The 144,179-nt window shown below is 50.9% G+C and overlaps 1 protein-coding gene across 6 annotated transcripts; it reads right to left on the bottom strand.

Moving 5' to 3' along the window:
• Positions 1-18,656: 18,656 nt before the first annotated feature.
• Wscd2 (WSC domain sialate O sulfotransferase 2) lies at positions 18,657-113,041 on the bottom strand. 6 transcript variants are annotated; one of them, XM_087578993.1, is made up of 10 exons: positions 74,149-74,250; positions 64,392-64,467; positions 60,151-61,072; positions 52,624-52,738; positions 49,275-49,459; positions 40,334-40,455; positions 38,751-38,925; positions 34,571-34,735; positions 31,372-31,572; positions 18,657-20,529 (listed from the first exon to the last, which is right to left on the bottom strand). In XM_087578993.1, exons 3-10 carry the CDS (start codon positions 60,551-60,553, stop codon positions 20,177-20,179), a joined length of 1,719 nt encoding a protein of 572 aa, XP_087435119.1. In that variant the 5' UTR covers positions 60,554-61,072; positions 64,392-64,467; positions 74,149-74,250; the 3' UTR covers positions 18,657-20,176.
• Between the last annotated feature and the right edge of the window lie 31,138 nt (positions 113,042-144,179).

Consider the following 144,179-nt stretch of genomic DNA (forward strand, 5'->3'; position numbering starts at 1 on the left):
CCACTGAATAATCCTACGATGGCATCCTTTCCCCTTGGTCACCTATTGTTGAAACCTCACAACACCCCACTTCCAAAGACTTCCACTTTGCTTGACTCGTGGAGAGGATGGGGTCCTGCTTCTACAGGTATGGAAACCAAGGTCCAGATCATGTATGAAAAGTAGGAGCTATGTTTTTTCCTGAAGCCGTTAGGAGCCCTCAAGGGGTGTAGAAGAGGTTTCCATTAACACCTTCTGCCTCCCTGGGCCCTCTTTCCTGATTGTCTGCAGCTTGGGAATAAAAGAACCAGATGCCTCCACCCCAGCCCGCCCACAGCCCCGCCCACAGTCCTATTGTTTCTCCTCTCTTCCAGACCAGGATTCTGTCAAAGGCTTGGCAGGCATGGCTGCCTTGACCACAGACTTCCTGTGCTTATCTTTCTGCTTGGAAGTCGTGAAAGCCCCAGCTGAGCATCGGGTCTGTGTTGGTGTGGATGGTCCTCACACAGGCAGGAGGGTCCCTGATGCCCTGAACCTCTGCAGCCCAGATCCGCTGGGAGAGACGGACCCAAGGCTTCTCTGTGTCCTGGTTTCCATCGCACAGATGTTTGGCTTCTTACAGCAAGCATCTGGATAGCGGAGCGAGTTTCTGGTTTGATTCCAGATGTTGGTCCGTGGACCCGGGAGTCAGGAAAGGGAGACCTGAGGCCTAAGTGGTTGGCCAATAGCATCAGATGGCTCTGGGTCAGTAGCAGTGTTTACAACACAAGGCTCTGGTCAGGCACCCATGCCTCACTGGGGAGGATTTACAAGGGATGGGTTCTCAGGTACGGGGAGAAGTGACCACACACAATGACCATCAGCCAACCTAAGTCACCCTGCTTAGACGCCTCCTCTTTATGGGTGAGGAAGAGGACACCAGGATCCATAGAGACGCCATTGGTTTGCATTGCATGCATTGAGTTAGGCTTGGGGGACTCGGAAAGAAGGCACTAATCCTGTTTTGATGAGTTAGTCATACCAAACCATGTGCTGGCTGCAGTGGTGTGGGAACCCTAGCCATACTGTGTGCTGGCTGCAGTGGTGTGGAAACCCTAGCCATACTGTGTGCTGGTTGCAGGAGGGTGGGAATCCTAGCCATACTGTGTGCTGGCTGCAGTGGTGTGAGAACCCTAGCCATACTGTGTGCTGGCTGCAGTGGTGTGGGAACCCTAGCCATACTGTGTGCTGGTTGCAGGAGGGTGGGAATCGTAGCCATACTGTGTGCTGGCTGCAGCAGTGTGGGAATCCAAGCTTTGGGGATCCGAGCCATGGCCTTCCTCTCAGTAGACATTCTGCTTCCTGTTAAATAAGCCAGATCCCAAGGCTGAGTGGGGAGAAAGTCTGGTTGGTGAAGAGAGAAGACCCCATCCTGAGATGGGAGTAGAGACTGATTCTGGAATGTAATGCATGAGCTCCAGCAACACCCCTCTCACCCCAAATTCTCAGACTAGGAAGAGGTTGGACCCAACAGCTCCTCCCTCAACCCGTGAATGACAGCTAGAGGCTGGAACTGAGGTGGTGCTGGAGAACAGGGGTCTGAGCTCTCTGGTCCCTTTCCACTCTCACCATAGGGACACCAGCTTCCCGGCCAGTTGGAATTAAAGACACCGTTTTCTGTGGGCTGGAGGGATGGCTCAGTACTTAAGAGCACTTGTCACGGCCGGAGCCCTGACAGGACATCAAGAGCGATGATCAGACATTCACAGTGAAATCATCACTCGCTGATTTCAGGCAGAAAACTTTAGAAAACTCTAAACTCTAAAGAGGCACTGAAGCGTGCTAGGGCAGCAGCAGTATTTCCCCGACAGAACTTCAGGGACCTGCATATTCTCCAGCCCCGCCCCACCCCACCCCCTCTCAGCTAGCTCCCGTCCACCCCTCCTCCTCCCCCCACATACAGGGAATTGGCCTTGTGTGTGTGTGGGGGGGGGCGGCGGGGAGATGCAACTCTCTCTCTTTTTTTTTTTCTTTTCTTTTCTTTCTTTCTTTCTTTCTTTTTTTTTTGGTTCTTTTTTTTCGGAGCTGGGGACCGAACCCAGGGCCTTGCGCTTCCTAGGCAAGCGCTCTACCACTAAGCTAAATCCCCAGCCCCGTTCTTTTCTTTCTTTTTTTTCTTTCTTTTCTTTTCTTTTCTTTTTTTTTTCCGTAGCTGGGGACCGAACCCAGGGCCTTGTGCTTGCTAGGCAAGCGCTCTACCACTGAGCCAAATCCCCAACCCCCGCAACTCTCTCTTGAGAGATAGTTCGGGTCTCCCAAACAAATACATAACTAGAAACTTCATTTATTTACTTTATTTCATCAATCATACTGTGGAAGAGGGAAAAGAAACAGGGAAGCTAGGCCAACTGGTCGAGTTCCTCCTTTCGTTTTGTTTCAAAAAGGAAAGGAAAAGCCAAAGAAACAACACCCCCTCTTTTTGGTGAAAGGAACAGAATGGTGAATGTTGAAACATCGGCTCGCCACTTAATACTTTGGCTTTTAATAAAAGGGACAACAGATCTACCTCCTATTTGTTAAAAAAAAAAAAAAAAAAAAAAAGCACTTGTCATTCTTGCAAAGGACCCAGGTCCAATTCCAGACACCCACATGGTGGGTCACAACTGTCCTTAACTGCAGTTTTTATAAATCCTGGTGAGGGTTAGGCAAATGCAAGGCTCTCCCCGAGGACCTGGTGTACAGAGAAGGAACCAGGAATATACTTGGCAGGGTTGGTAATGGCCTGGGGCCAGAGCCTGAAGGGCGTTGTGGCTTCTCATCCTGAGAAATCAGTTCATTGGACTATGCGGGTCTATAATGTTCTTGACATACTGCGTTCCCCCTTGTGCAATACTGTCAGATTAGCTTCCCGGTTACTTCATCCTAGTGTTTCTGATGACTCTGTCCCACTTCTCCCCTGGAAATGTCACACGAGGCACCACACTTCTTAATAAACCTGCTTGCATGAGGCGTCAGCTTGCGTGAGACTTCTTGATCTCAAACTTTCCCAACTTTATCTGATCATCTCCTGGCTGCCTCCCGTTTAGGGCCCACCCCATCACTAAAGGGTAACCTGCTGTTCTCTTTTGACCTTCGAGGGCACTGGGTACACATGTGGTTCACAGACGTAGGTGATCAAAATGCTTATACACATAAGGTCTGTCTTCAAAGTCACCGATCTCTTTTCAAATAGTGGTCCTGTCATAAATCTCACGTCATTTCCCAAGACTCTTCTGGGTGTACGCAGAGCTCTTTAAACAGTTTCAGCCACACGGAGGCTTCCATGGTCAGTGTGGAGGTCAAGCCCTCCCTCCATCCTCTATACTTGAGTGGTCCCACAACCCACCAGTCCTGAGACAAGCCATCGTTCTATCAGTGGCTCAGCCTTTCCTTGCATTTTGTCCGCCACAGATGTGTCTGTATTAGCTGCAAGCAAGTCCCTGACAAGGAACATTGGGAAGGAAGGGATTATTTTGACTCAGTTCCAGAGTGTCGTCCACCAGGGCATGGAATGGCACTGCTTTCTAGTCAGGAAGCACAGAGGAGCAGATACGAGTTGTCTCAGTTAGGGTTTTACTGCTGTGAACAGATACCATGACCAAGGCAACTCTTATAAGGGACATTTAATTGGGGCTGGCTTACAGGTTCAGAGGTTCAGTCCAGTATCAGCAAGGTGGGAACATGGCAGCATCCAGGCAGGCATGGTGCAGGAGGAGCTGAGAATTCTACATCTTCATCTGAAGGCTGCTAGAATACTGGATTCCAGACAGCTAGGAGGAGGGTCTTAAAGCCCACACAGACAGTGATACACCCACTCCAACAAGGCCACACCTTCTCCACTCCAACAAGACCACATCTACTCCAACAAGGTCACACCCACTCCAACAAGGCCACGTCTCCAACAACAGGGCCACACCTATTCCAAAAAGGCCACACCTCCTAATAGTGCCATTCCCTGGGCCGAGCATATTCAGTTTACCAGACTAGCACTCCTTCTTTGTATGACATCCAAGGAGTACGTCTGGGCTGGGTCTTCCTTTTTCAATTAATATCCTCTGGACAGCACCTCAGAGATGGGCCACTTTGTCTCCAAACTGATTCTAGATTCTGTCCACTTGACAACCAAAGATTAACACACCCTCGTGTGTGTTTGAGAGAATATTAGCAATTTCCCCCCATTTTTTTTCTCAAGACATAGCTCTCTGTGTGTCCCTGGCTATCCTAGAACTCCCTCTGTAGACCAGGCTGGCCTCGAACTCAAGAGATTCGTTTGCCACTGCCTCATGAGCGCTGGAGCTCAAGGTGTGCGCCACCACCACCTGGCTGATCTTAAAAAGGAAGGGAGATGACAATGAGTTAAGTGTCCTGCTAACCTCTCTCTAGTTAGCATCTGTCTTTAGGGAAACTGAGGTGAGTTCCAGCCTTACTTCTCTTTACTTGATGACTGCAGATGCAATGTGACAGGCTGCCCATGCTCTTGGTAGTTCCCCACCACGATGGACGGTGCCCTCAAACTGTGAGTCAGAATGAACCCCGTTCTTAAGGAGCTTTTGTTGAGCATTTCGTCATAGCAACGAGAATGACACCCCTCTAATACTACTAGGGGACCAGGTGGCCCTGATCTGGAAGAATCCAGGGACAGGCATTCCCAGGCAGCTGAGTGGTGGAAAGAACACTTGCCTAGCAGCCGTGAGGTCCTGGTTTTCATCCCCAGCGCCGTAAAATGGATGAATTAAAACACAAGTTGGGAAATCTTCCTTCAGGACAGCAGCATGTGTTGGACTTCAAACGAGGTTTGCTGCTTGTGAGTGTGAGCACCTGGCTTCCAGATGTTTGGTGGTGTGGGGGAGGGTGTCAGGAGAGAGGGTTATCTAGGATGGACTGGCTTTTGAGGGTTACTGCTTCTGGTGCCTGTCACACACCCATTATGCTGGCCCATTAAGATTAGAATAACTCCATCACACATTCCTCTGTAAGATCTCTCCTTCCCACTTTGATGGACTGCTTCCTCAGACTGGGAACCAGAGTCATTCTTTTTCAGTCTTAGTTTGCTTCTAAAAGGTACTGTGATCGCAGAGATGCTACAGTAACAAATACACCAGGTGCAGGTCCCACCCAACACTCACAGAGATGCTACTGTAACAAATATACCAGGTGCAGGTCCCACCTAACACAGTGGGGATGAATGAGACTGACCGTGAACTACACAAGGGACACAAACAGGTCAACCACAGCCCTAGGGGTCCTGAAAGTCGGAATAAATATCACTGATGGTCACCAAGACAACTCTTCTCTCAGCATTTCACAGAGGATAGAACCAGCCAGACTGGATGAGATTCAGTTTCACGAACTGCCAACAGTGGAGGCAGAAATAGAGAGAGCTTCTCTCTGGAGGGTCCCCATGCTGCTGCCCAGGGCTTCTGTGTTCAGTCACACGCGATCGATTTTCTGCTATCTACGGGGAACTCCACAGATTTCTAGGAACCCGAGGATAGGCTGGAGGCTGGCAGAGATCAATAGGAAGGGTGGAGTCGTGTGATCGCCTGGGTCTCTTTCTTTCTTTCTTTCTTTCTTTCTTTCTTTCTTTCTTTCTTTCTTTCTTTCTTTCTTCCTTCCTTCCTTCCTTCCTTCCTTCCTTCCTTCCTTCCTTCCTTTCTTTCTTTTTTTTTAATGCTCATGTAATGGGATTAGTGCTGCCTGGAATCTGGACTCCAGCGTCTGCTCCTGAGCTCCTTGTCTTCTGGCTGAGGCTTGCCAGAAATAAGGAATCCAGTCCCTGGGCCCTGGGCCTTTGAGAAAAATAAGCTGGATGGAGTCTGCTACAGGTCTTCTGCGCTCCGGGGTGGGGCTAGCAGTGGGCGTGGCCACTGGCCAGAGTCTCTCGCTGCGGTTTCTTGGATCACTCCGAGTCTCTCCTGACCACTCTCATCCCACTTCAGACTTCGTTGATGAACCGAGGCAATGGGTCCAGCCTTGAAGAAAGGGTTAGCCTTAGGCCAAGCAACATAGACAAGGGTCACTGCAGCCTCATCGAGATCACTAGCCTCACTCTGGCCTCGGCCTTTTGGGGTGGAAAACAGCAGAGAAGGGAAGACGGCAGCTTTGACAGCGGTGGGGTTATCTGGATGTAGCCATTATACAGATTTACTATGGGTAGAATACTCTTGTTGCGACTCAAGCCGCAGCTCCTCAGACCCTGGGAGGTAGGATTTGACCAGCATGGGGACCAGGGCTGATTAATTTCTCTCCTTTCCATTCGGACACTCCGAGGTTTCAGGGAGAGGATCAAATCCCCTCCAGACCCAGCCTGACCAGGCTGATGCTCCTCACTGAGCCTTGGTGTTCCTGACTATAGAACAGGCCCTCACCATGACTGCCTGGTGGAGCCACGGATGTGGGGCTGTGGATGTGACTGAGTAGGTAGAGCGCTTGCTACCTGGTATGCACAAAGCCTTGGGTTCCCCACCTAGCACAGATAGGGTGTGGCCATTCAGGCATGCCTGCAATCCCAGAGCTTGGGAAATGGCTGCAGGAGGATCAGGAGTTTAGGGTCATCCTTGGTTACATAGGGAGCCAGCCTGAGCTACGTAAGACCATGTCACAAAAAAAAAAAAAAAAGAATAAAACCCTACTCCATCAGAGGCCCCTTGGCTGTCCCTTTGGGGTCTTTTTCATCTTCCCTTGTCCTTGGAGCCCTGCCTTCCCTACCCTGGATCTGTTCCACTTCACCAGAGACAGCTTCCAGCAGTTGCCTTTAATCAGATTTAACAGAACAGGATTACTGTTGCCTCTTGGTTCAGGAGCTGTAGAGACCTCTGGGTAATTTGCCTGTTTTTTAACAGACAAAAATAAAGAGCTGATAAGCACAAACAAGCCCATCTTAATTGAATTATGGGCAGGCTCGGGTTGTGCAGGCTCGGGTTGTGGACTTTAAACCACAGAGGAGCAGAAGAGGAAAGGGCGCTTGGAAATTTCAGTCTTTCTGAGAGTACCCCACAGCCTCCTGCACCAAGCACCAGCTTCCGGAGGAAGACATCACACGCTGTGTGCCCTCAGAGTCCCTCAGAGTCTTGGAAGGCTCTGAGCTGACACTTTCCCCAGAGCATCTCCTTCCCCAGTTGCTCCGTTCTGTGCCACTTGATAAACGGGTCAACCTATTGGCTTTGGGCTCAGATTAAAGGTCTGTGTTTTGGCCTCACCTCCTTCCAGCTCCCAAGAATCTTGATTCAGCCCCTGGACTACAGTGTCCTCTAGGGTGGTCAGAGGTGACCTCGACTTCCTCCTTGTATGTTTAGTGCGGGAACACCTGCTGGTAAACCGCCCTCCATTTGATAGTTGGTCATGGCCTTAGGACAGAGGAGGGAGGGCGTATGGCGAATGCTAGCTGGGGCTGAGCCCAACGGGTGTGACTTACACTCTCATACATTGGGATCAACAACCCACCCTCCAGCGTGAAGGACCAGGATGGATCCTCAGAGTTGATGGGAGGAGAAAGACCCCATGGACTCGAATCATCATGGCCAAATGAATTACAGCAAACTTTGTTGTTTGTGTACAATGGCTGCCTCCCCTTACTGCAAGGTTTGGGAGGCCCACATTGGATGTGAGGAAGACAAGGCTCACCGTGGGCTGTGGAAGTGAGCACGTGGGACAGGAAGCACACTTGGATTCTATTCTAAGGCAAGTGAACGCGGTGTGTGCCTTTACCCATTGGCAGAGGCCCAACCTTGGTCAGGGAAGAGGTCAGCTGCTGTAGTCTGAGAGTATAGCCCGTTTGTAAACAACGATTTTGCTATCAGGAATTGGAATATTTGCATAAAAGTCTTACAAGGTGGAGGAAGACAAAAAGGGTTGAATATTCCTTCTCACAAACACAGGTTTTATGGTATTTGATAGAAAAGACCTGTATTTAATGTCTCCCGCAATGCTTACTGGTGTGGTGGATTACGGTTGGGCAGATGGAAACAACCAACCTGGTTCTGTGGCCAAACAAAGAGCAGGCTACATCCCCAGCCCTGAGCACAATACCTTCCCATTTTAAATTCCCACAAGCATGTGGTTGTGCGTATTGCAATTTAAGCGTTATAGTTGGGGGAAATCTAAGTGCTTTGCCCATGGTTTTCATGAAACAATAGATAGCCACACCCACTCCAACAAGGCCACACCCACTCCAACAAGGCCACACCTCCAACAAGCCACACCCACTCCAAGGCCACACCTGCTCCAAACAAGGCCATACCACCTAATAGTGCCGCTCCCTATAGCCAATGATTCACACCCAGGAGTCTATGGAGGTCAAACCTATTCAAACCACCACAGCCCCCCACAGGCTCAGGCGTTTGAACATTTAGCTACCAGAGGCGCTGTTCGGCGATGTTATGGACCCTTCAGATAGAGCCTAGCTGGAGGAAATGGGTCACTGGGGGCAGGCTGAAGGGATATACCTTGAAGTTTATAGCCTGGCCCAGCTTCCTGTCCTGTCTGAGGAAGTAAGGACCAGTTGCACATTCATAATACGCAGAGCCATCTGTCACCGCACCTTACCCACCACGATGTATGGCATCCCCTCAGATCATGAGCCTCAGGTGACCTCTGTTCACTGCCTCTGGTCTGAGAGATGTTGAAGTGGTCCAGAGGTTTGCAAACTTTTGCTATGGAACTGTTGACTGTTTTTGCAAGCACGGGTTTGATGGGCGTGCAGATAATCCCATCAATTCAGATGACTGCTACACTGTTGCAAAGATTAGCTGGGCAACTGGGACAGATTTATCTGCAAAGCACAAATAATTTCTTTGCCTGCTTTTCCCTGAGCAAGGCTGTGAATCATGCACTTTAAATGTGCATGAGTGTGTTGTCTATATCATCTACCGTGCCTGTGTAGTGTCTGCAGAGGCCAGAAGAGGGCATTGGATCCACTGAAATTGGAGTTAGGGATAGTTGTGAGCTACCACGTGGATGGTGAGAACCAAAACCAGATCCTCAGCAATAAGGAAGAGTGCTCTCAACCATTGTGCTATATCCTGCAAGCCCTGGCTCAGTTTTAATGGTTGAGATGGAGGATCCTTTGCTCGGTGGTGCTTTGAATATGCTTGGCCCACGGAGTGGCACTATTAGGAGGTGTGGCCTTGTAGTGGGTGTGGCCTTTGTTGGAGGAGGTGTGGCCCTGTGGGTGTGGGCTTTAAGTCCCTCCTCCTAGCTGCCTGGAAGCCAGTATTCTGCTAGCAGCCTTCAGATGAAGATGTAGAACTCTCAGCTCCTCCTACACCATGCCTGCCTGAACGCTGCCATGTTCCCACCTTGACCATAATGGACTGAACCTCTGAACCTGTAAGCCAGCCCCAATTAAATGTTGTCCTTATAAGGGTTGTCTTGGTCATGGTGTCTGTTCACAGCAGTAAAACCCTAAGACACTTGCCTTCTGTTGTAGGTTGGATGCCAGAGAGTTTAGGAGTTAATCTTATATCAACATCCACAGGAGGAGGAAGAGGCCTCCGTGTGCCTGGGTTCACAAGAACAGAGATGTCTGACAGATAAAACCAAGACACAACCTAACACAGTAGCCCAACACAGTGAACATCACTGTAATGAGCGATTTCTATTCTTCCAAAGGTGGTGGACAGGGAAGCTCTTGAGGCCAAGATGTGTTACCACCAACAGTGCACTTGCCCTGGGGATAGACAAAGAACACCCAGCTCACCCCTAAGAGAGCCACGGACCCACCCCTCAAAGCACCAGCTGCTCTTGCAGAGGATCTGAGTTCAGTTCCCAGCACTCATGGCTGGTGTTTCACAACTGCCTGTGAACAACACACTCCACACACATACCACATCATACCACACACACATCACACAGTTCACACACACCATACACCAAAGCACACATACACACCCCACAGCACACACACACACACACACACACACCATAGTACACATACACCAAAGCATACACACTCCACAGCATACACATACCACACATTGAACACACACCACATCATAGCACAGACACACACACATACCATGCACACCACACACACACACCACAGCACACACTCCATAACGTACATACACATCACACACACACACACCATAGCACAGATACATACCACACACACTCACTCACATATACACACACCATACTCACACCACACATATACATACATAACTCATACCATATACACACACACATACATTCTTCACACACAAATTACATCATACCACACACAGACACACACACACACACCACACATATTCCACATACAATACACATACACAACATACCTTCCATATATCACATACTAAATACCACTCCACACATATACACACAAACAACACCACAACACGCACATATACACATACTATATCATAACACACACACACACACACACACACACACACACACACTCACACAGTGGGGAAACAAAGTGAAAGAAACCCAACAGAACAATTTCTTTTTGTAAAGAAAGGAAGAGTCATGACCTAAACCAGGCTGCAAGTGCACAGGTAGGAGGTCCATTTCATTTATGTGCACCCTATGTGCATGTGCCATGATGTAAGAAGAGGATGTTGCATCCCCTAAGACTGAATTACAGACGACTGTGAGCCACCAGGTGGGTTCTGGCAACTGAATTTGGGCCTCTGCAAGAGCAGCAAGTGCTCTTAACTAGTGAGCCATCCTTCTAGCCCCTGTGATTGATTTTTTTTTTTAAAGGCATAAAGTGACAACAGAGCCCATTTTCTTTCCACAGGACCCCAGTTCACCCGCCTTTCAAGACCAGACTTTTAGACTTGCCTAGGATGTTAGAATCGGGTCAATGGCTAAGGAGAGAAAGTTGTAACACCTGAGGGCCTGGCTTCCCTTTGGGAATTAGCTAATAATTACAGAATCCATGCATTTAATTAGGCAGAAAACAGCCCCTGATAACAATAATTAGCATTTAAACGTCGCTCTTCAACATCAACTTGCATTAGGTGCTTGTTTGTTAATTAAACACTTTCTACAGCCTAGGGAGGCAAGGGATGGGCGGGTCATCGCTCCCGGGCAACCTAGGGAGGCCAGGAAGTGGGCGTGGCTTTCCCTGGGTCAGGTTTCTCCCGCTTCAGTTCTTTTAGTCCTTGGATGTGAGGAGAAAGTGGGTGGTTTAGGGGAAGTAGGTGTGGCAGGCTTTGCCAGTCTCTGGGCCTTTGTCCTTTCCTGTGTTGCTATTATGACCCCAGGCCTGGGATTGACCCCTTCTTTGTCTGTAATTACACCGAATCCTTAGGGGCCCACATAGTTTAACATCCTGGATTTACAGAGAGACATCCTGAGCTCTAGAGACAGCAGGGCCCAGTTTAGCTGTGGTATTTCTGAAACACAGCGCTCCTGAGAGAACAGGCCAAGCAACTTAAAGATGATGGGTGAACAGCCAGAGAGATGCAGGCTCGCTTGGCACTCACAGGGCAGCTGGATCTCAGCAGAGGCCTTCTGGTGGAATGAGAAAAGGTCCCCATAATCTCAGGCGTTTGGGGCCTAGGTCCCCGGTTTGTGGTGCTCTTCGCGGAGTTTTAGGTGGTGCAATCTTACTGGAGGAAGTGGTCACGGGGGAGGGTGTGCTGTTTTTTTTTTTTTTTTTTTTTTTGTCAACTTGATACAAACCTAGACAAGATGGGAAGACAGAATCTTAATTCTTAATGGAGAAAATGTTTCCACAAGATACAGCCGTAAGGCCTTTTCCCAATTAGTGAGTGATGGGGAGAGCCCCGCCCATTTGGGTGACACCGCCCACTGTGGGTGGAGCTATCCCTGGGCAGGTGGTCCTGGGTTCTATAAGAAAGCAGGCTGAGCAAGCCACGGGGAGCAAGCCAGTAAGCAGCACCCCTCCATAGCCTCTGCACCAGCTCCTGCCTCCAGGTTCCTGCCTTGCTTGAGTTCCTGTTGGGATGAACAGTGATACAGAAGTGTAAGCTGAATTAACCCTTTCTTTGCCTAGTTGTTTTTTGGTCTCGGGGTTTCTTAACAGCAGTAGAAAGTCCGGCTAAGACGGTGTGCTCTGAAATGAAAGACCTTGTGTTGTTTCCAGCTTGTTTTCCCTGTTGCGTGGTTTGCCGTTGAGGATGTGAGGTCTCAGCTCCCTGCTCCGGCTGCGACGTTTTCCTGCAGCAGTAGACTATTGCCCCCTCTGGAACCTTCCGCCCAAAAAAGCTCACCTGTGGTCTCTTGGGCTTGGGGCTCTACTGGAGCAACAGAAAAAGTAACCCATACAGGGCTGGGGAGCGAACATTTGGAGGGTGCACCGGACGGAGGGAGCCTGCTTGGCTTCCTCGCGGCTTCCATCCCTCCAGGTAGACGTTGGCAAACGCGGGGGCGTTAGCCACGACTGCCCAGGTAGCAGCTGCTCCTCCAGCCCACCCTGGTCCTATGCAGTACTCGCTGGTGCAACAATCCCGAGACTTAAATTCCATGTTGACAGCGAGATTCAGAGGTGCTCAGCCGCTAGCCCAGGTCAATTAGAGTGATTGAAATTCCCGCCAGCTGTGCTCTGAGCCGGTCCTCACCTCCCTTCCTCAGGTCACACCCGGCACTGTGGCACTGTCGGTGTCTTGACACCACTCCCTTGTGGGTGAGACCATCCTCTGTCGTGGGGCACCCCTAGGTACATTGCCTTGGCCTCCACCCACTAGAAGTCAGACGCTCCTCCCCTACCTCTGCTTCCTTAAACATTTCCTGGGTGCACCCAGGGTGGGGAGCTCTGTAGTAAAGGTCACCATCAACACTGAAAACAGAATACCACCGTTTTTTTTTTTTTTTTCTTTTCTTTTTCGTTTTTTGTTTTTTTAAACTGAAACCCCAAGAGATGGATTATTTCTTCTTCTTCTTCTTCTTCTTCTTCTTCTTCTTCTTCTTCTTCTTCTTCTTCTTCTTCTTCTTCTTCTTCTTCTTCTTCTTCTTCTTCTTCTTCCTCTTCCTCTTCCTCTTCCTCTTCCTCTTCCTCTTCCTCTTCCTCTTCTCCTCCTCCTCCTCCTCCTCCACCTCCTCCTCCTTCTCCTCCTTCTCCTCCTCCTCCTCCCCCCTCCTCCTTCCCCTCCTCCTCCTCTTCCTTCTTCTTCATCTTTGGGTTTCTTGAGACAGGGTCTCATGTAGCTCAGGCTAGCCTTGAAGTCACAACAGCCCAGGATGGCCTTAACTGCTGATCCTCCTGCCCCCACCTTTTGAAGGCTGGAATTACAGGTATACACACTGGTTTATGTGTCACTGAGGAGGGAACGGGGTTCATGAGGTTGGGGAGGAGACCCTAACTACTGAGCCACAACCTCAGTCCCTCGGTGGATTGGAAAACTACGCACAGCCGTTTCCAAACTGTCTTTGGCTCAGCACCTCCCTTTCCAGTCTCTCCCACACATGCTAGTTTGGTGTTTGCGGTTTTACAGTCTTTTCCCCTCTTTTTGTTTTTAATGCCCCACCCCGAGTTAGGGCAGTGCCCTCATTATCTCAGGAAAAGGTCTGGGACCACACCTTTCTCTTTAGCACATTCTTCTGTAGGACTGTGGGGGAGGGGTGCCTTTGGTTCCAGGACAGAATTGCAGAAAGCAGGAGGTGAGCCACCCAGAATCCAAGGTCCTTCTTTGCTTGGCAGTTGTCATGGGAACCTGTAAGGTATCCTTGCAGCTAAGAACAGGAGAACAGGAAGGCATCAGTGTGGCCACCTCTGAGCCCACTACACTCAGAGCGCCTTGTCTCCTGGTCACTTTAGTTGTATGTGTTGTGTGCGTTGTCCTTGTCTCTACCCATCAAAAAGCCAGCAACACCCCTCCAGCTGTGGAAAAACCCAACAACGCCTCCAGACGTTACCAAACACCCCTGTTTAGGAAGTTGGGGTTCCATTGTGTGAATCTGGAAAGCACGGCTTGGAGTGGCTGTTTCACAATCTAAACCTAGAGGTCTAGACAAACCCAGGAAACCCAGCGGTGAGTCTCCTTCCTCATTTCTCGTCCTCCTCCTCAGTAGAAAATCGCCCTCAGCATCCTCCCATGTGTCTTGTCAGATCCACACCTCCCTTATTCATCCAGACGTCATATCTGCCCCATGCTGACTATCCTGTACAGATTACATAAGTAGGTTCTCAAACCAGATGTCTTAGTCACTGCTCTATTGCTGTGAGCAGACACCATGACCGAGGCAAGTCTTATAAGGACAGCATTTAGTTAGGGCTGGCTTACAGGTTCAGAGGTTCAGTCCATTATGGTCAAGGTGGGAACATGGCAGCGTTCAGGCAGGCATGGTGCAGGAGGAGCTAAGAGTTCTACATCTTCATCTGAAGGCTGCTAGCAGAATACTGACTTCCAGATAACTAGGATGAGGGTCTTAAAGCCCACACCCACAGTGACACACCCACTCCAATGAGGCCACACACACTCCCACAGGGCCACACCCACTCCAACGAGGCCACACCCACTCCAACGAGGCCACACCCACTCCAACGAGGCCACACCCACTCCAATGAGGCCACACACTCCCACAGGTCCACACCCACTCCAACAAGGCCACACCCACTCCAACGAGGCCACATCTAATAGTGCCACTCCTTGGGCCAAGAATATTCACCGGGGCTCAAGTGGGTGTGAGAGAAAGACATTTCTGTTCCTGGGGTGCAGATCCCAGTCTGCCAAGGGCTAACTAAGGTCTGCCCTGGCTGCTGACTGTGGTTCCTCTTAGGAGGTTTATTGGGACATGACTGCTTCAGGGACTCCCAGCACCTACTATGTGCTGGATGCCAAGTGTGTTCGAGAGATGTAGTTAAGGGATTGGGTGGTGGCCATAGCTGTCAGTGCCGCACCTTTGGGATGATGCCTCAGTGGTCTTAGCTTCTATGTGCTCTTTCCTACATGACATTGGCAAGCTCTCTGGATCACCTGTCTACACATGCACACACACACACACACACACACTGCTGTGTGTTTAGGAGGCCTGACAGCCATTGAAACTGCTGAGTGCCTACCCCAGGCCTCACCAAAGTCTCCTCCCTGAGCCCTTTCCTTTGGTACTCATGAAGGTCACCAGTGAGCCAGCCAGCAAGCAAGCGAGTGAGCGAGCGCTCCGCTCTGCCCTGCCGTTCTTCTGACTGTTCACTCCCTGTAGTCTAGTAGCCATCAGGGAACACCACAAAGTCATTTGCATCAAGGAGCCGCCTCCCTCAAGGCCCGCACATTTCAATCAGCAACAGGGCTGGGGGTGGTAGGCAGCTGCTGGAATATAACCTCTATTGTGCTGAGAGGCGAGGCAGGGGTGGGGCAGAAACACCCCATCCTTCCCTCCTCCGTGTTCTGAGGTGTGTGCTCCTTTACAGACGTCTCTCCTGAATGCTGGCAGATTGCAGGCTGTAAATCTGACCGAGATATAAAACCACTGTAGACAAATGAATAGACGTATGGCTGAGGGCACCTCACCGCCCTGCATCGGTGCTTTCTGGAGAGAGGTGGGACGTGTTTCCGTGTCAACCATGAGCATCTCTCTGCCGCTCACCATCATACTTGCCGTGCCCCTCTGAATCTCGGGTATCAGCCTAGAAGCGGGGCCCCCTCTAGGAGGGAAGGAATGCACCCAGATTTATTTTCTTGGAGATAGTCATTTACAGTCTCGTGCAGTCAGGGTATAAAATAATGCCAGGGCAATGATTTAAGTCAGTCAGTCAGTCAGTCTGTTGTCTGTCTGTCTGTCTCCCTTCTCCCTCTTCTCTCCCAGCATACCCTCTGCCTCTTCTACCTTCCAAACAGGCTCTGATGGTTTCTGGTTCCCACCCAAGCATTGTCACCAGTGTCTGTGTCCCAAAGGGAATTAGTTAACATCTTTGGGCCTTTCATGCCTCTGCCACGCCCTGGGTGACCCCCACCTCCAGGTCTCTCCTCTATAGTTCAGAAGGGAGGATATGATTGGAGACATCTGCCTCCTTCTCTATACCCTTCCACCTCCATCCCTGCCAGGCAGAACTCCGAGGGATAGGAGACTACAGGGCTCTCTTGATCCTCACCGATGCCCGCATGGTGTTCTCGGGAGGAATCTGAGTAGGATGCCCCTGGGGTGAGCACTACTGAGGCCCGGAGCTACAGGTCCTGCTGGCCATTTTTGTCTTCTTTTCTACACACCCAACGTGTGGTCTGGTCCTCTGTGTGCTTACCCCAGCACCCTCCACTTTGCCTCTCTCTGCCCTCACCCCCTCTGTGCCTTGATTAAAAAAATATTTATTTTATGCATAAGAGTAAAGTGTTGCTATCTTCAGACACACCAGAAGAGGGCGTCAGATCCCATGACAGATGGTGGTGAGCCACCATGTGGTTGCTGGGAATTGAACTCAGGACCTCTGGAAGAGCAGCCAGTGCTCTTAGCCATTGAGTCCTCTCTCTAACCCCTTTGCCTTGAATTTTGAGTATTCCTAAAATATCAGACAGTGAGCTGATGCTGGGGTGTCATTTCGTTCCCCCATGAGCAGGGACCCCAGCAGCATCATAGTGAGGGTTGTCGTCCCCCATGGTCAGGGACCCCAGCAGCGTCATACTGAGTGAGGGGTGTCGTCCCCCATGATCAAGGACCCCAGCAGCATCATACTGAGTGAGGGGTGTCGTTCCCCATGATCAGGGACCCCAGCAGCATCATAGTGAGAGTGTCATCCCCCATGGTCAGGGACCCCAGCAACGTCATACTGAGTGAGGGGTATCATTTCCCATGATCAAGGACCCCAGCAGCGTCGTACTGTGTGAGGGGTGTTGTCTCCTCTAGCAGCATCACACTGAGGCAGGTACTGTCTGATATTCATTCTCTTTCTCCGCCCCCCACCCCAGTCTCTCTCTCACTTCCTCCCTCTCTCTCTTCCTATTACAATAATAGCAGAGCTAAGCATGGGACAGAGCAGAGCCCTGGTTGTGCAGATTCTGTTGCTAAGGAAACCACTTCCTTGGTTACCAGGCTGGGTGCATTTGTCTCACCAGGCCTGGATCCCACAGAGCCACCCCCACTCTGCAGGATGAGAAGATGAGGGTGGGAGAAGGGGAGGAAGAGAAGGAGAGAGGAGTGAGTGGAGAGTACAAAGATCAAGGGTAGAGGTGGGGAGACACTTGCAGCATCAATGTGGAGGACGGAGAGGAGGACAGAGAGGAGGATGGAGAGGACAGAGTGGATGGTGAAGAGGACGGTGAGGACGGAGAAAGGCAAAGGGACAGTTGGGTACAGGCAGAAAGGAAAGGGTCACCAGGGCAGCTGGAGGAAATCAGACTTCAAAGAGGGAAACCAGGGCTCTTAGACAAACAGGAGGTGGGATGAGGAGAAAGAAAACAAGGAGATGCAAGCAAGGGAAGAGGGGCTGGGCCTCTGCCAGGAGGATAGTCCTGGGAGGAGCTGCCTGCATCCCCTTGCTGTTCTCTCCCCTCCCACACTGGATGCAGCCACCTCCAGGATGCCTGGGGAAACCTGGAATTGATTCCAACCATCAGCCTCCTTCTACTTGAGTCTGGGAGTCACTGTGGGGAGACAGCAGGATCCAGCCTGGATGCTCCAACCCCCAGCTATTGTTCACACTGTTTTCCACAGAGAGTCTTAGCTCTGAAATCAATCTCCTTGTTGGGGCTCAGCCGCCTCTGCAGTTCCTAGGGGCCACCAGGGGCCTCACTAGCCTCTTCCCCAAACGCTTTCTGTGAACTCTGCAGGGATGAGTTCTTAAAGTCCTTTTATTTTTTAGTCTCTGAAACAGGGTGCAGGGCCTGTGGCAGACTGGTGATCTGTGCTCAGGAAGTATGTGTGAGTGGAAAACAAACAAACAAACAAACAAACCAACTTTAGTCCCTCCCAAGTCTGAAATATAAAGCCTTGATCCCAGATGGCGGCAGGAAGGGCAGACATCGGTGGTTGTGACAACCCCGCTTCACCCCTGGCTATGGGACATCAGGAAGGAGTGGGAGGCAGATCCCTTATGATCCTGAGACAAGAATCCAGGCCAGCTTGAGGTCACGTCTTCCTTCACTGGGGATGGGTGGGTTCAGGGACACAGATGGGACTTCAGTTCAAAGCAAGAGTCTAGGACTGGTCAGCCCAGGTTCAAGGGTCTAGGATGGAGGGGTGCCTCTGACAGGTCAGACTTGGTTTAATACTGACACCTGAGTTGGCCTGGGGCCAGAGGAGCTCATTCACCATGGAATCATGGCTTCCATGAGCAGCATTCCCTTCCCCAGGGACTCTGACACTGAAGTCCTTGTTCCTCCTGCACTGGTGGCCCAGGACTCTGAGTGGGGAGAAGCCCCTCACTGCCTTCTCCCTACCATCTCAGCTGCCCTCAGCACCCACAAGACAACATTAAAAGCCCCTCCTCCTTTGGAATGGGTAAGTCTTTGGTCACAGCCATCCCCACAGAAGGTCCAGTCTGGCTGGCAACAGAAGCCAGGTGGAGGTTTGTTGATGGAGATGGGGAACCACAGGGTCCCTGGTCCTCTCTGTATTATCATTGGCTCCCCTACTGCAGGGACAACATACAGCAGCCACACAGGGTTTCTGTCACTCACGAACACAGAAGAGACATCTCTCATCCACATCTGTGCATAAACAACCCAGAGAATTCCACGTCCCAGGCCCTCCCACCCCCAACCCCATCGTACACACATGTCCATGTGTGAACACACCATATATAACAGCGCAATAAATTAGCAACAAAACTTTCTTTTAATGATAGTGTTAACCTGAGGAATCTTCAAACAGAAAGTTTGTGACCAGACGGGGCCACTAGCAAGGAACTGGCCCAGGTTCTGGACCCAGAGTCTCTCAGAGAGAGCTGACCTCCAAGTAGGAGGGGAGGCCAGGCCCTCTGCTACCCAGTGAAAGAAAACTAGAAATTAGTCTGGGGTGGGGAAACACCATACAAAATACATTCAGAGCCCCCTTGGCCGAGCCCTGGGGTAGTCCAAACCCTCGGATGAGAGCGTTGGAGAAGGGAAGCAGGTCCAGTCTCCGGCCCTTCCTTTTGTGTGGCCAGTGTCCAAGGGGCAGAATGTCTTGGTCACATTCCTCTTAAAAAAATATATCTTTTTTTTTTTTTTCACGAACCTTCTCCACGGTTCCTCGGCTAGGTGGGAACGAGCGTTTTGTTTGCCCCCAAGGCTGCAGGGGCTGCTCTGGACAGAAGAGCGAGGGGCTGTGACTATGGCTTTTGCGTTTATGTAATGGGGATTGTGAAGGGAGGGGAAGCCAGAGGGATTCAAGGTGGGGAGACGGGATCCTGGATGCGTGCTTCCCAAAACATGATCAGTAACTCGAATCGGAAATCCTTTGGTGTCTCAGCATCATAGAGCAGCGGTACGATGGGGGTGGAGAGCCGTTCTTCACCCCATTTCTGAGGAGTCCCCAGTGGGGGCTGGCCCTGTTGGTCTACAAGCAAGGGCAGGGAAGCTGATGGCTTGGAGGGTGGGGGACAGTTTTGGGTATGGATCCCTCTGAGTTGGAGCATTTTTATTCCCTGCCTTGGGTAGTAAAGGACTTCCTGGTTAAGGGATCCATCAGGCAGTGTGAGACAGCTATTTCAGGCCCCACCCTGCAAAGGTGGGTCCTCAGGGCTTTGTATGTGGCACATGGTCAACCTGTTAGGTTGGTTTTTGGTACCTAAGGGACTTTGGAAGAAGGATCAAGAACCCCAACATCACCCTCACCCCAAAGACATAGCATGAGCAGACAGGACAGGGTTGCAGTCCTGGAGGTGGAACAACACCCAGCTTGGGTCTCATGTGTTTTAGCCTGGGGGCAGCTCCCCACTGTAATACCAAAGCACCAGTCTCGAGTACCTCAGGAGTCAGATACCCAAGGCCACAAAGACAGGTCCCGGCTGTCTGTCACACAGAGGTGGCCTGAGAGAGATCAGAAAGCCGGTGCTTGCTCGGGACCCACACAGTCTGAGCAGGGTCACTGCTTACAACTGTCCAGCTGCCACATCCAGAGCCTCCCAACCTCTGCCAGATTATCACCTCCCTTCTCCCACCAATGGCCGGGGGACAGGGATACCCCAAAACAGGCAGCCTACTCTCCAGGGACGGTGTCTAGACATCTCCCCCCAAGGCCCTCCGAGGGGCCTTTCTGAAGGCAGGCAGAAGCCTGGGGCTGTCTTTGTGCCAGAGGGAAACCAGCTCTTTGAAGCCAAGGGGCACGGCGTGCTGGGTCCCTCCCTGTCTGCCCATCATCTTGGGCCATAGGCCTCAGGCACCCCAGTGAGGTTGCGGCTGCGCAGCGCTGTGTCCACCATCCTGATGTAGGCGGCGATGGTCCTGCGCATCTCGGCTGTGTAAGGGTCATACTCCAGCTTGCGCAGCCCCGAGCGCTTGAAGTTGCCATCCTTCTGGCTCTCCACACACAGCAGCCGATCCTCCCTGACCGCCACGCCCAGCAGGCTGACCATGCGACCCAGCTGCGTAAACAAGTCCTGCTTCAGATCCTCGAAGTGCACCACCAGTACGGTCTTGCCAAACTTGAGCCAGTCCAGCGTGTGCGTGGCCCACCACGGGGCATAGTTCCTCACAAACTCGGGCCATTCTGCGGGAGAGAGCAGAGGGTCAGCACGCCACCAGATGGGCAGATGACAAACCTCCCAGATGCCTGAAACCTACTTGTACTTTCTTGGGTAACACACCCCTGGCTGGTGCCTGCAGGCATAGCCTTATGCACAGATAGAGCACAGCACTGTGGAGATGCAGAGATGCAGAATCCTATAGGAATGGCTGGGGAGCAGAGGGCGCTTGCTTGTCTAGTGTGCTGGAGGCTAGAAGTGGGAGGAAGCTGTGTCCTCAGCAGAGACTGATGATCAGAACTGCCGTTCTGTGTGGGGAGGTTGAAATGTTGCAGATCCAGGGGGCCTAAATGACCTTACCTTGGGTTAGTTCTAGACCTCTGGAACAGCTTGGTAGTGATAATTCTGGTTTCTTTTAAAAACACAGAAATATAAGAATATGCTTCTATTATGACCCCGGGTACAGGAAGGGAGTTGCTTCAGGCTGTCCACTAGGATTTGCCTCGTGCCCTAGCGGGCAAACCATTTTGCCAGCTGCAGATAGTTTCTGTGATTGTGTGACACTGGGACTTCTGGGGACTTTTCAGAGGGTAGATAAATGCTAGGCTAGGGCCTTGGCCAGAGGAGGGTTGTTGGTTGTGGTTTGTTAAGTCATTGTGCATAAAAACGGAGAAAGAAGAAGAAATTAGATATCCTGATGGCAAAGATCAAACTCGCCCCAAGAAACTTGGTGCCCTAATCAGCGCTAACTAGTCTAAGCATAGTTGTTAGCATTCTAAGCCCCGCCTCCAGTTACCTGGCAACAGCCAAGTAGGCTCCGCCCCAGTTACCTGGCAACAGCCAGGTTTGACTGGTACTGTAAAGGGGGCTGCTTGCTCCCTTCTCATTCTATTGCCTCTTGCTCTGGCCCTCTTTCCCTTTGTCCCTTCCCTCTCCATTCTCCTCCCTTCTTCCCTCCACGTGCTCATGGACAGCCTTTACTCCTCTCCTCTTCTCTCATTAAACCTTTCCGTGTGGAACCATGTTGGCCTGTTGTGGTTTGTTCGACCCAGGCTGAGATTTCTACCCCAACAGTAATACCATCCCTTTTTCTTTCCTCTCGGTCCTTTTCTCTCTCCTATCTGGTATTAGGGGTTAAAAGGGTAGAAGAAAAAAACAAAGAACCTACAAAGTAGCAAAGACGGCACAGTTTGCTCTTGCAGCTGTGCTGGAGCTAACAAAGGGTAGAAGGGAAACAAAGAACCCACAAAGTAGCAAAGACCAGCAGCCACACAGCTCCATCTTGCGTACCTCTGTGTTGGAACTAACACCCCCTGACTAATAGAAACCTTTTGGAATCTTAACAGACAGCTAGCTTCTACCAACCCCAAGGTTAAGAAACGCATCAGGCAGCATCTCGGACTATAGAAAAGAAAGGCTTCTCCTGTCTGTGGTACCCGCCTCTCTACTGTGCCCACTGATGTATTTTAAACGGCCTTGGCTTACGACTTTCTTTGCTTTGTAAAACTACAAAAACTTCATAAAAGAAACAGCTTCCACATTGGAACACAGGATCTGGAGTAACCTACATCGGTGTTTCTGGGTCACGGTCACTCACTGGCTCCAGAACAAACTCTCTCATGTTCCCTTTACGATGAGAACTATGGTTTTGTGCTATCCGATAGGGTGACGTGTGAGGTTCCAAAAAAAAGGTCCACTTTTCACCAGAGGAATTGCTTGAACGGGAGCCAGGCACCTGGTGTCCTTTCTTTGGTTGGGTGGTTGGTGAGTTCTGTCTGGGGCTCCCTCGGTTTTGTGGACAGCCTATCTGTTCTGAGCTGGTTAACAGACCGAGTTTTGAGACATCTCTTTTTGCCTGCTTCCACAGTATTTGTTTTAAGGTCTCTGCTTTGAGTGCCTGTTTGAAAGCCTTTCTGTCTAACCTTTGGTTTGGGTTGCTTGCGCTCGGAACGCTAAAGACATTTTAGATTCAGCCGTTTAGCTTGCTTTCGGTATATTTTGCTTGCTTTTGGAACTCTGAGGGGATTTTGGTTTCTGGTTTTGTCTCAGTTTTTCTTGTCTTTGAAATGTTTCCATTTGTTAACTTCTGGCCTCAAATGGTTAATTCTGCCCCTCCCCCCTTCTCCTGTGACCTTAGGAGTTTTATGATCATCTCCTGGAGACAAGAGGCACGTGTTCCCTCTCACCCCACCCCACCCCAAAGTGTGCTGGCATCAGGGGGAACAACACCTCAGTACCTGCAGTGGGAGGAACTCAACAAACATGCTCCATTCTGTTAGGGTTTGTTTAGGTTTTGGTTTATTTTGAGACGGGGTTTCTCTGTGTAGCCATGGCTGTCCTGAAACTTGCTCTGTAGACGGGGTTGGCTTCAAACTAAGAGAGCAGCCTGCCTCTGCCTCCCGAGTACTGGGATAACACACAGGAAGTTCAGCCCTGTCTTGGGGTCCTTCGTGTTTGTGTAAACATGTAGGATATCCACAGACCAGTGGGAGAAGATGCTAAAAAAACGGACCCAAAACATACACTCCCTAGTTAGCATAGGCAGGAGACTTTTCAGGAGAAAATGGGAGGGAGTGAGGAGGAGGGGGCAGAGGGGAGGGGGAGAGAGCGAGGGGACAGAGAGCTATGGGAAACAAGGCCTCCAGAAAGGAGGAAGCGCCTGCGCCTGCGGACAGCCATCTGGTCCTCTAGCCGGCTCTGTGGCTCTGTGAGTGATAATTGCTGACTAACGTGCGAGCGTTTGGGGAAAAAAAACAAAGCAGACTAAAGACAACCAAGACACTTCCCTCCTTCAGGTTTAGGTTCTGCGTTTAACAAAGTCCTAGGAAAGTCTTTAAAAGAATCACAGACCGGCAGCGGCTTTAACTAAAACATAAAACGCTCTCCAAAACTTGATCAAATCCGTAATTCAACATAGTAAAGAGACCTTAGAGCTAAAGGGAGTTAAAGTAAATGCAAAAATAAATAAATAAATAAATAAATAAATAAATAAATAAATAAATAAAACAAAAAAAATCCCCCAAACCAAACCACGCCAAAATCAAACCAACCAACCAACCAAAAATCTCCCAAGAAACCAAAACCCAAAACAACTACAACAATAAAAACCTTTTTAGAGGGTTTTATAACAAAACAAAGGCAAACTCTGACCTTCCTTTCCCTGGTTTGGGTCTTTGTTGCCTCTTTTAAGGCTTCTTTGAGCAACTTGATTTCCCTTTAACTCTCATGCTTAACAGGTTAACCCAGCATCCTTTCTGTTGGTATTCTAAGCTCCACCCCCACAGCTACTTGGCAACAGCCAGGTATGCTCCGCCCCATAGTTGCCTGGCAACAGCCCGCTGTGCCTGACTATAAAGGGGGCTGCTTGCCCCCTCCTCATTTTCTCTTGCTGTCTCTCGCCCTTACTCTTCTCTGCTCTCCTGCCCTCCACGTGCCCATGGCCGGCCTTTCCTCTCTTCTACTCTTCTTCTCTCATTAAACCCCTCCATGGTGGCTTGGTGTGCTCTGTCCCGGAAGTGAGCCGAGATTTAAACCCCAACACTTTCAGCCTTAAAGCCCCAAATCTCAGCTTGGCCTGAGCTTGGGGGACTCTTCAGGCTATTAAAGATAACCAAATGCCTGCGCCCCCTCTCCAGCACTCCTGGGGACTTACACTGAGGCCCAGCTTCAAGGGGAGTTTCCTGTCTGCTTTCCTGACTGGGAGGTCCTGCGTTCCTCTGCTTCCGCGGGTCTAACAAACTCTCCCGATGTCTGAGTGGCCCTGACATCAACACAGACATTTCTCAGACCCGCTTAGCTCTGGTCCTGGGTCATCTGTGGTAAAACATGGCTTTTCTGGGCATTGTCATAGAACTTGATCCCCTGAGGGACCAGTCTGGCACAAATGAAGATATTCTCAAGAGATACCTGTGTGTCTCGGTCCGACTAACAGACTGTGAAGCAATGCACCCTAATGGCAAATAGACTCTCCCGGGACTCGCAGCTGGGAGAAGGAAGGGTGGCCAGCTGGAGGGGACCTTGTCTCCCTGAGAGGGATTTCAGAGGGTCATGGCAATGTTCTGACACCTTATAGACAAGCCTGAAGCCCAGACAAGGACCAGTGACCAGACTGCTTGCCTCTCTCAGACTTTACTTCAGGTTCCTAAAGGCAGACTTGAGGGGTCTGACAGATCTCATTGTCCCCCTTCCCAGTGTGACCCCATCTACTAAATCTCCTTCTTCTCCTTATAATGGCTCTTTCAATGGTCCTAAATCTTTCTTTGGGACAGTTACCATGTTTTCAAATTTAAACATTTTAAAAACATGGATAAAACTTTAATAACAAAAGACGGTTCTGATGAATTTGTCACCTCCTTGGTCCTTATTCAGCGGAGGGTATGAAGTAATTATGACACGATAGCATACATTTTTCCTAGTGACAGTTGCTGCCCTCCCCTCAGCCCCTGCCCTCCGCCCCGCCCTGCCTTACCCCGAGCCAGACACTGAGCTCTTTATCTCAGAGATTAAAAAGGTGGCTCATATCTGTGCCTTAGATATATCTTGTTTATATGTGAGCATTTATATGCATACCAACATTTGAAGAATGGTTTTGAGCACCACGGTCTCTTTAAAAGTAAAGGAACAAAAAAGGGGTGTGTGTGTTCAAGATCTATATCTTGGCAAGGCCAATGTGCAAGAAAACCCTAAATGTGTGCATTTGAATTGTCATTTTAAAAACCTACTTTGGGGTTTGCATAGACATCTTAGAGTTTACAGATCTTTTTTTTTTTTTTTTTTTTTCCGGAGCTGGGGACCGAACCCAGGACCTTGCGCTTGCTAGGCAAGCACTCTACCAATGAGCTAAATCCTCAACCCCAGGTCTTCTTTTTTTTTTTTTTTTCTTTTTTCGGAGCTGGGGACCGAACCCAGGGCCTTGTGCTCGCTAGGCAAGCGCTCTACCTCTGAGCTAAATCCCCAACCCCAACCCCAGGTCTTCTTAATGTGTTACACCGTAATTAGATATTTAAAGGAATGATTTGACTGCTTTTAATTAAAAGACTAAAGTCACAAATTGCTAAGCTCTTTCTATTCTGGACGCCTTATACTTTTTTTAAAAAAAAAGTTTCAGGTTTTTTTTAAAATCAGTAATGTTTTTTAAGATTTATTATGTATACAGCGTTCTGCTTGCATGTATCCCTGAAGGCCAGAAGAGGGCGCCAGATCCCATTGCAGATGGTTGTGAGCCACCGTGTGGTTGCTGGGAATTGAACTCAGGAGCTCTGGAAGAGCAGTCAGTGCTCCTAACCGCTCCAGCCGACCTATTCTTTTGATGTCTGGTAAAGAGCAATGAAAGGAAGTGCTTTTATCTATCAGTGACAACCAAAACCAGAACAAAAGCAAAACACTTCAAGGTACCTGTCAGAGTGGCTTAAATCTCTAACAGATATTTAATTTAAATTTGGTCCGTGTTCTTTACCTGGGTTTGTAACTACTGGATATTGAAGATACTATATTTCCTGTGGTTTACCTTACAGCCTCCTGAACTTCCTTTTAAAATTACCTCATTAACACTGTTTTCTAACACCACCATGATAAGATCCAAGTATGCCCCAAAAGGATTGTTTAACAAACGGATATGGTTATAGCAAGGTTAAAATGACACTGAAGTTACAACGTTTAAGGTCAATTCAATGCTCTGAGATAATACTGATGCTTAATTCTCTATATTTTAAGTACTGATTTGATCACTTAAGACAGTCAACCACAGGGGCTGGAGAGATGGCTCAGCGGTTAAGAGCACCCGACTGCTCTTCCAGAGGTTATGAGTTCAATTCCCAGCAACCACATGGTGGCTCACAACCATCTGTAAAGAGTTCCAATGCCCTCTTCTGGTGTATCTGAAGACAGCTACAGTGTACTTATATATAATAAATAAATAAATCTTTAAAAAAAAAAAAGACAGCAACCACAAACCTTTGTTTATCCTTTGACTAAATGGACATTTAAACCTGTGTTTAAATGTTCCCCAGTTGAACAGCACCTCTGTGGTTTGAAGAGTCAGTCATCGCTTTAATCCCTTAAAAATCGTGAGAGAGTTATTATGTCTATCTGAAATGCCCCCATAAATTCCATAATGGTCATAAGGCTTTTCGATGATCGAATATTTACCTCTGTTTATCCAGTTTGGACTATTAGTTAATGAATAACACATAGTATTGTAAAAGACTTTCAAATAGGATAACTAAATTCAGAGTTAGTTACAGTGCCCTCCTCTGAGGATAAACTAGGTGATTTCATCAACTGAAAGAAAAAAAAAAAAAAACCCAAAACCCCATCACATCAAAGACTCTATTCTGATTAAAAGATCAGGCCGGTATCTAAGTACTTCCAATGTACTCCCAGACTATGCTATGAAAATTTTATAAAATTTATAGAAAATAATTTTCTTGTTTGTTTTTCAGGACAGGCTAGCCTGGAACTCACTCTGTAGACCAGGCTGGCCTCAGACTCAGATCTGCCTACCTCTGCCGTCTGAGTGCTGGCCTTATAAAATAGATTTCTAGTATGTATAATTTATGTAACTTATTCATACTATAGGTCTGTGATTTCCATTAATTATGAAGGTGGATTGCTGGATCGTGGTTGTATTCTCACTACATAGATGCGGGCAGGAGATAACTTACTCGGTATCCATCTCTAATGGTCATCATTTAACAGAAGGGGAAACCGAAGCAGAGATGGGGCTGTTTAAGGTCACTTAGAATGAGAGTTGAAGCAGGATCTGGCTGAGCTGCACGCGGCACTGCTTGGGCTTTTTCCTACCAAGGAGTTGTAAAGAATCACAGCCTGCTCACTGGTGGGCGGTATACAGGGTGTGGCCAGAGCTCACGCGGGCCTGAGCCCTGCAGTTGTTCAATAAGCATGGTTGCTGTCCTCACTGATTGATCTTTCACAGGTATGACGTCATGGTCCCTGGGACCCCAGGGCTCACACAGGCCTCCTTTGGGCTCTACAAGTCTCATTCTTCCTCCTGACCACACAGCGAGCCATTACAGTGTGGTCATCCTGCTTACGCCTCTTGTCTCCGAAGCAGCCTGAGCCCCTGGGGTTCGGGTTAGGATTGTTAAGCTTCTTCTTGTGGTCTCTCCTCTATTCAAACCATTACAGACTGTGTCCTCTTGGGGGCTGGTGAGCCATCTTGCCATGTGATGGAAAGTCACGTGACCGGGAGGGTGCCTTTAGGGTTGCCTGACCGGAGAGAGAAGTTACATGGAGCGATCTTAGGGGTAGTTATAGAGCAGATCTCAGGGAGAGCTGCTGAGGCTCAGGCGGGAGAGAAGCTGGGGCACGGCCAAGGTGGGCACTGGGATACTGCAAACAGCCTCCAACACACGAGAGCTGGAGAATCCCAAGGGGCACACTGAGGGCTCAACTGCGGAGGGTGTGGCCCTCCTCAGGCCCCTCCCTCTAGAGACCGGCGGGTCTCTCAAGCTTGGTTAGGGACCTTGCAATCCTCCTCAATCCTAACCCCTCGCTGGGTGACAGATCCTTACCGACTAGCTCATTGAAACTGCCCTGTGCTCATCACCAGGAGGGAGACTGAGGCCCAGACCGGTAAAGTGACCTAGTCACATAGCAGGGAAACATCATCCTGGCCACCCTGTCTTACCCTGTGGCCCAGATCCTCTCCTGCCTCCACCAGCCTTATCCCCACTTGCTCCCACACACAGCCTGATACCCAGCAGGAGCTGGGGGGAGTCGCTGCTGAACTAAATTGAAATTTCCAACGGCTAAATTGCACCGTGATGGAGGGCCGCTGTTCTTGACAACACATCGGAGCTGTCCTTAGATGCTCCTCCCAGTCCCCTCCTGGAACCCCACGGCTACTTGAGAAATATTTATGCTGACGACAGGTTATTTTTTATTCTTCAAATAGACTATTCACATGGCAGCTGACTAATTGGGCCCGTACTGTTATAATGGGTTAGGACCAGATGTATTCGGGAGATTAGGAAACTTTAAGCATACACAGGGGCTCCTTCCCTCTGTCAGCCTGTCCCTACTTCTGAGTCACCTCCCGGTCTCGGTGATTTCAGGACAGCGACCACCATCCCAGGAGAAGCCCAGGTGAGGCTGGCTCTTGTCACCTAACACCCACAGGTGTAGACTTCAGGTGTGGCCAAGTGCGACCCTCTTGCCTGGTCTGTCCAGATGAGCTTGCGTTCTGTTCCCATCGCCTGCTGCGCTTGTTCTGGGGAAGCTGCTTCTCTGCCTACCCGCGGTGGTGTTCTTTACCTCTGGGTGCTGGCAGAGTCACAGGGGCTGTCTAGATGACTCTGCAGCCCGGAGCCTAGGGCTGGAAACCCCGCTCTTCTCCACCGGCACTGGGTGATCTCTTTGCTCCCCTTGGGTGTTTCAGTGTTAGGATAATATTAATCTCTGAGAAGATCTTGATGGGAGTACCAGGTGCAGAAGAGCAACGGCCGCTTGTGGCAATTCCTGCGATGGCGGCCCCCACCTTTTCCTGAGACTCCCCAAAGCTCCCCACGTGTCCCTTCCTACTGGTCTGAGTCCATCCACCCCCTCCCAAACACCTAGCAGCTCCCTGAGCTGTTCTGAGCTCTCCCTTCCAAGACGTGCAGCCACACTATCCCAAACCCCCACCCCTCAAAGCTGCTAAATGACTTCCTTGCAAAGGAGCACAGAAACGGGAACAAAAGTCCTCCGCCAGCTGGCTCAGGGCTCTTGGTAATCGATCAGCACCCACAAACCTGGAAGCAAAGGCACCTCAAGGAGCCGCAGGGTGCGGCTGTCTCTGCGCACAGCCTGGCGGTCTTCACGCCAGCTTCTTGTCGTCAGGAGGAACCAGGCCCTGATTAATGTTTTCTCCGTGCCAGTTCCCCACGGAATCATTAAACGCAGGATCTGTTTCATTAAACAGATCCAGGACAATTCACCTTGTGTAATCATATCACATAAAATTTCGCCTCCGTCCTGCTCCAGAGGGGCCGTAAAATTAACGTTATAGAACGAAAGTTGGGGGTGGGGAGGCTTATCTCGGCTCTAATCGGAGAGGAACAGGACTACAAGGACTGGATGGCTACGTGGCTTCTGCTTCTCCCAGGTCCCCTTCCACTGTCTATCAAGGGTGTTTTGAAGCAGGTGAGAGCATCGCAACCCCTGTGGTGAAATCTGCTTGGACACAGACCCTCAAATTTCCCAGGTGACACTGCTGCAGTCAGTCCCCAGTCACACATGAGCAGTAAGGGTTTTAAGGCAGTGAAACTTAAGAGGGGTGTGTGTGTGTGTGTAAGGTCCCCAAAGGCTTGTGAAAATGGAGCCTTTCTGATCAGGCAGGTCTGGAGTAGAGCCTAGTGATTTGCATTGTCAATGAGCTCCCTGTTGTCCTGGTGTTGTCTAGGGTGTTCAAGGAGAGGAATGGGTGGCTGGCTGGGGTGGAGAATGGGGGCTCTGTTCTCTGGAGAGAGTGCTCTTGACCTGAGAGTGGTTTCTGGGGCTAATGTAGCCCCAGTATGAGATGAGCGTAGACCCATCCTCCACACGCCCTCTGTTGGTTTTGAATTGGCTCAATGCTCTGACTTGGTGTTGGTCCAGGGGTTCAGGTGTCTTTAAATAAGCAAAAAGGTCGGCAAGGTGGCTGCTGGAGGAGTGTATGTCTCTGGACATGGAGGTTGGTGTGGGAGTGTCTCTGGATGTGGAAGCTGGTAGGGGGGGTTGGGATCACAGCTCAGGAGACCCGGGTGCATACCAAGCCCCATATACCCCTCCACAGGAACCGTGTCTGCCTAGTTCCTGGAGGGTTTGAGAGAGGGGCTGTTTAGTGAGTTGATAACCACACTTCCCCTTCTCTCAGACCCCAGGAAGCCTGGGAAGAGGAGAGCCGCCTAGCTTGGCCATGGTGTTTCCCAGTGACCTTCCTGGTCTTTGCCCCTCTAGGCCTGCTTGCTCATTTGTAAAGAGAGAACCAGGGTTCTCAGCTCAGACCCAGCTGGGTTTGAATTCCGTGTTCCAGCCACTGTCTGCTCATTGGCTCAAACCTCTTCATCTAGAAAGGGAAGAGCATGGGGCCCTGCTTGCTGGGACACCAGGGGATCACTGGTCTCTCTGAACAGTTAGGCAGGTTTACTACAATAATCCTGGTCACACCGCTGTAGGCTCACACCACCACATAGGCTGGTGTGTGGTGTGTGTGGGAGGTATGCAGTGCATGTGAGGTAGGTGGTGCATGTGTGGTATGTGTCTCTGTGTGTATGGTATGATGTGGTTTGTGTGTGTATGGTATAAGTTATATATATGTATATATATGTGTGTATATATGTATATATATGTGTATATACACACACACATGTGCATGGTGTGTGTGCTGTGCTATGTGTGTTTGGTGTGCAAGGTGTGTGTTATGATGTGGTGTGTGTTCAATGTGTGGTATATGTATTCTGGGGGGAGTGTGCTTTGGTGTATGTATGCTGTGGGGTGTGTATGTGTGTATATGTGATACCTAAGAGAGGACCCACAAATGTGGCAATCGACACCATCTGGGTTTGACTAGCAGTGCCTCCGTCCCTGTATTGAGAACCGCAGCTGCTGAGGAGAGAGCGCACCTCCCAGCCTTTTGAACCCCAGTTTTATCACAACTCCCAAGTCTTGAAAGTTAAGAGTTGTTCAAGGAAGGGGAAGGGATGCGAGTGCGGTTATCAAGATTCACTGTAAAGTTGGAATCCTTAGCTCCTGGTGCTTTTGGGTGTGGCCCTTGGTGCCAGGGCTCCACGGCTAAGAGCTGCAGCTTTGCACAAGCTCTGTGTGGCTCTTAAGAGCTCCTTGCTGGCCGCCCGGCACACCCACGCGGCCCCAGGCGCTCCCTCCTGTACCTTTGCCTTTCCAGTGGGCGTGGGCGGCAAAGCCTATGTGGCCTCCATATTTGCGGTTGAACTCTGCCATGAGGGCCTTGTAGGGGTTGCGGATGAGCAAGATAGCCGAGTCGAAGGCCTCGATCTCCTTCTGGCCGCTCTCGTGGGTCTTGATGCAGATGGTCCGCCCGCTTCGCCAGTGGTCGCGTTCACCTTTGAATCCTGGGCCCAAACCCCAGCCGAGAAGTTAGAAACTGGGGAGGTGGGGGTGGGGTAAAAAGCATCTTCCCCATCCCCTTTCTCCCCCAACGCCCCCCCCCCCCAACCTCAGGCTTCCCCACCTTCTTCACTTAGCCACTCCTTCCTGTCTGTAGTCTGAGCACCAGAGGGCGGGGCTTTATCAACTGCCCTGAGGCTCACAGAGACCCATTGCCCTGAGGGTGCTGAGGATGGGGTGTGGAGCCCCGTTGCTACACTTCCCTCAGACAAGGACTTTCCACCTGAGGCCTTCATTTGGTCTATGCTGAAACCCATTCTCTCACAGGCCCAGTAATGGAGAGATAAGAGGTGGCGTGTAAGAACCCAACACTCTGAGGAGAAAACAGGTCCCCAGAATCGCAGCCTCGGGTCTAGCTGTGTCGGCCCACACCTGACCTCCCCATGCTGCAGGTGGCCCTCAGTTCGAAGCCATCCCGGTTATAGCGTGGGACTCCCAATCTCCAGAAACCAAAACCAACAAAAAAGGTAACGAAAACTTCCCCTACGCCGGAAGGAAAGCATCCATGACGTCATCAACTGTGACGGTCTGGAAAGTCACTTCCCAGTCTCAGGAGACCTGACATGCTGTGTCTTGGAGGCCACCATAGTGTCAACCTAGTGTAATACTGTGTAGATTGAAAATAAACCACGCTGATCTAGAAATACCTACTCCAGAGTCTAAACGTTCAGTAGACAGGCGTGGTGCTACTCAGCAGAACATGTCACCAGAAGAATTTTATTATGTCCCTGAGGAGGGACCATGGGCTGAGCTTCCCTGAGGAATGTTGCTGAATTCCACCACCAGAGCCCTGCGCCCCCCTCCCCCCCCACCCCTGTTTTCTAATTGACCCAGCAGCTCCGCTACACAAACGTGGCAAATTTAAATATCATTCTTCAGAGTCACCACTACACAAGTTATCTACTTATCTGGGGAGCATGTGACCCTCAGGCACTGAGGAGCCCCCCCCCAATAATTGTTCCAAGCCCTGGCCTCAGAGCTGCAGAAGAATGTTTTCCCTTGTCTCTCATCTCACAGCGCCATTATTCTAGGTTAGGTGTGCCTTGGATCAGTGTCCCCAGGTCCCCTCCTGCCATTCTCTGGTTGTTTCCCCTCTGTTTGCTGCTCTGACTCCTCCTGTTCTAGATAAAGAGGCCAAGGCTTGGGAGGGGGAGAAACCGAGCCCAGGCCCCATCTGCAAGGTACCATGAACATTCGGACTGACAGTTCCATCCATCGCTTTCTGAAGCCAGGGGGGAGCTGGTGGGAGGGCCAGAACCAGGTGTCTAGGTGGCTGCTTTGCCTCCTCTCTTCCAAGCCACTGAGGGAGAGCAGGACCTCAGAACTCTCTCAACAGGTCTTTGCAAAGCAGGGTTCACCGAACTTGACACAGGAGGTGAAAATCCTTTAGATCCTGGGCCTCTGAGGGTGGAGCCTGTGTAGGCAGGGCAGTGAAAATGGGCCGACCCACAATGTCTGATCTGTTCCTGTCACCAACTCAAAAGGACAGCACAGCCCGAGTTCTGCTGAGGGTCTGGGCTCAAAATCCTGATAGGAGCCTTACACATAGTAGGTGCTACCTCACACATAGTAGGTCTTATAGTGCCCAGGGATGGCTCCACCCACAATGAACAGGGTCCTCCTATGTTAATTATAAATCAATACCCAACAGACCAATCTGACAGAGGGGATCTGAGTTGAGCTTCCTTCTCCATGGGTGTCTCTAGTTTGTTTTGGGGTCTATAAGAAAGCAGGCTGAGCAAGCCTTAGGGAGCAAGCCAGTAAGCAGCACCCCTGCATGGGTTCTGTATCAGCTCCTGCCCCTTTCCTGTCTGAGTTGAGTTTGGTCAGTGTTTGCAAGTGAAAGCAAACTAGGAAGTCTGCTTCTACCCCCATGCCCTGCTCCTCCCCACTCCTGCTCCTACACCCCTGCCCTGCTCCCACACCCCTGTAAGCTTCAACCTTTCATCCCACCCTCTTCCCCTCCCACCCTGTCTTTCAATCTCTGCCTCCCACCTGCTTTCCATCCTGAGATCGGTTGCTGACCAGCTTCTCCTTAGCTGAGCCATAACGGCCGCGGGGTTCATTTCCCACCTGCTGAACTCGTCCTGTGAGCCAACCCATCCATCTGCTGTTATATCAGCCTCATGAGACCCACCCCGTTAGGTTTAGTAGGTGTGTGATTGCAGGACCAGAGAAGTACAGGAGTGTGCCCAAGGTCACACAGCCAGGAAGCGTTCCTCCACTAAAAGGCAGCCATAGCCACAAACAAGGGTTGTCCACACATAGATGTAAAACCCATACCAAGGAGAGCGCTTCCTGTCTGAGGCAGCCTGATTTCTAGCTCCCTAGTAAGAAGCCCAAGAGGAGTAAGGGTGTGAGGGTGAGCTAGGAAACAGTTGAGCCACGCTCTCTAACCAGACGCATGAAAACTGTGACTCTGGGGCCAGTTAGTTCCCCTCATTCAGCCCCACTTTTCAAGACTGGAGGCAGCACCATAGCTCAACATGGTATCTGGGGCTGGCTGAACGTCCCTGAGATACGGGGCAAACAGTCGGTGCTCCATAAATGCATCTTGAAAACCACACGTGGGAAGCATATTTCCGACATAACTGTGCCTGGTGAATGTGTGAGAACAGCGTCAAAATAAAGCAGGGTGCACCTCAAATACTGTAGGTGAGATGCCTGGTAAACAGTCGATACTCAATAAATGCCTCAAAAGAATCGGCTATTATACCTCTATTGATAGCATAGCACTGTTGGTCTGTCAGTATCCGGGGTGAGGTGCCCAGCACACACTAGGTGCTTGATAGATGTCTGTCAGTCTGCAAGCTCAGGGGAGGTACCAAGATAGGAGACACATGGTGTGTTTGTCCAACATAAGAGGGAGGAGGACATGAGGCACATGACCCATAAGGCCAGGCATGCTGAGTGACGTGTGTTTCCCTCCCCCTCCCCCCTCACCTTTGTTGTACAGAGAGCCATCGAAGTAGTAGCTGCCAGTGTAAAAGCCGGTAGCCAGCTCGATGAGGTGGCGAGCCCACGTGTTGCCGGCGCCCGGGAAGCTGGCTAGAGCGATGAGCTTCTTCGACTTGGCTGGGAGGAACCTTCTGTCCATACAGCGGTTGTCTGCGGGGGGGGGGGGGGTGGGGGGAGGGCGGCAGAAGGGTCAGCACGGTGTGCCCTGGAGACAAGGTCATAGTAGGAGGAGGAGAGGCACTGTGCTGTGTGGAGCGCACAGTAGGGACCAGCATTAGTCCAGTAGGAGGACAAGCCTCCTGTCCAGTCTCAGTTGTCTCCAGCACAGCAAGTCTCTCACAATCGGTGGTTGCAATGGTTCAACTGGACTGGTAAGTCGATGGGACCGAGAGCCCGCCTACTGGAGACTGAAGCCCCACCCACTGCAGCCCCCACCTGAGCCAGAAAGCTCTCTGGTGCCTTTTGGTGTCAGAAAACAAGGGTTAGGGGCCGTTAAGTGGTCATGGACCACACCACACTTAAAAAGTTGCCTCTCCCTCTACAGGAAGGAGACTTAAAAAAAAAAAAAAGAAAGTCCGGAGAGAATGTTACAATGTAATTAATGACTCTCGCTGAGGACCACACATCTTTCAGGAAGGCAGGAAATAAGGGGGCCCTGAGGACAAGGGGTGGTGAGATCTGTGCCTCAGTAAAATAGCAGAAGAGGCAAACAGAAGCCTCTGAGCAGACTTTGCATAACATTTCTCTTCTCTGAGGTTTGACAGGTTTATTTGGGGGGTGGGGCACAGAACCCACTCCTTCATCTCCCCCTCCCTGGCAAAGAATTCTCCACTCAAACCTTTCTGGGAAGCCACAGGTCAGCTCTACGATAAAAGCTGTTGTCCTCTGAACTAAATTTTATTTCGTCTATGTTAAGGGCCAGCCGACTCCATTTTTCCTTTTCCTTTTTTTTTTTTTTAAGTTAAACAATGCTAGACTTTGATTTATTTCTATGTTGTTCTTTATGGTGTTTTTCTCCTCCCCAGTCATGTCCTCAGCTAAGGGTCAACTTGGTTTTTTTATTTTTTTATTTGTTCATTCTTAATAATCTTAAGACTTGCACATCATGAATAGTTCCCATTGTTTCATGGTATGTTCTGAGAACTGATTGACCATGAAATGTTTCACAGTGTGTTCCAGTAACTGTGATGGTTTGTTTATGCTTGGCCCCGGGGAGTGGTACTATTAGGAGGTGCGGCCCTGTTGGAGGGGGTGTGGTCTCATTAGAGCGGGTGTGGTCTTGTTTGAGGAGGCGTGGTCTTGTTGGAGGAGGTGTGTCACTGTGGGTGTGGGCTTTAAGACCCTATTCCTAGCTGCCCGGAAGCCAGTCTTCTGCTAGCAGCCTTCAGATGAAGATGTAGAACTCTCAGCTCCTCCTGCACCATGCCTGCCTGGATGCTGCCAGGCTCCTGCCTTGATGATAATGGACTCCTGCACCATGCCTGCCTGGATGCTGCCAGGCTCCTGCCTTGATGATAATGGACTGAACCTCTGAACCTGTAAGCCAGCCCCAACTAAATGTCCTTATAAGAGTTGCCTTGGTCATGGTGTCTGCTCACAGCGGTAAAACCCTAAGTGAGACACCGGCTGACCATAAACCTGTAATATGCACCTTTCCTGTGATTATAGAAATAACTGCAAAGTTCCACTCTTGCAATCGTTTGCTTGCAATGAAGAGATTCCTTTGCTTTTGGTCTGAGCTGCTTCCTTCTCCTACCCTCAAGGAGACTGTAAGTTTGGCCTAGCCATAAAAATGATTTTTTTTTTTTTTTACCTTGTAACATCTCAGGCTAGGTCCTGGTTCTCAGCACCGTAACAGTCTATTTAGTTCCGAAGCCTCATAAACCAAGGCAGGAGCTAGAGGTCGCATTTTCTAGGCTGTAGAACTAACAGTCTCGACTGCCTTACCTACACCCTGACTGCTTAACACTGGGTGTCTTTACCTCCTTGGACTGCAGTCTCCTCCCTGTAGGGAACAGAAGTGAACAGGCCACTCAGAGTTGAGTGTCTGGAATCCTGCTGAGAAGCTGCAGTGAGAAGTCAGGTCCTGGATCCCAACTCTGTCTTATTTTGCTGTGTGGCTCTGGCCATACTGATCAGCCTCTCTGTGTTTAGTCACCCCTTTGTAAACTGGTCACACTGCAGCATGCGTGCCATCGTGCCACGGGAGGGTTAGATGGCTTAAGTCTGATAAAGTGCCTCAAGCACACAGCTTGTTAACGGTTCAGTCCCCACCAGGAGTGTCACAAGGCTTAATAAAGGACAGCCTCTGTGGAGCAAGGTCTGGGCAGTTTGCTGAATCCATGGCATACAATTCTTCTCAGGGTGTAGGATCTGCTAGCATGGCTTGGGCAGGTTGGGGACAGGGTGCTGAGAATGAGCACAGAGAAGCTATCTGCTGTCGAGAGGACATCAGCTTCCAGCGGGGTCTCAGCAAAGCCCCTCGTGACCACAGTGCAATTAATCTGTGCATGACTCTCCTCCAGGCCGGGGCCAGGCAGCTCTGCCCAGGCACTGGATGATCCCAGAAAACCAGCTGTACTGGCTGGTTTTGTGTGTCAATGTGATACAAGCTGGAGTTATCACAGAGAAAGGAGTCTCCCTTGAGGAAATGCCTCCATGAGACCCAGCTGTAAGGCATTTTCTCAACTAGTGATCAATGGGGGAGGACCCCCAGCCCACTGTGGATGGTGCTGTCCCTAGGCTGGTAGTCCTGGATTCTATAAGAAAGTAGGGTGAGCAAGCCATGGGGAGCAAGCCAGTAAGCAGCACCCCTCCATGGCCTCTGCATTAGCTCCTGCCTGCAAGTTCCTGCCCTACTTGAGTTCCTGTCCTGACTTCCTTTGGTGAATGAACAGCAATGTGCAAGTGTGAGCTGAATAAACTCTTTCCTCCCAGCTTGCTTCTTGGTCATGATGTTTTGTGCAGGAATAGAAACTCTGAGTAAGACACCAGTGCACCCTCCTCCCTCCTCCCTGGACTATAAATGAGTGGTGTTTGCTCACCAGGACCCTGTATGTAACATCAGATCGGTGGGACTGCCTGCTAGGGATAGGATGCATATGCAAATTGTAAACAGGTGTCTGCTGCTTACCCCCTCGGTTGTGTCAAACAAGAGTGGGGGCTGCCTTGTGTGCACTTTTGCTGTTGACACATCTATGCAGTGTGCACCTGCCCATCTACATCACCATTATCACCACAACCACCACCATCACCATCACCACCATTGTCCCAGTTTTCTTCTCTGGTGCTGTGATAAAACACTGGCCAGTGAAATGTCTCTTTGGCTAACACATCCCAATTACTGTCAACAACCGAGGGAGGTGAAGGTGGGCACTCCAGCAGGAGCAGAAGCCGGAACCACAGAGGAAACTGTTTTCTGGTTTGCTCAGCCTGTTTCCTACACAACCCAAGATCATCTGCTTAGGGATGGCACCACCCACAGTGGGCTAGAACTTCTCACCTCAATCATTAGTAAAGACAGCACCTATGTGCAATCTGATGGGGACGCCCCTCAACTGAGATCCCCTCCTCCCAGACACATCTAAGCTTGTGACCGAACTAACAACACAGCTGTGGCCATCACCTCATGGTCCCCTCTATTCCCATATTCACTGTCTTCATCCTCACCACCCCAGCCATTGCCATCCCTGGCGTCCATGTGGGCAGTAGAGATAAAAGGTCAGTGAGGGCTCCACTGGCAAAGGGAAGAGGCGAAAAGGGAGATGGAGTTTGGGGGGAAAGGGGAGAAGGGGGAAGGAGGAACGAGGAGGAGGAGGAAGAAGAGGAGGAGGAGAAGCAGCAGCAGCTTTAGGCACACTGACAGAACTCTTGAGACCAAAAAGGACCTTGGAGGTCAACCATCTATAGCTTCATTTCTCACAAGAAGAAACCGAGGCCTGTGTGGGATCACACACTGGGTCTGTGCTGGAGAAGAGACCCTGGGCTGCCTCTCTACCCAACATCACAGCTTCTGCTATCAGCAAAGAGCTGCCTTGGAGGGACAGACTCTGGCTTGTTAGAACCTCCCTCCAGGCACTTCCTGTCTCATTCCAGCAGCCCTCAGCCTCACTGCCCGCTCAGGGACCCCCTGGCCAGGACACATCAGTGGAGCTGCTCTCCTTACCTTGGACCTGTGTCTGGTACACAATGAAGTAGCTGGGGGTCCCACAGCTCTCGAACTCCTCCGCGCTGCACTTCTGGGCGCACAGTTGCTCATCCTCCCGGTCATGAAGAGGGAACCGTGTGGTGGGAAAGCCGCAGTGGCAGGCGGTGCCCGCGAGGGCTGCCAGGGGGAACTCCTGGGCAGGAGAGCACAGCGAGAGTCACCCAGTCAGTCCTGGTGCAGCCCAAGCATCCTCTTCCCCAGACCTGGCGGCTAGACTCCCTCCTGGTTCTTGTGCTGCTTGTTTATCTGATCCCTTACCAGAAATAAGACTTCAGGAGAGACTTGGTATTCATAACCAGGAAGGGCAGGGAAGAAGCAGGTGCCTGCACAGCACATTCCCAGGTGACAAAGGGAGACCCACAGAAAGTGCCAGCTCTTCCCATCTGCCCGGGCTCCACGGTGAGGTCAAAAACATTGCAGGAAAGTACTATGTGGGGATTGAACATCTGGACCCTTTGCTTTCCCTCAGCGGTCATCATAGCAACCCCTCACACAGCATCAGTACCAAATTGGGGGTTAGAAGCCACCCAGAGCTGCTGTAAAGGAGTCAGGACGTGCAGAGCCTTGCTGGCCCAGGAAGACCCCTGAGTGTCCTGAGATCCAGGTATCCACAGGTTGTGCTGGAGCCCAACCCCAGTGGTACTAGGTGGCTAGTGCGGTAAATTCGGTCAGTGCCACCTTCTCCAGCAAAAGGGATTCATCGAGGGCCCTGGTAGAGAGTGTCAGACTGTGCTGATGCTTTTCCCCTGGAGCATGTGCCCCTGTCCATCTTGGCTCTGTCTTTCCTGTGACAATGCCACATAGTGCACGTCCTGGGAAGCTCTGTCAAAATCTGCCCTGTAAATTATCAGCTGACTGGGCACCTGTATGCATGCCACAGTGCACAACTTGCAGAAACCGGTTTTCTCCTCCTACCATGTTTGGGAATCAAACTCAGGTCTTCAGGCTTGGTGGCAAGCCGCCTTACCCACTGAGCCATCTTGCTGGCCCAAACCTGTGCCTTTAAATCCAAAAGGACAGAGATGTATGCTTGGGCATATAAGAGCTGCCTTGGGATATGCCTCTGTCCCGTTGGCTTCTAAACAAGACACAGCCAGGACATCTCCCTGGGTCCAGGAAGATTCAAGAGAGAAAATCATACATCCCACCCAGTGAGTTCTACCCACAGGTCTCTCTTCCTTCTAAGACACTCTACAGGGGCTTCAGAGAGAAAGGTAGCACATAGTGGAGTCCCACTGGGCCACCCTGGGCTACTGCTAATGATGTTGCTTAACCAGGAGAGCTTATATTCCTCCCTCAGCTATCCTCAGCCTCCTACTCCCTCACCGTGAGACACACTCCTTCCGCTCTGCAGCTCTACTGCCTTGAACTCACGAACCAACAGATTACTATGTCATAGGTCTAGGTCCCATGACATACTATGACCTCATCATCGGTCACGACCTGTGACCCTGTCTGTTCTGAGGGAGGCACTAATGCTCCTTAGTGGCCCCGGCCACCCTGCCCTTGCACCCCAAGAGCAGTGAGCAGCCCCAGCTTACCTTTTCTGTGCAGAGGTCCACGCACTTGTCCACAGACATGTTCGGCATGGCGACTGTCACGGGCAAGGCCAGGGAAAGGTTGTTGGGTCGCCGGAAGCAGCCTCTGAACACGGCACTACCATCTGAGGAGCCAGGGGAAACCGAACTGTCAGACCCAGCTACGGCTCTCTCGAGCATCAACCTGACTGCATCTGGAACCAATTAAATTCCAGTAGCTGGGCGAGCATACAAGGGGTTTTCCTGATTGGATCACTTGAGGTGGGAAGATCCACCCAAAATCTGAGTGCGCTGGCTGGTATTGTGTGTCAACTTGACACAGGCTGGAGTTATCAGAAAGGAGCCTCCCTTGAGGAAATATCTCCATGAGATCCAGCTGTAAGGCATTTTCTCAACTAGTGATCAAGGGTGGGCCAGTCCCACTGTGGGTGGAGCCATCCCTAGGCTTGTCCTGGGTTCTATGAGAAAGCAGGTTGAGCAAGTCATGGGGAGCAAGCCAGTAAGCAGCACCCCTCCACAGCCTGTGCATCAGCTCCTGCCTCCAAGTTCCTGCCCTGTGTGAGTTCCAGTCCTGACTTCCTTTGGTGATGAACAGCAATGTGGAAGTGTAAGCCAAATTGCCCTCCAGCTTGCTCCTTGGTCATGATGTTTTGTGCAGGAATACAAACCCTGACTAAGACCCTGGGCCACACCTCTGGTATCAGCCCTCATAAAAGAAATGTGGAAGAGGAAAGCTTTTCCCTGCTTGTCCCCCCACACCCCTGCTCTCCCTGGCAAGCTCATCCACCCTGCTGCTGAGGCATTCTCTCACCGTTACTAGAATCTACTTCTTCGGAATCTCAATGTAGACCGAAGCTCTCCAGAATTCTCTAGGACTACAGAGCTGGACTGGGACTGTTGACACCCAGCCTCATGGATCGAACAACTACCCTATCCTTAGCTCTTCTGTCAGGAGGTGGCCATTGTTGAACTACTCAGACCACAGCCAGGAGATCACTAAGGCACTCTAATAAATCCCCTTCTGGAAGGAAGACCTAGAAGCCCAAAGAAGGCAGAATTTGCCCGAGGTCACATAGCACGCCAAAGCAGAGAGGAAAAGAATGGGCCGGTTCCCAGTGAGTGAGCTCAGTATTTCAAGGGAGTCTCCTCTGTCCCAGCGTCTATGTCAACAGGTGACTGAGATGGGTTCTCTGTGGGCCACCATAACCCCCTTTTCTCTTAGCCTCCCTGTGCCTCATTCATGAAACATGGCGTACAGGGGTTTCTACACTCGTATCAGAAGGACACGGCTATAGGATCTTGGAAGCAAAGCTCCCAGCAGTTCTAGTATACTGTCCTTCCATTCCCAGAGTTCCCTTACATCCCCATGCGGGGCTTTAGGGGACAGTTCCTAGACCTCAGAAATCTCTGCCAATCCAAGTAGACACCTACGGGCTGCAAGAGCTGATATTTTGGCAGGGGATGGGGAGGGGACTCTCTTTAAGATCCTTAACCTGGAAGTGCAATTGTTTAGTAGAAAGCCTAGGTCCCACTGCTGGGTCCCCAAGAGAAATCACCCCCAAAAGAGAACACCTGGAACTGTGGTCCGAGGCAAACGTATAAGCCTACTTACAATGTTTTCTTTAATCCTCCCCACAATGAATATGCATTTTATGTAGCTAGGAAAAGTGGTACGCGGCCCCTGGGATCTGTCCCAAGGTTCCTGAAGCATGTTTTAAAACTCAGATCTCTGCTTCCTTGCACTGTTGGGAACTAAACTCAGCCGAGGCTTGCTTAGAGCAGGCAAGCACTCTACCCCTGAGCTATACCCCTAGCCCTTCATTGCTCAGATCTTGAATACAATGTATCTTCCCAGAGACACAGTCACAACAAAGAACCTAAATCTTGAGCACAGAAACAGGGGCAGGTGGTGCTTGCACAGGCCCTACTATGTGTCCCTAACACAGTCCCTACTATGTGCCTGCACCCTGATGAGTACTACACAGAGATGCCAACATGTCCCACTTAATAAAAACTCTCTGCAAGGGGGTCTAGCGATGTGGCTTGGCTGGATGCACGAAACCCAGTTCCATCTCCAGCGCCGAATAAACCAGACATGGGGACCGAAGATTGCAATCCAGTACTTGGGAGGCAGAGGCAGCAAGATCAGAAGTTCAAGGCCATCCTTGGCTGTACAGTAAATCTGAGAGCAGCTATAGAACAAAGCAACCCCAGCCCTCTCACAACCCCACGACCCCACCCCTCTTACACACACACACACACACCAAAGCCCACAAGAGGCGAACTCCTTACGGTAAACTAAACCTGGTCTGTGGACAGGGATGCCGGCATTCTCTCCCAGCTGTTTTCAGAAACAGTCTGGCCTCAGGAAAGCAAAAGGGAGGTATGAAGGCTGCAGGCCTCCAGCTCTGCGGATCTGGGAGTGTTACAGTGCAGACCCATGTTCCTGGGCGTGCACAGGACACACCTGCTCAGGTTTACGGGGTGGAAAAGGATGAAGAGTTACTTCCACACAGCGAGTGGGATGTTCAAGAATAACACGTGTGAGTTTTAGGTCTCTGAGCTGTTTACACTGGCATTGGCCCACAGCAAAGACACGTGTTTGGCTTGCAGGATGGTTCTTACATCATGCCGGGGCATATGCTGTCTCATATCTCCCTGTCTTTGGTCCTTTTTGGTAGGGGAGGGGTTGGAGGCCCCAATGTTCTTATGTCTGTACCGGGAGCGTCGTTGTGAAGAAGCTGTGAGCTGTGGCAGCTCTGCCTCCTTGCCTGCTGTACTGAGACTGAGAACAAGGGGAAAGAGTCCCAGCCTGGACATGAGGAGTCCAGACGGCCAAGGGTAGGGAGAGAGCGTGAGGGCTTTGTAGCCCAGTGCTCAGAGGGGAAATCTTCTTTGATGTTTACCAGCTGCCCATGAATGGAGCCCAGGGAGGAGGGCTGAACAGGGAGCCCTGATTCTGAAATCGAGGTCTGCAGAGTCTGAAGGAGCCAGAGACAGCATCTGGGGAGCAGGTGCAGGGGGCCGCAGGCTGGGAGTTGGCTCTCAGAGCAGCCAGTCACCAGGATATAGGATCTTCCTGCTCTGAGCCCCTGGGTAAGAGTGGAGCCACAGCGGAGCTCCTCATGACCAGTGAAGATAGGCGAGCCTTCTAAGTCAGCAAGGAGAGGGGCTAGCTGACTCTCAGGAGCCTGGCAGAGGCCATTTCTCTCTTTAAGTGGCTGTCCTTTTTAGCTTAGTCAGCTGGACACTAAACATGCCAATGGTGGCTGAGATCTTGGGTCTTTCCACTGCCCTCCTTCCCTGATCTTTGATATGGGGTCACATGACTGTCTGCCTAGTGCCTCTTACATTTGAAAATAGAAGTGAGTTGACCCCCGGCTCCCTTGGCCTTCCTGTGGTGTAAAAATATCTGGATTTCCACAGCACTAGGATGATGTTTTCTTGTTGGGAAAAAAAAAAAAAAAGACCTCTGGAGCCCAGCGCAAAAGGGATCAACCTTGAGCCAGATGGACTGGGTGCAGATGCTTGATGTATCCGATTTAGCAGATCGAGATGGCCATCTTCAGTTTTCATAGAGCCTCAGTTTTCCTCATCTGTGAATGGGGTCTCCCTCTCCTTCACATGAGTACTTAAGAGACTCAGTACAGCAACTGTCAGTGCCCCTTTAATATACAGCCCATCCCAGGACAGGATGAGGGTGACCGGACACTATTGCAGATTGTGACACTTCCTAGTCACGTTGCAATGGTGGCCGCGACAGGGGCTTGCTGTGTGCATCATGTTGGGCATATTCCATTCTCCTTCACTGTGAGGGCATCAGTACTGTTACCCTATTTTACATGCGGAGAGCCCAAGACGTCGAAGGACCCCATCTCCAGTTCCCACAGCCACAGGGAGCAGAGCTAGCCGTTGCCTCTGGTCTTCTTGTACATCAAGAAGCCTCCTCTGCTTCTCCGAGTGAGGTGAGCCTATGCTCAGTTCTAAGGTGGGGCACCGGAGACTCCATGCCAGCCACACTTATTTCCCAGAATTCTTCTCGGGCTCCGCAGCAGGATACCGGGAGGGCCGCCGAAGCCTGTGCCCCCGAAGCCTGTGCCCCACATTTTGACAATGTCGGCTTGTACTGGCAGTCTAGCAGGGGCGTGCGTGACCCAGTAGCTTGAACTTGTTCTAGGAAGACTTGAGCAGGCAATGGTGTGCTGACACTCGTTTGCTGGGGGGCAGCTGCAAGAGTCGGAGGCCCTGTCACTTCATTGTTCTGTAAATATCTCCGGGAATCAGCTCAGAGGCAGACACGGAGGAGTCTTCCTTGGTCTGAAAGAGGACACCACCCCCTGGGTAATCAGGCCAAGTTCCACTGCATTGAAGATGCTGGCTGGGGGATACCGCTAGCTGGAGCTATTCTCAGCCAATGAATTACCTACAGTCAGAGACACACTGAATTACACAAAGAGCCTCCCTGACCAGGAGGGGGTTCGAGGCGGCTATTTTTAGACATCATCAGAAGGTCCTGTGGATGTTGGATATCCAAGCAGCTTGAACTGCGGAGCTCTCAGAGCAAACTCAGAGACTCCGTCAGGAGCACCGTGCACCATGATGATGCTGTCTAGGCTGTCACTTGCTTGGTGGCCTCAGTGATGTCTGGAGCTGTCCCCAGTTTACAGACAATGGTCAGAGACTCGGAATGGACCTGCAGCTTGGCCAGAGTCAGTGTAGACGCAAGCTGAGCCCACCTGTTAAAACTGGTCCTGTCTCCCAGGGCTGTGAGATTCCCCAGTGCCCTATGTTAGCGTTTTAGCAGAGAAGGAGCTGAGAAGCTACATCCAAAGAGACATGAGATTCCTGGACAAGCTGGAGGCGTGGAAGGAAGTACCAGTAAGCGATAAACAACAAAAGGCTCAGAATCTTCCTTCCAACTCTCAGAGATGGGAATCTACAGAGCTAACAGTCATGGGCAGAACTCACTATCCAGACTGGGATGTATTCACTGGGTATTGAGAGCTTTGGTTTTGCTGTGAATTTTATAATGCCTCATCAAGGTAGAAGAGAGGGCAAAGGTCAGAGTAGCAGGGGGAGGGTGAAGAAGGAGCCCTAAGAAAAGGAGAGAGGAAGGAGCTGAAGGAGGGAAAATGAGATCAGCCCAGGGATTGCTGGGTGGCAGTCCTGAGATTTGAATTGCACCCAAGGGCAATCAGCACCGTGGACAGCCACCCAAGGAGACTCAGGATCTCTCTGCACAGCCCTCTGAATCCTCTCCACCAGGAATCCTGCAAGCATCCTCAGGCAGACACACTCTTTTGTGACCTCCTATAAAATCACAATGTTCTCCACCACCAGCTGGTCTGTCCCTTGGGGGAAGAAAGCGAAACTCAACGGCACATTTAGCAAACTGTTGTGACAAATGTAATCTCACCAAGAAGATAGCCCATTTCTTGCTTCTTTTGTATGTACCAAGAGTGAATCCCTGTGCCCTGGAGTCTGTGTCAAGACAGGAAGGCAGGGCACCTGCAGGGACTGGCCCAGCCCACCTCTGAATGTCTTCATTACTGCAGAAGCAACTAATCTCCTTACAGGCCCCACCAGGGTGGCACTTAGGAAATAAATGCCCCCGTAGGACCTTCTGCTTGGAAATATTCTCTGTGAGTTCTCAAGGATGGAGTCTTGTCTCTGCTCTTTTCATTTCCTGGAAAGGGTGCTCATGTTACTAGCTATGTCACCCCTGCCAAGTTTGCCAAGAGTCCGAGACTTAGAAGACACCTTTCTGAGTTGTTTATGGCTAATGGAGATCCCAGGTATGGGAGTCAAAGGTACTTTGGAGTCAAGGCAAAGGCAGCAGAGATGACAAAAATCTTAGAGCCAGGAGACAGAAAAGGGAGTCAGGGGTCAGGGGCTGGGGAAGAGGAGTCAGGCTGAAGCTGAGTCCTTGCAGAGACGTTCCAGCTGGGTGTCAAAACCGGTTTCCAGCCACTTGCAGTTCCCAGAAGGCACCAGGACATCAGGAAGCTGTGTCTGTTGTGTCTGATCTGCACCCGGGCTTTTTAATGTGCAGCCCCTCTTGCCTAGATTTCCCTGGGTTCCTCAGTAGTGTGTCTCAGGTCTGGGTGTCCTTCTGTCTCTACCAGGCAAAGCTTAATCCACGGTCTGAGGACCCCACCAAATGCACTCTCTTCTTCGGTGTCTCCCAAGGGTGTTCCACAGAGCTACTTCTGCTCTCTGCACCTCTGCTTCCACAAGTTTATAATGGAGACACGAGGAAGCCGTTTCCAGCAAGGCCTCTGCTGAATCTAGAAGTTGCTTCTGGCTGAGTGATGCTCTCTTGTTCCCCTCAACCCTCCTGAGAAGAGGATTCCACTTGAGTGTCCCCTTTCCTTGGCTCTCCTCCAAGATTGAATCAACCCAGCTGGCATCCGACCGTTACCCCAGGACTGTGGCCGCCTTGGAAGATCGGCTGCACATCTCGCATCGAGTCTACACGAGAGTACGCAGTGTCCTACTTCAGAGTCTCCACACGCCACTCTGCTGACTGGGAGCCAGCAGGCATCTTGGCTGGACATCTGGTCAACTGTCTGCCTTCTTACCCACGCCACCTCCATTCCAGTCTCAGGGGAAGCAGCCTTGAGGTTCATAATAAAGGTTGGCCTTTCCTTTAGTCATCCAGTGGGAGGCTTCACAACTTGCACACCACACTGGAAACATCTCTCGGGGGAGGGGGAGTCCTTAGAGCAGTGGTTCTCAACCTGTGGGTCACGACCCCTTTAGGGGCGTAATGGCCCTTTCCCAGGGGAGTCATATATCAGATATCATGCATATCAGACATTCCCATTATGATGTATAACAGTGGCAAAATTACAGTTACAAAGTAGCAATGAAAATGTTATGGTTGGAGGTCACCACAACATGAGGGACTGACTGTGTTAAAGGGCCACAGCATAGAGCTGGAGAGACGGCTCAGAGGTTAAGAGCACTGTCTGCTCTTCCAGAGGTCCTGAGTTCAATTCCTAGCAACCACGTGGTGGCTCACAACCATCTGTAATCAGGTCTGGCGCCCTCTTCTTGCCTGCAGGTGTACATGCAGGCAGAAAGCTGTATGATGTATACATAATAAATAAATGTTTAAAAAAAAAAGGGCCACAGCATAAGGAAGGTTGAGAACCACTGACCTAGAAGATGCACAGTTCCTCAGTAGAAACAGCCCCATCTCCTTCTGGACACAGCACAACAGAAAGAAGCTTTCCTTGGCTGGTACAGTGCTCCACCCAGGGGACCTTTACTTCCACAGAGATAGGCAGACTGGGCAGGAGGGTGCATCCCCACCACTCAGTCCTCCCACTCAGTCCTCCCTACAAGTGTAGAGCCCATCTTGCACAGGAGATCCCACCACCTGTGCCTGTCACACACCACATCCTGCTGAGAAGCCTTTGATCCAAGTGCAACACCAGAGAACCAGAAGGGGGCCTCTCGGATGATCCAGTTAGCAAGGCACAACACCTACAACTCTCCCACCATCCTGGCTGCATCCACCGTTGGCAGCCGCATCCTGTCAGTGCCTGCAATGCTTGAGGCTGTCTCTTCAGGTGGCTGAAGCGCCACCATTATCAGAACTTGATTATCAGTACAAATGAGGCCAATCCTGAGGACGGGCAATCTGCCCTTTAGTTAGAACCTAGTCTCAAGGACGGTCAGGCCCAAACCCGCTGCACTGGCTTCCTCCAGCTGGGGTTTCCCACCTCTGCGCTTTGCCAGCTCAACCTTCAGACCTGAACAGAGGTGCAGGCGGCACATCTGCAAATCGGTGGCACGCTCTCCCCTGTCTGCAGCAGGGCCAAGCTTGCACGATGCTACTACCAAGGTCCAGGATCTCAAGCCATCGACTGTGATAGAGACACCCACGGAGGAAGTGCCCCACCCCTACAGCCAAGTGCGAAGCTGCAGCCAAACACACCCGTGTGTTCTCGTCTCCCTGGACAGAGGGTGGGAGCTACGGAGAGACAGCCTGGAACGGCCTGTGGGCATCTTAGGGGTGTAGAACCCAGCTGTGCCTCAGGCCTGTCATCCCGGCTACCCTGGAGGCTGAGGCTTTGGGAAGGACTGTGGGACAACGACCACAGAAGAGATATCTCCTGCCTCTCCCCCCACATCCTCTCCTTGGTTTGAAAACTGCAGAGTTTTCCCAGCAAGGCTCCAGCTGGGAACACTGATGGGCCCTGGGGATCTTTCTAAAGAGCAGGAAGGTCTGAACTGGAGAAGTTCCCCCCACTGCTCATGGGCTTTGTGACTAAGGTTACTTACCTCAGATGGGAGCATCTAAAAGCACGGTCTTGTGCTTTCTTCCCTCCCTCTTTCCCTCCCTCCCTTCCTTTTTATCTTGTGGTGCTGGAGACTGACCCGGGGACCTCGTGCATGACAGGCAGGTACTCTACCACTGAGCTATAATCCCAACACCCTCCCAAACCCTGAAACTTGTTCTGTGACTGGTTCTCACTGTTGCCTAGGCTGCCCTTGACTTGGAAGAATCCCCCACAAGCCTCCCCAGTAGCAGGACTGCCAGGCCCATGTCACTAAGCTTAGCACTCCTCCTGCCTGTTTCAGGGGTCACCATGAAGATGACATGAGCTAGTCCATACCCAGCGCTCAGAAAGGGACAAGGGGTTTGTGCCCTTACGGTCTTGGCTACTACCTTGCCCTAGGTATCACAGACAATTTCATCTCAGAAAGAGACAGGCTAAGATCAGGTCCAGACTGTGTTGGGGCAGAGGAGAGCAGGGACACAGGGAGGTTGAGGGGCTGGAGTGGTTGCTGGGGTGGGAGGCAAAGGCTCCTGTGATCTTGGAGTGATGGGGCTTCACAGAAGGTTCAGGGCAGACACTGAGGGTGAGACCATCAGGGCCCCTCAGACTGGGCAGTGGACGCTGCAGCAGTGGGCTGGGGCGGACTCACGTACACCGTCGGGCAGACTCCTGGGCCAGCTGCAGCCGGTAGACGGAGAGGCGGTTGATGCCACCACACACGCTGCCCCTTTCTCCTTTGCAGTCCATATCACAGTCCGCTTCACTCACGTTGGCCGCCTGGATCTTGTGACCACAGTAGCACTCAGCGCCGAACTCCAGCCCAGCGTACAGGTAACCCCTGGGGGGAGGCTGCTGTCAGGCAGGCAACAGTACCAGGGAGACCCCAGGGGACAGGAGACTCGGAGGGAGAAAACCTCCCCCCCATCCCAGGGCCGGGGAGACTCTGGGGGACTGGACAGTCTCCAGGAGGGACGGAGGCCAAGGAATGAACACGCGAGATTTCAGAACAGGGACAGTGGGGTGGAGGGCAGGGTGGGGGAGGGACGGGGGTCATGCCTACTCCATAGGCAGGACACCCTGCTGGGAGGCAGGGAGGGTGAGGACCCCTGGGGACATGGAGAACATCCTGGAGACACCTGTCAGCCCTCATCACTGCCTGATGTGTGTATCCTCCACGTCCATACTGACGCTCACAGTCACACATAACACATGCTTATACATTCATAAATACACATTCACGCTCTCAGTCATGTACACACACTAACTCACACACACATATGAACACATTCACACACACATGCTCTCACACAGTCACGCAGTCAGATACACACGTGCACATATACATTCACTCACACGATTCACTCATACACACACACATTCATTCATATATACACACGCACCCATACAGTTACACACATACACACACACATTCACTCAACAATTCACACATATACACATACACATTCATTCATACACACACATACCCATACAGCTACACACATACACACACACACACATTCACTCACACGATTCACTCATACACACACACATTCATTCATACACACACCCACCCATACAGCTACACACATACACACACATTCACTCACACAATTCACACATATACACATATACATTCATTCATACACACACATACCCATACAGCTACACACATACACACACACACATTCACTCACACGATTCACTCATACACACACACATTCATTCATACACACACATACCCATACAGCTACACACATACACACACATTCACTCACACAATTCACACATATACACATACACATTCATTCATACACATACACATACCCATACAGCTATACACATACACACACATTCACTCACACGATTCACTCACGCATTCACAGATACACACAGACACAGCCATACACACATTCACTCACACATACTCTTACATAGTCACACATTCACAGATACACACACACACACATACACACACACACACCCATACAGCTACACACATACACAGCCATACACACATTCATACATACTCTTACATGTTCATACATTCAAAATACTCATTTACACACATACGCTCATATACACATTCACTCAACACAATTCATTCATATAAACATTCACACATACATACACATACACACACAGCTACACACATACACCACATACCCACACCCACACACACCAGATCCTGAGTACACACACACACACACACACACACACACACACACACACACACGCGTGCGCGCACGCTCTACCACCACCACCACCACCCTGCCCCTCCCCCTTCCTCCTTGTCCACCTCTGAGTGAACCCAACCCCTGCCTTCCAGGAACCCATCACCTCACTGCCAGGCCCCTGGCGAAGGGGGAGGGGCGGGGGCACTTGTAGATCTTTGGCTGCAGGACCAAGCTCGCATACCCAGCCAAGAAGAAAATTTCTTCCTCCAAACAAAGCCAAACAAAATTCCGGGGGCTGTAAAGATGTGCTATTTTTTCCTGGCTGTGGAATCTTTTCCTAAAAAGGGCACTTGGTGGACACCGGTCTAAACACACAGAAGGAGGCTGCCGGCTCTGGCTGAGAATTCGGGGAAGGGGGAGCCTTGCCAGCCTTCTGCCCACCGTGCTCCCAGAGCCATGAGGGCTCCTCAGAGAGCAGCCTGACAGACAGAGAAAATGCTGGTGGCAATGGCTGTCTCCCAGATCCTGATGTGGTGTTGGGGAGACAGGCAGAACCACCAGGTTTATGGCTGTACACACCCCAGTGACTTGGTGACATTAGCCCTGCCCCATCCACCTGCTCCCCCTAGAAGATGACGCAAGAGCAGCTGACATGACTGGGCATCTTGGAAGATCACTTAAGACCTGCCGCCATGTCCCTGTCCCCAGACTCCTGCTTCTCAGACATTCCTCTAGACCCTCTCCTACCACGGAACCCACTGACAGAAGCAGCAGTGCCATGCTGTCAGTTCTGAAACTGGAGACAGCCTGTACCTCAGAGCCAGAAGGGGTGAAGGCTGAGGAGGAGGAACGCTGTTCTAGAGAGGCCTTAGAACAAGGGAAGGGGCTCGTATGCCAGCTGTCCTCCTGGCTTGGGAGAGCTGGAAGTCCACGGGGTGTTTGTAAACAGCGTTCTTTAAGAGGTAGAGTTTAGGGGTTGGGGATTTAGCTCAGTGGTAGAGCGCTTGCCTAGCAAGCGGAAGGCCCTGGGTTCGGTCCCCAGCTCCGAAAAAAAGAAAAAAGAAGAAAAAAAAAGAGGTAGAGTTTAAAACCAGGTGTGATGGCGCAGGCCTGTAACCCCCGTGACTCCAGAGCTCGAGGCAAGAGGACTGCGAAGACTTGTGATCACACAACCACCACATCTCAGAGACAATCAGTTGTCCAGATTAAGCTCAACCATGTAACCAGCTGACCACGCACACCATATGTTACAAGCCTGCTCCTTGGCATACTCCATACAGTTGTGTGGTCATACTCCCATCACATGAATCTTTGTGTATATGCATGCATGTGCACACATATGTAGACCCATGTGCACAAACATACATGTATGTGATTACATGTGTGTACACACATGCTTATCTGCACATGTGCGTGTGTTCATCCATATGCAGACATACATGTACACAAACATGCATGCATATATATGCATTTATATATGTGTACACACATGCTTATGTGAACACACATGCATGTGCACACACATGCAGACACTTATACACAAACATGTACATATACATTTGTGTGCACACATGCTTATGTGCATACATGCATGTGCACACATATGCAGATACACACGTGCAAAAACATGCATGTATACATTTACATACATGTGTACACACATGCATACACACTAGTCAATCATTCTCATGACCATTTCCTTCTACATTCCCCTGTTCATCCTCTGACAAGCCAAGGCAAATGACATTATTGAAGGAACACCAGGCAGAAAGGGTTGGAAGGGACACGTCTGGGGATATGGTGATAGTGTTAGGGCATGGGGCACTACCGTTCAGCACAGTTGTCCTGGCAACGGAAGACTGTCATCTTTTTGTAGTCGAAAAAGGACACACCTCGCAGGGCCCGGCTCTGGGTGTCGTCCAGGTAGCAGCCGATGTACTTGGCTGTAGGGAAAGAGGAAGAGTCAGGTAACTTGAGGATGAAGCCAGAGGGCTGCAGGAGGCGGCATGTGTGCCCCTGGCTGTGTGACTTTACTAAGTGTGAAGTACCAATTCTGTCCTCGGTGCACAAGCAAGAGATGGGGACTTCTGGGTGTTGGACAGTCAGGGCAGTGGGGACTACTGGGGTGAGGCTGCAGACCTTGAAGACACTAGGGCACAGGAAGGATTCCTTTCCCTGGACCACACCACATTCAGGGTCTCCTGGTGACACTGAACACTCGGACACTCGGGTTACAAGGCCCGTTTTAGTGGCTGTGGAAGGTCTGGAACCTTCCATTCCTTTATGGCCTGCCTCAAGGGTCTCACTGCACTTGGGCGGTTCAAGGTTCTGGCCTCACTTCACATGGTGGTTACTCCCCAGCTCTGGTCTCTGGGGCTTGGATGGCTTGACTGTGTCTTCCTTACACTGGGGATGAAATCACCAATCAATGGCCAGAGTGGAATGTCTCAGGAAGGTACAAGGGTCTGGATAGCAGAACAAGACGGTGGCTATTCTCTGGGTTGGGCTACACACTTTGTAGTTTGTCTCTCCGGGGGACTCCGGTGTTTGCTTCCTTCCAAGAGGCACTTCAAACGATATCTAAGTGTTGATACTGTGAACACTCCCCTTGGTGCCTGGCAGGAACTCATACACAAAGACAGCACCTTACAGTTTGTGCAAAACCTCTTAGCTTTTTCTTAACCCTTTCCCAACATCGAGATGTGAGTTATGGTAAGTGCTTCATACACATCACTCACCGAATCCTCACCAAGACTCTGCGAAGATATTATCTCTACTCTGTAGTCTAAGGAGATGGGGACTTCTGGGTGTCCAGGGTAACATCGCGTGCATAAACAAAGACAGAGCTAGATGCATGCAGCCGGGCTCTAGATCCCTCTTCTGGATGTTTGAGATGTTGCCTGTGCACTGGAAAGACCTGGCCTTCTCCTGCTCTTACAGAGGCCTAGAGAGGAGAGGCTTGGAGCTAAAAGCTGAATGAAGATTTGAATGCAGGTCTAGGGGACCCATACTGGCTATTTCTGCCCTTCCCTTGAAGAGATGGATCCAGTTAGGTCCTGGGATTAAATGGCCTTCCCAGGGAGTAACCAGGAAAACCTCAATGACAGTTGCACTTCCTCTGCCTAGGAGGCTGCTGGGGTTAAGTGAGAGGAGAACTCCTGTCCTTGTGCTGGGGAGCAGAGCTTGCAGGAGGATCCTCCCCACCATGCACGGTTGTTGTCTACTCTGCTGGACGCCAGTCTTCATCCTGGCAACTTGGACTTCCTTCACACAACAGCGGTAATAGCTCTTCAGAAAACAGCCTGGACTTCAAAGGGAACACTGCTGCCCTGGTCCCACAAGTCTGTCACTGGTGATGGCTCTGGAGGGTCCTGCTGGCCTTTGTTCTTCCTGAACATCCTAAACACCTCCTGCCTCAGACAGAATCTCAGCTGCTAGGGTGCTGTGGGGCACAGGGCGGGGTCACCCACACGCTTCATTTGGGTCTTTGCTAAAGGGCCGAGCATCTAAGTCTTTGTTTATTTCTGTTTTGGGTAAAACCCAGGGCCTGACACATACACAGTTATCACTTGACTAGGGCCCATAGATTTGCTGAATTCACTCATAAGGAGGGTCTCAGACCAAACTCAAGCCCAGCTCCATCTCCAAAGCTACCACTTTTGAGGCAGGACCTTGGGGGTTTCTCCATTCTGCTCAAACACCAGGACAGAGGACGAGAGCGAGAGAGCGAGAGCGAGAGAGCGAGAGCGAGAGAGAGACAGAGACAGAGAGACAGACAGACAGACACACACACAGAGAGAGAGAGAGAGAGAGAGAGAGAGAGAGAGAGAGAGAGAGAGAGAGCGCGAGAGAGAGCGCCCAAGAGCATTCCTATGGTGACTGTCAGGGTTGGATCATACATCTTTCTCCCTCAAACCTGAACTTTTAGTTTGAAAGGACACATTCACTATGGAAAATGCTCCTTTTTCTGTTTGTACAGTATGGTGGTAGGGGTGGGGGGTAATGGAACTCAGAGATTTGGGAGCCCAGGGGTCTATCTGAAGTACTGAATGCTGTGTGACTCCATCTGGCCCTCCCCAAGCGAGTATTAAACTGAGATGTCCCACACAGCTTGTATACACATCTGTGATGGTATGCCTATGCTTGGCCCAGGGAGTGGCACTATTAGAAGGTGTGGCTTTGTTGGAGGAAGTGTGTCACTGTGGGGGTGGGCTTGGAGACCTCCCCCTAGCTGCCTGAGGATGCTCAGTCTGTTCCTGCCTTCCTTTGGGTGAAGATGTAGAACTCTCAGCTCCTCCTGCACCATGCCTGCCGGGATGCTGCCATGCTCCCGCCTTGATGATAATGGACTGAACCTCTGAACCTGTAAGTCAGCCCCAATTAAATGTTGTCCTTTATAAAACTTGCAATGGTCATGGTGTCTGTTCACAGTAATAAAACCCGAACTAAGACATCTGTTGAAGGGACGCCTGAGTGCCTACACCCTTATCTGTCAAAAGAAGGGAGACACAAGGTCCTTTGGAGACACTGAACATTGACATGTCATATACATTGCCCAGTGAAGCCAACATCAAGGCAGGGCCTGCTGGCTCCTCCCTGCCAGCCTATCTGGTTTCTAACCTTGGAATGTCACAGCATTGCCAAGTATAAGCCCAGTCTTGTGACTGTTGACCACTGGGTCCTTCCCGGCCTCCTTCCCAGGCAGAATCTCTCAGAAGCAGGTCAGGTCAGGTATGTAAAGTCAGGAACCTTGGTACAGGCCACACAATGGGGGGATTTATGGCTGAGTTCACACAATCCATTGACATCTCCAGGACCCCAGGAAGTAGCTGTGACTTTATCTCCAGCCCAGAACCCAGCACGCAAGGATCTCTTCCCCTGCACCGAATTCTTCTCTTCGTACTTTTCCTTCTGCTCTCGTTAATCTTTTCACAGAAGTTCCCTCTCTCTGATGGAGGCCATTTGCTAAGAGAGTGGCTGGGCACACGCAGGTCTGCGTGTTCTTCTCTGTACGGCTGTGGAAGGATTCTGAGGTATCCCACGGTGCTAAGGTTAGCCAGGTCTGGGGTTGTAGCACGTAGGCACAGAGCTGGGCTCCTGGAGACGTCATTACCTCCTCCGACAAGCAGGATCAAAAATTCTGCTCTGGGTTACTCCAGGTGAGTTCTGTCTCACTCACAGCCCCTGCCCAAGAAGAGACACCAGATTCTTAAGCCCAATGCTTCAGAATATGGGCCTTGTGACCGTCAGGAGGTGATGAGGTCAACCTGAGGAAGGTAGCCCCAAACCAACAGGGATGAGGGCCTTGTGAGACGATGACCATGTTGGGACTGGAGAGATGGCTCAGTAGTTAAGATCACCGACTGCTCTTCCAGAGGTCCTGAGTTCAATTCCCAGCAACCACATGGTGGCTCACAGCCATCTGTAATGGGATCTGATGCCCTCTTCTGGTGTGCCTGAAGACAGTGACAGTGTACTCACACACATAAAATAAAATCTTAAAGAAAAAAAAAAAAAGATGTCTATGTGGCCAAGAAGATGACCATGTGACCAAATGAAAGGAGGACACGGGAGAGTGTTTGGCACATACGGATGGAATAGATAAGAAAGTGAGGGCAGAGATGTGTGCATATACATTTACATACAGAATATATACACATATGTATTGAGTGTATGCATGTTCACAGTATATGTGCACATGCATAGATGTTCCTGTGTGTAAACATGTGTGTATGTTTGTGTGTAAATCGAAGTGCTCATGTATGTGTGCACGCACACACCTGTATGGGGTGAATACTTCCACACGTGTGTGCACATGGCAGCTAGCATCAGGCGTTGTCTCTTAGGGTTCTGCTTCTACGTTCTTCCCTTCCTGGTTAGGCAGAGTCGTGAAGTCACTCACTGGCTGTTGTGGGGTTGTTGGAAGCGATGCGTGTGCATAGCTACAGGCAGTGCCAGGCTCTTGGTCCCACAGCTTACATCCAGCAGGGCACTGTGAGCTTGGGAGGGAGCCAGGCTTCCGTGTCCGGTCAGAAATCCATTTTGATTTTTGGTAGTGCCGATCTAAGGTGCTGAACCTCAAATAAATCGATCAAGAGACAGGATGCGTTTTCCTAATGATGCCACCTGCTTCTGGGGCTGCCTGCCAAGAGCCCGGAGCTTGGAGCTGCTTTCCTATGTGTTTTTTTCTTTTTTCAGTTCATAGCACACATATAAGGTCAACTGTTGGGCTGTGCCCAGGATTGAGGCGGCACACGTGCTTTGGAAATCACTGACTTCATTTGTCCAGAGATCTCTGTAACCAGGGCAAGCCACTGCTCTCTGGATTCAGTCTTACCATGTTCGATATGGACCGAAACAGCCTCGAATCCATGGAATGGCAATAGTTAAATAAAGCAATGAATCAACCCTACATGGTCCAGCCTGCAGCGGCCATTCCATGGTTAGCACCAGTACTAACAGAGGGGCAGCTACTAAGTGACATCGGGAACCAGAAGGTGAGCCAGGCACATGCATGGACCACTCTGTTCTAAGCCTCGAGCAGGAAATAAACAGCCACCAGCATGGAGTGCGGGCATTCAGTAAACAGCAATGTTACTGTTGACAGCCACAGAGACCATGCTATGGTCTCTCAGTTTCCCATTGTGATGGGGTCCAGCATCCCCAACAAAGCACAGCATTTACATAGAACTCAGACCTCTCCTCCCTCTCATGTTCAGCAGTTCTCTCTCTAAATGACTTTAGTTCCCCACCCCCCACCGCCCCAATGCAGTGTGAACCCTGGAAATACAAGGGGAAAGGCAATGTGTGTCCCTTACAAATGCATTTTTCTGGTTTTTTTGTTTGTTGGTTTGTTTGTCCGTGGTGGGCTGAATCCCAGGGTATGAACCCTCAGCTAATGGAGAACTGACCGGTGCATTTGATTCTCACAACCCACAAGGACATACATCATCACATAGATCCACTGTCACAGGAGCCACTGCATGACCTGTGACACACATTGAACCAGACTCGGAAGCAGCAGAGCACTGGAGCGGGACAAAGCTGAAATCTAGAGGTCCCCTGGCAGAGGGAGAGCCCCACATTCATTTACCTAATTCTGCCACTCGGCATCCGTTGGGTGCAGCCAGAGCAGGCACCTGGCGCTGTCCCAGGTGCTGACAGGTTGAGCTGGCAAAGACTGGAAAATACCCCCGCCCTCTGGAGCACAGCGTGCGGAGACCCAGCTGTGCAACCAAAACGTCTTTGGATTGTGGTGTGTGCATGGCTGTGGTGTAAAGATACAGAGTGTGGCTGTGACCGTGCACGGGGTGGAACTGGTTAGGTCACTCTGGAGAGTGGCTATGGGAGGCGGAGGCTCCAAAATAGGAGCTGTGCAGAGAGATGGGGTGGGGGTGGGGGAGTAAATAGGGCAAAAGACTGAGCTCCTGGGATAGAGAGAGCAGGAAGAAGCTCAGTGCACAGCTGCACAGCCCCACAGCTGGGACAGAAGGGGGCAGCATGGGAGGGAATCTGAGAGCTTAAGGAGCAGGCTGGCAGGGACGTGGGGAACTTTGAAAGAACCGGGTAGCGTTTGGAGTGGCCAGGGGTGGAATCTGAGTGGTTAACACGGAAAGAGCAGCCTCTCATTGCTAAGAGATGGCAGCTCCCTGAGTAGATCCCGGGGGGTTCTTCCTGAACATTGCTAACTGTCAGTTCTGTCCCAGACACATTGCCAGGTCCTTGCTGGATCCACATCTCACTGGGCTCTCAGGTCTGCCTGAAAGGGAGCCATTGTTAGGCCTGTGAGATAGGTGTGGAAATTCAGGCGTGGTCAAGCCATCGTCTGGGCCACACAGATGGCTAAGGTGGGGCTGGAATCCTAGGCCAACGTCCCCAGCCTGTTCTGTCTTCTTATCTCTGTAAGCTCTGGGCTCTCTCGCAGGAGAAGATGGTATGAGTCTTGTGGGCAGCTAGGATGGGTCCCTTTGTGAATCCTGTGCCTTCCCGGGGTGGAGAAGGGCTTCCTACAGTGGCACACAAAGGCTGTGGGACCAATCCTCTCACCCCATGCTCACTGGGTTTCCTGTAGCTATGGCGGTTTTCTCCAGCCTGCTTGGTCTCGTGGTAGCTGCCAGTGGCATGAGGAGACCTTCAGAGAGGACCAGGCATCTGGGCAGATGGTACTTAAACCCCAGGTGGTATTGACAAGGGCTGTGAAGCCCTGGACTGGCATCTTTACCTCTTGAGATCCCCCATATCCACATCTGGTCCTTGATTTTATTTTAAGTTATCTGTTCGTGTGGTGATGGCTACGTGCCGGAGGCACCCTATCCCCCTGGACCTGGGGTTACAGCAGGTATAAGCCACCTGACAGGGGTGCTGGGAATGGAACTCAGGTCCTCTGTAAGAACAGTACACATCTGATCTCTGACCTCCTGGACCACCTGTCCAGTCCCATTTGCTTGTTTGTGAGACAGGGTCTCCTAGCCTTGTCTGACCTCCAATTCTCTATGTAGCTAAGAATGACCTTGTACTTCTGAGTCTCATTCCTACCTCAGTACTGCTGGGGTTACAGATGTGCACTACCCTGCCTGGGGGTTGTGCATGCTGGGGAAGTGCTCTGTTAATTAAGGCACCCCCACCCCCAGTCCTCCACATCTGTTTAACAGGCATGGGCTCACCTGTATCCAGGTCTAGCCTGTGGTATGTACAGGTAATCAGAACCCTTTTGGGTGGAGAAGGCTGAGAAAATGCAAGGCAATGGAATTTACCCAGGGCGGTATTAGTACCTGGAGCATTGGCTTGTTAATTAGCCCAGGCTAGCCTCTGACTCCTCCCCTCCCCAGGGCAGTGTTAGTGTATCATCAACAGGAGGAGAAGTCTTTAGCATGGCCTTAGTTTCACTTTGCTAAGTAGCTACCATTAAGTCTGGGCTCCCGGTGTCCCCCTACCCGCTCTGAGACAGTCTCTTTATAAAGCGCAGGCTAGCCTCTGACTCCTCCCAGCTTAGCCTCCCCAGGGCAGAAATGTCTGTATTCACCACCCTGCCCAGCTGCCTCCCTATCTTACAACATAGAGCTGATTCTGCACATGTCAAGTGCTCACAAGGGATCCTGGGACATTCTGTGCCCTGGAACGCCGATTCTGGAGTTTCTGTGTGTTCAACAAGCAGTAGGATTCTAAACCAAGGCAAGTGTGGGGTTCAAGTGGAACTCGCCAATTAAGGAGTATCTATGTGACTCACTCCTTACGGATGACAGGACCAATTCCCTACATTCACGAGTGCTCCGGAGCTCTGAGACCAGTTGGTGGATGCTATTTCTACATTTGTGTCCCCCCCCCCCCGCAACCCCGAAGCCCCCTAGGCTCTTACCTCTCTCCTCCTCCTTTTCCTTCTCCTTCTCCCGAACAACCCTCCCCTTGAGGGCTCGGCTCCAGGCTCCTCCGTAGTCGCCCAATTTGGCTCTCTCACTGGTGTCCTTGCCCTTGAATGTGGGTCCGTACCTCCGTGCGATGCTGGAGGCCTCCACGGTGTCTCGGAAACCTCTGCCCAGGTGCAAGTCACCCAGGAAAGGCAGCTCGGCTCCTCCTTCCGCCGGGCTCCCCGCTGCGGGGCTGGCCTGGCTCTGGGGCACCGAAGGCTGGCCCACGAAGCCGGAGTGCAGGAAGACAAGGCTCCCGGCGGTCAGGTAGATAGCCAGCAGTGTAAAGAAGCGCACGGGCTTCCTGCGGAAATACCGGAAACACCGCTGGAACTTGAACCAGAGCTTGGCCATAGCAGGATCATTACGGACTGGCTCGGGGCAGGCTGGGTGGATGGCTGGGAAGGGGCGCGGAGGGCGTGGCTTCTGGGGACTCCTCAGGAATGAAACCGCAAAGGCTTGGTGCGCTGATCCCTCCACAGAGATAATGTAGCAGGAAAGGAAGCCAGCGCCCAGCTGAGTCCAGGGGTGACACGGACAACGGTTGCTGGAATCCCAAAGTCAAGGCGCGCTGCCTGGGGCCAAGAGAGGGGACTTACAGGATGTGGTCTCCATTCCTTACATCTTGTTCCTCACCCAGAGTTTGGCTAAGGAACTCTGGTGACAGGGATGGGGGAGGGAGCCCCGCGTCTGCGATGTTATTCTGACCCCTTCTCAGCCTCTTGGGTTGCTGTTGATCTTGATTAGTTCACTGAGAGCTTAAATGCTGGCCTCTTCTCTATCTCCAATGGGTGACCAAGCTGTGTGCCACCTTCTGGGGACGCGTGCTGGAAGGACTCCATCTGGTCAAGATTCAAGCCACCGGGCTACCACCTGTAAAACATCAGACACACTCATGATGGCTCCCCTCTGAAGTCCGAAATGGAACGAGGTCCTAAGCAACCTCAAGGGGGTATGCAGAGGCCCAGAGAGGGGCTGGAAGTGTCTTGAGAGCAGGCCCCACGTGGGCTCCAGGAGTGCACAACCCTGCCTTTACTCTCAGCAGGCCTCAGTGGGATTGGGGCTTTTCAGATCTGCACACACCTCTCACATGGCCTAGAATACCTGATACAGTGTCAGTGCTCAGGGTTGTTGTTACAAAGTACTTAAAAAATAATGGCAAAAAAGGACTTTTCTGTACATTCAGTATGGACCCAGAGGGTGCATGTGTGTGTTCGTGTGTATGTATTTGTGTGTCTCTGTGTGTCTGTGGCATGCATGTGTCTGTGTGTATGTACTTGTGTGTCTCTGGTATGTATGTGTGTGTATGTATGAGTTGGTGTATGTGTACGTGTATATTTATGTATGCATTTGTATGTCTCTGTGTGTGTTATGAGTGTGTGCCTGTGTATCTTTGATATATGTGTGTGTCTGTATATATGTGTCTGTGTATATGTATTCGTATGTCTCTGGTATGTATGTATATGTATGTTTACATGTGTATGTATGTATGTATGTATATGTTGGTGTGTATGTATGCATGTGTGTATGTGTCTCTGTCTGTGTGTGTGTACGTATGTGTGTTATGAGTGTGTGCCTGCTTATGTCTCTGTGTATGTGTGTGTGTATGTATGCATGTGTGTATGTGTCTCTGTCTGTGTGTGTGTACGTATGTGTGTTATGAGTGTGTGCCTGCTTATGTCTCTGTGTATGTGTGTGTGTATAGAGGTCAGAGGTTGATGTTGAGTAACTTCTTCAGTCACTCTCTGTTGTGTTTTTGTTTTTTTTTCCTTTTTTTTTTTCCGGAGCTGGGGACCGAACCCAGGGCCTTGTGCTTGCTAGGCAAGCGCTCTACCACTGAGCTAAATCCCCAATCCCCTCTGTTGTGTTTTGAGACAGGGTCTTTTCTATAAAACTGGAAGCTAGTTTGGCAGACACTGCCTGGCGATCGAGATCCATGTATACTCCTGCCTCCACCATCCCACTGCTGAGGATCTGAGTTCAGGTCCCCATGTTTACCAATTCTTTACCAAGTGAGCCATGTCCCTAGCCCCAGGCTTGCCCCCTCCCCTGTTTCCCACCCATGGCTGGTTCAATCTGTATGCAGAAGCCACCAGCAGGGCAGAGGTCCAAGTCACTTTGCTCCCCTATTCTACACAAGTGTTGCATATATTTATCAAACCTGCATGGATGTGTGGGTTCCCATAAGTCCAAAGAAAACCTCAGAGACTATGCTGAGCCTAAATTCATTCCTATGGCTCCTTCAAGGAGGCTGGGCTGTGTTCCAGCTACAGCTGAGGTGCGGAGATAAAACATACCTCCCAAGGGCTTGCATTCTAAGGCAGAAATCAAATCTACGGGTGTCGTCTCTGCCTGAGCGGGAGATGGGAAGGCAGGGAAGCAGGCTTAGTAAGCCACACATCCATGCGATCTGCATTGGCTGTAGGCTTCCAGGTGGCCAGCTCCGGGCTAAGTGTCCCCTCTAGAATATAGTTTCATTTATCCTCTCCTGTCTTACAGGTGAGGGAGGGGAGGGCTTCCAGGAGGAGTAGGGTAGCACTGCAATTTAAAACCAGGGCTTCTTTTTTTTTTTTTTAAGAGATGTAGCCCAGGCTAGATTCAAACTTGCCCTGTAGCTGAGGCTATCCCTGAACTCCTGTTCTTTCTGCTTTAACTTCCCAAGTGCTGGGATTACAGGTGAGTGCCATCTTGCTTGGCCAAACCACAGCTCTTAACCTTTTCGACACTGTCTCTCCACACACACTCTGAACACTGCCTGACAATTCAGAGAAAGCCTCAAAGCAAGAGCAGCCCATCTCTTTCCAGCGACTGCGGCCGCCTCCCCTGGTCAGGGCTTTCCAAGGAGGGTCTGATGGTTAGAAACTCAAATTTCCATGGGAGGTGTTGAAAAGTTCTGACTTTCCAACTACATCTTTGCTGTCTGTCACAAGGTGGCCTTGGATCCGATAAACTGGGTAAACTGTTGGGCAATGCCGTTTCATATTGCCACCAGCAGGGGGCGACAGGATGCTCTCAGCCGATGCAAGGGGCACCCAGTTGTCCCTCACCAGTGGAAGTGAGGCTCTGGGAAGGCCTCTCAAGCCACACTGCAGCTCAGGAGTTTCACTGAGGTTCTGGGTGGTATCTTGCCACCATATTCCTTGAGACCCAGCACTTACTACACCAACCGAGGTATGTGGAATTGATAACTGAGCATGGCACAAAGTCCACACACGTCTGCCACAAAACATCCGTCTGCCCATCTGACACCTTCAACCTCTACACATCCATTAGTTTATCCACCCAGCCATCTACCCTTTTATCCATCTGTCTGTCATCTTCCTTCAGGACACCTACCCATCCATCCCGCACCCATCCTTCCATAACTGTGCCTGTTCGTCCATCCATCCATCCATCCATCCATCCATCCATCCATCCATCCATCCATCTCTCCAATCAGCCAGGCACCATCTGTCCTTCCAGTTAAATAGAACAGGGCCAGGAAGATGGCTCAGCAGGGAAAGGTGGTGGCCTCCAAGCTCACTGATTCAAGTTTAATCCCCAGGAACCCAGATGATGGAAAGAGAGAATTGACTCATGAGAGTTATTCTCTGACCTCCTAATGCGCACTGTGGCATGATCTTATGCACACTTATGCATGCTCATACACATGCATGTTCACACTCACATATATACACAAACATGCACACGCTCACACACATGCACGCCCACATACACACTCATACACATGCATGTTGATATTCACATGCACACTTATACACACACACATATACTCACACATGCATGCATACACGTACACACATGCATACTCACATACATGCACACTCAAACACATGCGTGTTCACAATCACATGCACATTCATATACACATTCACACACATACATGCATACTCCTACACTCACACAATACACACTCTCACACATGCACACTCACTCACATACACTCTGATTTAATTCTCACAACGATTCTGCAAGGTTCTGCATCTCTTACAGAGCTGGGAATTTAGTGTCAGAGGGATTGATGGACTCGTTCTGAGACACACAGCTGGTAAATGGTAGGAGGCTGTGTGGACCCCAGGACTTCAGACATATTCCTACCCAGCATCTGCCTCTTGCTTAGGGACCATAAGTCAAGCACATGATAGAGAGGAGCCCTTGAGCCCTTGCAACGAGGTCCCAGATTTGGACTTACCATATCAGGAGATCTGAGGACCCTGCTGAGTCCTGGGAAGTATGGGGCTCTGTAGCACTGAACGATCTCCAGCTGCCTGGGGACAGAGATCAAAGAGGGCTTCCCTAGGTAGCAGCCCTTGACCTAGCAGGCCTAGGAAAAGCAGATATTCTCTAGGTAGGGGAGAGCTGAGAAAGAGCCAGGTCAGGAGGCAGAGAACAGTGGGGTGGGGCCAGACACAGCAGTCCTTCCTGCCTTGGTCCTGCTAGGGGCAGAGAACACGTGTGCATGTGTGTGAGTGTGCATGTGTAAGTATGTGTTTATATAAATGTGCATGTGAGTGTGAGCATGCATGTCTGAGTGTGAATACATGTGTATGTGTGTGAGTGTGCATGTGCATGTATGTGTGTGTATGAATGTGCAAGTATGTGTTTATATAAATGTGCATGTGAGTGTGAGCATGCATGTCTGAGTGTGAATACATGTGTATGTGTGTGAGTGTGTATGTGCATGTATGTGTGTGTATGAATGTGCATGTGAGTGTGAACATGCATATATATATGAGTGTGCGTGTGCATGTGTGTGTATGTATGTGTGTGTATGAATGTGCATGTGAGTGTGAATATGCATGCATGTGAGTGTGTATGTTTGAGTGTGTATGTGTGAGTTTCATGATCACAGTTTAGCCCCTCCCTCCCCCCTTTTGAGGAAGTGTCTCATGCAACCTGGGCTGCCTCAATCTCACTGTGTAGCCAGAGATGACCTCGAACCCCCGATCTTCCTGTGTCCTCTTCTCAAATGCTGCTTTACAGGTATGCACAACACCTGGTTTAAGGAGCACTGGAGACGAACCCAGGACTGCCTGCTCGCTGGGAGCCACCCCTCCAATCAAGTCATATTTCCAGCACACTCTGCACTGTAGGAAGATCACCTTGAAGCAGGTGCCTCATGGGAGCCCATGTACTTCACCCCTATGTGCCACGAAGAGAGGAAGCCAGGAGTCGCTCTGGCACTCTGAGGGATCCCCCTCACAGATCACAGATCTTTAGGGCAGAGTGTGGCCCTGACCAGCAGCCCACCTGGGTTCGCTTGAGTGGCGAGAGACACCTGTTTCCACCGGCTTCAAGCTTCTGACTCCCCTCCACTCCTCGCTTACACTCCAGGCTGCCACCCCCCACCCCACCCCCGCCTCATGTGAGCAACCAGGAAGCTGTTTTCCCACATTATCAAGGAACACACCATCGATCCCCGCAGCCCTTACCTCGCCGGTGATGTTTCTAGATCTGGCTCTTTGGGTCCCCCTCTATGTTCTTTATGTTACCACACATCTTTCCCTTAAGTGGTTGCCAAGTGGGCATCTGGGCACACTGAACTCATCAGCAGCTGACAGGAGACAGACATGGGGGTGGGGGTAGGAGACTCAGGGAAGAGGGACACAGAGCAGGGGCCGTGCCACCCCACCTTCTGGAGGATGGTACAGATGCAAACTTCCTACCCACACCCTCATGTTAGGGCTAAGAGGAAAAGTATCCTAGAGTCTTAGCCCTACCACCTGGTATAGTGTAAACCCCACCCCTGGCCCTGGCTGTTTGCAGTGGAGGGGTGAAGAAAGATGGGGCTGTCCCTCGCCCCAGCGCTCAACTTAAAATCAAGTCTTTGTACCAAGGACCACTGTGCTCAGGTGGAGGCAGCCTTGGGGGTGGAAGTTTGGGGTTTTGAGGGGGCAGCAATGCTGTATTATTTGTCACTGGGTGGGTCTGGGTAGAGAAACCTCCCAGGCTGCAGTACCTTGTCCTCAGAGGAACCACCTCTCTGCCTCCTGGAGCTGCCAAGACTCCCCCACATCTCTCCCCAAGACCTCTTCCTCCCTCTCACAGACAGAAACTCCACCCCCAAAGCGGACAGGAGAATTAGCCGCCAAATGAACATCTACTTCACTCTGGGTGCCATGTTTAAAGGACTTATATTTGCGCCCCACATTTTCCTCTCTCCTCACAACCTTTGAGGCAGGACTGAAATCTTCCCAGGCCCACGGATACACCCACAGTTCCATGGATGTTTCCTGCAGGAAACCCTTTCCTCTTTCTGGGGACTCCAGCACATTAATGTCCTCCCTCCCTTGGCACCTCCAAGTCTTAACCTCCCTGGGCAGCATTGTTTCTTTATGAGGTGAAATCAGTCACAGAGACATGAAGCACGGGTGGGGGTGGGGGTGGGGGTGGGGGTGGGGGTGGGGGTTGGTGGGGGGTGAAAGGTCAGGGTCGGGTGAGGTTAGCACTCACTGAGGCGAGGATGGCCCACATGCTCCCTGCTCTTCCTTGCAGGGGATCTCTGGAGTCTCAGTGTCCCCATCTGTAAAGTGTGTCCCTCCCTTATTGGGCATGCCCAGGACTTGGGTCAGTGTGTCCAACAGCAGCCCCTGAGTGACTGAATGCAGATTTTTTTTTTTAATACTAGAAACAACTTAGGGGTTGAGCTGCCAAGTAAGAGATGGGCACTGGTTGGGGTAGGGGCTACCTGCCCGGCAAGAAGGGAAATAATGAGGCTCCTCACCCTGTAGCTCCTTCCTTTAGGAGTAAAGAGTCTCCCCCCAGATTCTTGAGGGTAACTGGAGGGAAATTTTTAGGCTGGGAAGAGGCTGGGCTTTCCTTCCACATGTCAGGGCCTGACCTGGGGTCAGAGGCAGTTGGGGGATTAGACAAATCCAGGGACCAACTAAACCTACGACCAAAGTTTGCCCAAAAAAGAGCTGCTGGGAAACATGGTTGATGAAAGACAATGTCTTCTCGGTGCCAGGGAGGAGTCCATCTGGGTCATCTCCTACCTCCTGACAGCACAGCCCACTGAGGAGATGAAAGGCAGGAGCCCTTGGCTGAAGGAGGAGTGTGCCTCCCAGGAGGAGTTTCTGTCCACCCTGGACAGCTTGTCTCATAGGCCTACCCTGTGTGCATCCACTGGCTTCATCTCATATTACTTTTAGAGTTTAATTTAATCTGTTATTATCGTGTATGTGTGCATGCACGCTCACACATAAGCGCCACAACATGTGTGGCGGGGTCAGAGGGCAACTCTCTCGGTTTTCTCCCTTCCACAGATTGCTCCAGGGACCAGGCTTGGGCTGTGCAGAAAGTGCAGAGCCATGCGGCTTGCCCTGGGTTTTGTTTTGAGGTGAGGTCTTACGTAGCCTAAGCTAGCTTCAAACTCCCTGTGGACCCGAGGATGGCCTTGGAGTCCTGATCCTCCGGCTCCCACCTCCAGGGTGCTAGATTCCAGGTAAGCTCAGCTTTGTGCCGCCCTTAATACATCCTTAAAACATGAGACACCAAGATGGAGACGCAGAAAAAAGAGTCTTAGTTCTCGCCACTCTCAGCCGGGACAACAAATAATTACATCCCGCTTTCCAGTTTCTGCTCCACACACCTTTAAATGCAGGGAAACTGAGGCAGGGCATTCAAGAGCCTCGTAAGGGCCTGGCTGTCTGAAGACAGAGCAAATGTCAGTCCCCGTGAGAAGAGCGAGGGAGAAAACAGATGAGCCGAAGGGGACACTGAGTCAGGAGCCAAGCCTTGGACCTGGATGCTTCCAGGTACTCAGACACTGTCCTCGGCACACAGCGCTGCGCATAGTGCAAGGGCTCAGGGTCCCCGGAGAGCAGCAGCCTAAATCCAACATTCTCTCCTCCATCTGACCCAGCCACTGTTACTGGAGAAGTCTCCATTTGAGGGCCATATTACTGGGGGAACTGAGGCCCTCTGGATTCTTAGTTTTATTAATAAAAGAATTTTAAAACAGACCCAAAAGGAAACCCAAACATGCTGCCTGGAGGAGGGAGATGAGAGAGGGAGGAAGGGAGAAGGGAGGGAGGAGAGGGAGGGTAAGGAGGGGAGAGAGGGAGAGACAGAGAGAGAGAGAGACAGAGACAGAGAGAGAGACAGAGAGACAGAGATAGCTATGTCCTTTAAAGTTAGGGTACAAGAAAGCTGGCTGGCAGGTCCAGTAATGGGCTTGGCAGATGAGAGGTGGGGACAGTTTCAGGGAAGGAGTGAGAAAACCTGTGTCTGGCTTTGACCAGTGTCTGAAAGGAAAGAGAGAGAGAGAAAACAAAAAGTTCCACTTTTCTGAGTTAGAGTGCCCTGGGTGCTAGCATCTGCAAGCATTTCCCGCCCCCACGGGAGAGTACATAATGTCATTAGTGAATAATTATTCTTCCCTTGTATGACTCAAAGTCCACGGGAGAGGGGTACATTCCCAATGGCCTCCTAGCCCACTCACCACCTAACACTGTGGTCCTCTTCAGGACTCGCCCACAGCAGCTGAACTCAGATGGACCTCCAGACAGGGGACTATGATTCAGCACTGAAAAAGAACTCATGTGTGATTCCAACCATGAGTTCTGGGAAAGACGGCATCACGGAGACAGCAATGGCGTGGGTGTTACCTGCCGCTGGGGTGAGGTATGGGGAGGAGGACTGGTGGAGCCCAGGACTTTGGGGGTGATGGCTCAGTCTAGCTGATACTGTAATGGCACATACATGTGGAGTTATGTCCAGAACCAAAGCATACATGACACTGAGTACAGTCCTGAAGTCTGGAACAAGATGAAAGGAAGCATATACGAATGACCACAGGTCCAACCAGGTCTGAACCCCACTGGTGCTGACAGCGTGGGCAGGGGGAACAGGGGATAGCTCTGTGCCTCCTGACTACCTGCTGCTTCAACAAATATGACCGTTTGCACATTAACCTAACCGTGGTTGGCGCCGATTCATCACACACTTCAAACAGCTAGGCGAGAGGGTTTTGGATGTTCTAACCCAAAGACTGGACAAATGTCCCAGGCAACATATGAGCTGGTTCCTTTGGTCTCCACAGCATGCAAGGGTGGATTGAAACATCGCCCTGTGTCCCATAACACCATTATTTTAACTGCAATGGAAAGTGTTTGCAACAGTTCCTTTGATTTTTCTTTTTTTTAAACTGCGATGGAAAGTGTTTGCAACAGTTCCTTTTTGTGTTTTTTGGTCTTTTGTTTTTTAGCTGCAATTCAAAGTGTTTGCAACAGTTTGTTTGAGATTTCCCCACCCCTAGGACAGGATGGTTACACAGTTGCCAGTGCAGGCCTGGGAAGGTAAGAAGCCTTAGGAAGGGAGGGACCAACCGACAGACAAGGCGGAAGTTATCTCCTATCCAGTGGTTCTGATGACCCAACTGAGACCCAGTCCCCATCTGTGTTCCTATCAGGCAGCTGGCTGCCTTCTGCAGCGGCCCGCCCGCAGCAGCACTCCCTTCCTCCCCAGGAGAGAGCTGTGTAGAGCAGGGCCCGGGGGCCCCTATCATTAAGCCATCTGGAACCATCGCTCTCCTGCAGGCTCCGCTGTGTCACGGGTCAATTAGCGCTCATTTGCATAGACACCCTTAATAGGCTGCTAATTGTCAGGGGGATAATGGATGGTTGTATTCACGGGCAGAATGTTTATCCAGGGGGACAGACCCATAGGGGTGGCAGAGCCGAGAGGAAGGGAAAGGAGGGGACCTGGAGTCCAGAGGAGGCCCAGGAGGGAAAGATGGAGCCAACTCTGCGGTGCTGAGCCAGCAGCTTTGTGTGGAGTCTGAGCATCCCTGTGCTGAAGGGTGCTTCTCCAGTCTGCTCTATTAAAATAACTGGAAAGTGCCAAGTAGCAAGGTGGAGCCATATGGGCCCTCTGGAGAGATCTAGGAGCTGAGAACTCCAGAGAAGGTCCCCAGCAGGAGGACACCATACAGCCTGTACTGACTGGATACTGGGACAGGAGCCATATAGCAGAGGCTGCACCTCCAGCTGCCCACAGAACCCACAGGCAACTCTGCCCGTGCTTCTTAAGGTAGACCACACAGGGTGTAGGAAGGAAGACCTAAGGTCCCTTCTGGAGCAGGTCTGAGTTGTGCCTTAGCTGTTGTGCACAAAGCCAGGATGTACATTCCTTTCTTGGTGGGGCTCAAAGCCAGAGTCATTCAGGGTGGCCTTTCAAAGAACACATCCACTGACCTGTGCCAGCAAAGGTGACTGACAGACAGGGACACTCTGAGGAGGGGCTTGAGGGCCACCAAGGAACATCTCCAAGCTTTCAGAGCTCACACCACCCTCCCATCAGCTGCATCTTCTCTAGAGTAGGGAGCACAGAGCCAGAGGGTGAGATGTACCACCCAGCAAAACGGTGTTCTGTAACAGAAGGGGAAACCAAGGCACAGAGACTAAGAGGCCGTCCGTGTTCAGTGGGACCAGCTCTCGACACTGTTGTCCCAGAGGGCAAGGCCTTCTTAGCAGCCAGCCAGGACAGGCTGGATGATTTATATGTGCAGGACTCAGAAAAACCAACGGAGCGACCCAGGGTCAACCCAGCCAAGTCGGACCGAGCTAGCTCCAGAAACTGCCACCCCGTGCTCACACTGCTCTTGTTCAGCTCCTTCTAGCCACAATCAAAAGCCAACTGTTGGCACACCCGGTTGGACTAATTTGGGAACAGTGATGGCTTCCATTAGAAACTCTTCCCCAGGGAGGAATTTTCCACTCGGGAACATCTCTGGCCCAGTCTTGAGTCCCAACCAGACTGTACGTACTGGGGGAGGAACCTCTGTCCTACCCCGAGGAGCTCCCTCAAAGGCCATGGCAGACCTGCCGCAGCTTGGGCCTTCACCTCTCCCATCATGGCCGCTCCAGGGGACTCCACAGTGGTTTTATGCTCCGTTGACAGGTGAGAGAGGCAATCTAATGATGGAAGAGAAAGCTAATAAGCAGCAAGATACACCTCAGAACTCGGGTTGGTGCCAGTCTCCAACCTTCTTCCCACTGCTGACCCCCAGTCCGAGGGAGACAGAATGGTGATGGGAATCCCTCAGACTCTGGGAACCTTTCTCCTTTGTGTGTTCAGAGCCCTTGTAGGGAGGGGGATGAGGACTTCTCAGAAGGGCAGAGGTCCTTGGTCCTTAGCATCTTCAGCATGGCCTTCAGTGGCCGGAAGAGTTCTGTGGTACCTAGTGGGAAACTGTCTTCTCAATGTCCTCCTACGAGGACACCCTCAGGCAGAAAGGGAGTGTCCTCCAGCTCCTCTGTCAACCATCTGGACATCATAGGAGACAAAGCCCTAGCCCTTCCTGGCACACTCATGGCGGCTCTTCTCCCAACCCAGCACAGACATGTAGCATTCCCTCCAGCATCCTCTCCTCAGTCCTAGCACAGACTGGGGTCCTGAACCCCACTCAAAATGAGGAACGACAGCTGCTACCATTTGCCCCAGAAACCCGGTTAGTGCTGGAAGCTGCGAACTAGATTCTCCAGCTCTTGGGAACTCAAAGTGAACCACCAGCTGCAGCCTGCAGCCCCCAGGCCACGTTCTAGCTCCTCCGTGGCTGGTGCTGACCCGCATCACAGGATGGTCAGCCGCAGGGAGGGATATGGCTGTAGGCAGAGTTTCCGACCTGCCCCAGGGAACACGCCTAGGCAAAGTCACAGCTCTCGGCCTCACCATTCAACACACCCAGATTTTACCCTAGCTTTCCATCACTGGCTCTACATTGGGGTTCAATATTGGGGTTCCCACTTGCAGGACCTTGACGTAGGGTTGCCAGGGGTCTACCGACTGGCAGTGGATTCTCTGACTGGGACAATTAGACTCTGCGTCTTTCTGTGTCGAGGTCAAAGCTCCCAGGGAGACAGTCATGCCTCAGTGCCTTCTAGGGGACTGGGGAGAAAGACACACCCATGAATTATATATTTCCAGCCATCTCCAAATTGCTCAGCAATTACAGAACACCACAGTAGCCACCGGAGGCAGGAGCCTCCCTGTGGGCTGAGACATAGCTGGGCAGAAAGGAACTTGCCAGCCAGGGGATGGGTTAGAAGTGAGTTTATGGTTTTTTTTTCCCCCTCTCCCTCACCGAGCTGTGCTTTGGAAAAATACAAGGAAGCACATGAGGGTTCTTTAAAATGATTTTTTAAAAAAAAAAGATTTATTTATTATACACTGTAGCTGTCTTCAGACACACCATCAGAGGGCATCAGATCTCATTACAGATGGTTGTGAGCCACCATGTGGTTGCTGGGATTTGAACTCAGGACCTCTGGAAGAGCAGTCAGTGCTCTTAACCACTCAGCCATCTCTCCAGCCCCCTTTAAAATGATTTTATGTTCTGTGTCACAGCACACACATGGATGCCACAGAACACCTTGGGCCAAATGGGTTCTCTCCTTCTGTTATGTGCTTTCTGGGGAATCAAAGTCAGATCTGCCAGGTTTGGCATAAAGTTCCCTTATTGGCTAACCCATCTCGTCAGCCATTTTGTGAGCTTTGTTACCAGTTAGACTGGAGTTTGGACTTTGGTGCTTACACAAGATGGGACAAAGAACCCGGGGTCATTTAAGGCACATGTCTTATGTGTAACACGAGGTGAGAGTGCCAATCTCACCTCCCATCTCCCTGGTTGTTGAGGGGGCTAGCTGACATGGCAGGGGTCAGGTGCATTACGGTGGGGGGTGGGGGCAGCTGGACACCTTGCCTGGATTGCAGGGAATAGCCCAGATAGCCAGGGCAGGAAGGCAGGATGAGGCAGGGAACCTTCTCTCTCTCTAAGCTTCCATTTTTCAAGCTTGATAACCCAAGGCTACCCCATGGCCAGATAGCCCAAGGCCATTGAGAGAGGTAAGGCTGGGTCGGAAGGGAGGGCTGGGGGAGGCTCCTACTTACCAGTTTATTTGAAAAGGAAAAGAAAAAGCCATCCATTCCCAACCCAAGCATTAATAAGCCGCTGTTGAACACGTTTTTAAATTTAAATTTAGACAAACGTTCCCCCATACAAACACTCATCGCCCACACACCCCCAAGAATAAATCCACCCAGTGAAGGGGAGATGTCTGTGTGGTTGCATCCCGGGGGTGAGAGCTGGAGTGTGCAGGAGTCACCTGGGGACATGGAAAGTGCCTCTGTGCCTTGGATGGTGGCATTAGACACTCCTGCCAGGAGCACTGTACAGGGAGTCTGCCCTGCAGGACTGGGCCAACTGAGGGAAAGGCCAAGCTAGTGAGTGGAACTGACTTCCTGTCTCCGATGCTGCGAGCCTCTGGGAGTCATTTCCTGTCTACAAAGGAAGTGGTCTCACACCTACTTCTATAAGTTTGCCCACGACCCAGAGTCGGCATGGCTTGCACCCAGAAAAGCCTTGCCCGGGGTCAGTGTGCTGCTGAGGCTTCTTGTAAATTGCTGGAAGAGTCATTCTGTTACAAGAAGAGGTGGGTGCTATCACTTCACACGGTCTTCTGAGCAACATCAGCTGCCCACAAGTAGTGGTGAGGGCAGGTGGAGGTTCTGTGCAGGGCACCTCAAGCTGTGGCAGCTCTCTCTTTCCTTCTCGCTCTACCTTCAAGATCATTCTATGGCTGTGTGGCCTTGGTCAGGTAGATAGCACTCTCTGCTCTTCTGGATCAAACATATACATCACATATACATATATGTATGTATGTATGTATATGTATGTGTATATGTGTGTATGTGTATATGTATGTGTATATGTGTGTATGTATATATACATATGATGTATATATGTTTACATACATATGTATACATGTTTATATACATATTATATATACACATATGTTTTCCAATAGTCAAACTACAGTTCACTCATTCATTCAATCAACAAATGTCCCTTAGTACCCGCCTCATCTGCAGCCTAAAGTTGGCCATAGGGGACCAGCCTGAACTGGAGGCTATCCTAGCAGGGAGGGCTCATCCCCATGAAGACCTACCTGTTTCACATCTGAGGAGAGTTTCTTTTCCACTCAGAGATGTCTCCTGATCCTTCCCAGGCCCACTCTGGGTCAGGGCAGCACACTGTGTCTTGTTTTCTCAGCCCCGAGGGAGTGCCTGCTGTACATCAGGTTGTGGACCCAGAGCTCAAGAGGATGTGACCTCTGGTACCAGGAAGCTGGTGGCTTTATAGTTTCAGACTTAGGGTAAGCAAGTCTCACCTTGCTTCAGCTTTCAGATCCTTAAAACACACAACTTCCAGCATTCAACATGAATCTGCAAGGCAGGTTCTGCCCCCACCCCATCACATGGGTGAGAAACCAAGACTCCCAAAGGTCAAGAGACTTGTTTAAGGTCATGCAGCTCATCGGTGCTGGGTCTGTGTGCTTGCGCTCGCTCTCTCTCTCTCTCTCTCTCTCTCTCTCTCTCTCTCTCTCTGTCTCTCTCTCTCTCTGTGTGTGTGTGTGTGTGTGTGTGTGTGTGTGCTCCCTCTCCTGACACCTAATCTCCTGTTTCCATAGGAACAGGTACCTTGGAGATAAGTCTCCCCCTTGTCTCTATGGGGGACTCTTATTCAGGAAGCCACATCTCCAGGACATCCTGGTGGGTTCTGTGAGCAAACCATTCTTAAAGGAAGCCTGATGCCAGTTCTAGTCCCTAAGACTAAGTGGGAGCCTAACACAACAAGAGGGTCCCTAAAGCCTCCTCAGTCAGAGGAAGAAGACACTACAGCTAAGTGTTTGATTCCATTTGTGAGTTTACATAATGTTGTTTTGTTGTTTGTTTTTTAAAGAGGTCTCACTATGTAACCCAGGCCGGCCTTGAACCCTTCACCCTGCTTCCTCAGTCTTCTAAGTGCTGGGATTACTGGGCAGTCAACACATCTGGCTTTAATGTAGTCTTCTGAGCTAACCCTACAATGAAGTTTCCCGACTGTTAAATTATCGCAAGCCTAGAAACCTGTTGCAATCTCGTGCTTTGTGGGAAGCAACACATCCCTATGGGAACAGGCGAGACATAGGAGACATGCCTTTAGGTCTGGGACCATCAAGGACCAGGGCTGAGACGGAACCTGGTTGCTTCAGGGCACATGCCCTTGACCACTGTCCTCTGCCAAGTGAGACCCAGGTGGCAGGATGTAGCAGCAGCTGAGACAGAAAGCAAGCTCTGTGAGGGAGGTGTAGAGTGGGTGGGACTTCGAGTGGGTGGGACTTTCAGTCACGTGGGAGTTCCACCCACCAGTCGTGGTGGAAGGGAAAAGGAGCGCTCTGGAAGGGAACAGGAGCCCTCTGGAAGGAAGCAAGGTCGTTCCTTACCACATTTAGAAATGTCTGCTTACTGGGGTATCTAAGGACCTCCATCTTCGGTTGCTAACTTGAGAGAAAGGATAGCCACGCTCACAGCCAAACCTGAACTCAGATGCAGAGAGCAATTCAACTTGCTTCCGCCACCCTCCCATACCAGGCAAGGGAGGCTGAGGTGGTGAGCCCCTGTCTCGGGGTGGAATACTGAGGCTTGAAGAAACTGCGGCTACTCAGACCAGCGCAACCCTGATGAGCCAAACAAGTTAACATGGCCCAGAACGAAAGAAGCTGGAGTCCGAGCGAGGACCGTAGGATCCCATTTCTGGGAAAAGGCAAAGAGCAGTGGTTGCCAGGGTCCAGCATGTAGAGCGTTTCTTGATTTTGACGCAGGGTGCCGAGTTATTTGTCAAACCTCGCAGAACTGCAAACTAAACCTGGTTGATGTTACTATAGGCAAACTGCACTTACTAAAAACCCCAACGCAACTGTGCCCAAGTTTCCCACTTGGCCAGCTGCCTCACTGAGGAAAACAGGGTTAACACCTGCCTGCTCACTTATCTGGGCCCCTGGGATGTTCAACTGGAGGGCTGGGGTGCTCCAGGGAGCACCTGGATTCCCACGTGCCTCCAGCTCCTGCCCCCTCTTTTCCAGGAGCTGCAACACTCAGGCTTACTTTGCCCCGAGCTGCACTAGCCGCTGAGCTGTTTCGCGGCAGGCAGCCGCCACCCCCCGCCGTGTTTACATGAAAACACATTTGCACCCGGGTTTGTTTTCCTACCTTTGCCTGAGCAGCCAGCATCCTATGAAAGCTGGGGCAGTCTGATTATCCCTCTGGAAGCAGCTGATAGAAGGCTGCTGGTGTGGGGCAGCCCAGGTAAGCTCTTCCCTGCAGGTCAGGGACCATGGTTTCTATGTAGAGGGCAGAAGAGCTGGTGGTGGTGTGTGCTCATCCACAGGCATTTCTCAGCCCTGACAAGACATTGGGAAACCCAAGCTCTTTGCTAGATGTCCTATACCTTGTTTCCAGGGCGTTCTGCAAGCCATTTGTCCTCTGCCTTTGAAGAGCCTCTCCCCCCCATCTTCCCCCCTTCCCCCAGTCAGGAGGTCTAAGAGCCTCAATAGATATAATCGAGTGTCTTCTCCATGACAGTCTCCGTTATGATTTACTGGCTCTCACCAGGAGGCTTCTGTAAGCCTAGCTCAGCTCAGCTCAGCTTCAGTGTCCTCTCCACCCTAGGACAACTATCAGCTGTACCAAGGAGCACCTGGCTTCATATCTGCTAGCTTGCACTTGCTAGGCAAGCGCTCTATCACTGAGCTAAATCCCCCAACCCTGCAAGCGCTCTATCACTGAGCTAAATCCCCCAACCCTGTGGTGTCAATCGTTAACAGACAGGATCTGCATCTCTTGGATGGAACCATCTGGGCACAGTTGTGAGGAGTTTCTAGATTGTGTTGATGGAGGTGGGAACCCCCCCCCCCCCGTCGCCATGGGGTCTAGGTCACATAAAAAGAAAAAAATCCAACCAAGCAGCAGCACTCATCTCTCTGCTCCCTGAGAGATGGGGCTGTGTGTGGAGAGGCAGACCTGGGAGATATCTAGACTCTTCAGTGTCCAAGTCTAGAAGCATCATGGATACAGCTCATTGGTGTCCATACTTGTGTATGCTGGGCAGACTAGCACTGGCCCCGGATAGCACAAGCATACAAGTCCTCACAACTTGCCCTTGCTTGCCCTCCCTGTGGTGGTTCTAGCTGACCTGGCTGAGGGCTTGGCTGGGCTCACTGAACCCAGTTTTACTTTGATGAAGCTTCCTGTGAGCCCAGCCTGAGCTCAGAGAGCCCTGTGGGTCAGAAACAGCCCCAGAGAGATGTTCAGGACTGACCTCCTCTCTGTGAAATCATGAAGCCTCCCTTTTCATGGGGTGGACAGGAATATCAAAGCAGGGTCTGTAAGAGCCAACATGTCTCCTGAACACCTGCACAGTCAGATACTAAGCGTGCAGCCCAAAGCTGATGTTTTATCTCCACCTCACAGACAGGAACACTGAGCCAAAACACCTTGTTCAGTACCTTGCAAGCAGCAAGGGATGAACTCAGTGACCACAGACCTGGTTCACAAGTTCTTGCAGAGACAAAGTGGTCATTGAAAATCAAAACACACAGAGCAATGCATGGCAGTAGATGTTTTTCCTTGTCACAGCCAACATCATCGTTACCACCACCACCGTCAACCACCAGCGTCACTGTCACTGACTCCATCATGACATCATCATTACTACCACCACTGATACTGTTCTCATCATCAACATCATTGTTTACATCATCATCGTGGCCACCATCATTACTGTGGTCGTCCATCATTTCACTGTCACTGGCATCATCTCATCACTGTCACCATCATTGTTTTTGTTTTTGTTTTTGTTTTTTTTTTTTTTTGGTTCTTTTTTTTGGAGCTGGGGACCGAACCCAGGGCCTTGCGCTTCCTAGGTAAGCGCTCTACCGCTGAGCTAAATCCCCAGCCCCTGTCACCATCATTGTTAACATCATCACTGTCGTCTCTGTCAACATCATCATCACCACTGTTATCACTGACAACATCATCACCTCTGTCAACACCATCATCGTCCTCATCTGTGTGTGCCATCATAGTCATTGTCAACTGTCACTGTCAGCACCATCATCAATGGCGATGTCATCATCATAATCTACATCATCTTAGTCAATGTCAACTGTCACTGTCAGCCTCATCATTATCTACATCATCACTGTCACTATCAACTGTCACTGTCATCACCACTGTCCTCCTCATCATCTATATTTTACAGTCACTGTCAACATCGTCAATGTCAACTTCATCATTTTCTACATCATCATCATTGTCAACTCTATCATCAATGTCAACACCATCACAATCATTGTCTACTCCAACATAGTCATTGTCAACTCCATCATTAGCTACATCATTGTAATCACTGTCAATACCATCAATGTCAACTTCATCACCATCTACATTATCATAGTCACTGTCACTGTCACTGTGAATATCATCATCTACATCATTATAGTCACTGTCAACATCATCAGTGTCTACAGCATCATAGACATTTCAGTGTCATTGTCAACTTCATCATCTACATCATAATAATCGTGGTCAACACAACATCAATGTTGACATCATAGTCAGCTGTCACTGTCAACATCATCAGTGTCAATATCATCTACATCATCGTAGTCATAGCAACATCATCATCTACATCATCATAGTCATAGCAACATCATCATCATCTACATCATCATAGTCATTGTCAGCTGTCACTGCCAACATCATCAGTGTCAACATCATCATCTACATCATCGTAGTAATCAACATCATCATAGTCATTGTCAACTGTCACTGTCAACATCATCACCTACATCATTGTAGTCATAGCAACTTCATCACCATCTACATCATCATAGTCATTGTCAGCTGTCACTGTCAACACCATCAATGTCAACTTCATCATTATCTACATCAATGTCAACATCATCACAATCATTGTCTACTCCATCATAGTCATTATCAACTGTTATTGTCAACGGTCACTGTCAACATCATCATCCTCTATGTTATTACAGTCACTGTCAACATCATTATCATCAATGTCAACTTCATCATCATCTAATCATAGTTATCAATACCATCATAATCTACATCAGCATAGTCGTCAACATCATTATCATCTACATCATCGTAATCATTGTCAACTGTCACTGTCATCATCATCATCTACATCATCATTATCTATACATCATCTTAGTCACTGCCTGCACCATCACAATCATTGTCTATGCCATCATAGTCATTGCCAACTGTTACTATTGCTGTCATTGTCAACATCATGGTTGTTGTAATCATTGTTAACTGATGCCAACATTTACATCACCCGTTACCCTGTCTACTGTCCTTGTCATCACCATCTTCCCCTGCCTCTTAGTGTGTGGTGACCACGGAGCACTAAGCAATACATTGTGTCCGACTCCATCACTAATACTCACGGAATGAAGGCCAGGCACAAAGACGGTTCTTGTGTGGAAGTCACACGCGCACGCGCACACACACACACACACACACACACACACACACACACACACACCCCTCTCTATCCAGGATGTTTTCTTTGGATGGAGAATACAGTCAGCACACAGCATAGAGAATGCCCTGGGGAAGGGAAACACGTTGCCACGCCAGCGCTGTGGAGTTTAGGTTTCCCTTCCCAGCACAGGGAGGCTGTGTCCTTAGCTTCTTGGCCTCCCTCTGGATATGTTTTCAACTAAAATAACCTCTCTTGGGTCTGGAATGCGCCCCTACAGAAGGCATCTTGTTTGTGGTGCTCTAGCGATTCTGATAGCATTTACAATCGTCTCTGTGAAGCAAGTTCTGGGCAGAGCTGCAGGTGTGCGGTCTGGCTCCCTGTCCAGTCTTACAGGGAGGCCACCTCTCCATGACTTCATCAGTCCCTCACCTTGTCCTGTTCCCTCAGGACACAATAACGCTCCTTAAGCTAGCAACAGGATGCTGGCAATGGGGATTCCTGCATAGATGTTTGTATGTGAGGGATCAGCCTGCACCCCAAGGCTTGGGGCTGGGAGAATTGGAGAGAACAGAATGGGATGCCTTGGAATCAGCTGGAGTCAAGAGCTCAGAGAACTGCTTCCTCCCAGTTCACACTGGTCTATCAAACTTGACCTTCTGGTGAGGCCCCCGGCAAGCTAAATGGTGTGGTCTGTGCTCAGTGGCGCTGGGGACACTGGTGTGTGCTTCTGGAGCCTTAGTCAACTAGTTGTATTAGGCTGGGTGCTGAGCTAAAGGAGATGGTAGGTGAAACTCTAGCTCTAGTCGCTGTTGTGACTTCTAATAATGGGTTTTGCTCTGTAATCCAGCAATCCTCTTCCTTGTCCTCCCCAGCTCAGGGGTTACCGGCATTCACCACCATACTGGCAGCCCATCTTTCCCACATGGTGAGGAGCAGAAGCCTGGCTTCCCTGCTCACTGCTCCGCTTGGATTTCATTTAAGCTAGCCTTGCCCCATGTCAATCAATGTCATGATTATTTGATGCAAACGTCCCCAAAAGAGTTCTAGCTATCCCATTGGACAGACAAGGAAAGAGAGGCTCAGTGAAGAGTAACTGCCCAGGAGCACACACAGAATCCAGAGGGCTCCAGTGTCTGAGGATGTGGAACCACTTAGAGGGCGTTCCCGGCCAGTCTGGGCATGGGAAGTCAGGCTGAGACCAAAGAGGTGCACAGAGACACCTGGCAGGGGTGGGGCAGGTCAAGACTGAGTAGGAGCAGATGCAGGGGTGGTGACTCTGAGGGGACTTTAATGTCACAGGATCTAGGTCCACAACATGGAGTGAGGTCTCAGTCAGGGGTGATGCCTCTAGGGCCATGGCTCCACTTCTCTCTGCTTCTCCCTCATCCCCTTTACCTCAGGTGCCTGGGGTGCTGTCGCCAGCCAAGCTTAACCAGGGCTCCACCAGAACCCAAAATAGCTACGGCTTCCAGGTGAAATCAGTGCAGAAGAACACTGTCCCATTCATCAAGCTGACTTCTACCTTGTTATTTCCAGGCAACATGGCACTGGGGATGAGAGGATGAGGGCGCTCTCTCTCTCTCTCTCTCTCTCTCTCTCTCTGTCTCTCTCTCTCTCTCTCTCTGTCTGTGTGTGAGTGTGTATGCATGGATGTGCTGGGTGTGTGTGCATGTGTTGAGTGTGCATGTGTGTGTGTTATATGCACATTTGTGAGTAAGTATGTGTATTTGTGTGTACATGTGTGTTTATATGTATATGAAAGTGTGTGTATAAGTGTATTGCTGGGTTTCTGCAACAACTCATTTCTTTTTCTGAAAAGATGCAGGAACCTTGGGAACCTCAGATTGAACTCCCTATACACACCAACACACACACATATACACATGTATATACATAAACACATATACACAATACACATACATATATACACATATACACAAAACATACACGTATATACACATATACACACATATATACACATATACACACATAAACACACACATATATATACATACACACATATACACATATATACACACATATATACATACACTTCCCAGCATCTCCAGCCAGTGGCGCTTAAGCAGAGTTGATTTCACACTGAGTTCAAGAAAAGTGGTCTGCCTGGCCAGAGCCAATCACAGGTCATCTCACTTTCCTACCACAGAGATCACAGACTTGAGCTGGGAGACTGGGTTTTCCAACATCTTGTGGCTTTGGGTACCTGGGAGAGGTGAGCCTGGGCTCCCTGCAGCCAGCCGGAGGCTAGGGGAAGTAGCTGTGATATGAGAGACTGAGAATTGATGGACTTCGTTTGGGCCTGCATCAAGCCATAACTGAAGCAAGAGCCTGGTGGATCGTGGTGTCCTTGAGTCAAACTGTGCGATTCTCTTTTCAGAAAGCCCCACTCAGCCCACCGTCAGTCGATGGAATCCTGAGTGAGAGGTACTGCAGATGGCCGTGAGGCTTCTGAACATTCTAGATCTGGGCTGTGAGTAGCACCCAGCATGTGGACTTTGAGGACAGATGTGGGTATTCTGAGTCAAAGACTTAGGACAGTCGCACACCCAACCTAAGAGGTGACGTCAGTTAGATGCACAGGGAATTAGGTCTTCTCACTTGGGGCTTCCTCAAAAGAGACGGTCATATACTATTTCGGCTGTCACCTACGTGGTCATCATGTTTTGTGAGTCACCTCAGGTTTTAACAGTCTTGTCTGCAAGCAAGCGAGTGTCACCAGGACTGGTCTCACATTTAACCCTGGCAATACACATTCCCGAGAACGGCTTCTGCCGAAGCTCTCCTGGGAGGAGCCTTGACTGACAGAGCCACAGCCTGTGTGGCCTGCTCAAGAGTTCAGCCTGACTCCTGCATCCACCCCTGGACCCCCGATTCATGAGCTGGCACCTCACGAATATGTCAAGGCAGAACCACTTCTTGTGTGTCTTCGAGGCAGGTACCAGGATGACCCTGTTGTAGAAGTGGGGGGTGGGACAGGGTTCAGAGAGGTAAATCTGCCTGTCCAATGTGGTGAAGTACATGCAAGTTACAGACCCTACACAGAATCGAAGATTTTTTTTTTTTTTTGGTTCTTTTTTTCAGAGCTGGGGACCGAACCCAGGGCCTTGCGCTTCCTAGGTAAGCGCTCTACCACTGAGCTAAATCCCCAGCCCCAGAATCGAAGATTTTGACAGGACAATAGAAGGTGGGCAGGCCACCTTGTAGGAGCTGATTCCAGTGTAATAAACCTCAGTTCACAGATGCAGGAAAGCATTCACTTTGAGTCTCCTCCTCTATCAGGAAGAGAGCCCTGGTTATTGCCTATGGGTCTAGCCTCAGGCTCGGACCCCCAGAGGCTGCTGGAGCTGTACCCTGCTGCCTTTGACTATAAATGGTGATCAGCCTCTTAAGGGGAAGGGACACTGGTTTTATATTTTCAAGTACATTAACTTCCGAACAAACAATTTTTTGGTAGAATTATAAATCAACGGACAGAGAAATGAGCAACTGTGGGAGACACCATGAGGTGGCGTGCTCACGGGGTTCATCTGGGAAGGGTCCCCATTCCATGCCCAGCTGAACCCTAAACTGAGGTCTCATCAACTCAGCAACAGAGGGTCCAACATGGAAATAAAGGAGCCAGTGCATCAGGAAGTTTCCCCCTCCTCCCCCAGTCTGTCCCAGGCTCTGTGTTAAGGTCTGAACCATACCTGTTTACTACGGCTGACAGCAAGATACTACAAACCGACAACAAACTTACAGCGGGAGTCTACACTCGTTGACCTGTGAGTAGGGTTGGGTCCCTCTGAGGCAGTGGTTCCCAACCTGTGGGTCACAATGCCTTTTGGGGGGTCAAATGTCTTTCCCAGGGGTCACATATCAGATATCTATGTTATCCACTATAGTTATGTAGTAGCAACAAATACAGTCTTCTGGTTGGGGGTGACCACAGCACGGGGAACTGTGTTAAAGGGTCTCAGTGTTAGGAAGGCGAGAACCCCTGCAGTCTGAGGGCCCGAGGCTTGCCCCGACTTTGCTGCAGTCCCAGAGGACTGGTAGCCACACCTACTCCCCTCGCGCCTGCCTTCATCCCTGCACACCAGCCTCCTCTGACTACTTACCCTCGGTCTTAAATTATTTTTACAATTGCTTGACAGTTTCATCATTTACATAATCAACTCGAGTGTCTCTCAGGTCCCGTTCCCCTCTCTCACCCCTCCTCCCTCTCTCACATCCTTCACCACACGTCCATCCTACTCCTGCCTCCATTTTGGGTGAGACCCACTGATAGCCCGGGCTGCTTGCCTGTGTGAGGGCGGAGGTGGTTTGCTGCACAGCTTCCCCAAGTCTGGCTCCTACAGCTCCTTCCTCTGCTTTTCCCTCAGGCATGGAGGGAGGGATGTTGCTGCCACATTTAAGGCTGAGCACTCTGCCATCTCTTATTCTTGGCATCCCGGCTAGATTTGGGTTTTTCCAATAACGTTCACTGTAATCCCCCACTCACCAGCTACAGCAAGAAGCTGCTCGATAAAGGTGGACATGGCGCTAACCTCAGATGGTGACGGGAGCTGGGGCTGAAGAATGGGTGCCTTTAAAAGGTTACATCTAGGGCTGGAGAGATGGCTCAGTGGTTAAGAGCACCCGACTACTCTTCCAGAGGTCCTGAGTTCAATTCCCAGCAACCACATGGTGGCTCACAACCATCTGTAAAGAGATCCAATGCCCTCTTCTGGTGTGTCTGAAGACAGCTACAGTGTACTCATATATAATAAATGAATAAATCTTTTTTAAAAAAGGTTATATCTATCTGTCTGTCTGTCTGTCTGTCTATCTATCTATCTATCCATCTATTTTCTATCCATCCACCCACCCATCCATCTATCCATCATCATCCACCTATTATCTACCTACACATCCATTCATCATCCTCTCTCTCTCTCTCTCTCTCTCTCTCTCTCTCTCATCTATCTACTTACTTACCTACCTACCTATTGTCTATCTATCCATCATCCATCCATTTACTTATCTATATACCTACCTATCCATTCATCTATCTGTCTGCCCATCCATCCATCCATCCATCCATCCATCCATCCATCCATCCTTCTATTCACTTATCTACCTACCTATCCATCCATCCATCCATCTGTCTGTCTGTCTGTCCATCCAACCGTCCATCCATCTGTCCATCCATCCATCCATCCATCCATCCATCCATCCATCCATCATGGACATGTGATGGTTGGAGAACAACTGTGGGAGTCAGCTCTGTCTTCTCCTTCCACCATGAGGGTCGGGGGTACAGGTACCTTCACCTGCTGAACCATTTCTTGGGCCCCTTATTCTCTCTAAAGGCCAGTGTCCTTTGGCGTTGGATCCACTCCACTGTGTCTCACAGCAGTGATCTCTCCAACAGTCTGCTTGCAAACCAGGCTGAGTTCTGAGGTCCTGGGCTTAGGACGTGAGTCCCAGAGCTGCACCAGTGTTAGTCAGCTTCCTGTTGCCTTGGCAACGTAGAGGTTTGCTTTGGCTCAGAAGCTATAGTTCATGTCTACTCGGTCCCATCATTTCTGGGCTGTGGTGAGCAGGACAGCGTGGTGGAAACCCAAGGTGGAGGAAAGGTACTCACTTCATGGTGACCAGGAAAAGGAGGAAAGGGGGGAGCTAAGGAAGGAGGGAAGAGGAAGGAAGGAAGGCAGGAAGAGCTGAGGCTTCACCTCCAGTGACTCACTTCTCCCTGCTAGGCTGTTCCTCCAGGACCTACCATCTCCCAGCCATCCACTCAGCTATGAGTCCATCGGCAAATGATCTGACAGCCAAGTCAGAACCCTTGTGATCCAGTCAGTTTGAATGCTGGCACACTGGGGACCAAGCCTGGGCACATAAGCCTTAAGGGACAGGGACACACCTGATCCAAATTGTCACAATCCCTAAGTGCACTGTGGTGTCTTGTTTATGGTGGCCCGATGAAGCACGTTGGAATTAATGCTACTTGGCAGGCAAAGAAACTGATCTTCAAGGGAGGGGAAGCCTTGATCCAAAGCCACTGACCCAGGTATGCCTCGTGGTTGCACCAAGACTGGATTATCAACCTGCCCGATGGGGGCGCTGCCCCTTACCTTTCTGGGTTACACCCCCACCTTGTAAGTGAGAAAACTGAAGCTTCCTTGAACAATGACAGTGAGGCCATACTGCTGCTGGGACTGAACTGGGGAGCCCCCAGGTCTGCGCTATCTCTCAGGTCTGCCAGTCTTCACTGGGGAAACCAGCAGGCATATTATGGTGGGCAGAGCCACACGCAGCAGTCTATGGAGGGTTATAGTTTTATGGTGATCTGACTTTAGATAATCAAATTTACCAAAGTGTGGAGGGCCTGCATGGAAACCACACGTCCTCCGTGGGGAACCCCTCCCCCCCCAGGCTGTGGCTATGTATCGCAGGTGTCTACTGGGCAGTGTTGGCGAGCTGTAAGTCCAGCCTGCCCCATGATGTTGAAGGGAGACCCAGAGGCTACACGGAGGCATGCATCTGAGCTGGCGTGTCCTGTAAAATCAGGGATTCAAAGCATCGTCTCAGTCCTGTTTTGGGTTCACTCATGCTGGGGTTAACGGGGATACAGTCCCATCAGAAGCTGAGGAGGGTTAGAACTGCCTTGCATTGTGGATCAAATCGCATGTCACATGCACGTCAACACTGCTCACAGGACACCAATCAAACAACATCATATATATCAGATCATGTGTCACACGTATGTCTTATGCTATGTCTGGCATAGCCCCAGAGGGCTGGGATCCAGAAGTAGCTCTGCCTGTCTAGCCACTGGGATCCTAAATCCTAGGGCCAGCCCAGCCCAGCCCAGCAACACTGCTCCCATCCCCCCACACCATCATGACTTACTGTCATTTTGGGTCCTAGCGGCAGCTCACGTTCAGAGGTTACCCCCAATCGTAAGTCTTCATCCAGGCCAGCAGAGCCACTAATGTGAAACCTGAGGCTGCAAGGAACAGGCCTTACAGCTCTCACACAGCTGGCTGGGACTGGCTGGGCAAATGTCTCTATCTGAGCACACGAGGAACCCCAGAGGCCCGTGCTGTCAATAACAGGCCCAGTGATGCCAAGCCCTTGGACTGTGTTCCTAGCCTGAGGTAGTTTTATGCTGGAAAATAATGTCACCAGGGACAAAAGCCCGTATTATCAACAGCCCACCTCCCACAGCTTCCTGCCCAGTGAGAGATACTTCAGGGACCCTCTGGGCCTGGAGACCAAGTCCTCCTGTTCACGTGACCCGAGGAGCAGCAGCACTGTGGCTCAGTGTTTGCTCACTCTCTTGTGGGTTGGTGGAGGCGGGGAGCAGAGACTGTACATGGGGCTGCACTGGGCAGAGGCAGCTTCAGGTCCAGGGAGGTTGAGCTTAGCCACTCCCATCTGAATGTAGTTTCTTCAAGGCAAGCAGGGGCTCTTTCCCAACAGAGTGTGAGGTCCAAAGGAGTTAATATGACCCAGGATCAGCACGAAGCCAGGTACACAGAGAGCCAGAAATGCAGAAGGGCTGGCTGGAGAGGTCTAGAGAAGAGAGCCTAGTGGGAAAACTACCCCAAATGGTGTAAGACTAGGGACAACATTAAGCCAAGAGGGCTTTGTCGTCCTACTGCACAGCCTGGGGAGGTGTGATTTCACGCTGGGAGCCTCAGGAGGAAGACTGGCTGCAGTGCAGAGAACACAGAGCAGAGGCTGGCTGAGGGTCAGGGCAGCTTGCCCGTGAGGGGCCGGGCATCTAAGACCCACCCAAAAGTGCAAGGAAGGAAAGTCACTGCCTGGTGTGTCCACAGGCAGGATGGGTGCTGTCTCCTTCCTAGGTGTGGCTCCAGCTCTTGGCTCACAGATATTCAGTAACTATGTGGGTTAAAAAAACTGTGTCAGTCAAGGCAGACGAAGGACTGAGTACAATGACTGAGCAGCTCCGTAGAAGGGCTACTGCCTTTGTGCTCTGGCCTGGAGCGTGCTGCTCCCTCCCCTGAGGCACTAGTCCCCAAAGGCGTGCAATTTAATCTCTGGGTGTCCAGTTCTCTGCCTTACTCTAGGAAGGGGGGTGAGTGGGGTGAGGTACGGTGTTAGTATAAATTATTGACCCAGAGCACAGCAGCCGCAGGAGGGGTTTGTGGGGCTGGGCAACCTAGGAAGCCAGAGTACAGCTGATCAGAGAAGACAGGGGAGCCCAGGATAGCACCATGGCCAGGTGGTTGAATGACCTCACACGAGTTGCCCCTGAATTCCAGAGGATTCACTCCTCTGATGCCCCTGTATCTGTCACTCTTTATAATTTCAAGCAGGTGGCCAGACTGACATTTGGGCAGATACAAGAATGGCCTCCGAACAAGGACTGCTGTGGTCACAGGGGGCAAAGCCAGCCTCAGACTCAAATTTCTTCAGGGGAGGGAGAGGGTCAACAAATGGGTGGGCAGAAAGAGAGGAGAGAGAGAGCCACCACCTTGCTGGGGTTGTGGCCTCACCCCACATCTCTGAGTCTGTTTCTGACATGGTTCCGTTTTTAAATCTTAGAAACAAAATTAACTCTAAAAGTTTTGATCTTTTTTGAGATATGTGTTGCTGGGTAGCCCAGGCTGGCCTGAAACTGGTGATCCTCCTGCATCTGTTTCTGGAGTGAAGACATTCCAGGAATATGCCCAAGCTAATTGTTTAAAAATCGAGAAAAGGCACACTATAGAGATGGGAGAAATCTCCGTGGCAGGGCTCAGACAGCAAGGGAATGGGGAGAGGGAGTCTGAGAAATGGAGTGAGTTCTTTATTGTGCCTGGTGATGGGTCATGATACAGTTGTCACCATCGAAGACTGGACAAGAGAGCTGTGATAGGATGCTGGGGGATCTGGAGGCCAGCAGGAACGCTCTACTTCCTGCTAACTTTTTTTTTTTTTCTAGACAGAAAGCTTTCCCCAAAATCAAGTCTAGCCCTGCACGGAAAGCAAATAAACATCCCGAGTGAGTAGAAGGGAGCCTTCACAGCGAAGCCACACTCTGTCCATTGCTGTGATAAACACCACGACCAAAAGCAAACAGGGAGGAGGGGTTTTGTGTGGCTTAGGCGACCCAGTCACTTAGGGAAGTCAGGGCGGGAACCTGGAGGCAGGAGCTGATGCAGAGGCCAGGGAGAGGAACTATTTACTGCCTTGCCTTGCCTCGCCTCGCCCCGCCCCGCCCCGGCCCCGCCCCCCCGCTGTTTGCTCATCCTGTTTTCTTATAGAATCCGGACCACCAGCCCAGGGATGGCTCCACCCACAGTGGGCGGGGGCACCACAATGGGCGGGGCCCACCTACATCAACCATCAATCATCAATCAAGGAAATACCCTACAGACTTCTGCACAGGCCAATCCGATATTTTCTCTATTGAGGGTCCTCTCCCCTGATGACCCTAGTTGGTTCCAAGCTGACAAAAAACAACCAGGCCTCTTCTCCACTTGCTAACCCAATCTCTGGGAGGAAATTTCAGGTGGCAAGGGGAAGACATGATTGTTCAAACCCCCTCAGCGTCTGGAAGGACTCTTTGTGCCCCCAACACCAGCTTCACAGAAGGTTCCCTGCCGCATGGTGACGGGGTTTCGCTGCCAAGGCAGAGGGAGGGTACTGAGCGCCCTGTGGACAGGTGTGTCCTTAGGGACGCCTCTCCACACCCACGGGGGAGAGGATTGAGCATCTTCTGCGGGAATTCCATGTTGGGTTTGAGTTGAGGGGGGGGGTTCAGAAAACTCGGGGTCTGTGGGACAGCTGCATCTGGGGTTTGGGATGGATTCCACACACCTTACACACACCCACGCCCGTCTGCCCCTGCGCAGTCCCGCAGCCTGTCTAACCCCATTCTTCAGAGTGCTGGCTCCTTCATTACAAAGACCGGGCCAGAGTCCAACCCGTTCTTCAAAAGGCTCCTCTGAAACCCAGCCGCCACTCGCCATTCCTGAAAGTACGGGGTCCAGCTCACAGGGAAGCAAGTGCATAGGAGATGGGACTGTCCCTGTGTCCCCAAGCCTCTTCAGAACTGCTGCAGCGGCTCTCGGCCATGCTACCGCCATTGGCTAAGCTGGGGTTTTCTGTCACCCGGAAGAGAACCTCTCCATGTGTTGACCAGTGGTCAAGAGGCACGTGGGAGGGGAAGTGCCCGTCTTCCAGACTTCCCAGCCCCCTCCTCTCCGTGACAAACCAGCACGTCTGGCTCCATTTTCATTTTCTCTCCATCTGACTCCCATACGACGCAAAACCAAATTAAAAAAGACTATTTTCTGCTCGCATGAAATTTTTAGTTTTGGCGAGCCTTCGGGAAAACACTTTCAACACACGGCGTCTGAGCAGTTGAGCTGCTACAGAAATTCGGCTGGGACAGAACAGGGCCCGAGTGTGGGAACCACTTCATACAGGCATCCCCGACAGAATGGCCTCCTCAGCAATTGGGGGTGATGGGCCAATATTAACAATAAAAGCACTTCTAACTGAATATTTGTGCAGCCCTGTGCCAGGTGCTGGTCTTTGCATGCATCATCTCATTTTAACCCGACCAAACACTCCCTATATATCATCTCATTTAAACAGAACGGAAACATTCCTAAAGTCAGTAGTTTTGTCATCTCCAGCGTACACATAAGACACCTAAAGCTCAGAGACGTGAAGTAACCTGTTCAAGGTCACACAGCTCATAAACGGTAGGGCTGAGATTCTAATCCAGTTCTATCTGGCTCCCAAGTTCACTGAGATATCCAGGGTGATGGAGGCCGGCGTTTTGCTGAACATCAACCTCCTGGGTCATGTGGGAATCATACTGCCCTTTCTTTGCCCGGTCAAGCAGTCATTCAACAACCAGATTGTAACTAAGTCTTTGTCGTAGGATTGGCTTGTGGCTACAAGGCTGAGTAAAACCCTGAATAAAAGCCAGCTCCCTCCTGAGGGCCAAGGTATGTGTGTGTAAGGAGCTTCGATACTGCTACTGTGGAGTAGCTCTGGTTAGCGGGTGAGGCACGCCCTGCACGTTGGCTCTCTTCCAAGGCTGCCAACACCACCTGAGCCGGCTGCTAACAAGCTACCAGCGAAGTCACATCACATCTGCACCAGAAAGGATGCTAGAACTGTCCTTATGCGAACGGGGAAACTGAGGCTGAGCAGGTGAGTCAGGGGACGGGCATCAAACAGCTCTCTCCGCCTTCAGGACCCCTACAGGGCCTCCCTCCCCCTGCGGCAGGGTGCGTTTTCTCTGCATAGCCACAGCATTCCCCACAGGCCAAGCAGAGAATGTCAAACCCACTTTCCTTGTGTTAGTGGCAGTTGTCGCAGGAGGGATGGGGATTCTTAGAAACGTCCCAAGTGAACACCACATCCATATTTCCCATGATTCTTCACCCAGGAGGAATGCGCGCTGGAAGACTTCTCCCTCATCGAGCATCCCAGAGCCTCTTCTGCCCCCATACACGCCCTCGTCCTCGGTCCCAGGACTGTGATGTGATTAGTAGGCCTTGAGAGGAGAGGCTGGTCACGTGGGGACACAGTGGCCGCACAAAGGAGAGAGGCAGGCAAGGACCTGAGTGTGGCGGGTGCCAGCTCCGGACAAGGAAGGGGCAGCAGGCCCAGGGATGTGGGCAGCTTCGTGAGGCAGGAGAACATCCGATTATTTCAGTTCTCCAGCGTGTGGGCGTGACCCAGATCTTGACATTAGCGGAGCAGGATCCATTTTGGCCTTGGGGCGCGTTTGTCCGTGTGACGGTTCTAAGGCAGAACCGGAAATCACTATTGAGAGAGACACCCTCAGCACTCTGGGGAACACTTGGTACTTCTAGGTCTCCGGCCCCCCTGCTGTCCATGTCCTGGCTGTACCTGGATGAGGAAAACCCCGGCAGGGTGCAGACCGAAGGGAGCCCTCGCATCCTTGCTCAGACCTGTAACTCTGCCAGTCTCCCTGGACTCCCTCTTGTCCTCTGCCCCGCTGTCTGCCTGGGGTGGCCTGTGGGGACCATAGTAGCATGTTCCCTACTCTCCATGGCTCCGGTGCTCCCCACATCTCCGGTGCTCCCCCACATCTCCAATGCTCCTGGCATTTCCAGTGCTCCCCAGGGTGGCTTGAGGAAGCTCAGGACTTGCATTTCTTCCTTAGATCCACTCTCTGCAGGGCCACCCACCAGACTCGGCCAAGCCCCTCTACCAAGGCACAGGGTCCTTTGCCCTTTGACTTGGCAAGCCAGGAATGGAAAAAGCAGTGTGTGTGTGTGTGTGTGTGTGTGTGTGTGTGTGCGCACACACACTCATGTGGTTGACTCTGGGACACTGGGACAGTCCTTGCAGTCTCTCTACCCTCTGAGCAAGCTGCTATGGTTTTCCCCCTGGAAACAAGTCATCCAAACATGTCCCAGAACTCCCAGTTGCTTGCGTGAGGTCAAGAAGAGGAAGGGGGCAGAAGCGTTGCTACATCTGTCCCACCTGGGTCATTTTGTGAGAGGAGCCCAGGGACTCAGGCTGTGGTCACACAGGGCACAGCACAGGTCCTCACTGATGCACACACACCAAAATGGAGCTTCTCAAAAACAAAGGCCTCTCTTGAACCATAGCAGAGTCACCTCCGTCCTGTGGGGCAGAGCGCTTGCACGGGTTCCCCTTTGCAATATGGGGAAGTCAAGGCCCAGGAATTAAGTCGCCTATCAGAGGCACTCAGCTAGCAAACCCTCCAGTGTGCCTCAGGCTATGGCACTGCTAAGATCTGTCAGGAACCCAGCTCTCACAGATGCGGCACCGCTGACCTTACACCAATGCATGCTCCCGGTCTCGTACTTCCAGACTCCTGTGTCTTACACTCCAGCTGTTCCCAGGGCCACTCACTGTCACAGCCCAGGGAAAGGAAGCTCAAGTCCCTACCTTTGGGTTTCCACAGATACCTGGATAACTCTTGGCTGTCCTCTTTGCCCCGAGTCTGACTCCATCAGCCACAGGGCACATCCCTCTTGCTCATTGGCCTGTCCCACACACGCTCTGCCCCAGGCTGGCTCTGCAGTCTCGGTGGCCTCCAGGCTTCAGCTTCTGGTCACTTGGTGGCTTTCCTCCCATCACCCTGTGGAGCCTGGCACTCCGGTGTTCGCATCCCCAAGCCAGGTGCACACTGGGCCCTTGTTCTCCTGCCTCTCCACCCTCCCCTGCTCATCTTGGAGCCTTGCCTGGAGCTGAACAGGGATCCAACTTTGTCATTCCTTGGCCATGCTCCTATCGGCTGCCCATGGGGAAACCGAGTCACGGAGGGCATTTGCTGAAATTCTCTGAAATCGGAGCTGGCTGGGTCTAGGCTGCCAGCCTGTCTCCCTCGATGGGGAGGTTTCTGGGTCTGATTTCTGCCTTTCTCCTTTCTCTTCTTCATCAGTTTTCTCCAAGGTCCCAGGGGACAAGGGTTCTGCTAAATGCCCTCATTGTGAAGAACCAAAGCGTCCCCGCTGCCTCGAGACAGACCCAGGAGGGCAGTGACGTCGGGGCAGGGATCTGTGGCCCTCTTATCAAGTTCAATTCTCCTTCTGGTCCAGGCAAGGGGGACGGGGGGGGGGGGGGAGGGTGGGGAGAGACTTGCTGGAAAGAGCTGGTAGGACCTCAAGGGAGGCAAACACAGTCTCAGAAAAAGAGGAGTGTTATCTCACCAAAGAGAACAATTAATTAGCCATTCCCCTGTGGAGGAGCTTTTCACATCTAAAAGCTCTCGGAGAGAGAGCAGGAGCTTCCAGGGAGCCGACCCACTGAGCCTCACGACCCACTGAGCCTCACGACCCACTGAGCCTCACGACCCACTGAGCCTCACGACCCACTGAACCTCACGAGGGTAGCTCTGCGGTGTGCAAGGCATCTTGGGAAGGCTGCATCCAGACTTTCATCCCAAGTAGCTTCACACCTTGGATGACTCTCCTTTTCTCCTGGCCTCAGTTTCCCCAAGTGTAAAGCGACGAGGGGTGCGGTGGTGGTGGTGGGGTTCACGGTGTTCTCAGCTCACCCACCTCTGCTGCACAGATGAGAAGAAACACAGAGCTGACCATTCTGCATCTGTGTGTTCGTTTCTCTCTCTCTCTCTCTCTCTCTCTCTCTCTCTCTCTCTCTCTCTCTCTCTGGCAACCAAGGGCCTGGCTCTGGTGCCGCATCCCAGGGTGGGGGTGGGGGTGCTGAAAGGTGATTGAGTGACCTCAGCAGCTCCTAACAGGGTCAGGGTGGTGAGGAGCCTGGCAGGTGGGCAGCATCGGGGGCTGGGCAGATGGACTCTGGGTGCTTGTGATTGTGGCAGGTGCCAGCAGCAGCCGGGCCCTGGGATGGTGAAGCAGGAAGAGGGCCTGGTCACTCTGAACCTTTCCAGCAGCTGCTCTAAGCAGGTGCCTTTGCCCATGGCTTCCCATGGTCTGGCTTACCTGGGGACACTCAGCTCCAGAGACCGTCCACACTATCCAGAGAAGGGTGGAACCTGAGGCTCCATCTCTAAAGCAGAGGACCCTGGTTGTGTCTGCCCTTAATCCTCGTTAGTTCTCTGGCCACTGTGACCTCTGTGACCCTCTGCCCAGAAGGGATTAACGAGAGTCGTGGAGAGGATGAGGAGGTGGCTGTGTGTTATGCTCCCGCAGAAACATGCTCTGTCTAACTGGTTCTGTCACGTGAGTGTTGCCCCAACCTTGCTCCAGCTCCAGCTGCCACCATTACTCCCCCTCAGACACCACCTCCGAGCACCCTGGTCACTTAAGTCTCTCAGCAAACATTCGGCGCACGCCATTGCCACCAAATCTAACGGAGCCACTCTGCCACCACGATGGAGTCACAGACACGGCAGTTAAGTGATCACTGTAGCCCAGGCTGGCCTGGAACTCACCACGATCTTCCTGCCTCAGCTTCCTGCATGCTCGGTGCAGGGATTAGAGGTGTGTAGCACCACCCCATCATACCCCAGCACTGTCATTCAATAACACGTTCCTGTCACTTCTCAACCTCTCCACAGAGCCCGGTGCTGAGTGCGAAAGACCTGCTGTGGCACTCTCCAGTCCACACTATGACCTCGCTCAACCCCTCTTTCCAAAGACTCCATCTAGGATGCCACCTCCTCAAGGAAGCCCAACCAGAGATCCCAGTGAGGAGAGGCTTCCCACCTTCTCCTTCTAGTTAGTGCCGGGAACATGCTTCCATGTCCGTCCTGTGGGGCTGGACAGCAGAGCCCTCCTCAGCGTTCCCAGGGCTGCCAGGGACCACGGTATCAGGAGGGTTGAGTTCACGGGCAATCCCCAGACTGGCAACAATGTTTCTCTCTGAGCTTTGCTGACTCTATCACACCTAATGGAAGAGTTGGGATGCAGGACCTGACAGCTACTCTGGAAGAATCCAGCCCCATCCTGCCCTGTTTGAACATCAAGGGTCTGTGAGAACCTCAGGGGTGTTGCTTTCCAGCTGAGCCCCGGGTTCACCTGCAGAGGTCATCTCCACTCCCTTACTTCCGGTAGAGGGAGGACAGTCTCCAGCCACACCCTCCTGTCCAGGCAGAAGGAGGAGATTCCCCAGATGAGCAGTGATTACGGAAGCCTGACCCACTGAGTCTGGATGCCAGCTCCTCATCTGGGTCCTGTTACCGTGGGCTGGCCTCTGCCACCTCACCTTGGAGCACCTTGTCCCTACCCAACCCTGCAGAGGCTGTCACCCTGTCACTGGAACCACACAGGATGGTTATCTCCTTGCCCGTGGCGGTGTCCTACAAAGGCAGGGACGTCACAGTGAATCTTGAGTTTTATTTTTTTGTCCTCTTTCTTTTGTGGTTTTTTTTTCCTGGGGCAGCTCCCCCTCCCCGCCTCCGCCTTATCATGCTTTGGGAGAGCGGCTGGACAGGAGGGAGGGTTGCCTGGTGGCCTTTGAGCCAAGGCAGGAGTTGCTAAAGAGCTTTTGTTCGCACAGTGGGACCCTTGGGGGATTTTCTGCAGCTGAGAGTGACTTGGTTTGAAGCAGGACCCAGAGCCGGGTGTGGCATCTGTCTGTACACCTCTCATTCCAACTCTGCAGATACTGAGACAGGAGAATAGCCAGGTTAGGGCCAATCTAGGTTACATATTGGGACCTTGTGGCAAAAGATGCCCTGCTCCCTAACCCCCTGCGGTAGTGCAGCAACGAGGCATTGTCTTTGCCTGGGGCCTAAGGGTTTCCTGGCCAGTTGGCCCCAGACAGACAGAACTATCTGGGAATATGGGGGTCATCTCTGTGAAAACCAAGACCCACATATACAAACAAAAAAAAAAACCAGTGCGGAGAACCGGACAAGTACCATGAACACATCCGTGCAGCTACCAGTCCCATGTCAAATAGTGTTGCCAGGAAACGCCCTTCTGAACTGCTCTTCCCACCCTCACCCTCCTTGACCCTGTCCGTGCGAGCAGAGGGCCACCTTTCTTCACCCTTTGATGGAGACTCTCTTCACCTGAGCACACACGCACCTAACTATAGTTTAGTTCCCATTTCGAGCTTCTTACACTCAGTTTTGCAGCATGTGCCTTTTGCTAATTGGGCCCTTCTCCATTGGTATTTTTAGCACAGGCTTCCGATGGCGGTGTACAGCCGGAGAGGGTCCATTGTGGCCGTACACCATTCCCTGGTTAGTCCAAGTCTTAGGCTCCCTGTGCATTCTGGGATCACAGATGTGTAAATGGCTTCGTTTCTGTCGGTGTTATGGGAATACGCTCTCTCTAACATGTATCTTGATAATGGTGTGGAGCTCACTGAGCCCTATTAGTCAGTGCTGCCATTTTCTCAAACATGCATGCAGATTCACATGCCCTAACATGTATGTGGGTGCCCTGAGCTTCATCTGTGAACTTCCAATCTACTGAGTTCTGTGCACCAGTGCAAGCCTGGAAAAGGTTTAGACCCAGTGGCAGCCAGTTCCTAGTTCCTGGGCAGACAGTCTGCAAGAGGTGACACAGGTCACAAGTCAGTCATAGGTCTCTAAGAGACTGACACATTTTCAGGTGTGACCAGATCCAGGGAGGGACCCAGGACTACCAAGAAGGAATGCTTTGTCCTGAAAGGGGGAGTGCAGTCAACCGGGCAAATGAAGGTCAGAGCATGTGCAAAGGTCCTGGGGCAGCGCAGAAAACAGGTCTGGAGAGGTCAAGAGAGTGGAGATGACAGAGCTGACATCAGGGTATCCATGTGGTCTAACAGTCTTCCAGGATGCACACTGCCAAGAAGACACCATCTTACAAGCAGGGTTGACTCCATCCTGAGGGAGGAGGAGGAGGAGGAGGACTCCCAGGACCTGGGTGCAGCCAGAAACTGCATCATTTGTCATGTTCCACCCAGCCATCAAGGGAATAAATGACATATTCCCCAGGGTTAGGGAGGCAGCTGCCTCTAAATTTATTAGGGAGAGTGGAGGCTCTGGGGACACAGGGGTGTGTTAAAATCATATAGGGAGACAGGGCCCAGAACCTATGGGGCACCAAGTAAAGGGTAGAACCCCCTCACATGGACCCCATAAAGTGATGGACACCTACCCCTGTAGTGGCATGGGCCACACTAATCTGTCACCTGCTGTGACAGATTCCTGCTGTGTACATCAAGGACCCAGGACTCCCCAACGCTCTCCCTCAATGTTGATGCCTACTGTCTGCTGGCCAATCCACCAGCCTGCCCATCAGAACCTGGACACCCCACTGTTTCCTGCCAAGGGGTATTTCCTACTGGTGGTCTCAGGTTTGACCTCTCACTTTACGGCTGAGCTCTGCAGTTTTGCCTTCAAACCCAACTCCGGCAGCAGCTTTCTTGTCATCGCCTCTGCAGACTCCTTCAGCCTTCTGGAGCCTCCCAACCTCTGCAGCAGCTTCTGGGACTTGTATGCATTCTGAAACAGCACCCCCATGCACACGCATGCATGCATTCATACACATATGTGCACACATACACACACGTGTTCTCACACACATGTACATACTTACATATTCAACACATGTTTATATGCACTTATACTCCACACATACGTACACACACATACGCATCACACATGTGTTCACACACATGCACACACATGTGTTCACACACATGATTTCATACACATACACACACATGTATACATGCATACACACATGCACACACGCAGGTACACACATTCACACATGCACATGTGCCCACATGCACACACACACTCATACACACACACATTTACTGTGTGCTGTGAGAGCTAATATTAAGACAGTAATATAAGGTCCTACATTTGCTTGGGCCAAGCTGCCAAGGCAGGCAAATTACATGATGAACTGTGATCACTGAGACACTAAACCTTGCGAATTTGTTAGTTGATAAATCCTGACACCATGGAAACACGGCCGTGCCTGTCTGTTTCTGGCACAATACATCGAGTGGGCAGAAGGTTGGGCCGAGGCCTGTGGATCTCCTCACAAAAGGCCTTCAGTTCAGGGGGGATGGGGTTAAAACCTAACTAACTGTGAGTTCAGAGTCGTGGGGGGTTCGGAGGAGGAGGAGGAGGAGGAGGAGGAGGAGGAGCAAGAGCAGGAGCTAGAAGGGGAGGGGGAGAGAGAAAGAGGGAAGGAGGAAGAGAGGGAGGAAGGAGGTAGGGAAAAATCGGGGGAAGAGTAAGACAGGGAGATCAAGAAATCGAGAGAGAGCAAGAGCTGGGAAGGATCTGCCTTTTCTCCAGGCTGCTGGGCCTGTGGTGTGCAAGGACCTGCTTTACTGAGTGCCTACTGTGTGCTAGCACCCCCACACCACAGGCCCCATTGGGCGCACAGTTCAAAGTGGGGCGCGCAGTTAAAGGGGAGCAACCAGGGAAGGAGTCCTCCCCTTCCCTGGAGGCAGGCAGTCCGACCTTCTCCTCAGCCTCCGCAGTTTTACCCTGGGAAATCAGGGAAAGCATTAATAATCTTAGTAAAACCAGCGGCTTCTACTCAGCTGAGTCTCCACCACAAAACTGGCTACTTCTAAAGGTGCCTGAAGCCACCATCTGATTCAGAACAATGCGGGGGTTTCTGGGTCCTTCACAGCACTGGGGGTCTCCTGGTGCCCACACTAGCAAGACCCTTCTTAGGAGCAGGAGGAGGTACAGCTGAGTTCCCAGAGAATGGAGGCCAGCGCTCAGCACCCAGGTATACACATGCGTGCACACGCACATGCACACACACGAGTGTATGAGTGTGCAGGTGTGGGGGAGGGGAGGCTAATAGTCTATGGGTGTGAAGTCCGGCTATGAGCACCCAGATTGAGGGCTCTCTTCTCACTGCCCCGAGTCCTGCTGAGATCCTGCCTGGCCTGTGGGACACCATGTCAGCGACAGCTTGTGTGCTGGGAGCTGCCTTGTGCCACAGGCAGGGGAAGTCCATGCACCTCCTTTCATCCATAAATGCACTCAGCTTGCCTGCCAGTCACTTTGATATGACGGGTACTGGAGAGGCCTTGACTCTCCCCTGAGGCTCACCCCTCCCTGACCATCTGCCAGTGTCTGTGGCCTGGGAAACCACAGAGGGCAATCCGCAACCCCCCTCCTAGTCCCCGAGGCTTTGGTTGATCACCAACAACCCTGATTGAGAATTTGGCTGTAATTTGAGAATCACTAAAAGTAGTTCAATTATGTGGTTATGGGCCTGCTGATGGGATTCTGTGCTAGAAGGAAAGAACTGGGCAGAGACGAAAGTCCTTAAAGAAAACACGAACTTAAGGACAAGTAAATTATGGGGGAGGGGGAGGGAGAGGGGAGGGGAAAAGAGAGAGGGAAGGGGAGGGGGAGGGAGAGAGGGGCACACTCTAGCTCCTGGATCCAGCCAAGCCTGAAGCTAGCTAGATGCTTATGTAAGTGGATACATTCCCCTTTCTGACTGAGAGTCAAAGGATGCAATAATATTTAAGTTGAGATTTGTATCTCTCAGGACACAAAGAATGCATCATGGGTGGACGCCACCGTTATTTCTACGTTGCTCAGGAATGGGCCCTGAGGTAGGCAGGCTGCTACCCATCCATTAGCTGTGTCTGCAGTGAGTCCGACCTGCCCGCCCCCACCCCCACCCCATCCCCATTTCTCACAGAGGCGGCTGGGTTAGAAACCTTAGCTACTGGGGGGCTGTCCCCTGCCTCGAGGAGCAGAGGCACAGGGCCCTTAGACACTGTGTGTGTCCAGACTTCACTGGGCTTCGAGCTGCACTGGGGGGTGGCAAAGGGGCTGTGCAGAAATGGGGTACACAATTATTATTGGAATCTGTTCCTGTGCCATAAGGAGAAAAACTGAAGCTCTCAGTGGCATTTTCCCCAGTGCTGTTCTTAATTTCATCGAAACACAGCTGGGGGTTGCTTTCCGGAAGGGTGGGAGTCCCCTTTAATAAAAAGAAACCCTCATTAATAGTTGTTCAAACAGCCCACGGGCCACCAGCTGACAAGGGGATCTGAGGGACTAACAACAGCTTAGGAAACCCCTCCAACTCTCCCCTCCTGTTACCTCAACACAGACAGAAGCCATGGCTGTACCCCAGCTCCCTCCCGGGGGATTTCCATGGACCCCCTTCACACTGGACAACTTGCCCCCTGCTGCCCTGGCAGTGTCATGAAATCATCTCAGCCCTTAATCAAACCCTTTAGGAGCCAGAAGACAGAGCAGCACTCTCTGATGTCCCAGTGTGTTCTTCGGGACATCGCCTGCTCCCCACTCACACAGCCCTCCAGCCTGTGCCCCCCCCCCCCCCCGTTCAGTCACGGGCCCTCCGGCTTTGCCCCTGCTGGTTCTACTATCTGGCAATCAACCTCGGCTTGCTTCCCTGCCTCTCAGGCCTCGCTTTTCTCTGAAAAGCTGCCCGTGTTCTACCCCACGGTGCGTACTCCTGGATGAGATCACTTTCCGTCTCGGAGTGTATGTTTCTAGACTCCACTCTCGCGTTTTCCTTTTCAGGTCTCGCGGCAACACAGATCTGTGGGCTCTTCCTGGGCGCAGCCCAAACACCTGGCCCCGACTCCAGACTCTGGAAACACTCCCCCCTATAAGTGTGTGTGAGATCTCCCTGCAGTAGCCCACAGGGCAGGGGTGGGTCGAGGTTGAAATTCCAGCTCTGCCTCTGGGGTAAGCTCTCAGCCTCTAGGCCTTCCGTGTGTGAAGAATACCCAGGAGGATGGGATATGGCTGGGTCAGAAAGAACCTTCCCAGCATGCTTCAGGCCTTGGTCTCCTCTCAGCATCTCAGAACACAGAGAGAAAAATCCAATAGCAACAACCGACAAAACCAAGTAACACACCATCCCAATGGGGTCTAAGTATGTATTTCAGGGATGTTAAACACATATTCACAGTCTGTGGCTGTCTGTATCAAAATTTCATCCTGCATACATACATGAAAGTGTGTGCTTGTGCACATGTGTATGTGTGAATTTGTGCTTGTGTGTGCATGTTCATGTTTGTATGTGTTTGTGTGCATGTGTGTTTGTGTGAATGTGTGTTTGTGTGCATGTGTGTGTTTGTGTGAATGTGTGTTTGTGTGCGCATGTGCATGTCTGTGTGTGTGACAGCTTGTCAACGATCCCACTTTGCTTAGCCTTGCAGTCACCTATGGATGCTGTGAGCACAGTTGCTCTGACTGGCTGGACTGTGCTCAGTGGGGACTTGTTCACCTTGCCTAGGCCAAACAGGCTAGGACAGTGGAGTTCTTAGAATCCAGAAAGGCTCCTAATGGAGAGGATCCAGCTGGAGCTGTTGGTCGTCACGCAGTCCTAGCGCGTGCTTCTAGATCAGCCCTGAGCTCAGAATCCTGCCTAGGACACAAGAGCTCCTGCTCCAACTACCAGCCACAGACAGCTCTCAACATACAGAGGATGCTCAGTAAGCATGCCCTGTGCACAGTAAGCAAGTGTGTCCCCACAGAAGCTGCCTGAGGGGCACCTTATCACAGACGGCAGATGAGGAATCCCCAGGGGCACCGTGTGGAACTGGTGTATCCACTGTCCACAGCATCAGGGGTTCCGGAACTGCGCTTGAAGACCTTGATGGCAGGGTTAGCCTAGGTTACATGGGGGTTGGGGAGACCACAGTGTCCTCACACCAAGGAGGCATGGAATTGAGTTGGAGACTGAACACAGAGATAGGACTACACGGGGCTGGGAGTCTCAGATGTGGGTGGGTGGTTTCCACCGGTTAGAAAAGAAGAGCAAGTGGACCCTGCTTTGAGACTCTAGGAGGACACAGCCTCCTGGCTTGCTTGTAACTTTGCACTGTACAGTAGGAGGCTAAGACAGTGTATTGCATAAGCTGGTGCACCTTCGGTCACTTGTTACAAAGTTACAGGAGAAACAAATGCTCACATAAAGTAGCATTTCTTCTAGGAAAGCCCAGGTTCTAGCAGAAGCCCTGTCATCAACATTGCAAAACTATAAGCAAGCCCTAGTGTGCTCTAGTGCCTGGGGATGACAGGGCTGAATGGCCACTCTCGTGAGCCCTGGAGGCTCTCTGGGCCCTGACCCCCCTGCTTTGCCTAAGTTCAAACTCAAAGACAGGGTAGCCCTGAAGAGCAGAGCCTGCATTGTGGGTACCAAGGGCTGGCCAGGCACGTTGGGGATGGAGGGTAGCTGAATACTCCCAGGGCATTCAGGGAGAAGCTGCAGCTCAGCCCTGAGTCAAGTCCCCAAGGTAGGGGATCGATAGGCAGAGCTGGAGTGAAAGACAGGGACAGGAAAGAATAAAAGACAGCCCCTCTCAGCCTCTGGGGATGGATGACTGGGAACAGCCCTCAAACCAGGGGTCCCCAGTTCTTCCCTCCTCTGCCCCCTGTACCTTTTACTGTCCTGTGCAGGGATGTAGTAACAAGTCACACTTCCTGAGCTCTATGAATACAAGCAGGGCTCTGCTCTCAATGCCCAAGCTCTCGCTCGGCCTTCTGGGTAGATTAGATGCTCAGCACCTTTGTTTTACAGAAGAGGAAACTGAGGCACAGAGTAGCTTTGTCAGTCACTAACAGGCAACGAGAGCATTGGATGCTTTGATTCAATTGGGAATCTGCATGTCCAGATGCTGAAGGTCCTTGTCCCCAAGGGGGGTTTGATCAATCAATAAAGATACCAATGGCTGGGCACAGGGCAGGACATTTAGGAGTTACTCAGGTAGGACACAGAGAGGAACGGGCAGAATTGCCAGGACTCAGGGAAGAAGGATGGGACACAGGAGCCACAGGAGATAAAGCCAACCACCACGTGAGATTTCAGGTAAGTGACCACTGCCCACTTCCCCGATAGGTCCTCGGGTGGCAGGGGAAGGTTTAGGAGTGCCCAGCCTTTGAGGTAGCCAAGGCATTTAAAAAATAAGCTAATGTGTGTGTGTCTTTCATTTGAGGATCTAAGGATAGCTCCCGGGTGTGTGTGTGTGTGCGCGTCGTGAGCAGAAAGCAGTGTAGCAAAACCTCACTGCAACAACATAGAGCCAAGGCTGAGTCCCGGGAGGCTACCTTTCCCCCTTTGCTCTCTGAACTGAACAACCTCCAGGGAAGAGGGGACACTACCTAGCCAACCGCATAAGCTCACCATCCCCATTTTACAGATGGGTAAACCGAGGCATAGAACGGTGGTCACAGTGTCCATGGCAACCAGCACTGGCATTTCCCTTCCACTTGGCGAATGAGGAAGCTGAATCTCTGTGGGGTTGCTTCGGTAGCCCAAGGTCACACATCTGAATGATAAGGTTTGAGCCCAGGGCTTGTAACCCTTCCTCCTGTCTGTCCTTACCCCTCTGCTGTGTGTGACAGCAGGTGGAGGCGACGGACACTTAGATAAGTGTGCCTTGTCATCTTCCTCTCTGTAACATGACAACAGGCTGATCAGGCCCAAGGTCACGGTCAGCTGAAGGTCCGTCTTCTCGCTCACATCTTTTTCCTGGCCATCTAAGATTCCACTCATCAAGATCCCTTCCCCTGTTCTCCCTTCCTCTTTTCTCTCTCTCATTCCCTCCCACTTCTGTTTTCTTTTCACAACTGGAATGGGAACCCATGGTCAAATATCAGCCAAGTGCTTCACCACTGAGCCTCAGCTCTGAAGCCGCACTCAGTGTCCAGAGAAGGGTGTGAGGGCTGGACAGCCACTCCATCATTCCTGTGATGGAGCTGAGATCTAAGCCCAGCTATGTCTAATGTCACAGGATGCTGGTGTCCTGACTGGGCCATGAGCCCCCCTCTGTTCTCAGAACAGCCTGACAGATGTCCCCGACCTAATGTGGTCACCTGTCGATGAGTCTTCCTGGTGTTAGACACCCACACTGGCTTGACTCCTTCCATGCAGACTCTCTGCCCTTCGCCCTTGCTGACTGTGTCCTGAGCTGTCACCAGGGCCACCAGCTCTGTCTTGTAAAGCTACTGCTGCGGGGTTGGGGATTTAGCTCAGTGGTAGAGCGCTTGCCTAGGAAGCACAAGGCCCTGGGTTCGGTCCCCAGCTCCGAAAAAAAGAACAACAACAACAAAAAACAAACAAACAAACAAACAAAAACTACTGCTGCAGTGGGTCCTTTGCTCCCCACCGAGGCTGTCCCTGGCACTGAGCCTCATTTTCCTGCGTCTTATTTTTCCAAAGTCCTCACCCACCCGTTGTGTCCCAGGGCTGCCGGCTGTCACATCCAGCTGTGTCTCCCTCTCCATCCCACACAGTCCTCATTTACTCCTTCTAGAAGTGGTCGTCTTGAGAACCAGGTCAGCAAGCTTATGAGAAACAGCAGACAAAGGAAGCAGACACTGAGCATCTCACGGCGGCTCTGTTCCCCCAGGGCGCTGGCACGTACGTGGGGCGTGGTTCCTGCTGTGCTTCAGGTGCGGGTGAGTGTTGAGGACAAATGGTGACACATGCGAGAGTGGAAAGAGGAGTCTGTTCTAGAGTGCGTAGGTGTGTATGAGTGTGTGACTGTGTGTGAGTGTGTATAAAAGATTATGTGTGAGAATTTATGTGTGAGTGTGAGAGTGTGTGCATATGCATGAGTGTAAGAGGAGTGTGTGAGTATGAAAGTGTGTGAATATGAGTGTGCTTGTGAGTGTGCAGGTGTGAGTGTGAGTATGTGAGAGTATGAGAGTGTGTGATTGTGTATGAGTGTGTATGAGTGTGTATGTGTGAGTATGAGAGTGTGTGGTTGTATGTGAGTGTGACTATGAGAGTGTATGATTGTATGTGAGTATGTGTGAGTGTATATATGTTAGTATGAGAATATGTGATTGTTGTGAGTGTGAATATGAGAGTGTGCTTGTGAGTGTGCAGGTGTGAGTGTGTGTATGTGTGAGTATGAGATTGTATGATTTTGAGTGTGAATATGAGAGTGTGAGTATGTGTGAGTATGAGAATGTGTGATTGTGTGTGAGTGTGTATGCGTGAGTATGAGAGTGTGTGCTTGTGTGTGAGTGTGAATATGAGAGTGTGTGATTGTGCGTGAGTATGTGTGAGTATGTATGTGTTAGTATGGGAGTATGTGATTGTGTGTGAGTGTGAATATGAGAGTGAGTGTGAGTGTATGTGAGTGTGAATATGAGAGTGTGTGAGTGTGAGTGAGTCTGTGAGTGTGACTGTATGTGAATGTGTGTGAGTGTGACTGTGTGTGTGTCTTACTGTTGTTTTTGATTTTCTTCTCAAGGCAAGCATTAAAAATACAGAGCCCAGGTTGTCACTTTGCAAAAAGCCACACTGGACGGGTCATTGAGGCCACTTTAGCAAAATGGAAGCCATAGGGAGGCAGCTGGAGAATCCCAGTGACTTTGCCTGCCTTATGCAGTACCTCCCTGTGCTAAGGCCTTGTGCTGTGAAGCCTGCGGTGCTGTGCCCAGCCCAGCCCAGCCCAGCCCAGCCCAGCCCAGCCCAGCCCTGCCCAGCCCAGCACTGCCTTTGTTGCCACTCTTTTCTGTCTTTGGGCCATATTTTGTGGCCACCCATGCTTCCCCAATCTTCTGCTTTGGTGACAGCTTTAGGAAACCAAGTCAGGCCAGGCGATTTATATATAACTAAACAACACACACACACACACACACACACACACACACACACACACACGGACACATACATGAATGCATATGCACATATACTCATGCACATGGGTGCATGCACATGCACACTTGAGCACACATATGCACACATACATGCATACACACATGTGAATACACGCATAAACATACACACACTCACACATAGTCACACACACTTCTAGAGGCTAAGAATGGGAACCATAGTAATAGCAATGACAGAAAATTTAAAAAACAAATTAAAGACATGAAGGAAGGAGAATACTTACTCCTAAAAGTTGTTCTCTGATCTACACACACATACACACACTCTCTCTCTCTCTCTCTCTCTCTCTCTCTCTCTCTCTCTCTCTCTCTCTCTCTTCTTCTTCTTCCTCCTTCTCCTCTTCATTCTTTTTGGTTTTTCAAGACAGGATTTCTCTGTGTAGCCCTGGCTGTCCTAGAACTCTCTCTGTAGACCAGGCTAGCCTCAAACTCAGAGATCTACCTGCCTCTGTCTCCCAAGTGCTGGAATTGGAGATGTGCACGACCATCAGTCATTGAGATACACCTTTTAAGAGTTCCTTCACTCATCCCTCCACTTTGAACGTCCACTGTGAATGGGGGCTTTGCAGTAAAGGACAGTGGCTGGGATAGGCTTTGGGGGTCACACATATCTGGGCTCAAGCCTCAGACCTGTCTTTTGCTGGCTGTGTGACCCTGAGCAAGGGAGCGGAGTTCTCTGAGCCTTCCTGTTCTATTTGTAAAGTGAAGACAGAGCTCTAGCATGAGTAGAGGTGAAGCTCTGATCTTGGCACCAGGCACCGTCAACCCCTTCTTCAGATGCAATGGTGACTATGATTTCTGAGGGCGTCTCCATCCTAGGACACAAGCATCAGGATGTTCTGCAAGGTTTCCAGGAAAGAAGGCTTCAGAACTATTCTGAGTAGAGAGGGAGCTGGGGACTTTCAAAGTCAGGCTGCAGAAGCCCTTCCTGGGTACACGTTCTTCTCTTCCATTTCCAAATAGAAGTGAGGCTCATGCAGAGGAAGGGGGTCTATGTAGAGTTGTCATATCTGCTCGGACAAAGCTAGATGGAGCTTCCTGCCTTCACTCCCTACTCGAGAACTCCCCTCGAGCCTCACAATCACAGGAACATACAGAGCACAGGGAGGAATCAGTGAAGGATTTAGTATCCCAGCAGCCGCGCTCCCAATGTAGACAGTTAGATCTGGAAGCTTCTGGCTGGGGTACTCTACTGCCCATAGTTCTTGAGGCATGTTGGAGTCAGGGCTAGAGGGGACACAGATGTCCTCCCAGACACCCGCACCACAGCCACTGCCCCCTACTGTCCACATGGCCCTGAGAAGCTCTATCCCACCCATTTCTGCTTCCCATTCCTCTGAGAAGCTGGTGGCTCATGGGCTCATGGGTGGCCAGCCTTTCCTGGCCTCTGGATACCTCACAGTACAGGCTAGAAACCTCACATGCTACCCAATCCACAGGTTCATTAATGGTGGCTTCATCCCCTCTCTCCGGCCACAGCCTGGGGACCTGGAGGAGTTTGGGGATCAGTGATTATAATTTCTGGCAGGGTCCAAATAGTAAATATAATATGGGCTCTACCAGCCAGCCCTGCCAGGCGTGGTTCAGAGCCCAATAGAGGCCATGCAAATGAGTGGACATAGTCATGTGCCAATAAAACTTTATTTACAAAAACCAGATTGTAAACCCGACCTGCCACTTCCCAGCTCCCTGTTCTTCTAGGTCTTGTTAGGCAGAGTCTGGTACCTCCTCTGGGGCCGGGCTGAGGAGACTGTTCTGAGGCAAAGGGTCTTTTCCAGCTTTAGCATGAAAGTTCTGATCCAGGGAGACTGGATTCAGAGCAGGCAACAGGGCTATCCTGTCTGGGGTTCAGGGCCCCTGGCTTCCTCCTAGGACAGCTTTGTGCTGTGCCATCTGGTTGTCCACTCTGTAAAGGGGAGGGAGGGAAGGACTGCCGTTTATTGTAGCGTGAACTGTGCCAGGTACTCGCAATGGGGCTTGGTGAACATTTTCTTCATTAAACAGCCCTGTGTTGTGGGACCAGAGTTCTTCCCGGGGCCGGGGGAGGTGAAGAGTGGACAGTCCTGCCTCAGGTCCCTCCAGAGCCGTCATCCTTACATGCTGGGAATCTCACCCTTGTCACTTCTGTGACCATCCCAGAACATCTCACTCAGAGGAACCTGAGCAAGCCCTGGGATCAACAAGTATTGATGTCAGATGGATGGACAGATGGATGTGTGAGTGAAAGATTGATGGATGGATAGATGGAGAGGTAGACGGATGGGTGGATGGATGGATGGATGGACGGGTGGGTGGGTGAATGGGTTGGTGGAGGGGTAGGGGTATGGGTGGATGGATGGACGGATGGATGGAGAGATAGACGGATGGGTGGATGGATAGATGGGTGGGTGGATGGAAGGATGGATGGACAGATGGATGGATGGGTGGGTGGATGGTTGGTGGAGGGGTAGGGGTATGGGTGGATGGATGGATGGGTGGATGGATGGATGGATGGAAGGGTGGATGAACAGATGGATGGATGGATGGAAGGATGGATGGACAGATGGATGGATGGATGGAAGGGTGGATGGACAGATGGATGGATGGATGGACACGTAGATGGATGGATGGAAGGGTGGATGGACAGATGGATGGATGGATGGATGGATGGAGAGATAGACGGATGGGTGGATGGATAGATGGGTGGGTGGATGGAAGGATGGATGGACGGATGGATGGGTGGGTGGATGGGTTGGTGGAGGGGTAGGGGTATGGGGGGATGGATGGATGGGAAACTCTCCCACATTCACACAAACACAGGCTTGTTCTGAGCCATGACTCATTCCCACCAACATATCCTTCAGGTGAGCTAATGGGAAACGGTTTTATGGCTCTGACATCCATTATGTCAAACTTGCCTTCCGGTGCTGGGAAGGCAATATGACATCACATTTAAAATGTACTCTCTGACATCAGGTGGCTCCCATGAGTCCCTAGGAAAGCCTTTCCCTGGGCAGTATGAGACAGATAATCCACACACGTTTCCGGACCCCGCAGGAAACCATGACAGTTGTCTCACGGGGCACGCGGTTTGTGCTGAGCAAATGCCCTCTTAACTGTCATCACACTAGGCTGAGCAGAGGGCAGGTGGGGCTGTGGGGTGGCCGCAGTGAGCGGCACACTGTGTGGCTCTGCATAGAACACCAGGATCAGCCAGGGTCAGGAATCAAAGCGACTTAGTAGCCACCATGTCACCTGGCCAGGACCACAATGATGGTGCACAGCAAACAAACCCTTGTGGCTTCTCCAGCTCACCTGTGTCTGACGAGGCTGAACTCTGATCCTCCCTGAGGCTAGCACAGGCTTGGGAGGCAGCAGTGGCCTCAGAGGAGCCCTGTCGCCCAGGTTCTCACACACAAGGGCTCTATGAGGCCTAAGCCAGGACACGTGTATTGTTATTCCTACTTCCTCTAATAGGCCTTGACAGTCACGGGGGCCAAGACTGTGAAGACCGTCTGCCCCCCTCCAGTGAAAGCAAAATGAGTTCTCAGGGCCAAGGCTACCAACATGGGAGGAGGGGCCGGAAACACATGTATCCCACAAGCCTGCAGCAGCCAGGCTGGGGAAGAGCCTGTTCCCTGCTCATCAGCTTCTCACCTTCACCCTGCCCCCTTGTCGGGAAGACCCAGAGCAGGCATTCTTTTCATCCCTGGGGCCAAAGACCCAACTCCTGCATCACCCCGATCCCCACCTTCCAAACATCTGGACCTGCTCCGGGGAGCCATTAATCTATGGCAATTTCTTCCCTCACTTGATTTGTTTATTTAAGGAAAACAAGTCTCTCCTAATTAGAAGCGCCGTGGAGATGCTCAGCTCATCCGAGCTGCCTGCTTTCAGACCTTCTGCCTGGATGCATACCTGTGTTCCCAGCATCTGTGGGTGCGTGCAGCGACAGTCTTAAATGGAGGCTTCTGGTAAGACAGACTTGGGCATGTGGGTGATGAAGGAGGCTGGGAATGTGCTCTGGAGTGCCTGGGACACACGCACCATCCCGGCAAGCTTAGAGCTGGTACAGGTGAACTGGCCCTCACAGGGTGCCCAGCATGAAGCACACCATAGAGGTACCATAGCTCAGGCTGGTCATATTCATCCTGTTCTGCCCAAGTTTGCACCTCCACAGTCACTCAGACACACACACACACAGAGGAAGACAGACAGACAGACAGACAGACAGACAGACAGACAGACACCTGGTCATGCAGAAGTCTCATGGTCACACACAGGCACACGCTACAATAACAAGCAAGCTGTCGTAAGCTGATAGCCCCAGTACATACATCCAGCATCTCACTAATCCACACTCACTAATCCACAGGAGATGTGTGTGAAAGTTAGACACTCTAGAGCACACAGGCACACTCAAATGGACACCAAAATCACCCATACTAGGGGATACACACACACACAATACAACTAAGTGTGCAATGTGCCGAGTGTGCACACACTCACATGTGTGTCTGTGTACACACAGTGTGCATGGCAAGACAGAGGCATACACCCATAGAAACATACATATGTACAGAGACTTGACACTCACAAGCGTCGGAAATCACGTGTAGAGACTTGCAGACACCTGAATGCCAGCATGCACACGTCTAGAGAGGGATGAGCCAGTGTGTCAGGCTGTGCCTCTCTACATGCGTAGACAGACCTGAAATGTGCTGAAAGCACACAGACACGAGTGTCCCTGATGGCACAGCACAAGCCCACCTCACATCCCTGCGTGCACAGGCACACACACACACACGCATGCACGTTCACGGGTAGCTGTTCTCTCAGACACACATACAGTTTGGATTGCACATTCATAAACCCATGGGCACACACTTATTAGATGTCACGTCCACCTTGGCTGTTCTGATACGTGTATACATACATGGTTGGTACAGTCATGATTGCACATGCACTTGGCTGCAGAGATCGCACACGCAATGCCCCCTGCACCCTAGTCAAACTGTTCATTTATTAGTGTTCTGAAAGTCAACCCTTCAGATTCTACCATCGCGTGGTGTCTCCATCCCTAAGCTGCATCTACCACCTCAGTGCACAGTGGCTGGGACGACCTCTGCTCCCCACCCGTGCTCTCGGCAAGAACCCAGAGCAAGCTTCACAACCAGTCAGAAAGAGTGTCCACTGCCCGCTCCCTGCAGTCTCTGACTATGCCCCGCCCCTACCCTACCACAGACCCAGAAAACACTCTTCTCCCCAGCATTGGTTGTTCTTCCTCTACCAGGGAACAGCAGCCTCGCATGCCCAGCCCTGAGGCAGACTGGATGCCTGACCCGGAACAGACAGAATGTCCCTGCTCTGGGTCCCTAGACAGCTGCAAAGTTGAAGCCATGGAGACACCTTACCTCCATCTCCTGTTGTCATGACAACGCGGCAGCTGGGTGCATCCAGCCCTCCCAGACTGCCCTGGGCTCCCCACTGGGAGCAGCTGGTCCAGCAACGGTTTTAAAAGGAAGCAGAGAGGAGGCGGGACTGCAGGTATCCTACTATTGGAGAGACCTAAGATCCCGGCCCCAGCTGAGGATCCTCAGGTTCAGGGAAAGCCTCCCTTGGGAAAAGGTTCCGAAGGTCCATGCACAACACCTTCACATGGGCATCCCCATTGCTCCCGTGCTCTACCAGACTGTGAGGAGTACTCCCACATCATCTCAGTGAGTGCTCACAGCACTGTTCCAAAGTAGGAACTATGAACTCTTACTTTACCGTGGGGGAGTAGCCAGGGGCCACTCAGATCTACTTTAAGACCCGAGTTCCTAAACACTAAGGTGTAACACACACACACACACACACACACACACACACACACACTCCAAGACTTTGAAAATCCCATCTGCCACATTGCTCAGGGCCACACAGTGGCCTGAATGGGGATCTCTGAGGATACATGCTATCTCTTCATTCTTAGAGAAGTGGCCACCGTGGGGATCTCTGAGGATACATGCTATCTCTTCATTCTTAGAGAAGTGGCCACCGTAGCCCAGAGAGGGTTAGAGGTTTGATATGGGTTACAGAAGCAAGTCAAAGGCCAGTTTGAAGCCACTTCCTGAACCAGAGCTGCTTTTCCCCCAGGATATCCACCACAGACCTTTGACACCCTGGAGGAGTGTGCATGTTTGGGCAGCCTGGGAAAGTGGCTTCGGGCCTCAGATCAGACTCCTAAGCCTAGGCAGGAAATCTTTCAAATCTCACCCAACAGCTCAAGAGCTCAAGAACCCCCAGCAAGGCTGCTCCCCAAAGACAGATACCCAGCTCCAGTAGGAGGCTGATCCACGGCCAAGGGATCACTTCCAAACACCGCTCTAGGCCAGGCCAGAAAAGAGAGCGTTCACTGTGTCTCTAGGGGACATCAAGAATACCAAAGACCAACCAGCATGCTCCTGACCCCAGCCCCAGTCAGGAATGGAAGACAGTGATGTCCTCCATGTGGACACAAGGGTGGCCTCTTGGAAGTGTGCATTCACTAGGGAGAAGGTGTTATGGCCACACTCGGTGGTACTGTAGGTTGGGATAGCCTCAGGGATTCGCGTGGGCAGCCACGGGTCAGTGGGTCACCAGCAGCCCGGGCCCCCTCAGTCCCCTTCCCTGCCGCTTGCTCCTCTCATTGAAGAGTGCAGGCAGCTCTCTCTGATTTTTTTTAAAGCTTTCTTTTTCTCTCTAAAGGGACAGACCCTCTGCCTCTCAAGGAGTGGGGTGTGCCCCTTGAGGGGGCTTGGAAAGGAGCCGAGGGTCTCCTGGAAGGGCACTTGGGCCTGCTGGCATTTGGACGGAGGCAAGTGGCTCTCTCCCACCACAAGTCCCTCGGGACCCACAGAGGCCCGTCTGCAAAGTGGGCTTCGCAGAGCCCACACTGCGTGGCTCTGGCTGCTGCTTGGTTCCCCAGTGCGGGCACCACCCCAAGGCCGGCTGGCTCACAGGCACTACTCGCCCCTTCTCCCTAGACTGGAAGCTGGCCGGGCAGCGGAGTGTGATCCAAGGCCCCCCGCTGCTCCGGCAGCCCCAGGGGTGTCCCCACACTCGTCCGCGGCTAGAGGAAAGTTTGTCATCTCCCCGGAGCCTCCTGTCGCCTCTCTGCAGCTCGGGGCTGGCTAGGGACCCGTGGCCGCTGCTTACCTGAGGATGCGCCGAGCTCTCCGTGCCCGGTAGGGCGCAGCGCGGAGCAGGAAGCCCGGAGCGCGGAGCCAGGGCTGGGGCTGAGCGAGGCTGAGGCCGGGGAATGAGCTGGGGCTGCGCGGGCGCCCGCACTCCCGGCCCTGCTGGAGCAGTCTGCAGCCCGAGCTCCCGCGCCCGCCGCCTCCCCGCAGCCCGGCCCGGCCGCCCGCGCTTAACTCCTTGCGTTCCGGCCTCCCGCCGCGCCCGCCGCAGGCCTGGGATCCTGGCTGTGCAGTGCGCTGAGCTCCACTCCTGGGCTGCGGCTAAATGCGCTGAGACCCGGCGAAGGGCCGGCGCCTGGCGTGAGCGTGGTGCGCGCTGGCCGCCGCTGCAAGTCTTGGCCCTGAGCCTGCCCGACAGGCAGCTCAAAGAAATCCAACAAAGGACAGTTTTGTTGATGGGTGTTCAGCGTGTTGTTTTAACAGGCCCTGAGTTTTGCCTGTGTGGCTTCTGGCTGTCACACTCCCTCTCTGAGCTTGTTGGATTTCTGGCTGTGTGACCCCTGGATGACTCCCGTTGAGGTTCTCTGAGGGGTCTCAGAAGCATCAGACAAGAGTGGAACACAGGGGCTCCTGGTTTGCAGATCTAGCTTGGCTCCAGGTTAGGTCCAAGGGCAACTGGAAAAAATCTAGGCGTAAATATTTTTATTTTATTTTATGTATTTACAACCCCCCATCCCCTCTCACCAAAACAGGGCTTCTCTATGTAGGTCTGGCTGTCCTGGAACTCATGATGTAGGATAGGCTGGTTTTGAACTCCTAAAGGTCCGCCTGCCTCTGCCTCTGCCTCTGCCCCTCAAGTGCTGGGATTAAAGGTATGAGCCACTACATCTGGCTTAGGTGTAAATGTTTTTTTTTTTTTTTAAATGAAGTGTGTATGTGTATGTATGTGTGTGTGTGTGTGTGTGTGTGTGTGTGTGTGTGTGCGTGCGCTCGTGCACGTGTACCTGCGCCTACCTGTTGGGGTAAGCCCACATGTATGAACTTGTGTGACACTGTACCTATGTGAGGTCAGAGAACAACCCCAGGTGTCAGTCCTTAGCTTCTGCCTTTCTTGAGATGGTCTCTTGTCCACTTCTGTGTTTGCAGATGGTCCTGGATTCTCCCACCCTCCCCCTCCCATCTCTTAGCAGACCCACTGGGGTTACAGGGTGAGCTATTGTTTATGTGGCTACTGGGGATTTGAACTCAGGCCCTCGAGCTTGCACAGCAAGTATCTGCTGAGCCACTAACCCAGCCCCAGATCTCGCTTTTGTGTTTTTGGTTCTTTTTTTTTTTTTTTTTTTTTTTTTTCCCCCGGAGCTGGGGACCGAACCCAGGGCCTTGCGCTTCCTAGGTAAGCGCTCTACCACTGAGCTAAATCCCCAGCCCCGCTTTTGTGTTTTTGAATGCCAACAGTTGAACTAAACAGAACTGGGTTCAAGTGCCCCCCTGCTTAGCTATGTTCTGGCTGTATGTATGACTCTGACCAAGTTGCCTCGGTTTCCCCACCTGGTCCGGCAAGTGAGTCTGAGCCTGGTAGGGAGATGTGTGTAAAGATACAGACTTACATTCGTACCACGAGTGTGAAACCTCACAGCCTCCCCCAACTGTTTCTTCATCAGTGTTGCTTGAAATACAAATCTCCTGCCCTTTCTGCATTTGTCGTTTGCTAATTCTTACCTTGTAGCTGCTTTGACCAAACAGCCGGCAAAAAGCAGCTGAGGTTGAGGCTCCTTTGGCTGCTGGGTTGACCCTGAGTCCTTCGGGGAGGGTGAGCACTGTGAGAGCCACAGTCAGGAAGCAGAGGCAAATGAGGTGCTCCCTCACTTGCTTTCTCATTTCTTCTGTCTGGGACTCTAGCCCGTGGGACCAACCACATTCAGGGTACGTTCCCCTTCTCTCGGTGTGCTGGCTAGTTTTCTTGTCAACTTGACATGCGCTAGAGTCGTCAGAGAAGAAGGAGCCTCAGTTGAGAAAACACCTCCATAAGACCCAGCTGTGAGCAAGTCTGTAGAGCATTTTCTTAATTAGTGATTCATTTGGGAGAGCCCCACCCATTGTGGGTGGAGCCAGTCCATTGTGGGTGGGGGCAGATCGTTGTGGGCGGGGCCACCTTGGCTGGTGGTCCTGGGTTCTATAAGAAAGCAGGCTGAGCAAGCCACGGGGAGCAAGCCAGTAAGCAGCACCCCTCTATGGCGTCTGCTTCAGTTCCTACCTCTAGGTTCTTGCCTTGCTTGAGCTCCTGTCCTGGCTTCCTCCAATGCGTGGGATGTGGAAGTGTGAGCTCTTTCCTCCACAACTTGCTTTTGGTCCTAGTGTTTGATCACAGCAAAAGACACTCAGTTAAAAGTCTCTGCAGTTCCCTCATACCCAGGCGTGCATCCGAGGTGACTCCTGATCCTGCTACACAGAAAATGAAGATGAACCATCACCGAGTCCCAACCCCAGAGCCAGCTGAGCACCTTGGGCTGAGTCGCTTACCCTGTCTGGCCCCAATTGCTCCATCAGCAAACAGCAGGGACAAGGCAAGGGACTGCTTAAGGCTAATAGGCTATTGGGTCTCCTTAATCCATTCTTGTTTTCCGTGTGTGTGTGTGTGTGTGTGTGTGTGTGTGTGTGTGTGTGTGTGCAGCCAGGACTCCCACAAGACTGGCTGTGCAGAGTGAGCAGGGGCTGTGGGATTTGCAGACCACAGACTCATCAGTGTGGGAAGGAAGGAACAGAGCCCAGTTCTCTGAACCCTTCTGCTGAGAGCTGGCTGTGCTCTGGGACTGTCCCTGCTGTGACCTGGGCATGGGGCTTCTGGCCAAAGTCAGTAAAGAGACCCAAGCAACTCCTCGCCTTTGAAAGGGATCAGAATGATCAAATGGTGATGTCAGAGAGTTTCTCAGTGGAAGATCAGACCACACCTCTGGGCTACGTTCACAGAAGGAGACGTAACCCATGCGTCTCTGTCATTCGAGGCACAGCCTCTAAAAATAGAATTTGCTCTAATTTTGGGAGTAACTAAGGCAAAAGGAAAGAATGTGCAAGACTGGAGAAGGCCATGTCCAGAAGTGAGCAACTCCCTTTGATGGCTTTGTTCTCATGGAGGGAGGGCATTGGCCTTCAGACTATCCTGGTGACCCAGGACTGTGGGGTCAGCTACACTCAGGATGAAGCTTGAGCCCTGGCCCTACCACCTGACAGCTGGGTAGCCTTGGGGAAATTAATTAACCTCTCTGGGCTTCAGTGTTCTAAAAATAGTGGTAATGGTTCCCAGTGCAGAAGGGTTTCGGGCAGACTGAGTGGCATCTGTGAGCAGCTTGCCACACTGCTGACTGTGCATGCATTAGGCACAGGAGCTGTGACCCGCGATTGGAACGATGTCGTTGGCTGCTGATGGCCCAGGGGAGTGAGAGAACTGCCATTCCTGAGGCTGGGATGGGAGGAGCCAGAGTTGAAGGCTAGCCTGGGCAGCATACTAAGTTCAAACAGGGAGTTCATCCTAGAGGCAAGGGGACACACCTGTTAGGGGTGTTTACAGAGCTGGCATTTATTCCTGTTCTAAGGATTAGAACTTGGGTTCCTGGGGTTCCATGTCTTATCCACTGGCCCATCTCCTATACCCTTTTAAATTTTTTTTTGTTCCAAGGTCTTACTTGTAGCGCAGGCTAACCCTGAACTTGCCATCCTCCTGCCTCAGTTTCCCCAGTTCTAGAATTCACTACACCTGGCCTTGCCTTTAGGCATTTTAATGTGCCTAAGATTCATTTATCATGAAAGAGTCTCTGAAGCGCACGCGCACACACACATATACATATATACACATATATGTGTGTGTTATGTATATATGTATATAGTGTGTGTATATATGTATATAGTATATATATGTACATACATATATATATACAGTAGCTATCCCAGGCTGCCATTGAATTTGTTAGTTGAGGGTGACCCTGAAGTTCTGATTCCCCTGCCTCCACCTCGAGTTCTAAATTACAAGAATGCACCAGTTTATGTGGTAGTGGTGATCAATTCAGATCAATCCGGGACCTCGTCCCTGCTAGGCAAGTACAGCATCCGTTGAGCCACATCCTACTCCCAAAGCCATCCTTTCTGTTGTAGTTTTTCTGAAAAGCATTGTCACCTCTGACACAATGGTGTGAATTAGATGTGCCTCCCATGTTTGCATACCTGGTCCCCAGCTGGCCTGCAGGTAAAGCACAGCTAGAGGAAATGGGAGGGTCTTGGGCTCTACCTCCTGTCTGGTCTTCCTGCTTCCTGACTCTCGATACAATGTAACCTCTTCCCGCGGGCAAGCCTTTTCCACAGGAATGAACTATTATATGTCTCTAACCTGTGAGTTCAAATAAAGCCTTCCTCCCCCAAGCTGCTCCTTGAATATTCAGACACAGCGATGAGAAAAATAATAAACTTAGCACACAGGGTTATGTTTTAATGCATGGATGCTGTGGGATATACTGTAGCTACACAGCACTGCCTTCCTCTGGTGGAATAGTATACAGCAGAGACTAATGAGCGGTGGCTCTCAGGAGCATACAGATGATGAACGTCACAGATACAATCTTTTAAAAAAGGAGGCTGACCCACTGCCACTCCTACAGCTACTGCTACTTCTGTATAGAGTTCAGAAGCTCTCGAACTGAGGCAGGGGTCGTACTTTGAGTGCGAGGCTGTGAGATGCTGGGAGGTAAAGCAAGGAATTCTGTGGCTTTGGCCTGAGGACTGACTTTGAGGCTGTGTTCCTTGACCCAGACCCGCATTCCTAGTGATGTCACTAAAACCTTTTTTTTTTTTTAAACATGTAAAGCATTTGCAGGTTCCAGTGTAACCTTTTTTGGTTGCACAAGCCTCGTCACCACCCCGGATGGGCTGACTGACAGAGAGGGGCCCAAGGGCTAAATGACCTCCCTCTCCCGGCTCTGGCTGTGAATCACCCACCTCAGGCAGGCTTGTTTAAAGCTACCAGAGAGGGGGATAGTGTTCAGGGAGCCGGGGCAGGTGGGGACGAGGGAGGGCCAGGACTGGGACATGTGATCCTGAGAGACAGGCTGGCCGCCCAAATTATCTGATTTGGCAGATTCCCGGGATCAAATGACCCAGATAATGGCACTGGCCACCGTGACACCACATACTGTAGCCAGAGTATCTGTAAGGGAGGCCTTTTGGCTGGGGCCACCCTGTGGGTAGAAGGCCCTAGGGTCTGATTTCTGCAGGAGGATCATGGGAGTCTTCGAGAGCACAGAATAGCTGGGTGGGCTTGGCCTAGAGCTCTGCCATCCCTAACCTGCCTGCCTCTCACTGGAACTTTATGCCCTGGCAAGGGGCACTGCCGGGGCACCACTCAGAACCATCTCATTTAATCCAATCTAATTCCACAGCCCCAGGAAAGGCAAGGGAGGAAACTGAGGCCCGGAATGCTCAAAGGAGTTGTCCTCAGCAGGTTGTTGGTTTTGAACTGGTTTTCACACACCTGCACCCTCTGTCCCCAAGAAGGGACTTTCCCCAGTTTCTACCCAGGCACCTCTGTCATCAGGCCCCACCGTGAGACTGACTCGAGTAGCCTGCGCTGTTTGTGGAGGCTGAAGGGGGAAGAACCCAGAGGGAGCAGATAGGAGCTTCAGACTGTCAGTCAGGTCAGGCATCTGGGAGGGGATAGGAAGGGTGCAGAAAGGAAAGAAGGAATGAGGGAGGGGAAGGGGAAAGAAGGGAAGGAGGGGGAGGGAGGGGGAAGGGAAAAGGGATGGCAGGAAAATGAAAGAGGGAGATAGTGGGGGGCTTTGAGGAGGATCCCTGAACCAAAGGAGCCACAGGGCAGACCACCCAGTGGGTAGAGCCTTGGGTCAGGGGGACAGGTCCACAATAGCATTCTCCTGCATCACCAGTATCAGGGTAGGAGAGGGTATTCAGAGCATCTCCTGAACACTCGCTGTACTTATTCTGTGTGGTTGTTTTATTCACTGGTCCCTAAACCGCATCAGGGAGGGGTGTCTGGTCCCCAAAGCAAGTCTGGCTTGTAGCAGATGCTGCTGGCCCACCTGCCTCTGTTGACTGACATCCATCTCCTGCCGGTGTCTGTCCATCCTGGATGGAGTGTTTAATGATGCAAACGGGGCCTCAGATGTCGGACCCAGGTAAGTTTTAGATTCAGTCACCGTACAGCCCTAGGAAAGTCATCCTGTACTCTGGGCTCAGTTTACCCATGAAGAAAGGGGAACACAAGTGCTTTAAATGAGGTCAGCAGTAATGACCAGTGAGAAGCACCCACACACCGTTTAAGAGAATGGCAGCCTTGGAGACTATACCTTGCTATGGCCTGCCCTAGGACGTAGCTACCTTCACTGTTCTTCACAGACAATGTCCTCTAGGGGATTTCCAGACTGTTAGGGACCCTAGCTGCAGGAATATCTGTGTGGCCACTCGGCCTTCAGATCTGTTGATTTAATTGCACCTTTTAAATAGAGATGCCGGAGGCTCCGAGGGTAAAGTGACTTCTCCAAAGCTGTAGAGCAGAGCGTGAAGGTGTCAGGCCTGGGACTTCCTGATTATTCATGGGGATTTCCCACAGGAGCTTGTGGCTGGTGGGCCAGGCTAATGGGTCAACCCCAGAGACACCTTTCTCTCCAGAGAGACACTGGGCCGACCTTCGGCATCTTCTAATTTGGATGCACCCGTCTCTCAGGAGGAAAGAGAACTGTGGGCCCTAGGTTGCAGGGTTTTCACCTTGGACTCGACAGCAGTCCAAATGGCTAGTTACAGGATGACTGCTGTCCCTCCTGTCCTCACTGGTCAGCCCTTCTCTGTGTGAATACACTTGGGAACCATCGTAGGCATAGATTTTTTTTTTTTTTTGCAACCTACTTTTTTTTTTTTTTTTTGGTTCTTTTTTTCGGAGCTGGGGACCGAACCCAGGGCCTTGCACTTCCTAGGTAAGCGCTCTACCACTGAGCTAAATCCCCAGCCCCGCAACCTACTTTTAATAAGGGTCCAACCTCTCCTCTAGCCCATCACCCAGCAGAGATAGTGGAAGAGAAAAGTTATTAGGATAAGGCAGAAGTGGACCTGTTCAGCAACGTTTCTTTGGGGGTGAGCTCGATCTTCTTGGCAGCAGTTCAGTCCCATAGCAAACACCAAATATGACTCAGCAGCTGCTGACCGGTCCTCTAGTCAGGCACCAGGCATGAACTGGCAGCTACGGTCCGGTCCTTTCTGCAGGCAGACACCAGGCAGCTGTAGTTCAATCTTGAAGAAACCAGCAGGCTCGCCAACCAGCCTAAGGTGAGGCCGCAGAGGCAGCAAGTTCTTGGGCAAGCCTCTCTCAACGGCAGCATTACCACAAGTTGAGCTCAGCAACATTATGTAAGGTGAACCAGTACATGTGCATCGTTAGCGAAGAATATCGAGGCAGAGCAAACTAAACCAAGGCTCAGCGCTCGTCTCCCACTGTCTGGGGGTCACATTTATACCCCTTCATCAGGGATCCTTTCACGTGTTTGTTATAGCCAAACATCCTTTCACCTGCGTCTGCTTCAGGAAAACCATCTTTCATGTGCCCTCTTTAGCAAGGCATCCTTTTACCTGTGTGACCCAGCAACCCATCATTTGACATAACTGACTTCCAAAGGAACCAGAAGTTTCCGCTTCAAACCACTGCTGGTAAGTAGAGGCAATATTTTCTTGGCTCTGGTCCCATGGAAGTCTTAGGTCTCACTCACCAGGAGCCATCATGTCTGCTTGGCCTTGCAACGTTACCACTGCTGGCCAAGGCACATGTCCCCACCTCACTTTCCAGATGGGGAAACCGAGGCTCAGGAAAAGTCGGTTTGCTCACATCAGTCACAGGGCTGGAACTTGAAGCCAGCCAGGGCCCAGCTGCAGGCAGGAGCCAGAGAGGGAGTACACGGTCTACCAGAGATAGAGATGGCTCTCATCCTTGAAGAAAAATGGGGCCACATCTTGTCGCTGCAGAAGCTCTCCCAGAGACCATTTGGTACCCACACCTGAGAGCCCAGAAGCTTCCCTGGTATCCAGAGACTTCCGTGCCCGGCTTCAAGTCTCCTTCCCACTCTGCATCTACCAGGTCCCTCTCTTGAAGTCTCCATTTGCACCACAGCAGTTACCACCTTGACCTGTGCCTATGCCAGGAACGCTCGTGTTCTTGCCTTCTTCGACCTTCTTACCCAGCATGTAACTGCTTGCCTTCCTTTTCAGATGTTGCTTTGGGGTTTGCAATCCCATCTTCCCACTAACATGGGGGATCTGAGAAAACCAGTGTGTCCAGTGCAGCTTTCCCTGCTACGGAGCTCAACAGTCATCCCATCAGCTCAACACAAAGTTACCATTGGGTGAACACCAGGGCCCCAGCCCTGAGTGCACAGCCATTCCTGTGAGCCCTGTTGTGCCAGCTTTAGAACCCTCAGCCCTTGTCACACTGTGAGTCCAGGACATGTTTAGCCAGTTGGGGGACTCCCTTGATGGGAAGCAGGTATATTCCCAGGGATGCTGGACTTAGAAGGTCCCAAGAGGCCTGTGATGGTCCTCCACTGTTGGATCAAAAGAGCTGATTGGTGGGTGTCTGGTAGGCTTAAGTTCAGGGTAGATTTCAGTGACTTACAGCCATACAGTTCTCTGGTGGCTGAAGCCCTTCTCTAATCACAGCACATCACAGTGTCATCTACAAATGTTTACTGAGCCCCCAGCATGGACCAGGTTCTCTGCTGAGTGACAAGGTCATTGTTGGGAGCTGTCCTTATGGCCCTTTGCCAGTATGGAGTCCTTGGACTGGGGCTGGGCTGCCAGGTACAGTAGCCACTAGGCACACATGGCTATTTAAAATAAAATCAAGTGGCATTTAAAACCCGGAGCAAGAGAACAAATCATTCAATTAGAAATTAAGATTCTTGAAAAAGATGTGCACACAAGCAATTTCTTCACACAATTTGTTCAGGCAGAATTAGTCAGCACAGGGTGAAAGTAAACACCAGAGTACAGCCTCCCTCCACCCCCATGCACATACAGGCACACACACATGCTCACACACACAGGTACACATAGACACACAGACACCAGTGTGCACACACATATACACATACAAGCGTGTGAACACACACATGCTCACACACACACAAGGGTGTATACACACATACACACATGCTCACACACAGGTACACATAGACACACAGACACAGCCTCAGGTGTGCACACACATATACACATAAAAGCAAGCGCACACACACATGCTCACACACATACACACACAAGGGTGTATACATACACATGCACACATGCTCACACACATAACACACAAGAATGTATAGACACATACACACACATGCTCACATACACAGGTACACACAGACACAAGCATATGTGTGCACACACACATGCTCACACACTTATACACACACAAGCATGTACATACACACATGCTCACACACATACACACACAAGGGTGTATACACACATACACACATGCTCACATACATATGCACACAAAGGTGTACACACACACACACACACACACACACGCACGCACACACGCACACACCAAAATGGTGTCATTGAAAGCAAAAGTGGAGTGTTGGAAGGAGGGAACCTCAGAGCTAACGTGAAATGATACAGCCATTATGAAGCTGCATCCAGCAACCAGAGCTCTGTGGATAGAATCCAGAAAATTAAATCAGCCTCTTGTAGGGACATTTGGGCTTCCACAGCTGTCACAGCATTGGTGAGGAGAGCCAAGGTGTGGACTCAACCAAAGTGACCATCAGCGGGGGAGTGCGTACAGAAAACAGGAGAGGCACATGCAGTGAAATATTATTCAGCTGTGAAAAAGAGGGGAATCCTGTGGTCTGCCCTGAGGTGGATGATCCTGGAGGACATTGCATGAGGGGAGCCCGGCACAGGAGGTCCAAGTCACATACACTCACGAAGGAACGGAATCACTACAACGATGGCTTGTGGGTGCAGAGAGCCAGCTGACAGGCAGGGCTGGGGAGTGGGACATGGGAGTGGTCTAGGGGAAGACAGACTCGTCTTTATGTCTTTATGGGGACTGCCTAAGTTGATTTCCATGTGGTGCCTGTGGTTAATGATAACACACCACTGTGCACTCAGAGCTTAAGGCTTGCTGAGAGGGCCTCCTTCCTTCCCTCTCTCTTCTCCCTTCCTTTCCCCCTCCCTCTCCCCTGCCCCTCCTCCTCCCCCTCCCTTCTTCTGTGTTAGGCAAATGTCTGCCCTTCGATGCTTATGTGTGAACATGTGAACATGTGCACATGTATGTGTGTGTGTGTGTGTGTGAGAGAGAGAGAGAGAGAGAGAGAGAGAGAGAGAGAGAGAGAGAGAGAGAGGAGGAGGGAGGGAGGGAAGGAAGGAGGGAGGGAGGGAGGGAGGGAAGGAGAGAGGAAGGGAGGGAGGGAGGGGAGGAGGGAGGGAGGGAGGGAGGGAGGTGCTAGAGGTTGACACCAGGCTTCTTTATTCCCTGTCCATGTTATCTTTTTTGAGACAGAGCCTCTCACTGAACCTGGGCTCAGGATTCTGCTAGGCTGATTGGCCAGAGGGACAGCGCCAAGGAGTCTCTTGTTTCTGCCTTTTAACGGCTGTGATTATAAGTGTGTGCCACTATGACTGGCTTGCTTGCTTGCTTGTTTTCTGTCTGTCTGTCTTTCTTTCTGTCTTTCTTTCTTTCTTTCTTTCTTTCTTTCCTTCCTTCTTTCTTTCTTTCTTTCTTCATACTTTTTGGGGATATAAATTCTGGCCCCCATTGTGTTTTGTGACCCTTTACCCCCTGAGCCACATGCTCACTGTTCCAGCTGGCCTTGGTGTTGTGACTGTGTCACACCACCTTCTTAGCTAGACATGGAATCCCAGACCTTGTGAGCACTGAGCAAGCCTCACCTCACCTCAGCCCACACCACAGAAACTGAGGACACTGATACAGAGCTGCCGTTCCAGGATTTGGGGGCCACCCGTGTGGTTGCTGGGATTTGAGCTCCAGTCTTCTGAGGAGTAGTGAGCACTTGCAGCTGCTGCACTCTCTAGTCACAGGGTGCAGACTTTAAATTTACACAATTTTAATAGGCAACAATACCACAAAAACACTGGCGGGAAGACAGGCACATTGCTTTAAAACATCAGGATATCTGTTCCTTACTTGTTCTTGCTTTTTCCAGGGGAAACTTAGCTGGAAATCACTTTAAAGCCAGTTAAAGCCCACGTCGAACCCGGACCCTATACATGTATGTACTGTATGCGTGTATATGTAAAAATAAAAATAGTCACAGCACAATTTGTGCACCCCTTCCTGTGCCTTGTTTATTCCAAAGGCTTGGCAGGATGCCCGGTGGCAACTTCTTAGCTTGAGCCTCCAGGAAATAAAGCATCATCATCAAGATATGACACATTTGAGATTTTCTGCAAAAAGATTGTCTTCCTACATGGGCTGGGGAGGGGGAAACTCAGAATCCCTGGGGCTCAATGGCAGCAAAGTTGGCCAAACTTGTAGTCCCAGGTCCCAGTGAAAGATCCTTCTCAGAAACAAAAATGGTGATAGAGCCCAAAGGGCCAGCATTGAGCTTGACTTCTGACCTCCACACACACACAGACATATACGGAGACAGAGAGACAGGCAGATATACACAGACACACAGACATATAAAGAGAGACAGAGAGATAGACAGACACACAGACACACAGACATACAGATACATACACAGACACATAGAGGCACACACAGACAGACACAACACACATACAACACACACACACACACACACACTGTCTCACACCATGTGTCAACTAATTGGAGCCTCAACCATAACCAGGAAAAGGTACCCGTCCCCACATTTAAATTGCAGATTTTGACCTTTCTGCTTGAAATCCTCTCAGACATCCTGTTCAATCGCTCTGGGTTCTGGCACTCAATAATCCTTCAAATTATTTTCCTTATTTTTTGTTCTCTCCCATGACTGCTAAGTGTCTTGTTCCACAATCCCCAAAGGCACATGGAAGTTGCATACAAAAGTGTGTGTGCTTCTCCACTCAGCTGAAGCAGGTACGGAGGCTGGGAGTCTGGCCCTCTCAGCACAGCGTGTGTATGTGCGTGAGTGTGTGAGTGTGTGTGTGTGTGTGAGTGTGTCCATCCATGTGTTTGTGAGTGTGTATGTGCATTTGTGTGTACATGTATGTGTCCATCCATGTGTTTATGTGTGTGTGTCTGTGTGAGTGTGTGCATGTGAATGTGTGTATATTTATGTGTGCATGTGTGTCTGTATCAATGTGTATGCATGTGTGTATGTGTGTATATATATGTGTGTGCATGTGTGAGTCTGTGTGAGTGTGTACATGTGTGTATATGTGTGTATGTCTGTGTGAGTGTGTGCATGTGAGTGTGTGTATATTTATGTGTGCATGTGTGTCTGTATCAATGTGTATGCATGTGTGTATGTGTGTGTATATATGTGTGTGCATGTGTGAGTCTGTGTGAGTGTGTACATGTGTGTATATGTGTGTGTGTCTGTGTGAGTGTGTGTGCATATGATTGTGTCTGCCCATGTGTTTATGAGTGTATATACGTGTATGTGTATGTGTGTATGCATGTCTGTGTGAGTGTGCATGTGTGTGTGTCCATCCATGTGTTTGTGTGTATGTGTGTATGTGCATGCATGTGTGTTCATGTGTATGTGTGTTCTGTATGTGTATGTGTTTGTGCGTGTGTGTATGTGTGAGTGTGTATGCATGTGTATGTCTGTGTGAGTGTGTGTATGTGTATGTCGCATGGCACACAGAAAGGGAGGGGCCTTTGCTCAAGACTGGAAAGCTGCTCAGGCCTATGTCTTTCCAGTGTATGGGCATGTCACATCCCAAAGCCTTAAGATGTGAGTGACCAGGACAGACATAAAGAGGGTTAAAGGTGACATGAGTCAAACGAGAACCAAACCCAGGGCCTCTAAAAGAGCAGCAAGTTCTCTTAACCACGGAGCCATCTCTGCAGCCCAAATTTAAAGGGTTTGTGTTCTTCACTTTTTGTTTGCTTTTTGTTTTGTTTTTGGCCCTATTGCTCAGGCTTGAAAATCACTACATAGCCTAGGCTGGCCTCTAATTAGCAGTGATCTTCCTACCTCAGGCTCCCAAGTGCACCCCACATCTGCCTACTGCCAGTCTCCATTGCTTATGGAGACTTATGCCCTATCTGCATTGTGGAGCTGGAACCACTACCTCCCACAGCCTGGTGCACAGTAGGCAATGTCTGTACCCACCACTCCATTCCAGCCTCCCAACAGGAAGAACGGTGGACACATCTTAGGTACTAGGTCCCCTAATCTGCATGGGTACCCTAGGTGCCTGAGTTACAGTGAACCTGGTTATTTCAGCTTTCTTCTTCCCTTCTGAGAACAAAAGTCCCTCTGCAAAAGGGACAAACAAGTACTTAGAATCGATCCTCTGAGGGTAGACAGCATGTTTGGCTTCTCTCTGAGAGCTCGGGCCTGGGGTACAGCAGGAGGTCGATGGTGGAGCATGACAGCACTAGTGCTGTGTGTCTCATGCTAGACACCAGGCCCAGCCATCACACTTGTTTAAAAATATAGCCTTGGAGAGTGACAGCCCTGTGGCCCCCATCCCACAGATGAAAAGTCAAAGTCCTTGGCCACATGGGTAATAAGGAGTAGATTGAAGATCTGGGGCAGGATCCACCTGACTTCACCGAAATGCTCTAAATAGTCTGAACCGCAGAAAGATGTCCCCTGGTCCCTTGGATCACAATGCACAAGGCTCATGGTTACAGTTTATTGAATATGATCCATCTGCCAAACAGATTTATTCAATCAACCTTACAGAGATCTCATTGTGTAGGGATTATGATCAGTTGGGGAAATTGAGTTAACCCACCCAGCTTGTTAGAGGCAGACCTAGGATTTGAAACTAGGACTCCAATTCCAGACCCTGAACTGTTAACCATTCATGCTGCCTCCCCAAGAGCTATTGGGTCTGGGATCTAAAGGCCGAATCTTAATTGTGTCCAGCAATTCTAGAATCTTCTAACACTTCAGCAAGGTTGGTTCTGGAGGACATTTTCAGCAACTCTTATCCACCCTGGAGTCAAAGCCTGAGGGAGTCAAGTATTCCTGCAGTATCAAGAGATGTGAGCAAACCACAGACACTATCCTGGGGGTCCTGGGGGGTCCTGCCATAGGCCTGGTGGGTTGAGACCCCCCAGGACTCCTGACCACCACTCTGGCAAGAGTGCCCAGGAATTCCAGCGAAAGGGTCCCTAGGACGCACCCCACATTCCCCACATTCTCTACCACCTCAGGCGGAAAGAATTTCCAACCAGACTTGGCAGCAGGGGACCCTGTGGTCTGGACCCTGTCTGTAGGAGCTGTCAGGAGCCCTGGCCGCCCAAAAGACCTTTTCTTCCTCTAACACACTGCTAAGAATAACTGAGCTGCCTCCACACCCACCAAGGTTGCTCTGAACTCTCCCTGTAAACCGCCTCCTCCCCCAGTAGGAGAGACTAGACAGGGAGCCTTGTGCTCTGGGCTCCTTGCTGGGTTCCAAAGTTGCCCCTCCACAGGGCCTCCCTCACCGCCTACTAGCAGACACCACCCCTCCAAGTTCCCGGATTCATTCCCTAGTTTTTAAAATATTGGCTGTTATATCTTGCTACATGGTTACATTATTTTGCTACATGCTTACAATTCTTTGCTACATGCTTACAATGCTATGAGCTTACATTACTTTGCTACGAGCTTACAATTCTTTGCTGAGCTTACATTACTTTGCTACATGCTCACATGTTTTACCCATAGGCAACCCCACCCCATAGACATCAGCCCCCAAGGCCCCTGCTTTTTTTTTTTTTTTTTTTTTTTTTCTTTTCTTTTTTTCGGAGCTGGGGACCGAACCCAGGGCCTTGTGCTTGCTAGGCAAGCGCTCTACCACTGAACTAAATCCCCAACCTCAAGGCCCCTGCTTCTGTTTGAGCTTTATTCTCAGTTCACGAGACAATGCTTGGAAGGAAGTAACTGTTCAAGCAATGTCTCAGGATAGCAAGATGACTCAGTGGGTAAAGGGGCTCCCAAGGCTGGTGGCCAACTGAGGTCCTGGGATTGGGCATCATACAAAGGACAAACGGAAGGAGAAAGCCAACTCTATGAAGCTGTCCTCTGACCTCCACATGGTAGAGCTGTGCTCACATACACATAAATAATAATAAAATAACCTTAAACGATGTCTTCATGTTGGGATCACTAACATACAGTAATGCAGGAAGGTGACTATGAACCAAGCAAAATGACACATGTGCGTGCAACCATCACAACGAGGCTATTGCTTTATACACTGAAAAATGAATGAGGAAAAGAAAGCTCCTACTTTGCAGCACCTAGAAACTCATTACTGTTAACACCATTCGGGCGCTGGTCCCCCAGTGGGAAAGTCGCTCCTGGTTTCTACCTTCACTATGTGCCAGGTTTGGCTGACATAACAGTGGACCAAAGAACTCATCTAAGCAAAGCACTTAGTAGGACCTCACTGTAGATTACTGCAGAGATGGACGTTCAGGAAAACACTGTGCAGTCCAGGAGGTGTATGTCTCGGTCTTCAATGGCTTTGGTAGAACTGTGTAACAAACCCCCCTCTCTAAATCTTATGGGGGCTCCACTGAGTTGTTTCCCTGAGTGGGGCTTTAGATGAAGGAGATTCAAGCCAACTAAGAAGAGTGGCTTGGGACAAAAGTCCACAGATGTTTACAGAAGGACCTCTGGGAAGCAGGGGTCACAGGCTGGGGAGGTGGCTCCACTCTGAGAATGGTTCTCAGATTTAAGAAGTGACTCTGGTATCAGGTACGCTTGAGTTCTCATCCTGGCCTCTTCACTGAGTGCCACTCATGAGGCACAGTTGGCATAAGCTTGGCTGAGCCTCTGTGCCCTCTGCAAGTCTTGGTGAGGACTGAGAAGGGGCATAATGGGGTGTGAAGTCCTACGCACTGTCTCTGGAATGAGGTACATGGGTGCACTCTTAGTTACACACAGTGTATCAGCTAGCTACTGCTGCATGACAACCATCCCCCAACTTACAGTCTCAATCCTTTCAGTTGCTGACTGTAGGTTGGCTGGTCGCTCTTCAGGACCATGTGGACCTGTTTCTGTGTCGGGGTGTTGCATGAGGTGGCTTTTTCCTCTCGGCTTTGGGACAGAGCATCTACCAGCTGATCTAGGACAGTCTTGGCTGGTCTCCTTTAACTGGCTAGCCTGGGCTTATCCCCTGTGGCTGGCCAGTGTTACACAAGATAGAACACCATCCCATTGCCTTCAGAGCTGGGGACTGTCAGAGTTGCTTCAGCCATCTTCAATTGGCCAAACGCAAGTGACAATGCTAGCCCAGGGTCAAAGACTTTAGAGACTGGACTCTGTGTATTAGTGGGAAGAGATGGAGCCATGATGGGAGAGGGTATGTGCTGAGAGGGGCAGAAGACTACAGCCATTTTTGCATTTGCCACATATGGCTCTGGGGCTTCAAGAGACTGAGGGTGAGAGGGATTGTTCCTCTTGCTTCAGCAGAGAAAGCCTTTCTTGTCACTCTTAGGATGACAATGCAGATTTCAGAACTGTGGTCCTTAGTCTGAGAGTCCTGGATGCAGAAATCTGCCTTGCTCTGACTATCCTTAGATAACTTCAGGAGACACCCAGTGAGGCTACAGCATCCCCCTCTAGACTGTCCAGAGAGCCCTATTCTGTGTATCTAAAAGGGTGGGTGCTACTGTTTGAGGAAGGCTGGATTCTGAGCCCAACTTCCTGTGCGTGAGCTCACAGCTGGGCCTCTGGGCTGCTGCATTAGTTAATTTCTCACTGTGGCTGTGACAGACGAGGTGCCCAAAGAACTTAAAGGGGAAAGGACTGGGTTTAGTGAGCACCTTCTGGTTTCAGATGGTTCAGTCCCTACTTGCTTGGCTTGTGCACTTGAGAAGAACATGGCAGCAGGGGCTGGGGGAACCTGGGAGAGGCTGGTGCCCTAATTCTTGGTGGGTAGGAGGGAGCTGTGTAAGAAAAGGACAGAGATCCCAAGAACTCACCTCCAGTTGACTTCCTGGCATGGCAGCCTATGGTTCTATGAAGTCCATCAGTCGGGTCAGACCGTCAATCTAAGGTCTCCAGAAATAGCTCACAGAGGCACCCAGAAGTGGGTTTACCAACCCCCTGGGCATTTCTAACCCAGTCAAGTTGATGGACAACGTTGACTACTGAATCTACATTATAGATAAGTTGACCAAGGCTCAGAGAGGCTCAGACACTTGCCGATGACACGGAGCTGGGGAGCTTCCATTCAAGGTTAGTGGCCCCTTCATTTCTTTTCTTTTCTTTCTTTCTTTCTTTCTTTATTTTTTTTTTTCCGGGGCTGGGGACCGAACCCAGGGCCTTGCGCTTCCTAGGCAAGCGCTCTACCACTGAGCTAAATCCCCAACCCCTCTTTCTTTATTTTTAAACCTCTTTTTTTTTTCTTTTCTTTTCTTTTTTCGGAGCTGGGGACCAAACCCAGGGCCTTGCGGTTGCTAGGCAAGCGCTCTACCTCTGAGCCAAATCCCCAACCCCGGCCCCTTCATTTCTTAAGGGCAGATTTGAAAGCAGCTGATGAGCAACGCTCATGTGTTCTGTTGTCTTTGAGCAAGGGTGTCCTGCACAGGTGACAAGACTCCACAGAGTCCCCTACTGCATCCACAGGCCCTGAGACCTTCCAGTCAACCGCTCCCTCCCTTGGACTCCATCCCGCCATTGCCACTTGAATCAGCAGCAGCCAAGGAGACTCCATCCAAGTACAGACAGGGTGGGTCACGTGCAGGATCCTGAGCCCCCAGACCTTTAGAAAGAATCCAGGGACAGAAGTTTCTGTCTTTTCTGATGAACCCTGATGAATCAGCTACCGTCTGTCTTGACACGCAAACAACCCACACCTTGACGGTGCTCACAGTGAGGAAGGCGAACTGTGTAAAGCTTACCAGGTGCTTGACAATGATCAGGAAAACACATGGCAGGGCCTGGCAGTGCAGAGTGGTTGTGGAGTCCCCTTAAAAGGGGCCGCAGAGCCGTGTCACCATCATCTGCCTGGCTAGGTCTGGAGGCACTGAGGACATCATTGGAAGAAGTTAGTGGGCTGTCCTGGTGCATGAATTCTTGAGACAGACAGAGCAGCTGGAGGGCCACACTGCAGAGATTTTTGGCCCTTGGCAAAGAGCTGAGAGAGAAAGCAGGAAAGACTGTGGTGTGACCTGGAGTTGGGGGAAAGTTCTGGGAAAACAGCAAAAGGTGGGGCCCGTTCAGGCCTGTTTGTGTAGCCCATCTGCTGCACTGCTGTGTACTGGATCACAGCAGCAAAGACCTCCAGTACCTTCTCTGTCTATGGCCCTTGTCCCTTGGCTTTGGGATTAAACTGCACACACACCCCCCCTCCTTGTACCACCCTTCCCCCTATGAATCAGTCACTTTCCCTGTTACTGTTATGAACACCTGACAAAAGCAGCTTCAGGAAGGGAGGGTTGATTCTAGCTCACAGTCTGAGGGTGCACAGTCCATTATGGCGTGATGGTAGGAGGTCCTGGTGGCAGGAGCATGAGTCACTTAGCATCTGCAGGCAGGAAGCAGGAGTAATGAAGGCCAGCGCTCAGCTCATTGTGGTTTTATTTAGCCCAAGGCCCAAGAGCTGTCAGTGGAGCCACCCACACTTAGGGCAGGTTTTCCCTCCACTCTGGAAACATCCTCACAGACACATTCAGGTCTCCCAGGTGAGGCAAACCCAGCTGACTCACAATGAAGATGAACTGCCCTACTTTGCCACATGTAGCTGGCCCTGGCCGAGGAGGGTTTAGCAAGGAGAGGCTCCATCCTGCTGGCCTTGTCCACACCAGGAGACTTTGCCCAGTCTGTTTGTTTGTCCAAGGACCCCAGATGATGGGTGGAGAAGAGGCCACTGTTGGTTGGCTGAGCCCAGAGGGTTAAGAAAGCTCATCTAGGACCAGCAAAGTGAAGTGGCTGGCTACACAGCCACATTGTTGCTAACTGTTTATCTCTAACCTTTCTCGGCCTATTTGTTACACAGCAGCCTCCTAGGAAGGAGAAACAGTTACAAATCAGTACAAACTCAAGCTGGTGTAATCCAGCACCACATGCTGATGTATCTCAGCAACCAGAGACTCATGTTTGGTGCGGCTGGGTTCTGCCACAAGCCGGTTCTTGGCAGGACTGGCCAGCTGAGATGATTCACAAGTACTACCTTACTAATTGCTCTTATTCATTGAGGATTCCCACTGGCCTGGACCTCCCAGGGATGAACACGCCTTCACTATGGCAGAGCCCAGTGCTCAGTGTTCATCCCTCACTCTGCCCACTTCTCAACCAAGGAGACACAGAACGGCCAGGCTCTAGGCTCTGAGTGTCTCTTCACAGGGCATTCCTACAGATCGCTTTGCCCCGCTATAGTGTTGTAACTAACTCCAAAGATGCACACACATTCAGATGACCACAGAACCACATCCCTCCCTGCTCAAAGCTTGTCAAAAACAGAATAAACTATTTGATGACACACCAGGAATCCCGAATTAAGCTGTTTAATCTACCGGGACAGTACAGTCTGTGCCCTCATCATGAGATTAAAAACAGAGCAAAAGCCAGTGAGAGATTAAAACAAAAACAAAACAAAAAACAAACCACCCCACGAACTATATAGGGCATGGCAGCTCATACCTGAAGTCCAAGCACTCTCAGATATTGAGGCAGGAGGATTTTTGTAAGTTCAAGGCCAGCCTGGATTACTAGTATGATAAAAGAAATCCACATTGCATGACCATATTAGCCTTATGACTGTATCCACAGTCTCTCTCTCTCTCTCTCTCTCTCTCTCTCTCTCTCTCTCTCTCTCTCTCTCTTTCTCTCTCTCTCTCTCTCTCTCTCACACACACACACACACACACACACACACACACACACACACACACGAAAGTAACAAATGGCAAAAAGAACAAAAAAAAAAGGAAAAGAAGGAAAGAGAAATCAGGAAATTAAATACCCTCCCGGACTGTCAGAATGAAAGGGGTTCGAGCGCCCCCTGCTGGCCAGGGTCAGAGCAAAGGCTACACTCTTGTCTGGCAGCAGAGGAAGTTGCCTACCTGCCTCAGAGATCTGGGCGGCGGGAGGCTTCCAAAATGGTGCCTTTAGCCACCGAGTAACAGAAAGTTTTGTACTGGGGCCTTCTGAGCTGCTACTGTCTATCCCGCCTCTTCTAACTTTTCCCTCCCCTCTCTTCCTTCTCTCCCACCCCCCCACCCCCAGTTGTCTCTCTTCTCCCACCTCACCCCCAGAGCCGCGGAACGAGAAAGCTCAGTCACGGTTGTAGCTAGGGGCAGAGGTCTCCCTCTTTTTTTCTGACATTTTCATCAGAGTCGAGGAATTTCCCGTGATTCCTTGGAAAGGAGATGTGAACAGTCTTCAGAGGACAGGGAAGGCCACACAGCTGGTGGTGACTGGGGACAATACTGTGCGGTGTGACTCCATGCCGTTTTGTTATCATTGTTAGGACCATCCGGAGCACCCCCCATGGAGCACCTTCCAAGGACACACTGCATGCTTGTCAACTACTTATGTGCCCTAGCAAAGGGATTGACAGATGACAGGATATGCCCCACCCACAGCAGGAAGTAAAAGGGACCAGCAGCTGACTCAATTTAAAACGGGCATGCATTTTTATGGTACCATTATCCCAGGCACAGTAGCAGGCAAAGCCTTGGCCAGTCCCTGTGATCCCTCCTACCTGTCACTCATACCCTGTCATCACCGCCCTCTCTTCCTTCTTCAGGGATTGGTCTCCATCCCTCGGTATTCAGCACAGTCCACCATGGCTACTCAATGACTATGACTGTCGGGGTGTCCATTGTAGGACTCAACTATGTGTCAGTTTGGGGGAGGGAAGTGGAGGCAGAGGATTCTGGGGCAATGGTAGAAGATCCCATTGTGTCACCCTGGCAGGGTGCCTGTGCCCTCTACTGTCTTACAGTAACAGAGCTGACTTGATTGTAATGCCATGGGGTCAAGTGGAAGAAGCCGAGTGACCCAGGCAGGAAGTCTGAAGCAGCCTTTGGGTGGAGACTGGGTGGTACAAAAGAACTCCATTCCTGCCTGGCTGCACTCTGCCTGCCTAGCCACCCCAATCTTCTGGCAACATGACCCCTCTCAACTGGGTTCTATCTGCTTCAAGCTACAGGAATGCAGTTTGGTGGCGGTGGTGGGGGCTGTCCTTCCTTATTAAGAGGCTTTTAAAATTGTGCGCATGCGTGTGCGTGCGTGCGTGCGTGCCTGTACGTACTGAAGCTGGAGTCACAGGTAATTTGCTCCCCTCCCCACATGTGGGTGCTGGGAAGTGAACTTGGTCCTCTGCAAGGTCTCCAGCCCAGTGTGTGAGCTTTTGGGTGGCCTTGATGATGGACCTAGTCTTTCAAAAGAGCCTAGGTGACTTCCCTACTATACTGGGTCACATGCTCGTTCTCAGCCAATCATTGCGAGGGAAACAGCATTTCTGAGCCTGTGATGTGCAGGGCAATGGCTGATGGGAAGCCATGTGGGTTTGGGAAGGGTGTATTAAAGGAGTTTACACGGAATGCCCTGCCATTCTCGATTTTAAATCTAGGACACTGGGCCCCCCCTGGCTACTCACTGAAGACACTCAGCAGCTGGTGAGGGGGGTGGCTCTCCCTCCATTCCTTCTCCAGGGCTCACCCCCACCAGCTTGAGTATCAAATGCGGCCACAAACCATGGTGGAGCTGCGAGAAATTAACAAACAATTCAAAGTCTTTGGAAAGTTTTGGGCTGGATTCAAGTGGCCAGCTCCTTCCGGTTAGGGTGGGTGTCCACATGCCATGATTTTTGTTCGCAGTTCCTGAGCATAGTGTGATAAAGGAAGGGTTCTCGGCTTAGAGGTGAGCTCTAGAACTATTGTTTATTAATACCAATCACAGATGCTCAGAATAAACTGTTTGGTCAGAGGAGCAACCATCACTGGCTACAGTTCACTATGACTTCTGATTACTTCCAGCATGGAAGTTTGGTCCATTTCTTTCTCCTTGGAGCTGTGGTGAGGAACAGGGTGTGGCTGCCTCAGCTCCCGTGGACCTCATGCTAGGCGATGTGAGTCCAGACTCCACTGGAGTAAGAGATGGCATCGCCATGGCCATTTCCCCACTGTAAGCATTTTGTCTATGCTCCGCCCCCACAGTTACCTGGCAACAGCCAGGTGTGCCTGACTCAATATAAAAGAGGCTGCTTGCTCCCTCTTCCCGCTCCCGCTTTCGCTCTCGCTCTCTTGCCTTCTTGCTCTATGCTGTCTTCTCACCCCTTCTACCTCTCTCCCATTCCTCTTCCCCCTCTCTCTCCACATGCTCATGGCCAGCCTCTACTCCTCTCTCCCTCCCCCGCCCCCTCCCCCTCTCTCCTTCCCTCTCTCTCTCTGCCTCTCCTACCCTCTCAACTCCCCTCCCCACGCCCTGAATAAACTCTATTCTATACAATACCATCATGTGACTGGTCCTTCAGGGGGAAGGGATGCCTCAGCATGGGCGGGCAGAGGCACCCTCTTCCCCCCAATACCTGACCACACCTCCACCAAACATCTTCCCTCTTTATCTTTTAATAAAACACAACACCCCCCCCCCCTCCACTGAGACCCTCTGTGGCTGGAGACATGCCATGGCAAAGACGCCTCAGTTAGGGTGGGTCCTCCATAGCTTCTGCAGAGCTGGGGTGTGAGTGGTCTTCAAAGCCTGCCCCCCAACATACCCAGTCCCACCCAGTGGGAAGGAGCAAGGGGCCAGTGTTCTTCTCTTGAGATTGGTGCTGTGCTAAGCAGAGCCAGGCTGGAAGTCCAGTGCTTCTCCAGAATGGCCCTCATCAAAGACTTCCTGGGGCCACTTGGCTCTTTTTTTTTTTTTTTTAAGATTTATTTATTCTATATAAGTACACTGTAGCTGTCTTCAGACACACCAGAAGAGGGCATCAGATCCCATTACAGATGGTTGTGAGCCACCAAGTAGGTGCTGGGATTTGAATTCAGAACCTCTGGAAGAGCTGCTCTTAATGGCCGAGCCATCTCTCCAGCCCAATACTTGACTCTTAAAACTCTTCAGCAGCATCCTGGAGCTGGAGTCATCCTCTGAACTTATTAACAACCCCCCCCATATCCTCTCATCCCATGTCCCCCACCCTCTTCCTTTCCTGCCCTTTCTGTCTGGATTTTCTGTTTCCCTTTCTATCCCCATTCCTTTCCCTCTCATTCCCTTCCTTGGTTTACTGAGATGAGTCCTTGCTGTGCAGCCCTGGTTAGCTTCAAACTCAAGGTAATCCTCCCGCTGAGCCTCCCAAGCTGGGATTACCCCTGTGGGCTGAGTTCTTTGTTTCACCTAACAGACTGTCTTACTTCCTGACTTTCCCATAAGCCCTTGCATTCCCAGTCCTGGAGACTAGGCCTTGTTCGTTCATTTCACATTACTTCCAGAACAGCAGGCAGCATGCTAGACACGGGGCAGACAATCTGTTTGAGAGCTCTGCTCTTTGGGTGACAGCGCTGGATCAGCCAGGGGCACGGAGGAGGGGCCCACCTTAAGATGTCTCAGCTGCTGAGTCAGCACGCCCGTCATTCTAGGTTAACCCCTGGCTTTGAACGGTCTTAGGATACATCACCTCTCTTTTGGGTCTCTGAGGCTCCAGAGGGCTCTTATTATGAAGTGGGTGTCCTTGCCTGTGGCTAACCCTGTTTAAACAAAGCCTTATTCACAGCCTGGTGGGTCTGGATCAGGCTTGCTGACCTCTGTCGTGGAGGAGATCAGAGATGGAAGGACCAGTCCAAGGTAGTACTACTTTAACGGAGTTATGTGAATTCTAGGCATCTTTGCACAGAAGGGTGTGGATCAGGTGTGGGAGGGGCTGGACACATGCACACCGAAGTGTGTGTGTGTGTGTGTGTGTGTGAGAGAGAGAGAGAGAGAGAGAGAGAGAGAGAGAGAGAGAGGAGACACAGAACCCATATTCAACATGGCCGTGTGTGTGACTTTGGGCAGGGTCCCCCATGGAAGCTTCAGCTTCTGGTGTCATGGCTGAAACAGCACCTGCATTTTACAGGTTCACGGGGAAAATAAAGCAACATCCAGTGCTAAGCCAGCTTTGGCAGGCTTGTGGCTCTGCAGAGTGCCTGGCGAAGGGAAGGAAAACTCAAAATGAAAATCCTCGGCCATCTATCAGCCTGTAGCATGAGGAGTTTCTTTGTACGGCATCTAACTTGCCAGCAAGGCTGGAATAAGCTCAGGAGTTGACCACAGTGGAGATTTTTCTTCTCAAGGGAACAAATGAATCTCTGAGTTGTGGCCTGAACATCTCCCATATCACCATGAATATGTGTGGGCAGAGGAGAGAACCAGAGCTTCAGGCTTCAGCTGTGGCCAGGGCTGGGTGTTTCTCTCCCTCCGTTGTAGAGGAAGCTGCTGGGGGAACCTCCATGGTGGGTATGGTTATGATAATCCTAGGCAGGGAGAGGCTTAATCAGGGGCTGGGGGTGGGGTGGGGTGGTGGTTTCACCCTGGACAGCAAGTGGATTAACAGAGATTCAAGACATTAAAGGCTGGTGGCCACTGATCTGCCTGAAGCCTCTCTGAAAATCCGGATTTTCCCAGACTCGGATGATCTCTTTAAAAGATTAATGAGGCTTTTTCTTCTTCTTTGTATTTATTTATTTGGGTCTAGGATAGTTTCAGGGAGAGTTGCTTCTTGTGGTCAAATGATCTGTGTGTGTGTGTGTGTGTGTGTGTGTATGTGTGTGTGCGCGCATGTGTATGTATGCATATGTGTGTGCATGTGCATGTGTGTGTGTGCGTGTGCATGTGTGTATGTGTGTGTGCATGTGTATATATGTGTGTGTGAGTGTGTATATATGTGTATGTGTATGTGTGTACATGTGTGTATGTGTGCGTATGTGTGTATGTGTGCGTATGTGTGTACATGTGTGTATGTGTATATGTGTGCATGTGTGTATGTGTATGTGTGTGCATGTGTGTATGTGTGTGCGTATGTGCATGTGTGTGTTTTAATTTGTAGAGTTAAGGCTAATTAATTGGTGTTCAGTCACCAATGACCCAAAGCCACTCCAGGTTCTGTTAATGTGGGTGGCCAGCATAAGAGGCAAACCCTCTCAGCCTTAGCCCCTCTCCATCCCTCCTTCTGAACATCTCTAGGACTCTGCTGTGCCAGGCACTGAGGACCCAGAGGTCAATGAACCCAAAAGAAGGCCGTAGTCGGGGTTGGGGATTTAGCTCAGTGGTAGAGCGCTTGCCTAGCAAGCGGAAGGCCCTGGGTTCGGTCCCCAGCTCCGAAAAAAAAAAAAAAAAAAAAAAAAAAAGAAGGCCGTAGTCACGTGAGCAAGATGATGCTTCAGTGAGAACGACAAGTCCGTGGAAGGGTTAGAAGAAAGCCGTGAGTCTTGGTTGAGGTCACTACTGCTGCAATGAAATACTATGACCAGAGCAACGTGGGGAAGAAAGGGTTAATTCGGCTCACACTTCTACATCCCTGTTCATCACCAAAGGAGGTCAGGACAGGAACTCAAGCAGGGCAGGAACCTGGAGGCAGGAGCTGCTGCAGAGGCCGTGGAGGGTGCTGCTTACTGCCTTGCTTCCCTATGGCTTGCTCAGCCTGCTTTCTTATAGAATCCAGGACCTCCAGCCCAGGGCTGGTTCCACCTACAATGTACTGCCCCCCCATCGATCACTAATTAAGAAAATACACTAGAGCTGGAGAGATGGCTCAGTGGTTAAGAGCACTGACTGCTCTTCCAGAGGTCCTGAGTTCAAATCCCAGCAACCACATGGGGGCTCACAACCATCTGTAATGGGATCTGATGCCCTCTTCTAGTGTGTCTGAAGACAGACACAGGGTTTTCATGTTTTATCTATATGTACTTGTATACATTTTTTTTTTTTTTTTTTGGAGCTGAGGACCGAACCCAGGGCCTTGCGCTTGCTAGGTAAGCGCTCTACCACTGAGCTAAATCCCCAACCCCACTTGTATACATTAAATAAATAAAATAAATCTTTTTTTTTAAGAAAAAGAAAAGAAAATACTCTACGGGCTTATGTATGGCTGGATTTTATGGAGTCATTTCCTCCATTGAGGCTTCCTCCTCTCTGACGACTCTAGCCTGTGTTAAGTTGATAGAAAATTAGCCAGTATATTGGGCAGTCACACTCAGGGCAGGCATGCCCAGGCTGCCTTTGCGGGGTAAGTTCCAATTATCAACAGCTGTGCCGTGGAGGAAAGGGGACAGGATGACGCTTTGAAGAAACACTTAAGCCACCGCCATGCCTCTGCTGTAAGCCTCCCATCTGACTTAGAAAGGATGGATTTGGAAGCTAACTGATATCTTTACATAAAAGGCCACGATTCTAACAAAATGACTTAATGTCCAGGAAGAGGGGTGGGCTTTGCAAGTGACGGGCTTGGTGCCCCATTCTGCAGCCTCGAGAGGAACAGGATGCAGGCTGAGCAGTGGCCATTTGTAGAAGGTGGGAAGCTCCAGGTCACCAAAGACAAAGGAGGAAACACTATAGGCTAACTGTGGGTCTGGGAGAGCTGAGTAGCCAGGCACGGGGAAGTCAGGGGATGTGAGCTCTGCCTGACTTTCAGCTCCTAGCTATGTTGTTCGGTGGAGGGAACATGAGACATTCAGGGAAGAACCAGTGACCAAGGCAAGCACAACACACACAGAGGGTGAGAGAATAGTACTGCTAGACTGAGAGGGGATGGATGATGAGGGAGGCAGAGAAAAGGGTAGAGGGCATGGGGAGGAGGGAAACTCTGCCTCTGCTTTGGCAGATCCCAGGCCTGTATCCACGCTGGCCTCCAGTTAGAATCCAAAACTTTACCCCATATTCCTGTAAAAAATTGTCTTCAGTGGTTCTGATGTGAGAGCCTCCAGAAGCCGCCACAGCCTTAGGATCGCCTGGCACAGCCTTGGCCTTAGGGCAGCAGACTAGGGATGAGAGGAGTCTGGAGCTGGTTGGTGCTGGCCTTACCACTAGTCTGCAAGGTTGCGTAAGGTTGTTGTCTCCTAGAGAGAACCTGGATCTCCTTTAGATTTCCACTCAGGATAAAAGGGAAGTCAGAACACAGGAGGTTTGCTTGTGATTGCAAAAAGCTACATCTATGTATACATATGTGTGTACATATGATATATGTAAGTATATGTACACATACACACATATACATATATATACACATAGATGAATGCACATAGATATCCACACAGATGGTTACGCACATATACACATATATGCACACATAATACATATACACTTATATACATACGTATATGCTCACATACACATATACACACAGCTGCTTATTCAATACACATATATACATGTATACATATAGATATACACTTATACACATACATATATGCTACATGAACATATACACATACATATACATGCACTTATATATATGTTTATACATACATATACACATGCACATGCATGTATATATTATACACATATATGCTCAATACACATATACACAAACATTCACACAGATGCTTATATACATATACATATATGCACACATACACATATACACATAAACATGCATATTCATGTATGCACACATATACACAAATGCTTATAAACATATGCACACATACATATATACACACATAAATGTGTATACAGATGCTTATGCACAGCTACATATATACACATACACATACATGTAGACATAAGCACCCATATACATATGCACACATATACACTCAGCACAGCAAGAGTGAAGTCAGTAATTTGGGTGGCCATTGCCTACTGTTCAGCCAGGCGACTCTAACATAAAATGTGTTCTCTATTTTGGTATAGCAAGAGGGAGTCAGCCCCTCCCCCATTTTGCAGTGTTGTTGATGGAACCATAGCCTGGTGCATCCCCAAGTCACATCCTCATACCAAAAGACAGCACTTTACATGTTCTTATCATAAGGCAAAACTGTGTGGTTTTACTGAGTGTTTAATGGTTGCCAGGCTTCCTCGGTGGTTTTCTGGTGTCCTCATGGTTCTGACAGTTCCTTGGTTGCTGCCTGTGTTCCCACTCTGCCAGCCTTCCCCAGTCCTGGATCACTCTCCCTCCAGCTCTCATTCATGGCTTCTCTCCAAGGCCCCTTGATACAGAGGCTTAGAATGAGTTGAATTTTCTTACTGCCCTTGTATCTAGGAGTGATTTGTGCTGCTTTACTTTCTTTTTTTTTTTTTTTTTTTTTTTTTTGGTTCTTTTTTCCGGAGCTGGGGACCAAACCCGGGGCCTTGCACTTCCTAGGCAAGCGCTCTACCACTGAGCTAAATCCCCAGCCCCGCTGCTTTACTTTCAAAACCCTTGTCGCTACTGCCTCTGTAAACGTGTCACTCCTGGACCTTAGTCACAGGCTGAAACTCAAATCCCCAACCAACCAAAAACCAGAAAAGGCTTTTAAAAAAATGGTGCACTACAACCTATAAATATTATTAATACTGTGGACCAGGGCCTGTCTCTCCAGAGGACTAGATTCCCTGGGTCTGTGGTCTGGACGTGCCACCTCAGATGGTTTTCCAACTCTTCAGACACACGCTCCATTTCTCAAAGGTCTGATTCCTGCATCTCCCTCAGACAGCATGACCTGCCTCAACCACAGGCAGCCCAGCGGGGAGCCAGCTGCCTGCCTAGTTTCCCCTCCAGGCTCCTTCACACTCCTTCCTTCTTGCATTTTTGGAATGTGGTTCATGACTGACCAGCTCTAAATTCAGACTTCTTTGCATGCCGGAAAAAGCTCAGACAAACAAGGGTGTCTCTCTGGACCTGCTTCGCCACACACAAGATGGAGGCAATAAGATCACGGTGGTTGCGAACCACAGAGATCGCTGAGGCTGGCAGAGGACGCATAGGATGTTGGCCCATAGACAGACTCCTGTTCCAAAGAGGCAGGCAAGGATAGGGTGAGTTACCCATCAGGAAACCCACCTGCCTCCAGCCCAGTAGCACACAGCCTACTTTAAACAATGCAGCAAGTCACTCCTCCCTTAGCAACCCCTGGGAACGCCCCCTTTGTGGCCAAACACATCCTGGGACGCATCCGGAACCGTGTCTGTGCTCCAAATGGCTGAGCAATCTCTCCAGCCCTTTTACTATCTCCTTAAGTAAAACCACAGAGGTTCTTTGCTGTTTCTTCTCTAATTCTTTCATTTGAAACACGAAGAACCCGGGGCACACAGTCTAGACAGGACCACCAGCAACACCAAGACGTCACATTTGGGTCCCCCAGACCTCCTGGAGCATGGTGGCACGTTGGGTAGCCTGGGAGGAGACTCCTCAACCTGGATGTAGGAATTTCACCGCAGTGGTGGGGGTCAGAGCAGCCGAGCACCTGGACACCTCTGTCCCAGCTTCCAGGACTGGATGCCACGCCAGTGTGACAACTTCCTCCAGCCAAAGAAGTGGGATAAAGAACGTCCGAATTGGTCTCGAAATGGTCTGTGGTACACAGAAGAAATCCATCTCTCAGAGGAGCTGGTGGGCTCACATCATCCACCTACTCCCTCAGGCCGGTTAGACAGATCAAGTCCTCAGCAAGCCAGAAGCCCAGGAGAGCTGCCAGCCACAGGCAACAGGAAAGAGCAGTTTGGAGCACAGAGCATTGGTTTGCAGCAGAGCTCGGAGCCCACAAGGAATCCTGGGAACCCGAGCTGGCAGAAATACCCTGAGGGCAAAAGCGTGGGGTGCGAATAAACCAAGAATCATCCCTACAGGCCTGTGCTTCAGTTTTCAAATCAGCGCCCACCTCCACTCCCAGCGCCCTCCCCATCTTTCTGACGACAAAGGCATTTTCTGTTCATTTAAATAGCCGCACAACTATCTGCCGGCTGCTGTGTGGTTTGCGACACCGTCTCCTTGGTTACGCATTTGGGTTATTTTCAAGTTTTCACCTTTATAAGTGACCTTGGGATGAGTATTATGTGCGTGTGTGATATCTGATTAACTTTTATCTCAGAATAAATTCCTGGAAGGGGAATTGATCAGAGCGTGCGCAGTGCACTGCAAAGGTTTAACGTGGGCCGTGAAGCCCCCCTCGTTGGGCACGCACTAAGGCTGCCTAGTTAGCCTCCTGCTGTTGCTCTGAGAAGGCTGATCCTCTGTGGACCGTGCTGCAGGATGGTTGTGGAGTCTCCTCACAGCGCTGGAAAGATGACAGAGACAGAGACAGGGACGTCGTGGGAAAGGTGTGGTGTGTCTGTTAAGGAGGGGACTTGGCGTCTGCAATGTCTCATGAACCTCACCGCAGTTCGAACAGAGACAGATGAGCACCGCTGCTTCCAGAGAGAAGCTCATGGGAGTCTGATGTCACAGCAAATGCCCCGAGAAGGCAAACAACAAGCTGGGACCTTGAGGGGCCGCTCGGAGCCCGGAATCGCATCATCACGCGCTCCTCGGGTTCACAGCATTTTGACTGTGGCTAAAGTGCACACTGTATGCGGAAGGGACAACACAGAAAGCCATTAGCAGCCTGGGTTAAAGCCAGGGCACATCTGTGTCCAAGTTTCATCCCCAGTACCCTTGGGTTTCCTTTTAATAATTAAAAAAACTCATGTTTATTCTAGAAATTTATAAAATGTGGGAAGGATATATAAAATGTGGAAAGAATATTATATATATATACACACATATAATTATATATACATACAAACACATATATGTGGAAAGGATATATATATGGAAAGGATATATATACTATACACACACATATATATATGGAAAGGATATATATAAATGTGGAAAGTATATATATATATATGGAAAGTATGTGTATATATATGGAAAGGATATATATATACATATATGACTATATGTGTGTGTGTGTGTGTGTGTGTGTGTGTGTGTGTGTGTGAATAAAGGGAGGAAACTGTGACAGTGAAATTCCACAAGGTATTCTTCCTTCCTGTTCCTTGCAGCAAGGGAAGGCAGTCTTGGAGTTTTGCTTTGGTTATCTGAGGATCCCTCAGACTCTACCCAACTCCCCAGGGAAGAATTTGCTTTGTCCCCTTGGCTGAGATTGAGGGCTGCGGCATGCAATGGGAAAATTGCCAGTCAGAGCGTTGTAGCCATGATTGTTCCATAGGGAAGTGAGCTTTTAGGCAGTAAAAGCCGGACACACCCATTCTTAGTGCAGGGTCAGACAGGTAGGAGGGCCCCCCTAGGCTACATAGAAAGCTTCAGGTTAGTCTGGTCACATGGTAAGACCCTGTCTCAAAATGAGTGAGTGAATGGATGGATGAATGAATGGATGGATGGATGGATGGATGGATGGATGGATGGATGGACAGACAGATGGACGGA

This window comes from Rattus norvegicus, chromosome 12, assembly GCF_021556685.1.
Source record: "Rattus norvegicus strain SHRSP/BbbUtx chromosome 12, alternate assembly SHRSP_T2T, whole genome shotgun sequence".
Taxonomy (NCBI): Eukaryota; Metazoa; Chordata; class Mammalia; order Rodentia; family Muridae; genus Rattus; species Rattus norvegicus.

What these genes read in the sequence shown, in the direction of transcription:
- Wscd2 (XM_087578994.1), bottom strand. Translation starts at nt 60,553, where the DNA reads ATGGCCAAGCTCTGGTTCAAGTTCCAGCGGTGTTTCCGGTATTTCCGC. An exon ending in CAGGACAACTGTGCTGAACG is followed by an intron (nt 49,460 to 52,623) that starts GTAGTGCCCCAT and finishes GCCTCCCCCCAG; the next exon opens with GGGTTACCTGTACGCTGGGC. An exon ending in CCAGGAGTCTGCCCGACGGT is followed by an intron (nt 40,456 to 49,274) that starts GTACGTGAGTCC and finishes CTGGCTCCTCAG; the next exon opens with ATGGTAGTGCCGTGTTCAGA.